Genomic DNA, 127,068 nt, shown 5'->3' on the forward strand with positions numbered 1-127,068 from the left:
TGAGAAAGTTCAAGTGCAATGATCCTTAACTATTATAATTATCTGAAAACACCGTAAAATTTTTTTTTTTTGAAGCCCTAGGGGTTTCTAGGAAATTGCCTGCTTTGCTTGTTTATTATCCGGCCGTGCTTTTAAGAAGCAAAATTGATGACAAAAATAGATGTGATGTTATTTGATTGCAAAAAGTATGCGCATGTTGTTCAAAATATTCTGATGAGAATTTAGAAACCTAAGTCCGGTATCAGAGTACATTAGAAGATGAATTATTAAAATATTTCAAGAGAAATAACATAGATATCACGAGTAAATCATTTTTAAAGTTAATGAATGCCGATTTATTTTAAAATTAACCGACATAATTCATATTTATGATCTGGAGCTTGATTTTAACTAAAATAAAGAAAACTGTGTCGCGGGAGATAAAAAAATATGATTAATTGTTTCATTTGATGAATCGTATTGAGGCTATAATTTCGTAATTTTGAGCAGTAGTGAGATGGCAAGACACCTCAATAAGCAGTCTGGTTTTCAAACTTCCCCACCAACGTAGGCTTGACTCACGATAAATTTAACATATATTAGGGCCGTATACATGGTGGATCGTCGATTGAATTGATCTCGAAATTGTGATCATTTCATCCTGTTTCTTCCGTAACCTAAATGAATAATATTTAATTCGATAGGATTATAGGGCGTCAAAAATTTATATTTTTTTCAAGTGATAAGATTTTCTGAAAAAATTATTTATAGTGGTGATAATATTTTTTTCTCTTTATATTTATTTTCAAAAGCGTTCTGAGGAATTTATAAAAAATTACTACTTTGTTTAATTGCTTTGAAAAATTTTATGTTCCTCATAATGTGACGCAAAATAAAATAAAACGTTACGTATAATTTAACAATAGATCCAAGATAATGCATATATTTTCAGTGTAACAAATTCTCTTTAATTTTTTTAATTTATTCATTGGAAACTTTCACAAATAATTCGTAATCACTTCGTAATTTTGGCTATAATTTCGTAATCACTTCGTAATTTTGAGCAGTAATGAGATGGCAAGACACCTCAATAAGCAGTCTGCTTTTCAAACTTTCCCACCAACGTAGGCTTGACTCACGATAAATTTAACATATATTAGGGCAGTATACATGGTGGATCGTCGATTGAATTGATCTCGAAATTGTGATCATTTCATCCTGTTTCTTCCGTAACCTAAATGAATAATATTTAATTCGATAGGATTATAGGGCGTCAAAAATTTATATTTTTTTGAAGTGATAAGATTTTCTGAAAAAATTATTTATAGTGATGATAATATTTTTTTCTCTTTACATTTATTTTCAAAAGCGTTCTGAGGAATTTATAAAAAATTACTACTTTGTTTAATTGCTTTGAAAAATTTTATGTTCCTCATAATGTGACGCAAAATAAAATAAAACGTTACGTATAATTTAACAATAGATCCAAGATAATGCATATATTTTCAAAGTGTAACAAATTCTCTTTAATTTTTTAAATTTATTCATTGGAAACTTTAACAAATTTTGACTGCATTTAAATGTTTATTACTCTATTCCCAGGCCAACCCCCTTCATTAATCAAAAGTAGTTTTGAAATACTAGAGTCAAGCAAGAAGTTTTTTTCCTCACACATGGAAAATCATTTTTTGAAATAGTAAATGAACTATATATAATAATTATTTTTCTGTTTAAAGTTGAATAAAATAAAAATTCTGATGAATTATATAAGAATGCTATTGTTTCCTTATTTGCAAAACCTTTGCTCACTCAAAAATGACCTTTCATCTGCGTCTCTGATTAATCCCTTATCCAACATAGTATTAAAAATCATCGTAATGTATTGTTAAAAGTATGTCTGCTAGATTAATTTGTGCTTGATTAATCAGGAATGTTAACATTTTTTTTAACATTAAATCTCGCTAATTTGGTCATATTTGTAGGTGAGAAAAGAAATCACTATATAAATTAAAGAGCCGTGTGCACGCATTTGATGGAAATGTTAGATTGATAGTTAAAATTTAACTGTTTTATTTCATTTCGTCACTTATTTTTCGTATAGTTAGAAAATCACATTCGTATAAGAAAATTACCAAAATGTATTTCAAATACTGATCACGTTAGAATAAATTTTCTCCGCGAATTTTTTGCCATTTTTTTTATTTGTTACAAACATGGATTTATTATGAAATTATTCCATTCTATATATTAATATTTTGATTTCGTGTATTCTATTCAAAGCAGGTTTATTAAGAAGGCAACAACGTCTTAGGGGTCACATACATTTGGGGGGAAGGGTGACTTTATAGTATTATCAAGACTGTTTGATTTTCTACTTTTATTTTATTCATAGGAACAATGTACTCGAATATATTCAAATTAATATTAAGTATTGTATAAATTTCAAATCAATATATTTTGGATTTTCTTCATGTTTCAAATTAATTTTCAAACCAGTACGATCGATTTTCTTTTCAGCTAGCTGACTCATTCGCATCTTGTCAGAGAAAACAAATTTTGAATCTGAGTATTTAGAAAAGAAATCTTTTTGAAATCTTTCGCACTTTTTTAAAACCATTTTATTTGAAATAACTTTTAAGCTATTCTTTTATGTGCTAGATGCTGAAACTAGCTTTTTCTTGAAGGTGACCAGCAATTAAATGTTTTATTATTTCAGTTTATTGTAATACATGCTATCAAAATTAATATGTTATTTTGCTTTTATTGATATAAAATTAAAAAGAATGAATTTTTTTTTCTTCGGAATGAAAAAGGTTATTTTGAAAGGCTTTTTCTTTGCCTAAAAGTTCCTATTGTGCTTAACACATCTTTGATTCCACTAATTTCACTCACTATAATGATTCTTAAAAACCATCTGAAAGCCCCCAATGATCTTGTAACACATACTTGTCTTTGAAGATCATTGATCCGAACCCGAAGACTGGATGACAGATAATAAACAAGTACTGTTCGTTTCAAGATCCCTTGACTAGCACTTTTCGACAGTTGTACTTCGCTAAGGGGAAGTACGCAGAGAGATGAGCAGTTATTACGCATCCTAATTAAGCGAATAATCTGAGTTTACTATATTGGTAAATGTAAATATCTCCTCCTTTCATCTTTACCTCAAAAAATTTCATCACCTAAGGGCATCTCTAAAATGAGGATGAGAAGCTTCCGGTATGGTGGTTGGTTCTCTTTACTCTGGTGGGTCTCTCGTCGATGACAGGAAGTATTTCCCACCGGAAGGGTTGTATCGTGACCGGTGATGGCCCTTAGGACTCAACCACAGTTCCTTCCATTTTTTCCGTGTGCCTTAGGGTAGGTTGGAGTAGTCAATTTGCGATCACCTAAGGGCCCTCTATATGGGTTATTCAGGCTTTGTTGTTATCAAATTCCAATGACGGTTTTTCGAATTAGCGGGATAGAGAATCAGACCACCTCACTCATGTCTAATATTGACGTCTATTTTAATTAGCTTGTAGTTTAAAACAACGTGAAGGCGGTTTTGTGACTGAAGCTGCTGTTTTGAACCGTGATCAGTTGATAGGAACAGCACCAGAGTGTACACTGTCTTCCCTAAAAGGTAAGGACCGCGGTGGCCTTGTGGTAAGGTCTGGATTTGGGAACCGGAAGGTTTCAAATTCGAGGCCCGATTCTACCGAAGAACCGTCGTGTAAGCAAATGTGGTAAACGATAAATCCGTCTGAACCAAACGCCGTACCGCTGGTGTGGTGCGGAAGCTCGGAGGAGGGGATGTCAGCTCAGGCGTCGTTCTCGTCATTTGACCGCTGTTCAAAATTACGAGGTACGTCCCAAAATAGCTCTAGAGTTGCTTTAAAACGGGACGTTAACATAAGTAAACTAAAACCCTAATAATAAGAAGCAGTGTGATTCTACCTCCTTTATTAGTAGCTAGTGACGGGGGAGGGATATATAAGAGCCCTGTATTTTAGACTTATGAATATTTGTCATTAATGTTTAAGTGCCATTTTTAATACTAAATTTAACAAGAGAACGAAAAATAATATTTTACAACGGGAGCAATTAATTCTTGCTATGTCATTGGTGACCGAGAAAAAAATCATATTATGGTTCGATCTCAAATACGATATGCCACGTTAATCACGAATTGAAATGAGTTTCTTGTCTCGAACCTACCGATCCTGAAACGGAGACTCTGCCACTAGACCACCAAGACTCTTCATAATCGCCTTAGATTGCGGCGGTTTTAAAGTTTGGGGGCTGAAATAATTATTCAAATATTGTTATAATAATCAGGTTCCAAAGCAAACATTTATTGAGATCTGTTCCTCAGAGTTATTTTGATCCTTCGAAACAAACTTTAATCTAATAAATCAATAAATATCACCATTTATATATAGAGAGATAAGTAGATTTGACGGGATTTGTTATAACAACTTCCGATTTTAACTACACAATATATTATAAGGAATAAATCTCGTAACAGTGTATAAGTAATTTCCTATTACAAAGCACCAAACTAAGACAATGCAACAAACAAATTAATTAAATATTATTTTTTTTTTTGTCAATAAAGCTTTAAAAGATCGATATATATTGCAACTGCTAACTTTAAAACCTCTTCTTTAAAAGTTTAAATGCAATATTCAATTTTCGCAATGCCTGAAAGTAAGCGCAATGTGGCTTTTATTTGTAAAAATGAAGCTTCTTTAATTGAATAATTTTTTAAAAAAAATGTAAATGCAAATTTAGCTAAATCGAGCGTTAAAAGCTGATTAAGATTAAATATTTTTTGTAGACTGTATCATTTCATTATTATTATTTAAAAGTTCAGTTAGATTTACATTCCATTCTGAAGCTACTCGAAGTTCATTTCTAGAAGGTTTCGTAATTTGATCTACGGTTAGAATACGACGCGAAGCATCTATTTCTCTTAGATTTCACACCACATCTGTAATCAGAGGGCCATGACGGTTATAGTGCTCACAAACGCAGCGGACAAGGAGCATTTCCGATGGAGTGATTAACATACATCAAACTTTCTTTGCTTTTATAGTTTTTAAAATACCTTTCTGAAATCAAGCATTTCTAGAACAAATTATTTTTCTTCTTAAAGCAAGCAAATGAAGCCTAGCTTCTTATTAAGCAAATGAAGCCATATCGAATTATGTGGACTGCATTATTTCTATTTACCCACCAATTAGATCAGACTTTTTGTTAGTTTAATCGCCTGTATCACTGAAATTAATAATTAAAGTTAATACGTACGGAAGGCATAACGCAAAATTTCAGATTAATATCTAACTCATTTTCTTCAAATTTCATATATGATAATATCCTCTATAATAATCTTTATTTAGCTCTTAGTGAATTTTTTCATGACATATAATAACATTCCAGAAATAACAAGACATTTCTCGATATAGCAACTGTAAAGATTATGTGAATAGAACTCATAAGATTTTAAAAGTATTCACAGTGAAGATTTGGTGAAATGAACGACGTTTTAGTTTCTCTCTCTCAATCTGATTAATGCAATGCATAAAAAGTGCAGAAAATTCATGATAAATCAAATTTTTATTTAGTTTTAAACCTGTTTTATTTATATTGAATATTAATTACATATTTTCGAATCAGAGTGGCATTTATTAACAAAAGAAGTATGAAAATGATTAAAAATTAGCACATCGTAGGAATTCTACAGTCAAAATAAACAAAAAAAATTTAAAACAGGGAAAAAGTTTACAAATGCGACTTTTAATTTCTTGTTAGTTCGATTGGTAATGCTTTTATAAAAAAAAAAAAAAAAAAAAAAAAAAAAAAAAGACCCTTAAAACTGTATTTCTGTACTTTGATCGTCTCTTCACAATTTATCACTTGTTATAATTTTACTTTATTTTTTAATGAATTGATTGAAAATATCAATAATAAGCATAACGGAAAAGAATAAAACAATCGTGGAAATTTCTAGGTGTTTATACGCATGCTTGTAGTGTCAACTGTCTTACTTGTTTTTTTTTGATAGTAGAGGTTCTAGATAGTAGAAGTCATAGTTCTCAATAATTGCTTTTTGTACGAACAAGATTTGAAACATTTGAGAAATTCGAGCGCTTTGTAACATAAAAGAATGATCACTTTAAAACAGGTTGCATAACCTGTTTGGTCGCGAAGTAGGAATCGTTTATTTTCCTTCTTAATTTTAAAAGACGGCCTTGATCTAATTTTAAATACCATTGTGCGCTTAGATAGCTAGTTCTCTTTTACTGGTCAGCCACTGTATTTTTTTTTTAATACGACATTGTGCGCATATTTGATGTTTCTTTACTGATTTTCCGTCCTTGTCTTTCTTCACATAATGATGAAATTATAAGCATAATCTTTTGATGCTTTATAAGAGAGATGAATTACATCTTTTTGCCATAATTGCTCCTGATAGAATTTTTGTCATAAATGAAATACTGAATTTAAATCAGCAGAATTTGGTTCATTCAAAAGTTTTAAATTTGTCGATCATTCGAATTTTTTTCTGATTCCTTTGAATCTCCCGATTAATTAAAATATATTTTATTATTTGGATTTTTTAAATTCGAAGTAAAGCCAAAAACTGCTGGACACTATCTTTATTTTTTAATCATTTTCGTCTGTTAAATAAGTCCTTACTTTTTGTCTTCAGCGATAGTAAACAAATAATTTAAAGTTCTTAATTCGCTTGAAGAATTTTCTGCTATACAATATATTCAATAATAAAAGCAATGAAAAATTTTTGAACTTTGAAGACCTTAGCTGTGAATTGATTTATTTGATTCATTTTATTATTGTTTATTTTGATGATTTATTAAAAAACTGTTGTCTTCAAAATGGTGCATATGAGTTTTCCTTAAAATTTCAACTATCTATAGAAATTATTATTTTGAAATTACAATTATTATCACTTTTTCATTAAAACTACTTCTTTATTTATTAATTATACATTATGAATTAAATTTGTTAAGTGTTAGAAATATATCTGTATACTGCATTTTTCTATTTTGGAAACTGTCGTTTTGTCTTGTTGCACTCATTTTTAGACTAGGTTTTTCTCATTTTTGATTTTTAGATATATTGAGTTTTTAAAAAAAATCTTGGTAGCTCAGAAGACGTTTTACTGTCTTAATAATTCCACTTGATCACTCCAAAGTAATATAACGTTACATGTACACAGAAACCTTTACACTTCTTATAAAAAAATTGTTGTTTACATGAAAATTTTAAATCGAGGTATGAAACTCTCATATTTATTAACATCAAGTTTAAAGTGAGACAGGGTGAAAATTATCAATGCACTGAGCCAAGAATCAATGATAAAATACTTAATGTTAAGAAACTCTTATCAGTATTTGTGTTGAATAATATGGCTTTAAATATTAGGAATGTGAAAGTTTTCTGAATCAAATTACTCAGAATTTTGTCAGAAAATCTTTCTGGCTACTCTTCAATCTCAAAAATCAAAAATTCGTAATTTATTTTATGGTACTTTACCAACTAACTTCCAAGATTTAACTTCATTTCATCTATTATTGAGTAATATTTTATTTGCTCTCTTTATTTGCCTACATTTATCTACGTTTTGAGTCACAAATGCTTTTTTTCCGTCTAAAAAGAAGTAGTAGAATTATTTTTTTGAAACTGAGAAAGAAAAACAAATCCTAAATATTTAATAAATTTTGGTCTTGAATTTTATTAATATAGCGATATTTTTTTGTTTATTATCAGTTTATTTTTTGTTTATTGTCAATTAATTTTCAAAATAAACTTCAGTTAGCTTACAGATTTTCCGTTTTCTCTCTTTCAAAAACTATATTGAAAACACTTAATGAATCTGAGAACTGAAATTTTTAAAATGTAGGTTATGGCATTAAGTAGTTTATTATTTTTTTTAAGAAATCGATTATATAAACATAAACAAAATTTAATGAATAATCATTATAAATTTAGTTTTTATTGAGCATTAACTAATAATTTCTTTTTTATTTATTTTCTAATGTTGAAGCTGTTGTACAATTTATGGGATGAAAATATAGTCTTAATTTTTTTTTTCTGCTTAGAGAAAGAACGGTTAAAATGTAAGATGTTTTAGTATGACCCAAATCTATTACTTTAAGGATATTCAAGTTCAAATAAAATTATGTTTTCTTCGAAAGATAGATAGACTATGGAATTAAGAACATGATTCTCCATTAAAATTCTGCATGACAGGTTCAACTGAACCGATTCCTGTTTTTATGACTATATGTAGCCTTTTTGTACCATTTCTGTCTGCAACTATTCATAATTTAAACAGTTAAATTGCTTTTTTTGTTAAAATTATTGCATTGGAGATGCCAGAGAAAGAGATTTTTTCACTCTAAAATGCCGAAGAGTTCTTATGTCTGCTAAAATATTTTTATGTCTTTGCTATTTTTAGAAACGAATTAAATAAAAAATTATATGTCTAATTTAGAACAGTTCTGAAAGCATTTGGCAGTAATGCTCAATATGAAATACAAAACACGTTCCAACTTTCAAGCAGCTGATTTATGCAGATCTCTTCCTCCTAATAAAAGATTGTATTTAACAATTTTTATTGTATTTTATATGAATAACAATTAAGTCATGTAGAAAGTTTATTTAACTTTTTATTGTTTAGAATATAGAACAGGTTTCTTTTTTTTTGTTTTATTGTTTTATATCGTTTTTTTTTCTTTCATAGTTATATATTTTTATTTATGTAATTTTAATTGCGCAAGTGTATCAGAATATTAAACCGAATTCTTAGCTATCTGTAAAAAACAAATGCACCCATGTTTATATCTCAAATTGCTTTAATGTAACCTAAAAAATTGAAATCATAGATTTTATTTATAATGGTATACAACTACTCAGATGAGAAGTTATATGCCATTTAAGTCTATTTTGAGGCTAAAAGAAAAACATGGATGTCGAAAACTATACTAAAGAAATAATTTCTTAGAGATTAGAAACAAAGTTATAATCTCTAAGAAAAAACTTATATTTTCATAACTTATAAAAGTTATAAGTTATGAAAATAGGAAATCATTTTATGTATTTCCTTTGTATGATTTCCTATAAAAGAAACGAAATTTCTCACAAAAAGAAGCTGAGAAATATTGCAAAAATCTAATGGTAATGATATTTAGTCATTTGTACATTCATGTAAAATAACAAGTGTAAACTGTGATACGTGCTCACGTGATATGTTTATGAAGAAGGGTATATCCCCCCTGGGTGTTTATTTTGGAATTAATGTTGCAAAATTTCGGAAATTGTTTCTTTCACAAACTTATTAGATTAGTAAAAAGTTTGCTGAGTTTTTTTTTAGTTATCTTTCTCTTATTTTATTTTTTGGAGAAGGGAGAAAATGTAAGTATGGTATGGTGTCTACATACCTTTCCAGTCTGTTCACAGTCAAAACCGAAACTTCGAAAAAAAGGTATAAATTCTAGACACTTTTGCTGTCTCCTAATGTTTATAAGAATGAAATAGATTGAGACTAATAGTCTACGAGGGAAAAAAAATTAAAAGAGATGTGAAAACTTTTAAGGAGCACATTTAAGGTAAATTCTTCAACCCTAATGAGCAAAATAATGTATAATTCTTTCACTAAAATTTACCAAATAACTCTATACTAATTGTTTAATTATTTCCCATATTTTAGAGAGCTTATTTTTTGAAATGGAAATGAGGTCAGAATTTTTTGTTTTGTTTTCTGCTCAAAAAATGTGTTGCAAAGGAAATTTCCAAAACCCTTGTTTAATAAATGGGTTGAAAAATCTTATATTAATATAACTTCTTGATATTAATGCCATATCAAAAAATAAGTTTCACTTTGGAACATTTTGTGCACTTATTTAAATACAGTAAAAAGCAACAAGAAATAAGTTGTTGTTCCACTATGTTTAAAAAGTTACTTATGCTTTTGCACAATATAAGAAAAATAAAAAAAAATCTAGAATGGTTTTATACAAATTCATTTTCGTAATCAGGGGTAAATGACCTTATTAAAGGCTACAAAATCTAGTTATTATCGATGCATTAGTGTTTATTCTCAAATTATTGTTTAAAGGTTTCTGAAATTGCTCCTTCCACAAAAGTACTGCAGGGCGCTGTGGCCTAGTGTTAAGGTCACGGTTTCGGAACCAAAGTGTTTCAGATTCGAGACCTAATTCCACTGAAAAACCGTCGTGTAAGAGGGTCTGGTTCACGTTAAATCCATAAAGGCCAAATGTCTTCCTGCTGGTCTGGTGTGGAAGTTTGGAGAGGGGGGATGCCAGCTCAGGTGTCGTCCTCGTAATTTGACTGCGGTTCAAAATTATGAGGTCCGTCCCAAAATAGTCCTGTTGATTTAAAACGGGGTGTTAATATAACGAAACTTCATAAACGTTTAACATTTTTTTTTTTAATTTTTCATCCATTTATTTTTTATTTAATTTTTTTGGAAAAGGAAGAGAATGGAAGCATGATTTTATGGGCTTTTGAGGAATTTGTGGTTTTTTTTACGATTTTGAAGACTGCGGTGGCCTTAAGGAAGTTTCCTGCTTCAAGACAGGAGGGCTTCACGTTTGAGCCCATTTTCGACAAAGAACCGCTTTGTAAGTCGGCTTAGTGTAAACTAAATCCAACGTCGTGAACCAAATATACCCTTTCCCCTACGTGTGTGGTAAGGAAGCTTGTTAAGACGGTTGGTTCAGGTGCCGTTCTTTTCATTCATTAGTTATATCACGTTATGAGGTCCATTCCGATACAGCTCTCTGTTAGCCTCAAATTGGAACTTTAAAAAAACGAGCCATTATGATTTTAACTGCAATATTGTGCTGACACTGTCAATAAACGAGATTGTTGTTTTTTAATGCTAATTTTTAGTTATTTTGGGAAGCATTCTTTTGCAAGATACGAAATGACATTCAAATCTGGTAGAACAGGTTTTCAAATTCATTTAATCCTGGAGGCTTAAAAATTTATCAATAATTAGATCTTTTATCCCAACAATTCTTTTATTATTTGTTTCTGTAGACTTTCTTTTTAATCAATGGATTTCTTAACAGTTAGATTTTTTATTTTTCACGATTTTTTTTTTTTTATTATTCTATGGAGTTAATTTTGTAACATTTTTCTTACGAAACATAACTTAACGCTCTTGATTAAATTAGCTTGTCATTCAAATTTGTGACTGATCATTGTGGAGCAGTAAAGATGAATGCTTTTGTTTCTAATCTTAGCAAGTTAAAGGTTAAAAAATGGAATAGAAACATCATTGTTTACAGTGGCGGATTTCTGACTAGACAGACTAGGCAGCTGCCAAGGACCGCAAACGAATAAAAGGAAAATGTTTTTAACCTTTAATTATGAAATAAATTGCAGATTTTAGGAATAATAAAATTTTAGGGTTACAAGTGTTTGCATTGGATGACTTAAATCATTGAAATTAAGATATATTTAATTACTTTTAAAAACATACTGCAATGTTAATTATTCATTCATTGATTATTATAATTTCTCACTTGTAGATCTTGTGAAATAATAATTTTTAATATAATATTTGTTGGAAATTTGTTAATATTCTTTCACAATGATTGAATGTTTGTATTGGTTAGTAAGGAAATCATTAGCTAATAATCATGATTAATTTCTCAAAAATTCCTCATTTTTAAATAAATAATTAAAAACATATACATTTTTATAAAGTTACTAAAATAAAAAGGGTAACTGAAATAAATCAGTAACATGTTAATTAATTTTAAAAAAATGTGTTGAAATTTGAAACGAAATTGACTATTTATTAAAAGAAGGGCTTCCTCATATGTATTGGCTAGGGCCACAAAATACATAAATCCGCCTCTGAATATTTGCTTTCTTAACGATCTCTTCATTCACTGGACAACTGAATGGCCAATGGTGAAAAAAAAAAGAATTTTATTAATTTAATTGCAGATTAAGAAAGATAGATATCTGCATTCAGGTTACTTAGAATTTTTAATTAGGAATAAGGAATTAGTTATGCAAAATATTAGGATTTTTTTATATTAATACTTATTTGTGCATTTTGAATTTTAATTTGCATTTGTCTAAGTACATATTTGAGAGAGAGGGCAGCACGAGTACCATTCATACTCTAGGAAAAATTAGCTGCAATGTTTATAGGAGTTGCAGGTTGCTCATTTTCGTTAGATGTAGGGTATTTCGAACATTAAAAAATTTTAGGTGTAATTCTTTAAAGTGAATAAAAAAGTAATAAAAAAGGATATTCTTTGTCGTTAATTCTTTTCAATAAAATCTGATCTATCTGTCGAACAATGGTGTTTAAAAAAAAGTTAAATAAAGTTGATGAAGAGTTAAAATTTTAATGAGAAAACAAAAGAAACTAAGCAATTTGAAAACTTTCTATAACCGTGTAAACGCTAGGGCGTTTGATCCAAGACATTTTTAACTTATATGAGCCCCATATACACGGAAGAATATGAATCTGTAATTCTCAATTCATACACACAGAATATTTAATTTATGAATTAGAAAAAAATCAATATAAAATACAAATTTTCTCCACTTCTTTTATAAATGAAAGTTTAATTTTCATAGTATTTCAGATTTTTTTCTGCCATTTTAAAAGAATGTTCTAAATGGAATTCCATTCTGAAGAATTTAAAACTTGCTGAAACTCTTCATTTTACTAAAACTATATTCATTCATTTCGGTTAATTTAACATTAAAAATAAATTTAACATATCTTTACATAATTTATTTCCTTTTGAGATTGTAAAATGAAAGATTCGTATCTGTTTTATTAATTCAATTTTACTATTCACCTCGAATTAAGAATATAAAAGTATCAGGAGAATTTCATGTAATAACTACAATCTTCGATAATATTAAAACATTTTTTACTGATTTATTTATGTTAAATTTGAACTGTTTAACAGTAAATATGCATAGTATTCAATCGAAATCCATTTCATTTTGAAGTGTTCATAAGCTTTTTAAAAATAATTTTACAAATAATTGTGCAAGGATATATTATTAAAGTTAGATTCGGGTATCACAATACAACTCCTGATTTCAAAAGATGGACAGGCATTTGTCAGTTCATCGTTAGATGGCTTCATACCAATGCTTAGTGAATTGGATTAGTACTTTTCTTATCAAATAGTATCTTATAAATCATCAGTTTTTCATTAATGTTTTATCTTTTCTACAAATGACAAATTTATACATTGTCAAGATCATAGAGAAGAAAATTAATTATTGTTTTGAAATTTAACATTATTGCATATTTTTAATTTGTATTGTTAATTGTAGTAAAAACAATCATTCATGAATAGATAAGCTTAGAGTCTTATTGTTTGCTGTCCAAGTATTATTTACCTATTACTACTATACCGAACATTAGTTATATTGCTAAAATACAGATCGTTCTGCGACTGGCAGGGTTTATGCTACGAGCTCATTGATCAATAATTAGAAAGATTTCAAATATTTTTACACATATTCGTTTTGAAACCGCACGAAATTTCTTTACATACGAAGTACATGCAATATATTTTGCTCGGAATCTACACTCATGTCCAAAATTAAGGTCACAAACATAAAATCTGCGAAAAATGAAAAACTATTCACTGTGTTGCCACTAAATTTGGCACAGAGGTACACTACAATGGAAGAAAGAACATAGACACATAACAACATGGAAAAGATTTTAATTGGGAATTATGAAACAGGGTATATCAAAAAGGGTTACATTATGAATCAGAGATAAAGCCTTTATCTCGGGAAAAACCTGTCTAATATGAAATGTAACCACCGTGCACTTCTATACAGGCTACACAACAAGCTTTCATACTGTTTATGAGGGTGTCAATAATGCTTGGGGCAGCAAAGCCCATTCTTCCAAAAGCTTGGCTTTTAAATCTTGGAGGGTATTAGGAGGGGGGTTACGCTGTGCAATGGCTCTTCCGAGACCATCCTAAACATGTTCAATAGGATTAAGAACCGGAGACATAGAAGGCCAGTCCATACGTCGAATATCCTCTTCCTCAAGAAAATCGTCAACGATGTGGGCTCTGTGTGAACTCGTGTTATCGTCCGTAAACACGAAATCTGGGTCAAAAGCCAACCGGAACAACCTCATATAGGCTTCAAGGATCTCATCCTTATAGCGATGTGCATTGACAATACCCGCATCGAAGACGTGCTGTGGTGTATGACTGCCCAAAATTATGCCAGCCCAGACAAGGATTCCTCTACCACCAAATCTGTCGATTTCTTTTACGTAGGAGGGATGAGAGCGAGCTCCTCACTCTCTCCAGATGCAGATTCGACGAGTGTCCCTCTATGTGGTAAATCTCGACTCCTCACTGAAAAGAACATGTCCCCATTCTTGCTGTGCCCAAGACTGATGCGTTCGGCACCACAACAATCGGGCTTTTCTGTTGGATGCAGTCAAAGGGACGCACTCAACTGGTCGCCGGGTATAAAGCGCCCTCTCTGCTAGACGCCTGTATACTGTTTGTCTGGAAATTTTTATTCCAGACGCAACAGCAAGGTCACGAGGAAGTTGAGGAGCCGTTGTCAGCCTATGCTGTCGTGCGCTTAATGCCAAATAGAGATCCTGTGCGTTGCTCAGTAACGGCCTTGGCCGGCCTTTCTGGTTACAGTACCACTTGTTTGGAATGATTCCACAACCTGGATACCACTTTCGGTGCCACTTGTAACCATCGAGCCACCTCCGCTTGAGACTGCCCAGCTTCAAGCTTGCAAATGGCTCTTCATCTCAAGGAATCGGTCTAAACGATTATGAGAACTCATTCTCACTGGAAACAGTTTAAATTTTTTGTTTTAATGCAATATTTATAAAATTGCAGGCAAAAATCCCAGATGCCTAAACGATCTAATTTCAGTAGTTCCTCAAAAACTAATGCTAAACAACATTATTTCCCACAACAAAGGTTAATATCGTGTTACCACTCCTTCACAATATATAAAATATAATTTGTTTAAATTTTACTGGTATCTATTTAGAAATACATTTTTGTGACCTTAATGTTGGACATGAGTGTATATTATGTCATCCGTTCTGTAAGCGAGATTTACGTTTCTCAGATTAATTATTCGATGTGTTGCTTTTGAAGGCTTTAAACAGATTATTTGAATCATACGGAACAATACTTTGCTTAAACTGGCATGATTGCAATTGTTTAAACGAATCATGAAATTAAATTTTTAGTACATAAAATTGCTTTAAATGTAGCAAATCTATCACAACTGGCAAAGAGAAGCGTTTCTGATACTTTCGGTAGAGGCATTCTCTTGCCTAAGACGTACCAGGAAAGCTTAGTTTCCGTATATTCCCAATGTTACAAGTAGGATAAGACTATAACAAAATGGCACTAGTCGTTCTGAAAAACTGAATGATCGGATAATCGCAAATAATAATAACAAAACTTCTGCGGTCTACAAAAAATAGCCATCTAAAACTCAAACACGAACCCGCTATTATGGAGGTACGTATCGCGATTGGCTTGCTCACTTTTTCAGACAACTTCACATCTTCATACTTATGTTATCTCCTCCAACACGATTGATTTACCAGAGACATAAAGTTGAAAACAGCTGAAATAAACATTTTGTAATATTTGTAGTGATATCATAATAATATTAACGATATTATCGATATTTTTTTAATAATAACCAATATAAATTATATACTGCTTTATGCAGATTTGTAGATTCAGTGTCGATCCTTCAAAATGTTGCCCTTGACTTTGTCTAAGAGATTCAGCACTGCTAGGATTTGCACTTTGTATTCTAAATCGTTAAATATTTTTGAAGATTTCAACATTTGAAATCACTTTAAAAATATCAGTGAATATACACTGAGGTGACAAAAGTCATGGACACCTCCTAATAACGTGCCGGACCTCTTTTTTTTTTTCTGCGTAGCAACTCAGCGTGGCATGGACTCAACACGTCATTGGAAGTCCCTTCTAGAAATATAGAGTCATACTGTCTCAATAGACGTCCAGAATTGCAAAAGTGTTGCCGATGCAAGATTTTGTGCACGAATTGATCTCTCGATTTTGTATCATAAATGTTTAGTGGGATTCATGAACCAGTCGCGAACAGCTGTGGGCCGTTGACACGGCGTATTGTCTTCCATAAAAATTCCATCGTTGTTTAGGCACACGAAATCTATTAATGGTTGCAAATGGTCTCCAGGTAGCTGAATATAAACATTCTAGTCAATGACCGGTTTAGTTGGATCAGATGGCACAGTCCATTCCATATAAAAACAGCAAATATCATCATGGAGACACCATCAGTTTGCACAGTGCATAGTTGACAACTTGGGTTCATAACTTCATAGGATCTGAGCTACACTTTAATCCTATCATCAGCTGTTAGCAACTGAAATCGTGACTCATATGACCAAGCCACGGTTTTCCAATCGTCTCAGGTCCAACTGATATAGTCATGAGTCCAGGAAAGGCGCTGCAAGCCATGTCATGCTGTTAGTAAAGGCACTCGAGTAAGTCTTCTGCTGCCATAGCCCATTAAAGCCAAATAGCGTTACATTGACATTATCCGTTATTACATTACATTATCCGTTAACATTGACAGTTCTACGCATAGCTTGATCATCAAATTCAGGCGTTGTACATGGTGGGAGGTTATGCCTGAAATTAGGTATTCTCGGCATGCTTTTGATACTGGGATCTCAGAATATTAATCCCTACGATTTCAAAAATGGAATGTCCAATGCTTCTAGTATCAATTACATTCCGCATTTAAAGTTTATCAGTTCCCATCGTGTGGCCATAATCACTTCAGAACACTTTTTCACATGAGTCACTTGAATACAAATGAAAGTCCTGCCAATGCACTATCCATTTAGACATTTCGTTCTCAATACTACTGCTATCTATATATTTGCAAATTGTTACTCTATGACTTTTGTTATCTCAATGTATAATTAATGTAACGAAAAAAAAAATAAAAATAATTACCCTCCAATATTTTCTAAATTCATTGTTACCAGTGTAAAAACAGTATTGCTCAGTAATTTTATTTTGTATCATTTATTAAAGAATTCTTAAAACATCTCAAGGTACTGATACATATTACATGTAAGTTTACAAGTAACTAGGTCTATTATGCCCGAATTCTACCCTAAATCAGACTTCCAAGTATTACTTGGTGAGAAAAAAGAGTAAAATGCCATGCAAAAATTTTAAAAACAATAAAAATCTTTCGATAGCTGAAGTGTTTTCTTAAAAGTTTCTTGCTTTTTCTTACATCTGTATTTTGGCCATTTGTTTTTTAATAAGAAATGATATTCTAGTTTAATTACTTAGTTCAAACTTCTTCAATATTAATATTTTACCATAAAGAAAGAAAATAAACAAAGTTGATATTTTTTTAATGCTAAATAATCTTTTGCTAGGCATATATATCGAATTATTGTAATTAATCGATAAGATGAAGTTTAAAAGTTATAATGACGTTTAGGACATAAACTGCGTATTTAAATAATTCCAAATATTATTCGTTTATTTTAGAAGTAATGTGTAACTGGAATTTATGAACTAACTCTGATAAAAATACAAGTTTATTAGTCTTAATAAAGGGACTACTTAATAGTTAATACTATCATAAGAGACAAAGAAAATTTTTAAAAATTAATGAACATTTGATTTTTTTTTCTACTTTATATAATTTTTAAGTTCCTAGGGAGAGGAAAGTATCAACATTTTTACTAATTTTTTTCCTCATTATATTTCCTACCAATTGGCTATTTTTCCATGGTATAGCGACCTGAAGTTTTTTTTTTTTTTGTGGCCCTTTGTATTACACATGCTTCTATACGAGCATTGTATAAAATGTGGATACAAAAATTAGCACCTGCTAAATTTTGTATCAAAAAGCACAAGTGCTTTTCTTTCGATTAGGTATATTTAAAGAAATATATATATATATATATATATATATATTTTTTTTTTTTTTTTGCGACTTTAGATACAATAAATTTGTTTGCTAATCAAAAAAATCTTTGGTCAGATGCATGACGTTCTTTTTTTCCAATTGGGGAAATTCATAAACGGTTTAAAAACAATTAGATTTGAAATCGCTTTATCGGACATGGCGCCATCTCTCTTTGACTTAGAAATATAAAATCTTTGGTATATTTAAAGAATTTTGGTATATTTACCAAAATATTTTGGAATAAAAAATTTACTTTCGGTATATTTATTATTTTTTCTATTAGGTATATTTAAAGAAATAATTTTTTTCTGAGATTTAGAGACAGTAAGTTTATTTGCCACTCAATAAATCTTTGGCTATATGCATGAAGTTCTTTTTTCCCAATTACGAAAATTCATAAACGATTTATAAACTATCTGATTTGAAGTTGTCTTATCGGACATGGCGCCATCTCTCTTTTATGCAGAAATATAAAAGTAGTGTTGCATAGCTATGTTCTTTTAATAAATTATTTAATAAAGAAAATTTCTGAATAACTTTTTTCTTTATTATACTTTGTACTAAACAGGTAAATACTAGAATTCTTTACTAATGTTATATGCTCTTGATATTACTTAAATGTTTATGCTTTTATTAAAAAATTATTCTGAAACAATACTAGTTGAATTATTTTCACAAAAGAAAATAAATTAGCAGGAAAATTTCCTTGATTTATTAAATTTTGCAATAACGAATTTTTTAAATATTTGAATTGGATTTACTATTGCCCATTTTTACAAACACTTAGTTTTACTTTCTCAGTTAATTCTGTAAGATGAATAACATTTTTGGTAAAATCCAAATTAAAAGCAATGGCATTCTATTAAACATTAATTAATCACAAGCATGGATTATGAAATAGGCAAGAGAAGTCGCATAATTTTGAGGGTCTGATTCCTTAGATTTTTTTTCTTTGCTTTATTTTTAAGGTATTTTAATGATGTGCTGTTATTTAGTTTACAAAAGCTGTTTACTCGAACATATTAAAATTAAAATTGTCTTAACTATAGAGCATAATTTTTTGGACTTTTTTGTTCATATTTCTAAATTCAGTCACAGATTAGCGCAGTAAATTCTTTTTTACTTTTGGATAACTGAAACATAACTGGAAAACATTTTATTATTATATTTGGAATGAGTTAAAAAATGTTTTGAAATTTCTTTTGCCTTTTTATTTAATAACTCTAAATTTAAAATATTTTATACAAGAGATATTAAACTCTTGGTCACGGTTAAATTATATATTCATTTATTTCAATTTGTCATAAAATTTGTTACTTAATAAACTCTTTTATAAAATTTAAGTCAATAAAAAAGCTCTGATTCTGGAAGATGGCGCCGCTGTGCCCCGAAAATTTCATTGCATGTAGATCCCCACATGACTTGATCTAGCCCTGGTTAATAATGTATTTATATTTAATATTCACATAATTCAATAAATAGTTGGAAGAACACACACACGACCTTACACATAAAAAAAAAAAAAATGTTTGAACGCGTTTAACTTTAATAAAACAATTTTTAGTTGATGCTTGAGGGAAGGAAAACAGTAAAGAGTATGAATATTTTTTTTTTTTTTAAATTCGAGTTGAATAAATGTTTTTTTCTATTTTGTAACATATGTAAAGAATGCAACTATTGTGTTGCTTTCTGGTCGAATGTTTGCTTGGAATAAATTAATTTCGAGATAATTGCAATAGTTGAGCCCTTATTTCAGATCCTTTCTTTTGTTGTGTTTTTAGTCCTTTCTGTCAAAGATAAATTTAACTGGTATCCTGAATTTGAGTTAAAAAGAAAAAAGGTTTTTATCAGCTTGAAAATTATTTGGAATTTCTGCATTTAAAGTTATGAAATATTATGTATTCATTTCAAAATTCATATTGACTCTAGCACTTTTTTCTATATGATGCGAAGCATTCTTTCCTCAATGCTTTGAACTTGTTACTTCAATTGACATCTAAATGGAATAGAAATCATATGACTATCTATTCTAGAACCGGTACTGATATATTGGTTTATTAAATGCTAGTAGTATATTCGTATATATGTCTGTCTTTAACATGTTCTGAAGAAGAGGAGATAATTAGAGAATACCAGCTGTGGATTATGCTGTGAATGTAAACATGTTCGTATTAATGAATGTGCTTTTAAAGAATTCTTTCGTTTTCCTTGATGCAACTGCATCACTCTATCGCTCACCAAACTTCCATGAATTGGTAATGAAGTTTTCTCCATCATCTAATCTAATTTGCTCCCAGTTCCTAATCATAACAAGAGTTGATGGACCTAATCTTCAATCGCTCATCTTTATCAATCATTCATAATAATTCATAAATCTGTCTCTACGCTTCTAAGTAAGCACTGTTGCTTTCTCACTTTATTCCTTTCTTCATGCAGTGTAGTACTTATAATCTTCCATTTGTGTCTGCTGTTTTGTTGAAACAAGCCGTCATAACAGTTAATCATAACAGTCTAATATTATTTAAAAAATTAAATTAAATTATTAATTTTTTTGAGAAGTAACAATAAGAAATTAATTTAAACTTTGGAATCCCTCTTTAGAAAGTTCCTCTCGTTAACCACACCATATAAAATGTACTGTAAAAATCTTCCCCGCTTTAGAAATTATTCAACGAAATCATAAATTCTATAGTTGTAAAAAAAGGGCAGTATAATACCGTATGGACTTAGATATCATCCCAATCTAAAAGTTGATAACATTAAAAATTGAGACTATGATACTACTAGTCTAACAGCTGTTTCAGAAAACTTTTATATAATTAATTCAAAAAGTTATACTATCAGCTCAAAGACTTTATCATAATTGCTTTCATTTATGAATATATGTCGTGTATGTTGAAATAAACCTTTCGAAACGTGCAGTCAAAGACCTCTGCGAGATGTGCAATTACCTGACTAGTTCAAGTAAGGATTCCGGGAGAATAATGACGAATCTGGACTGGAAAGAAGCAAAAGACGATCTAATAATAAAGAAAGGCCCATTTTAATTTAAAACATACACTGGACTCCAAAATTAATGTCACAAACACAAAATCTGAGATTACTAATATACTATATATATATATGATCCAATTCTACCTTTTTTATTTAATTAATGTTGCACGAGCTCTTGTTGAAATCGGCGAGTTCCCACACCCCGAGTGAAGGGATAAAAATCTGTCATGCTACGCAAATTATTTAAAAAAATACCTATTTATCTAACACGTGTAAAGAAATCTCTATCAGAGTATCATAGTATAAAATCACCGTGAAAAATATTTCTGTCCTTTTAACGCTCTTGTGTCGCTCTGTATATTGACGTATCTCGGCGCTTTTTGCTTGTACATAAATTATGCTCCCCGGGATGGCATAAAATCGAAGTTTACAAATTTACAAAACTGTCTTCTCTCTTCGGTTCTATATATATATATATTGCAACGAAATTTGACATAAAAAGATATTACTATGGGAGAAAATATTTAACAATTTAACTAAATGGAAAAGAGGTGGATAGTTAGTCAAAATACAAGTTATATCAAAAACTGCCAAATAATTATGCATTATATCTCGGGAAAAGCACGTCTAATGTATTGTGTGGACACAGTGCATTGCTATACAAGCCTCACAATATAGCTTCATACTGTTCCTGAGAGTATCGAAAAATACTTGCGATAATAAATGCCATTTTTTAAAAGCGCGGAAGTATAAAAACTGGAAAATCCAGAGAGAGTGGTGACACCTTACAGTTGCTCTAGGCCATTGCAAAAATTTTCTATAGGATCTGAAGATTTCGTGGGCCAGTTCATGCAATGAATATACTCTTCTTTAAGAAAATCTTTAACAGTATGAGCTTTATGTGGTCTCACTCTGTCGTTCATATAATGGAAGACAGGCCTGTTTGGAGACACTACCTGCATTAAAGACGTGCAGCGATGTACGAGTGTCCAACACGATACTGCCAAAATAAGAATTCATGGATTAGCAAAATAGAAAGTTTCATTTATGTTGGAGGATGATACCGAGCTTCATGGTTTTTTCCAGAGTTATTCTAAATGAAGACTCATCGAGAATCACTCTGTGTATTGAATCTCGACTCATAAGTAAAAAGAACACGCCCCCCCCCATTCTTGGCGTGACTAAGAATGGTATGTTCGGCTCCTCGACAAACGGGTTCTCCTGTGTAATATGCTCAGAGAAAGACACTATATTGGAAGCTGAGCCTAAAGAGTCCATTTTGTTAGGTTTCTGTATAGCATTTGCTTAGTAACATTTTTTCTAGGCATAGTAACAATGTCACGAGAAAACTCAGTAACCGTTGCCTGCTATATCAGCGTGTATTTATTGCTTAGTATTGATTTTGTGCATTGGCCTTCGTTCTTGGGTGGGCTTCACGGGCTTTTTTAACCATCGAGCCATCCCCACTTGAGAGCGACCAGCTTCAAACTAGAAATGGCTCTGCATCTCATTGAATCATCTAAATGATTATGATAACTTATTCTCTCTACAGTCAATCAAATTTCTAGATTTGAATACTTCTGCCAATTCAGGATCACGGTGCAGCGTATTTTGTTTCTATCCTACCATAGGATCTTTGGTCTGTAATACAAACATCTTATTCAGATTCAAGATGGCTTTTAATTTTAAAGTGCTTTTTGATTTTCTAGTAAAACCACTTCAAAGGATTTTGATTAATAGCTTGAGACTATGACATGCCATTTGCCTTTTAATTTTAATAAATCTACTCCAACTCTCTGTATGGTCATGGGTCATGGGTTTCTGGAAGTTCAGACTTTATTACTGGTCTTTCTGACGAACTCGGTCTTTCTGACGAACTGCATGAATCGTACGATACGAATATTACATCATTTTCAATTTCAATCTTTGAAATCGAGGAGATAGATCAACTAATACTCAGTCCATGAAAATGGGAGCTGGTGGCTTATGTTAATTTTTATTACAGGATGCGTCATAAATTCGCGCAAACTTCAAAAAATCGTAATAAAAGAATAATCCTCGAATAAATTGCGGTAACTCATTTAATTCTTTAAATATAAATCTTAAACATATATATTAAATAAAAAAAAGTTTATGAAATAAATGAAAATTGAAGAGAACAATATTTAAAGAAATACAAAACTTAGTATTTTTATATGCACTACATACACTGAAACTTCCAATATCTCTCTCCCCCCATACACTAATTAGGTACTCCCCAAGGAGGTACCTCAGATATGGGAATGAAAAGTTGCCAGATAAAGAAAGTGGCCTCTCGTTTCCTGAAGGGTTCAGGAATAATTGTTAATCGCATCTCAGGGGCGGGTCGTACTTTTTACTTGAGGACTTGATGCATGGGTTGATGATTTCTATTTTGTAACTGATCTTAGTACCCATTTTACTATTCGTAAGCCCGATCACGACCGTCCTGCCAAGTGACTGGGAGAGGTGTTTTCCGTACAAATATATGCTAAATAGGTAATATGAAAAATGTGAACATTGTTCCAAAAAGTCAAAAAAAAAAAAAAAAAAAAAAACCCCTCAGAGAAATGTTTGATTGAAGGTGTTGAGAAATCAATCCCAGATTAAAATGTGAAAACACTTTGTGCAAGATTGTGCTTTTTAATATTTGGTAAAAATATTAACAGGAATGATTCGTTTATAGAATTCTCTCTAGATTTTCATTGCAGTACTTGAATGAAACTCTGACCATTTCATAAGATTTCAATGAAATGGCTCGACTAGAGTACATTTAAAATTAGAAAGGCGCTGGATGTACTCAAGAAGGAAAGAGCGGCTGACAGATTTTCTTTCCTCATATCACAGCAGTTTATTTTCGAAATATAATGCTAGGGGTAGTTTATTTTGAAGTATCCAATAAAAAAAATCCTTAATCATATTCCCATTTAAATTCTCGATGATGTCTGATTAATAGTTTAACCCTCAGCGTAATTTTTTTAATCACTATTTAGATGTGATGTTTGCAAATAAGTTCAAATATTTTTCAAATAAAGTGAACCGATATTATATGTTATACGATAATAATATGATATAATAAAAGTCTGTAATCGTTAAAATAAACACTAAACTTCAAAAAAGGAGGGATGTAATAAAAGATGGACTGATTGCCAACCCGCAGAAGTCGCAGGATAAGTAGCTGAAGGTTATGGAGTTGCTCCTATTTGCTATCCAAGAAAAAAGTTTACGATGTATTACGAGATGTAGCTTCAAAATTCAATTTAAAATAATTAGAATTAATTTTTGAATCTGATATTTATTAAAATATTTATTTAATAAATAAAAATTTTTGATGACAGTAATCACCCCCTCCCCTTGAGAATTTGCATCCTTTTAATTTGAAAGTCCTTCTCCCCATCTATCCAGCGAAAAGCTTTCTTTCCTCTCTAGATAGAAAAAGAACCTAGCTTAAAAGTTTTTATAAAAGGAGCTTTTGATAATTTGTGGTTCTTAGTTATCATGTTTCTTTCCTGACTGCCGAAGAATTTTCATGCTACATCTATGTTTGTAAGACAAAATTTATGGAGTTAATTTTATATTTATGACTGTAAGTTTGAGTAACAAAAGATGTAGATCTGCTTCATAAAGAAAATATATATCAATAGCAATGCACTTAAATTTCGTTAAAGGTTACGAAAGATTATTAAAGAATAAGAGAGGATTGTTTTCCTCCCTCTGTTTACATAGCAGCGGCCGACTCAATGTCGGAAGTCTAAGTGACGTAATTATCAGAAGATGGTTTTGTCTCAATTTAACACTCATGGGAGCAAAAAACCAATAACAACTTATAGAGAAGAAGTTTACTATTTTAGTAGAGAGAGTGGGGAAAAAATGAATATTGAACTTTAACTGCGGAAATATGCTGCTGTTAATTATATATAGATTGTGGTCTCTAATCCTCATAAAATAATTAGTGTTAAAAAGATCTGATTTTTGTCATTAATGGGATTCAGAACTATTACTCTCTATTTACGTGTATTATTTTCTATATCAATATGCGAGTTCATGGATATGTGATATCCTTTTGATATCTTTCTTCTCATATCTGTAATTTATTATTGGGTACAGTTCAGTTTTTGTCAGTTCAAAATATTACTTATTTAAAATAGATTAGGTATTGTTTTTATATAATACTTTTAATTAAACTGACTCCTTTCATGTTTTTGTAATAACGGAATTTAACACTCTGTTTTCACTCCTATTCTGGCATGTTAGAGATTTGAAATTTTGTACATATATATTCTCTAGGACAATACAGTATTTTAACATTTTTCGAAATTAGTTATTAGCTGATCATCAATGAAATTTGTCCGAGAAGCAATTGATTTCAAGATGAAAATAGAAGACAATAAAAATAGAAAGTTTTTGCTGTTTACAACACTAATAAAAGTGTGCTTTTCGAACATATTTTTAGTTAAATTTTTTAAGAAATCATGTCATACATTTTCGTTACGTATTCTGCATATTCGCTTAGACTTTTCGTTATAAGCTATCTTAGCTTACTCAATTACTTAAAACAATGGTTGTTGCTGAAGATGTGCTAGTAACTTATCTTTTAAGCCGTTTTAAGAGCAGATATCCAAGCACCATTTTCTCATAAATTCACATTCTACTTTTTTACTATCATACTTATATCAACTGCGTCTTAAGATATCCTTTAACTGGAAGTTACAATCAAATGTACATATTAAGAACATATTAGGCGGAAAACTATCTTTTAAATGATAATAGACAGATATTTTTTTGACATTTATACATTTTTGATATTTTTGGATGTGGTTTCGGTTGGTGTGACTCATTTTGATCTGATCCTAAAAAGTAGAATCGAATTAAATGACAAAAAAAGTGTTAACATGGACATTTCAGCTTTAATTAACCATCCATTTCTTTGACGATAATTCAATAAGTTAAATAAAACATCCTAGATTTGAACCACGTAACATAAAAATGGTAGTCATATCTTTAAAAATGAGTTTAATATTATTTCTGGAAGTAACTACTTCTGAGAACAAGCCTCTTACTATCGATTGAAAAGGACGAATTAAAACTAAAAATATACGGTGAATAAAATTAATTCATTTGGTTTCTCCATCTCTGCGAATAAAATTTTGTTTTGGGTTTTTTTTAAAATAAGAAGTTATTTATTTCTAAAAAGTTTAGACGCTTAATGCAAACTGTTGGGATGAAGCGAGCGGACTATTTTTCTCGCGTAGGAATATCTGTGTGACTACGCTTCTAGCGCTTCGTTCCGGCACCATTCCTCCCGCGAACAAGATGCTGTGTGCGTAATTGTCAATACCTGTGTTCTTTTCGTTTTCTATGTCAAATAAATGTGCTGTCTTCAAAAACCATGCTGAGATTATTGAAAAGTAACAACACAAACTATTTGCAAAAAAAAAAAAAAAAAAAAAAAAGAATGATGTTTACTTTATTGATTTGTATTTTTGATTATTTTTGTGATTCACTGACAGCAAAAATTAACGTTCTGATTAGAACCCTTGATAAAAGTTATTGACATCTTTGCTTTCATCTTCAAAATGAACATTACTTGGATGTTCTGGCATAAATAACTTTTTAATATCTAATAAAATAATAAGGTATTACTGTCCATAAGAGTGACGGTGTTAATTTCTTTTTAATTATTTCAGAGTTCTAAAGATAATAAACCTCCTGATACATCGCAATTCATATTTACATCTTTCGAGTTTTCACCAACATTAATGAAACTCAACTGTGGAGTATGACTTTCTAGTGAAAGTGAATTAAGTTTCTTTAGTCAGCTAAATTAAGCCACATAGTAGCGTTTGCATAACGTTAAAATGATTAAAATGTGAGTTCCCTTTTATTTCAGATTTTCACAGATCAAACTTGTGACACTTATCAAAAATTGCGGAAACCATACAATCTGGCAAGGTGGTTGATGCACGATTTTCTTTGACCAGAGAGCTGGGATTTATCCCAGGATAAGGCGATTTTATATTTGGCTTGTTAAAAATGCGGCAAAAATCTTCGCCGCTTATATAATGTAATTAAGTGTTTATCATCCGACAATTTCAGGATAACCGTTAATTCTGAGAGAGTTCCTTAGTCAGCTGACTCGTTATAAACACATTATCAACCTTTGCTGATTGTATAATGTAATTAAATTTCATTCTTTCTGTATATTTTTTTCGATCTCTTCCTTAGTTGAATACTTGGCATAAGTATCATAAAACGCTATGAATATGAAATATCTTAAATTAGATTGACGTTTTCCAATCTTTCCGCCGGAATGAATGCGTTTTCTTTTTCAGCAAACAGTGATTTTAAAATAGATAGTATTTATAAAATAGTGAATTTTATATAGTGAGTAAGGCTTTTTTAGTCATTATAATCAAACTAATATATTTAAAAATCATTTGATTTTGAACCGTTTTTATTTTTTTTAAACTGGGATTTCTGGTTATTGGGAATTTTAACTGAGGCTAATGGCAGGCATGATCGATTAGAAAAAAATACGGTTAAAATTGTCATCTTTCCTTTTCTTAGTAAAATGAATACAACTCTGCAGTGAATTTTGTTATCAATTAAATTAAACAAACTAGATGTAATTGTCTTGCATAAAAGCATATTTACATTTCTTTAAATGTAGAATTTTTCTGGATTCTTTTTCTCTCTTATCTGGCATTATGCATAAAAAAATATCCTGATTAAAATGAACATCTCTGATTTTTCAACCGGAATGAATGTGGTTGTTCTTCTGGTGAACCCATGGGGCTTGAGTGTCTCGGACATTCATGAGGGTGGTCAAAAAAAGACTGCTTCAGCAGGGTAGCCATCATCCTCCTGACAGCTTCTTTTCTGCCACTAGAAGGTGAATGCAATTCCGATCGGATGCAGCCCCAGCTGGTGGACTTTTCTCCTTCCTTTCTTTTTCTCCTGAATCATTCATACCTGCGTCTATCCTTCTGACAATGACTCGCGCCTTGCCGCTCCAGCTGTTGCACACACAAACATTAGCATTTTTCTCCTGCAGACCATCAGCTACAACCATTAATATTGTACAACCGCGAGCCTTCTCATCTCCATCTTCTCAATGACGACTCTGTCTCTCATCAGATTCCATTTTCTGGCAAGGGGAGAGAAAAAAAAAAAAGTTTTTTTTTAGAGTCCCTCCCCGAAGAAGCTTGCCTCTTTGATTTGTCTTTAGGGACGCGGCGAGCCGACTTTTCACGTTTGATTTGTATTTAGTGGATTTGCTGTTCGGAGAGAGACTGAAATGAATTATATATTTACGTTTTCACGAGTAAGGAATAGGAGGAGGAGAGGGGGGGGGGGCTATGCCGTGAATATATTTCCTAAGGTAAGAAAAAGCATTTCAAAGAGAGGGAAGGGAAGCTGGAAAATAAAATATGTAATAGCTACGAAAATGAATAAAATGCTGGAGGATACTTTATTTTAAAATATTGATATATCTGTTTGATGGGCCGATACAAACACCCGATGTCGACTCTAAGTACTGCAAAAAAATTAATGAAAACAATGTTTCATGCAGATTTAAAAAGAAAGGTGTTTCGTTTATGTATTTATAAGAGAAGGAAATCTATTATGGGGAAGTTTTAAGAAAAGGATTTTGCGCTAATGTATTTTCTGCAGATGAGAAGGGTATGTTACATAAATGATTTTTCTGCATTAGAAAAGGATATTTTAACATTTGGTTTGATACTATAAATGAAGTACTTTATGATGTATAATGCATTTCATGAGTCACAAATGAGATGAAAATTCATAATAATAAACAATCTGTGCTGGCAGATCATGGTTATTATTATGAGGTACTATTAATTGGTTTGATTTATTGAATACATTGGACACTTGAGAAACAGTTAATAAGTTAAACAAAATTGAGGCACTTTGAAAGTTTTTCGGCTTTTTCAAGGTCATTGATGTAAAAGATCGTTACTATTAATTAGTTTGATTTAATGAATAAATTGGACACTTGAGAACTAGTCAATAGGTTAAATAAAATCAATGTATGTTGCGAGTTTTTCATCTTTTTCAATGCGGTTGCTATAAAGGTATCAGATTTTATGAATCACTCATACGAGAGTAAGTTAACATTAAAGACTCAGATAAAAATAAAAATAAAATAACTAGATGGAATAAAAAAATAAATTAGATGGGATTTCTTTAGAAATCAGTAATTGCATATTGGAGCCTATTTTGAAGGAATATTTCAGATTTTCCAAATCGATGGTTGATGATATATTTTTATAACAAATTCGATATTTTTTGCTCTTTATAAGTTAATTCAATTTAAATTGAAATAAAAAATGTTTCTGAATTATTTAAAACATTGGAAATTACTCATTGAATTACCTGGAATGTAACAAAACTACTAATTAACTATAAAGCATTTTATTTAGTAAAATTAATTAGTGTTCATTAATCAAGCATGTTTAAGTTGTTTTATTCCATATGAAAGTATTGAGGATCTTTTTCATTATTATATTCATTTCTATTAAGTCCGGGCTGTTCAATCACACTAAAATGTTTATTACTTACAAGTTATTAAAATTTTAAAGGGCACTTCTTTTCTTATTTTCAAGTTAAAAAAAATATACTTTTTGTGTTTTCATAAGTTAATGAATATTAGATAAAACTATTTTCTTTGATGATAAAATATGGTTTACATTGAACAAATGTAGAGTTTTTTTTATTGCAAAAGGAACAAGCCGAAAGAAAAAAAATAACAAAAAGTTATCAGAATAGATTGCTCTGAAGTGTTTTTTCTTTGAAATAATTAATTAACTATAACTAACTAACAATGAATATGCGATTAAATTTATTTAAAATAAATTCAGTTGAAATAATAAAATATTAAAAATAATAAAAAGAATAAAGTAAGATAAAACGCATTGAAATGCTTTTTGCTTGTTTGTTTGCAATAACTAATTGGAATATATGAATATTTAAAATAAATTTGTTAATAAACGTAAATTTAAAGTTCAAGTCAAAAATTCTTTTTCTGTCTAAATTCGTAGCTGTTCAGTAGGATAAAATTGGCTAAATTCCTGATACAGGAATCTAAACGAAAGTTTCAATCTTTTTTTAAGCGATTAGTATTCATAATCTTTCAAAGCAGTCAACAATTCTTAGAAACTCACCATTCAATAGAATTAGTTGTCCCGAATTTTTAAAATGTAAATAATTAATTAATTATATATTTTTAAAATGTAAATAATTAGAATCATAAAAGACATCGGATAGAGAAAAAAAGTCATCCAGCAGTTTGCAATAATTATCGATCAATTTCAAAAAAAAAAAAAAAAAAATGTGGTGGATTATTGAAGACCCTACTACTTCCTTTCTGTTTAACCCTACTACGACTTTTCTTTTCTGAGCCTTTGTAAAGCTGGTTTGGAAAACTATAAAGCCATCAAGTATCAAAATATCCATATGCATCTAAAAAATTAAATGAATTAATTAATTATTATTTTCAGCGAGAAAAAGACTAATAATCCTGACTACATCATTCGCGTTTATGGCCATTATTATCTATTTGCGTGAGAATTTGGCTACAACTATATTTTGGAAACTATCACATTTCTTTTCAATATTTTAGATTAAAACTTTCTTCTTACAATCCTTAAAACTTCCTTCGTAACTCGGTTGCAATCTTGGACAGAAACAAAAAAGTCAGAAACAAACGATGCTGTTAAAAATATTTAGAAAACATTTCTTCTAATTTTCACAAACCATATTTCTGATTTTCAGTTTCAAATGATAAATTTTTTGTGTTTCAAAAGAATTAAAATTTGCAGGATTTAATTTCCATTTAATATGATTCGTTTTCATTTAATGCAGGGACATTAATTTAATAATGTACTTTAAGATATGATTTTTTTTCTCTCTGAAAAATAATAAACATTGCTTGAATAAATGATGTTTACCAAAAGAAAATTGATCCATTGTAAATAAAAATTGATTACTTCGAAAAAACATTTAAAGCAAAGTGTATGAAAAATAAAGCAAAGAACTTTAGCATTGCATTAAAAAGAGAAATAAACGAAAATGAGAGTGTCGATTTTCGCTTCTTTTGGGCATAAATGCTATGACATTCTACTGTCTCTCCATATATTTATGTGTAATATACTTCTAAATGGTTTTTTTGGTTGTCTTACTTTATAAGATAGCGAGTTGAATTCTTAACTGCCATGGTAAACATTGTTTAAAATTTGATTGAGGTTAAAATGTACGAATTTTTGTTCAGAGCTGAGTTTCAAGAGTGGCATAAAACAATTGGGAGTCATTTTATTTATTTGATCATAACTTTATCTTCTGATATCAGTTCAGTTTGAATATTGGATCATTTCAACCTTCCAATATCATGTAATTGTTTACTTTCCCATTTTAATTTCGAATTATTGTTGATCTTTATTTATATACATTTACGAATAAGTCTAAATATTTTTTGACGAAAGTACTTATTTAACAAAGCACTCATTTATATACAACATAATAACATCGCCTGTCAAACTGTATGCAAGAAATGATACGCAATTTCTACGTTTTCTTACGTAAGTAAGAGTATTTTTTTATATAATTTCAAAGTGGGAAATAAATTCATTTAATAGTATAAGCTCAAATCTTTTTATTTATAGCTGTATTTATTTTTTATATAATGCATAAATATTATCTGGATCTTCATACCTTATAATTTAACTCCTCATTGCAGAAGAAACTACTAGAAATAGAAGCAAAGCAGATTTTTAAATTGCTTTGAATTTGTTATCTAGTGGAATAAATAGAGAGTAGCATTAATTCCTATTTAATTTTTCTTCAAATCTGAATAATTGCTACATATAAACAATTGGATCACTGTACTGTCTCATTTGTTGCAATAGAAGGTATGGTTTATTTCTTTCCTTAGTTGAGACAGTATGTCATGTCTTGGTGAAAAACTTTCTTTTACATCTAATTGTAAATTTCATTTTAAGAATTTATTGCACACATAATTAAAATATTCTATATAACAAAATATAGATATTTTTAATGGTTGACCTTTTTGATATTTTATCTGTGATGCAATTGGTATTCTGTAGATTAGAGTATCATTATCTCAAGAATCTTTCTTGTTTCTTATAATGAATGTATTGTGTAATATATTTGAGCGTGAATTGCACAAAACCCAGATTTAGCCATATTGCACCAACTGAGCGGCAAGTCTTGCCAGGAGATACTGCTCTAAAGTACGATATCCATCCTCTGTTTAATAGATTAAAAAATGAGCATTAATGAGGTTAATTAAATGAAATGGAATTTATTCGTTTTTACTGCTTTATGAATAGTTCTGAAGAATTAGAAGAATTAAAATAATTCTTCCCCGAAGAATTAGATTAATTTATAGACAACTTTTTTATGTAAATGAAAACAATTAAAGTAAAACATTTTTACAATTTAATGTCTTATCAGATAATAGGTTATTAAAACAAAAGCATGATTTGACCCTTAAATGCATATTGTTGTCAATTGTCTACATCCAGTTCCATTTAATTTTATTCAAAAATACTGTTGATAACCATAGACAATAAATCATGCATGAAAGAAAAAAGTTCACATTACTTTTGGTGGATAAGTTATATCGGTGTTATTTTTATATCATGTGTATGTGGCGGGTGACGAAAATCAAGATGTTATGTGAAGAGATAGTTTCTATTGTCGAGTTCCCTATAAAGTTGTGATTTATCTAATCTAATTGTTAAAAAATTATTTTTCATCTGTTATCAGGTAAGCTATATGTTGTATTTGAAAACTATATTAGATATAAGTTAGATTTTTGGGAAATACTGTATGTTGCCAAAAGTTTACATACAACTTTTTTCAAAATAAATGTACCCTATTATTACCCGAATTTTTCTTACTTTTTACGTAGCCTATCACTATTTTCCTATAATAAAGGATTTTTTTTAATTCTAAACAAATAATCATGCATTTAAGGGCTAAATAATTTTTGATAGATATATGAATAATTTCTTAGAAAATAATTTGCTAAGCCACAGTATGTCGATTGTTTCGAAAAACGAAGTCCTTGACTTTACTAATGCAATATCATACACTGGCTAACTCTCAGTTTTAATATTCTACTTGAGGAGGTTCCAGATAAAAAACAATTGGCGCATGCTATGATTCATTATAAACAAAACTAAGCAATTAATATATATATATGATTATAAGTAATATATAATACAATTTAATCTTATGATAATCATATAGCACCTTATTGTTTATCATAAATAAGTAATTTGCTTTATCAATGTAATAATAATATATTGACAAAGCAAATGCATAGTAGTGACTCGCAGAGATTCGGACAAGCAACATCAAGATATTGACATTTTAAAAATTCTAGATTTTGGAGGAAAGGCGCATTTTCGAAAGCAGCATACCAAATCATAATATATATTGAAAAATCCTTTTCTATTACTTTTAAAGTAAAAATAGACAAAGCCTTCCAAGAAAAAATAAAATGGGGAACTTTAAATGATGAATAATAAAGAAAAGATTTCTCGGACATTTGAAAGTTTCCCTTTGGTTTTCACTTAAGTGGGGAAAATATTGTGTCCGAATCCTACTTGAACGAAAATACATCGGAAACTGGAAAACCATTTCTTTCAATGTATAAGCAAAGCATCCATTTTTTTTCTTTAAGCTCTAAATGGTCAAAAAGGCTCTCCGGACCGTGGTCACTAAAAAGAAAAAGCCAAGAAGCCTTTAATGGAAAAGTTTCTTTATGTTATACTAAATCCGTTCTCAATTATTTAAAGGCGAACGATTGCGACATATGGTGGACATTCGACTAGCCGTAATGGACATTGTAGGACAATGCATCTGGAAACCGCAGCTGACCCAGCCTAATAACGTTCCCCTTCGATTCGACAAATATAATTGGAAAACAAAAGCTCCCAACAAACTGAACAGATTCATGAAGAAGAAAAATTCAATTTCTAAATTTATTTTTAGATTGCGTCCTTCTGACCCACACAGCGTTGAGTCCATTTGGTTTCGCTGTTTCATTCTCTGCCATCCATCAAGTACCCGGACGCTTTTTTCCAACCGGCCGGACCCTATCACGTCCCTTGCAGAGGTCAACGCCGAATCAAATAGCATTTTGAATCGTTTTTGAAATAAATTACCGACAGCGTAGGGCGTAATGGGTACGCTAATGTTACCGGAGAATATCCCTTCATATAAGAAGGATCGTGCACATGAAAGGAAAGAATAAAAAAGGGAAATAGGAACAATCGGATTCGCTTCCCCCCTCGGATGACTACCGAAATCAAATTTCGCTCAGTGGTTGAATTTATTTATTGGTTCTCGGGACATTACATTGAAATGTATTATTTCGGAGTCTATAGGGTTCTTAATCTCTTATTTTTTTCATTTTTATTTATTTTTTTAATATTTTTTCTTTGTCCCCAAATTTTATACTGGCTTAAAAATGTTTGGACTGCACATAGAATTGATTTAAATTTAATGCTTTGCGAGGATTAGAAAATACATGCATGTAAAAGTGATAACAGAACGAGATATTTTGAATGGGTGTTGGTGAAAAGTTATCGTTACATTATTATTTCTTCTGCTTCTGAAAGGATACACAATTTTTTTAAAATTCTTATGCTTTATTAATAAAATAATTTATTTCATGTTTGAATATATTTATCCGATTTCTCAATGACTATAGATTTTTTTTTGAATCACAAATAACTTTTGAACTTTTCTTTAAATGGCTTTTAATTGCAAGCAAAATTTCAAATGGTTGGCTTTCCATAAGTATAAAAAAAATGTATTAGTATGTATTATATAAAACATTTTATATATCATGAGACAAGAATCTATTATTAAATTGTAATTCTAATGCAAATAAAGCGTATCAATAGAAAAAGAAACCTGCGAGAGACAGATAATGAAGCATGGGAGATACCGATTCTCATTAATTGTTTTGGCTCCTGATCCTTTTCATTTTCTGACTCAACTACATGGAGAATATTGTAATAACATGAAAAAAATCAACAAATAGTTGACTAAAATTACGATTTATCTTGATTTAAAACTAGAAAATTTAGTATAATAATCTATGAATATTAGAAGTAGGGTCAGGAAGGGTAATTGGGAACAATGTATAATTAGGATTGGTGAATGAAGTAAGCAACAGTGAGGTTTTAACCAGTTGAGAAATGCGTTTTATTCAAGACATTTTAGAGAAAGACAAAAAACACTTTCGCGCTTTTTTCAGAGCTATTTTCTAATGTTTTGTTGCTTTATTTGTGACCATATTAAAAAAAGTGAAACTAGAACTTTCCTAAGTGTAATTATTCCTTCTCTATATTGGTTATCTCTTCCAAATTTTGTCGACGGGGGAAAATATTGGTGGGGAGGGGGAGAGAATGACACGCTATCCGTATTTCCTCTTCGCTACGTTCCTACAGAACATGTACTCAGTAAAGAGCTAAAAACAATACTTTTATTTTTTTGTTACAAAATGATGTGATTTTCGTGTGCTTTAAATGAACATTTTGCTTGAAAAAGCTTAATCATCTAGGTAGCCTTCAAAAGCTTCATCAGAAAGTAAAGATAAAATCTCTGGAAAACGCTTTGTAAAGATCTCTGCTAATAAAATAAAAACGAATAAAAGAAGTTTTGATGAAACAACAGTAAAAATTGAAAACGGAGGCAAAAAATTTGTAAGGGGATGATAATAAAGATTAATATAATATTTTAGAAAACGAATACGATAAAAAGAAAGAAGAAATAAAAAAAGGAATAAGGCCAATACATTGCTACATGTTTAGAAAAAGGACGATTTTATGAAAAGGACAACGATAGATATAATATTCTTCATGCCTTCTGTTTATTACGACAAAAGCAAGCAAATATGATTTAAACTTATATGATGCTAGCTCTGTCTATATTCAAATTATATAGAAGAGATCCGTCAAAAACAAATACTCGATATTTTATATATAATGGCAACTTCAATTGAATTACTGTACATTAGAAATGTCTTTATGTCAATTGAGACAATGCTATGAATAATTGGCAAATTTCGAAAAAAGAAATATGGGGTTTAGATAATTAGATTTACCTTGCCTACAATCTTTGAAAATTTTTAGTTTAACTATGCATATTTTAGTGACATTTGACTGGGAAGTTCTAAACATCGACACAATGGAATTGGATTCGATTATACTTGGAATTAGGATGGATCGTTTCGAAACCTTGGGAATATATATACAAAAAAAAAAAAAAAAAAAACTGAAAGAAATCATTTAAATGGAGCAAATAATTATATTTTACGTTGAATATGCCATTAAAAGAGCTGTTGAAAATGCTCTTCCTAAAGTTTTATATATTCTCGGTCCTATTAATCATATTCTTCGATTTCTAGCACTTAAATAAAGAAAATCGATCCGCTTTTCTGCAACAGAAGCTAGCCTATTTATGAAGATTTGAATATCATTACTACAAAACAGTCAACACCATGTCGAGTAAGCACTACAAAATAACTGAAATATAATAATCCAGGCAGATATTAAAATGCTCTAAAATCGTTTAATTAGTGATATATAAATGTTTATTTCTCAGTGGATTTTAAATTCAGAAGAGTAAAATTGTTATTTTTAAAATATTCGACACCCGAAAATATTCTATTAAATATGTTAAAAAAATTCTAGACTTTGCATAAAATTTTAAATCTTTTAATTGTTTCAGACGAACATGTATTGAATCAAATAATATGAAATAAAATTATTTACGCCATTAAAACCTTTTTTTCAATTGGAATTCTATGATTATCTCTGACGGTTTTGAAATTCAGCTATGAACCCACAATTAGAATGGACATCCCGATTGTGGTTTCTCAAATTGATCAGTTGGAAAAGAGCAAAGGATAGTATGAAATGTTGATATATAATGATGTAGGGATTAAACAACTAGTTTGACGGATCCTTTACCAAAAATTACACCTAAGGACACCATGTAATGAACATACGAAACAAATTTTCCCCTCCATTTGTGCTTCTGTACTTGTAAGCCATAATGATTAATGCCAATGACAACGTTTTGTATAGAAGAATTTTTTGCTGATTTTTCACAGGTCATGACGTCATATGTAATCTTTGATAGAGAAATGTAGATGAACATCAGGAGAATTTATAAGATTTTTAAAAAGTTTCATTTTATTTCCGGTAAAGCATTTTTTCTTTAAAAAAGTAAAGCTTATAAAATTTTATAATTTTAAAAAATTGAAAACATTCTAACTTTTAAAAATGCCGAGTGAAGTTTTTTTAAAAGAAATTTAATCAACATTTTAATATAATTTAGAATGAAACATAATTACTTTTGCATAATAAGGCTCATTGTGTTTGCAGTCGAACAAATGAATGTTTTCATTCAAGCCATTATAAAGTTTTAATGATTGAAAATGAGAATGATAAATACCAAGAGTGGCATTCCTTTCTGAAATGTGCAAAACGAGTTAAATAGTGGAGATTTCACTTCCTCACTTTAATGAAAACTGTTATTTTTGAAGAAATTTTAAACGAGAAAATTAACTGACTATACTCTCATCTGTTCATTATTCAAGTAACTCATATTTATAGGTTAAGAATTTAGTATGTAAGAAACTTAAACTTTCACTGGTTCAATCGAAATAAAAAGTGCATGAATGTAAAATATGTGGGGGGGAAAATTCAGTACTAAAGGCATTTTAAGCAAGCATTTAATTATTCATACACATGAGAGACAGAATTTATGCGAGATTTGTGGTAAAACATTCAATCAAAAAAGTAATTTGAAAACGCATTTGCTCATCCATTCAAAAGAAAAATCTTATGCTTGTGCAGTATGTGGTAAATCTTTCATCCAAAAATGTACTTTACTAAGGCTCATACTGATTAAAACCCTTAGGCTTGTGATGTCTGCGGCAAAGTGTTTTCGCAAAGAAGTGATTTAAAAAGACATCTAAGAACTCATACGAAAGAAAAACTTTACGTCTGTGGCAAGGCGTTTTCGGAGAAAGGATCTTTAAACAGACATCTAAGAATTCATATGAAAAGAAAACCTTATGTCTGTGGAAAAATGTTTTCGGACAGAACTGCTTTTAAAAGACATTTATGAACTCATTTTTAAGAAAACCCTTATACCTGCGAAGTCTGTAATAAAGCTTATTCAGATCTTAGGAATCTTAAAACCCATTTGCAAGTTTATTCCAAAGAAAAATTTTAATGTCATGAAAGGAATAATAAAAGTAAAGCCTTGCATCTAAGAACAGAAATTTATAGATATGTAATCATTCACAAATAAAGCAAAACTGAAGGTACTTATTGATACAAAAAACACTCTTATGTAAAGGATGCGCTGAAACACTGAAAAGTTTTTTTGGGAACATTTTATCTATTAATATAATGCGAATTTGTGAGGTCTGCGTCATTAGTTTCTTCATAAGAGAAATGTGAAATATCAACTTAATCGGCCAGATAATTGTCTATTTGGAAGTTAATATACAAAGTGACCACCCTAATCGTGGTCCAGCAGTTTATTCGAAACCATGAGTATATATATACAAAAAAACAGAAAGAAATCATTCAAATGGAGCCGATAATTATATTTTACGTTGAATATGCAGTTAAATGAGCTACTGAACAAATACACTTCCTAAAGTTTTATATATTCTCGGTCACTATTAATCATATTTTTCGATTTCTAACAAATAACGAAAATTCGATCTGCGTTTCTGCGGAATACAAGATGTCCACTCTAATCATCATCAAGCAGTTTGTTTCGAAACCATGTATAAATATAAAAAAAAGAAACTGAAAGAAATCATTCAAATGGAGCAAATAATTATATTTTACGTTGAATATGCCATTAACCGAGCTGCTGGAAAAATGCACTTCCTAAAGTTTTATATATTCTCGGTCCTATTAATTATATTCTTCGATTTATAGCACTTAAATAAAAAAAAGCGATCTGCTTTTCTGCAACAGAAGCTAGCCTATTTATGAAGATTTGAATTCCATTACTACAAAACAGTCAACACCACGTCGAAAACACTACAAAATAACTAAACGATAATACTCCAGGCAGATATTAAAATTCTCTAAAGTCGTTTCAATTAGTGATATATAAATGTTTATTTCTCAGTAAATTTTAAATTCAGAAGAGTAAAATTGTTATTTTTAAAATTTCGACACCCGAGAATATTCTATTTAATATGATAAAAAAAATCTAGACTTTGTACAAAACTGTAAATCTTTTTAATTGTTTCAAACGAACATGTATTTAGTCAAATAACATGAAATCAATTTATTTACCTTATTAAAACCTTTATCCAACTGGAATTCTATGTCTCTCTCTGAAGGGTTTGAAAATCAGTTATGAACCCACTATTAGAGTGGACATTCTAGCTTTGGTCTCTCAAATTTCTTAAATTGATTAGCTTTGAAAGCTCAAAGGATAGTATGAAATGATGATACATAATGATGTTAACTAATTTGACGGATTCTTTACCAAAAATTATACGCAAGGACATCACGTAATCAACGCGCAAAACAATTTTTTCCCTCCATCTGTGCTTCTATACTTGCACGTCAGAATTATTAATGCCAAAAACAACATTTTGTGTAGAAGATTTTTTTAGCTGATTTTTCCTAAGTCATGACGTCATATGTAATCTTTGGTAGAGAAGTAACAGCAGGTGAATTTATAAGATTTTGAAAAAGTTTCATTTTATTTCAAGTAAAGAATTTTTTCATTGAAAAAGTAAAGCTTATGAACTTTTATAATTTTAAAATTGAAAAAATTCTGACTTTTATGAATGCCGAGGGAATTTTTTAAAGGAATATAATCAATATTTTAATTCTAATCAAGAAAGAGACATAATTACATCTCCAAAATAAGAGTTATTGTTTTTGGAGTTAAACAAATAAATGTTTTGATTGAAGCCTTTGGTAAGTTTTAGTGACGGAAAACGAGAATGATAAATTGCAAGTATGGCATTCCTTCCTGAAACGTGCAAAAAGAGTAAAATAATGGAGAGTTGAGTTTCTCACTTTAATGAAAACCCTTATTTTTGAAGAAATTTTGAATGAGAAAATTAATTACTGAACACCCATCTGTTCATTATTCAGAGAATTCTATTTATAAGTTAAGAATTTAATATGGAAGAAAACTTAAACTAATCGAAAAGAAATGTACATGAATGTAAAATATGTGGAAAAAAAATGCAGTACTAAAGGCACTTTAAGCAGATATTTAATTATTCATACACATGCGAGACCGAATTTATGCAAGATTTGTGGTTAAGCATTTAATCAAAAATGTAATTTGAAAATGCATTTGCTCGTCCATTCAAAAGAAAAATCTTATGTTTGTGAAGGATGTGGTAAATCTTTCACCCGAAAACATGCTTTACTAATACACATGCGAACTCATACTGATGAAAAACCTTACGCTTGTGATGTCTGTGGCAAAGCAGTTTCGGGCAGAAGCGCTTTAAAAAACATTTACGTATTCATACGAAAGAAAATCCTTATTCCTGTGAAGTATGTGGTAAATCTTTCGCCCTAAAATGTACTTTACTAATACATTTGCTTGTTCATACTGATGAAAAAACTTACGTCTGTAATGTCTGTGGCAAGGCGTTTTCGTAGAATGGCTGTTTAAAAAGGCATCTAAGAATTCATACGAAAGAAAAACTTTATGTCTGTGATGTCTGTGGCAAAGCATTTTCGGACAGAAGCGCTTTAAAAAGACATTTACGGACTCATTCGAAAGAAAAACCTTATACCTGTGAAGTCTGTAATAAAGCTTATTCAGATCGTAGAAATCTTAAAAACCATTTGCAAGTTCATTCAAAAGGAAAATTTTAATGTTCTTGAAAGGAGTAATAAAAGAAAAGCCTTTCATCTAAGAATAGAAATTTATAGATATGTAATCATTCACAAATAAAAAAATCTATAATGTACTCATTGATACAAAAAAAAATCTCTTCTGTAAAGGATGCGCAGAAACACTGAAAAGTGTTTTTTGGAGACATTCCATCTATCATTATAATTCGAATTTGTGAGGTTTGCATCATTGGGGTTTTCATAAGAAAAATGTGAAAAATCAACTTAATCTCATCAAATTCAATAAATGTGGTATTTGTGAAAATATAATAAACTCATGTTAACAAAAGTTGTTTTATTACTTCGATAAGTAAATCATCCCTTGGAGTCTGTAAGTTGATTATAGTTTTAATTTGAGACAGAAATGAATTATAAATGTCGAAATGATTGTTAATAATATCATGCATTTTAGACATTATTTATGTAATTTTACTTGATAGTTTTTATTTTTCAGTACTATTTATAGTTTTTGTGGTAGCAATTATTAGAAAACTAGTTACTTTTTTTCTTATTCAAGTAAGATAATATATTAAAATAGCTATTCATTTTTATTTCTTTTGAAAATAGTTGTCTTATTGGATTTATGATAGAAAAACTGCTTTCAACACATTATCATATGACAGAAAATCATAAAAATTTAGGGAAAAGATATTACTTATTATCTTTATTTCGTTATAAACCAAATGGGATGTTTAATTATTCGTTTTGAATGTCCATCTATGTTCTAATCATAATATAATTAGTTTATACTAGAGAAATAGCATACGGCCGCTTTAGTAAGTCACGACAGAGCGGAATAGAGACACAAAAATTGTAAAATGATGAATGAATGTGATTCTTATTCAGAATGTAATCCTGATCATTCAGAATATGGGCATTCAGAAGGAAAGAGTGTGTAGAGTTTCTAATTCGACGCAAGGAATTCCCGATGTGAGTCGATTGCTTAAAAAAGACAGGTAATTTCTTTTGATTTTATCTATACTCATGATATATAAAGATATCTAAATATCAGTAATCATGATATTTAGATATCTTTGAAATATTCTTGTTGTTAAATGTTAATTTGAATTAATTTTGTATTGAATAGGTTACGCAGTATTATACTGGTGACATGTTTGTTAGAGAGTAACTTATTTACCTAGGTTGATTCGAAAAGGGGTTACTGTATTTTCCCGTCTAATTGATGTTCCATAGCGTTTGTTCTAAATACTGCTAATTTCTTTTGATATTATGGTCTGTAATAGATATGATGCATATGATGTATAACATATTCAAGAATTGCTTCTGATTTCCATGAGTTCAAGAAATATTACATCAATTAACCCTATTTTAATTCTTTAGGCTGAATTTATGAAATCCTTTTTAAATTAAATAATTTGAATTTCATATAACTGTAACTTAAATTTGAAATTTAGCTCATACTATTTATGAAAAAAAAAAGTGTATTCGTCACAAAATCATGATCTTATTTTTAAACCCTCATTCTTTTGATTCGGATTTTTTTGGCAATTTTCTCGTATAAAATAATTTGTTTCGGATCGGAGCTCATTTTTATCTACTAGCCTATTTTATATTCGTATAAGAGTCAACAATTCGATGTTTTTTCATAACTTCACGGACTTGAGCGCATTCTGACAGATGACTCTTAGAGATATCTGTGGAGGCATGTTCCTTTCCAAACCAAACGTAAATTTTAGGCTGTGAAAATAAATATAATTTGTGCCTCAATAAGGTGATTGCTCGATGAAGTAGAATTACTTTGTAGACCAATTTTATTTATTTCAGGTGATGGAATGAAAAATAAAATGATATACACATAAGATGATAAACATTATAAGTTTTAGGTATTCATAAAAAATCCGTATTATAAATTATGAAGACAAACCAACTCGTAAATAATTTTAGCAAAAAAAAAAAAAAAAAATTGTTTTAACTACCGTATTTCAGATATTCCAAGAGAGGATAAATCCTAATGTTTCAGAATTGTATTGTAATTGTATTTTGCAAAATTGTAAGTGTATTTTTCAACTTAAATGTCCGTTTTGCTTTGTCAAATTTGATGTATCTATAATTCGAACAAATTCCTTAAGTTGATATTCTTCCTCTCAACAGTTGATCATTCTGCACATTTTTCCTGACATGAAGTCTTTCTTATGGACAATAACATTGAATTAAACCTGGTTCAATCTGTGGAGTATTCTGGATCACAATGAGTTTTCCAATCGACTCGAGAGTCCGCAAGTTCTTTCTACATAATCCCGAGAAATAGGCACTAATCCATCAGATCCACTCGATCTTCAGCAAAATGACGTCAATGAAAGATCACTATTACTGTTGTCTTTATATCTAGACCATTGATTCTTATTTTAATCAAATTCTACTGTTAAATAAAGTGCGTTTTTTAAAATTCTATACTTTACATGTTTTATTTGAGTGTTCTCAAACTTAGATTGTACTTGTTAAGAACAAAATCAAATCCATGCTTAACTTTTGAGTACTAGGGCTGATATTCTTATTATTTTAAAATTATTCTAGAATAATTTGTATTCTAATATTTTACGAACTTTATATTTTCGTAAATATTTCAAGCACATTGTCTCGGAAAACATTTGTATTTATTGGATTTATTTAAATGTACTATGTAATTTTTTCCATAATTTTCGAAGAAATGATAGTTGAGAAAAAGTATTGTATGTGTTTTTGATCTCTTCTCGTCAACCAATTATTTCCTAATTTGATGCAGGTTTAAAATTTCGGTGTCAAAATTACATCCTATGATTCCTTTATCTCTCTTGTTGGAACTATGCAAGTCTTCTTCCTTACTTGAATTTACTCTATTTGAGTTTGCGTGTTTCTCTACCACAGAGTGATCGAAACACTCTGAAAAACTAAAATTAATGACAAAGGTATACAGTATTGGTGCAATGGCCATTTAACACTTTCAACGCTACCGACGAGATATCTTGTCTTTGTCTCTAAAAATGACGTCAGATATTTTTGAGTATTGATTTAATTATTTTTAATTAATTACTTTTTAATTAATTTCTTTAATTAATTAATTTAAATTTTTATTTAATTAATTTCTTTAATTAATTTAAATTTTTATTTAATTAATTTCTTTAATTAATTAATTTAAATTTTTATTTAATTAATTTTAATTAATTAATTCTTCTCTTGAGTCAGATTTAATTATTTTTGAGTATCTCATTATTGAGAAATGAGATTTACTTATTTTTAAGTAATCTGCATTTAGGGTGTCAACGAAAATGGTGGCGCATTAAACAATTTCTAAATAGTTTAAGACTGATATGTATCTACAACTGAAATTTTTTTAAGATACAGTTTTTTTATATTATTTAAGTTATTTGAATCTATAGATAGTACTGTTGAAAAGCTTGCGAAGTCTAAATTTTTATGTAGTCTTTTGGTCCTATTAATCATATTTAGTGAAATATTGTTGACCTACTAATAATTTAAACAAAAATTTTCCACGCCAATCCATCTATAATTGGTGGAGTTATGAAGATTTGAATATCACTTCAGACCGTTTAAACTTCAAACCATTTTAATGACAGCCTTCAAATTCGCCAAATAAATCTTAATAGGTTAAAGTAATGGAGTTCAAGGTTTCATATTTTGATTAGTTTTAATCACAGAAGAGTGCAACTTTTTTCGTTTCAAATATTAGTGGGTCAAATTTATTTCATTAAATATACCTAATAAGACATACTAGCTTAAAATTCAGATTTCGTATTTTTTCAAGCAGTAGATTTATTGATTAAAATAGCTTGTTTTTTATGTTATTTAGAGCAATCAACATTTTTTTTTGGTATTTAAATTATTCTTGTATTCATTTAGCAATTATTTAGTAATTTTCCAATTTGAAGTATATATCTATCTTTAACTGTTTTAAAATAAGCTGTTGAGCCACGATTAGAGCAGACTCCTTGTATATTCGCAGTAATTTGCACTAAATTATTACAATTTATTCTAAGAAATGCTTGAACATTTGATATTTTTCATATAATACTAATAAAAATAACCATCTGTAAGAAAAGTGATATATCTTCCCTTTATTTATAAAACTTCCCCTTATTTTTAAGAATTGCCTTTAAATACTAAATCCTCGTTTTAATGTATTTTTAATTCTCTTCAATGTTTGTAACAACTGATAATTATAGCTTTTTATGCGAACTAATGTATCATTCAAAAGAAATATTGGATGTAATGTAACATGCCGTCCAGATAGCGACAGGATGCCAGAATCGCATTCAGCTTTATTTACTTTTTTTTAAAATATTGATCATAGACATGATTGTTAAATTAAAAAGTTGCGTAAAAAGTTACAAAAAGTGGTTTAAAACCATAAAGTATTATATTTTTCAAAAACACAAAATATAAGCTTTTATATAATCCCAGGACAAAAAAAAAAAAAAAAAAAAAAAAAATCCAATGGGTAAAATGTTCTACAAATATTAATTAATAAAGCAATATGAAAATTTTCATCATTGTCTAGTATCTATAATTTAAGAATTTTATGCCTTGGTGAATGTATTTGAGATGTCCTATATAACAGTAGCAACGTTCTAAAGAATGTTTATTATAAGTATTTCTAATGCTAACAATAATCAACTTTTATTTGCGTTCATATGTTCAGGTGTTTCATATTACATTAATTTTACAAACATGATTTGTTTTACAGCTGACTTATTTAAAAATTTACAGGAGATTCCAAAAGATCTTTTACAAAATAAGTAGCCAACTTCAAATAAAAACTATTTATCAAAACTGGCGAATTAAACCAGAGTCTTTCATCTTTTAGTTTTCATATTATTTTGAAGACTATACAATACACAGTTCTAGCCTTGCATTTGCACGGATCCCTTGATCGTCATTTTGAGAAAACTAATAACAATATCCGACTGAGGGAAAATATATAATTTATATATAGTTCTTTTCTTTCCTCTGAAAAAACAGTTTAGTATTCAAGATGCCGCCTAGCAGCATTTCAAAAATGAATTCCTTCGATTATTAACATTGCTTAAATGAAAGATCTTGTTGATGAACATGTACAAGATCCTGCTTAATGTCAAAATAATAAACATAATTTCGAATCATTCTAAGCCATTCTCACATGAAAATTCTGATCATTCGTTGTAAGACCTTTTAATGTTCCAAGTCTTAGTCGAATGAGTAGTATCTTTGATCTAAACTACTTTGAGTTCTAATCCATCTGATGAAGTATCATCATCCATTTCTGGACAGTCACAAGATAAGTCAGATATTTTATCCCGAGGTCTCTCATCTCCGGTAGGAACTTTAACACGTAGGACAATATCACTTAAATCTGGTTTTGGGTTATGTTTCGTTGGTAAGGTCTGTTCTCGGGTACCTCCAGAAGAAAGCAATTCCCGTTCTTTGGAATTCCGCCATTTCATTCGACGATTCTGAAACCAAATCTTGACCTAAAAAACAAAATTTCTATTAGAAATTTAGTTATAATTTTGAATTACAATTGAGTAAAAATTGAGAAAATAATGTACTCTATTTCTACCAAAAATGTGAAAGGTCATTTTCATTTTCTCGCATCAGAAATATAAAAAATATTGCAATTATTTAAAAAAATTAAATTCGGGATTTCCATATGTCTACATATTTTAGACTCCCCCTATATCGAATCTGAAAAACCATTCTGCCTGTCGGCCGGCCTTTCTGTCTGTAAACGTGAAAGCTCAGAATCGCGACTAGCTAGAGAAACGAAATTTCGTATATGGTTCTGACACCAAAAATGTAGATTTATCTGAAATTTTGGACTAAATTCTTCAGCGAGAAATTTGTATGTTCGCCTGTGTGCAAGTGAACACGATAAATGAAAACTCAACTTGCAAGGCAGATGAAATATGGTATATGAATTTATCACCAGAATTGTATCAAGACATCAAAACTTTGGACCAAATCCGTCAATGAGTGGACTACTTTAAGGTCTGACGTTCGTGGATATAGGCGATAATTCAAAAATGCTACAAACTAATTAAGTCAGATTTGGAATGTAGCCTTGAATTTAGGAAAAGATGAATGAAAATTTTGGATCTGATCGGCCAAAAAGAATGGTCGGGATTTGGATTTGGGCGTAGTAGATACTCTTTAGAGCAAAATATGCAGAAATAGAGATGAGTGCTCTCTCCCACTAATTTAACAATTATTTGGCCTCATTTGAGATTTTGGTTTTTCCTGTAACTCTTGTATCTTTTGTTTAGTTTCATATCCTTTCATCTATATTCACCTCGATATAAAATAGTAGATATATAGAATATCAATTTTTAGCATGGAACTTTTTCCATGATATTCTAAAAGTTTCCAGCGAAATTTAATCATAAATAACTTGCAAATAAATACACTCATGTCCAAAATTAAGGTCACAAAAGTGTTTTTCAAAGTAATTATAAATAGCTACCAGTAAAATTTAAACAAATTATATTTTATATATTGTGAAGGACCGGCAACATGATATTAACCTTTGTTGTGGGAAAAAATGTTGTTTAGCATTAGTTTTTGAGGAATTACTGAAATTAGACCGTTTAGGCATCTGGCATTTTTGTCTGTAATTTTGTGAATATTGAATTAAAATAAAAAATTTAACATGTTTCCAATGAGAATGAGCTCTCATAATCGTTTAGACGATTCATTGAGATGGAGAGCCGTTGGCAGGCTTGAAGCTGGGCAGTCTCAAGCGGTGGTAGCTCGATGATTACAAGTGCCACCGAAAGTGGTATCCAGGTTGTGGAATCAATTCCAAACAAGTGGTACAGTAACCAGAAAGGCCGACCAAGGCCATCACAGAACAAAGACGCCTGCACAGGATCCCTATTTGGCATTAAGCGCACGACGACATAGGCTGACAACGGCTCCTCAACTTGCTCTTGGCCTTGCTGCTGCGTCTGGAATAAGAATTTCCAGACAAACAGTATACAGACGTCTAGCAGAGAGGGCCCTTTATGCCCGGCGACCAGTTGAGTGCGTCCCTTTGACTGCATCCAAGAGAAAAGCCCGGTTCTTGTGGTGCCTAACACAGCAGTCTTGGGTACAGCAAGAATGGGGGCGTGTTCTTTTCAATGATGAGTCGAGATTTACCACACAGAGTGACACTCGTCGAATCTTCATCTGGAGAGAACGAGGAGCTCGCTATCATCCCTCCTACGTAAAAGAAATCGACAGATTTGATGGTAGAGGAATCCTGGTCTGGGGTGGCATAATGTTGGGCAGTCGTACACCACTGCACGTCTTCGATGCGGGTACTGCCAATGCACATCGTTATAGGGATGATATCCTTGAAGCCTATGTAAGGTTGTTCCGGGGTGCTTTTGGTCCAGACTTCATATTTATGGACGATAACGCGCGTCTACACAAAGCCCAGATCATTGATGATTTTCCTGAGGAAGAGGATATTCGGCGTATGGACTGCCTCTCGAGGTCTCCGAATCACAATCCTATTGAAAATGTTTGGGATGGTCTCGGAAGAGCCATTGCATTGCGCAACCCCCCTCCTAATACAATCCAAGAGTTAAAAGCCGCGCTTTTGGAAGAATGAGCTTTGTTGCCCCAAGCATTTATTCACACCCTCATAAACAGTATGAAAGCTCGTTCTGAAGCCTGTATAGCAGTGCACGGTGATCACACTCCATATTAGACAGGCTTTTCCCGAGATAAATGCTTTATCTCTGATTCATAATGTAACCATTTTTAATATACCTTGTTTCTTAAATCCCAATTAAAATATTTTCCACGTTGTTATGTGTCTATATTCTTCCTTCCATTGTAGCCAAATTCATGCCTGTGCCATTGTAGCCAAATTCTCTGTGCCAAATTTCATGGCAACACAGTGAACAGTTTTTCATTTTTCTCAGATTTTATGTTTATGACCTTAATTTTGGACATGAGTGTACCTGCAATATAAAACTTCATTTTTTTTCGATACTTATTGAAATTCGAAAAGGAGAATGGATTATTTTCCCAAGTATAAAAAAAATGATTCCTAAAGTAACCGAAAGAGGATGCTCATACACCATGCTAAGACGTTTTATGCAATTCAGGAAACACACAAACGGATGAAGAAACAGATCACAATAACATGACACTGTGCATTTATTAAAAAAAATATTCAACATGATCAACAATAGAATGTATTAGACAAGCGAGACCCGTCTCTACGCCTAATACAGATAAGAGTATTATGACGGCATCGATGTCACAGATAGTCCATCGAATGATATCTTTCAGTTAAACCAAAGTTGCTGAGAGCCCTGATATACACAAGACTTCAAGTATTCCTCCAACTTGGTCGGTATGCTTGGGCAGTATGGTGATCGTGACGGACATTTATCACTCAATCTTAAGTGCTACTCATGAGGAACTGTCCTACAGGAGTGTCTTGACTTCATTGCAGAGTGGGATGGAGCACCATACTACATGAAGATAACGAACGTATATCTTTCCAGGAATGCAAGAATTTTGTGATCACGTAAAAGTGTAATATACCGCCCTACAGTGACTATATAAGTTTTCCTGCCAGATACAGGACAATACTCCTTGAAAAAGAAAGGGCATAGAATGAAAAACGCGATGAAACTACACTAAATAGTCACATGAGAGTAATGCAGTGGTTTGTGCAGGTACTCACGAGTGTTTGACATCAGATGTGATTGTCTAACTTAATTGGACAGTGGTCTTCGTGCATCCACATGTCGAAAAGTTTAGTTTTTCCTTTGTAACTGCCGGTAATAACTGGTGAAGTATCTTGTACGGATATAGATCCAAGATTTTATGCAAATTACGCCGAATCGACAGTTCCGGAATCTCCCAGATTCATGAACATTGATACTCCCCGTTGATGTCCCGGCTGCCAATTATTTCATGATATTTTTGACAACTTGATACGGTCCACGGGGAGATCCTCTAAACTCCCTTCATCACGTTGTACTGAATTTAGCATCCCATTTAATGAGAGAGAACTTTTTTGTGCCTTCAGTTCTTTCTCCGTGTGAACCTTTAGCAATGCAATAGTTGTGGCCTCATCCCCGTTGTAGAAAAGTTTAAGCACTAACACTCGATCTGGTGTCAGGATGGAGTAATGGATCCGTTTCCAGCCAGGTGTTTTATTGCTAGCTTTATTTGCACAAATCATCTCAGTATGACGTGCTAATTACGTTTTATGGTTACTTTTGGGATCATTTTTTTTTATAAATGAAAGAAAAAAATCCAATGTCACTCCAGTCATATTCGGGCAAACTGAAATTTTTTCCGAGTATTACTTTTTTTATTATAAATTTTCGAAGTTTGAACAAATTTATGACCCACACTGTATTTCATTTCTGAATTAGATTCTGAAAGTAGTGAAATTATTTGCAATATGTAAACATGAACTAATAAAGAACGCACCCCAGATTTCAGGAACTAGTATAGAATTTCTTTACTATTTATGAGATTTATTTATTTTAGTGAACGATGATCATATCCTTTTTACAAAGTTGAGTATATATATATATATATATATATATATATATATATATATATATATATATATATATATATATATATATATATATATATATATATATAAACGCCTTTTTGTAAAAAGTTGTTTTGTTCGATTTTGATAAAGAGCTCCTCATAATGACTATTGTTAGTGAAAAACTTTGAAAATAATTATGTAACTTCAAGATCTTTCATGATAATAAGGAGAATGAAACACATTATAAATCAAACATATCTCCTTTAATAATATTTCTTCTTAGAAAAATAAATGAATCTGTGGATGCATTTACAATAGAAACTGTGGCATTTAAACAAGAAAATATATTTTATTTACAAAGTTATGTTTTGGATGAATGATTACTGATTAATAAAACTTATTTTTTATTTATGTTTTGTCAATTTTTTATAGTTATTTACATCCGAGAAACGAAGACTCTTTCTGTTCGAAATACGAATACAATAGAACTCCAATCATCCGGATTTATTGGGACTAGACCCTATTTGAATAATCGGATATTTGGGTAAATGAACATTTCACAAAGGAAAATAAATTTTTAGGGAAGGAAACGAAATTTACTTATAATGTATTAATTTGATAGCCACAAAAAGAATGTTGTTTACATTTTAAATACTTATATATTGAATTAACTTTGATTGAATTTATCAGTCGTATTCAGTTGTTTTGTCATCTGTACTCGTTTTACTCGGGAGAGAATGTGTTCGCAATTCCACTTCTCCTGAAAGTGATGCGGATACTGGAGTAGTAACTGGTATTCGGATATTTGGTATTCTACTGAACGTCAAGTTCTGCTTGATATAAGGTTTTAAGGTTTTCTTCACTGAAAAATTCAAAATAATTTTTTTATTAGCCATCCTTGGAACAAAACGATTTCCATTTGTTTTAAATGATGCGATGATAAATTCCGTTGACTAACAGCTAATGCCTTAGTCACTACCTATCAAAAGTACCAGCTATCAGATAACCAGAATGCTATCATTCATAGAATGGATGACTTAGTAGATTAAGAAAGATGATAATGGGAAACAAAGTCGCAAATAAATGCAGAAGAAGAGAATTTAAACATTAGAATAGGTACTTTATTGCATTTGTATTTCTAAAGTATGAAATATGGCAGAGTGAGGAATTCTAATTTAAAAACTTTTTTCTAATTTAACATTTCTCTCAACTATCAAATTCAAAAACTATTACGATTCCTCCGTTTTCAAATGACGCTATAATCAGTTCCGTTGACTAATAGCTAATGCTTTGATTGCTGCCTATCAAACGACCCAGAAGAATGCTCTAGTTAATAGAATGGATGAGTTGGTACATTAAAGACAAGCAGCTGACAAGGCAAGTGGAGATAATAATACGACTGCTTGCAACTCAGCTGTTCTCATGGGCCGTCGTTGAAGTTTTCGAGATTCATGTCTTGCGCCTTAACGTTTTTGTCAGTTCTAACATTAACGAATGTAAGCAAGCGACAGGCCTTGGCGCGCAAGCCACTGAATTGCTTGAATATAAATGACGTCACAGCTGCAACCAATCATCGACCACAATGTGAGGCGCGTATTGATTGGCAGTTTTTAGCAGGAGTGATAACGCTGTCCCTTACACATATCCCTTACCCGACCCGTCCGTACGGGACATTAGCATACACTTACTCCACCAAGGATCAATAGACATAGATTAGTAGCATATATCTATACAGAACGGAAAAACACGCTTTCTCCCGTTTTCTTTGTTTCGAAGGCTGCAAAAAACAAACAAGAAAAAAAACTCTACTGGAAGAAGTATCCTGTTAAAAGTAAGCGATATAAGAGATAAGAGAACATGCTTTAACACAAAGTATACTTTATAGATAATCGCCCCATCTGGAAGTCTCGTAAAAATAAGACGCAGTTTATTATTGTTGGCATGACGATTGACTTCAAATGAAAAAATATTTAAGGTACAAGAGAAAAAAAAATTAGTTAATTAAAATATTTATTAATTATTTTCAAGAAATAATAATAAAATTGTAAGTGGAGATAAAACTTATTGTTCTCAGTTGGAGCTTATTGTTAAAGTAAAGAAATTAAAAATAATTTAATTAAAATATAAAGCCATATAGAAGATTAATAAGTAAAATTAAATAAATTGAAGAAATATCAAGATTTAAGGAATTTATAGTTACAATTGAAACCTAAAAACTTTTAATTGTCCTTTTTGGCAATTTGTTCTATATCTAAAAATATTTAAGATAATTATGATTGGGTTGATCAGATAGATTGATGCCATATGTTAAATCTTCCCTTGGGCAGTTTTTTATTGTGAATTCGAACGGTGGTTAGATAATTAGCCTACATCCCACGCTTTAAGCTTCCATGCCATACGAACGAGAGGTCTGTAGATACGTGACTGGATTCATCGTCCCTCAGGTCTGAATAAAAACGGAATTTCTGTGGCATCGTGTCTCGGGTTTGCCATTGTCTGATCCCAAAATAGAAACATTTTTTCTATTTTGTGTTATATTCTAACACAAAATAAAACACAAAAAACAAACATCACTGCAGATTTAAGCTGCAAAACTTAAAATGAATAAAAAGCTGCAAAACTGAAAAATTTTAATAGAAAGTTTCTTCACCATGAATGCAAACTTAAGTGAAGAGACAAAAGAAAGTTATGAACTTCCATTATAACTGAAATTAATTTGATTATTTTAGATATTCAGTATCTTTTCTTTAAACACCAAAACATATATTATTATTATTTTACCATGTAGTGTGCAGTTTTGAAGAAATTTTTCAAACATTTTATCTGTACATAAAAAATTGCCATGCCAATCTTCTGCAAGTATTTGAACACTATAACGTTGAAACGCTGTTAGCTGGATTTATAAAATTTGTTATTGGTTCTAGCAAGTCCCTTGAGCAGTATAAAATTTTAGAATCTATTGGCTGAAGAAAGAGGACCATAGTGCTCGATTTTTCTCACTACACGACGGAACTAAATAGAAGACATATCATATTATGTAAATCTCTTTATAGAAAATTCTAGGGTACATGGTACAGAAATGATAGTAATGTAATGTAATGTAAACACATTGTATGAACGTTTGGCAGCTTCATTTATAGTTGCACTTAATCCAACGCTTTTCTAATTAATAGCTCTGCAAAATATTAATAGAAATAATCTGGATACGGCCAGCCATTTAACAAAGAACTCAATTCTCCATTCCAGAAGAGAGATTATGCAATGGAAATGAAGAAATAGGCGCCAAACAGTAATCGTTATGGCTGACTTATGGAAACAGATGCCTTATTTTCCAAAACTATTTATCTAACTGTTTTTTGCATTATCTTGAATCTCAAATAATTATCTTTTTAATTGTATAAGTTTTATTTTTTTATATTTTTTCTTTGCATGCAGTAAATGTTTTAAATGTAATATAATACACAATCTATTATAATTTTTTTACGTTATTATGAAATTCAAACTTATCCATCAAAGCATTCAGCTGCATGCTGTTGCCATTGTTAAAATTAGGATTAAAAATATACTTTATTTGGATATAATTTCATTTTAATAGGATTTTCACTTCCATTTTTATTTCATAATATATACAACTTTTAATTTACGCCCATAGTAATTTGTTGCAGATTGATATGTTAAATTCATGTTTTTTCAGTTATATTAAATAACAAGTCAGAAAAAAATGCATTCCATATTAAGCGTCAATCTAAAAGGTCAACCTTGGAGAATCAGCTGGTCTCTAAACGCGGCTGGTATATGAAAAAATCGAAAGGAGAATAATCCTGATTATTTACCTGAGAATCTTTGAGTCCGAGCTTTTCCGCTAATTTCTTCCTGTCTGGTTTGCTGATGTATTTCTGTAACTGGAATCTCTTCTCGAGCCCTTGCCTCTGGGCGTCTGAAAAAACTGCTCTCCGCATCATTCCTCTTCTGGGCTTTCCACGGCTCGCTGTGGCCCACGGGAAAGCAACAGACGAGGAGGAGGGAAGGACTGTGGTTGATGTCGTAATGGTAAGTGGTACATTTTGGCCAATCATAGCTCCATTAAGACTCTGGTAGCCATGATTTACTTGAGATCCTATTGATTAAAGAAAAATAGATTAAAAAAAATAAATAACACAAATTTTTATTTAAGTTTGCCTAAAATATGTGAAAGAAACTTGTTAATTACAATTTGTCCCGAATAAAATCATTAAAATTTTCCACAGCATAATTTAAGTATATATATGTAATGGAGAAATTATTATTCAAAAATGAAATTTTAAAACATCTTAAATTCGTACAAATTTGTCTTTAAAAATTGCAAATTTTCATTATCAGGTTGTTGACTTTCCCGAGTTTGCGACCCGATTAAAAGTTTAATCTGAGCAATTTTTTTATTACCAAATAGAAATCAAAATTAATAAACACTAAAAATAATGTTATTGTGAATTACACTTTTAATGAATTTTTTAAGTCATTTCATCTTACAGCTGCACATATTATTTATTTAAATTTTCATCTTAAAATGAACATACATGAAAATATGAAAGCGATTCTATTACCCTATTCTACAGTGAAATTGACCTTCTTTTGAAATAAATGTTACGAAAATATCCTTAGAAAATGCAATCTGAATCCTTGAAAAGCCCATCAAATGGACAAATTAACAAGTTTTCATTTTCTAAAAATAAAACGATTTAGCCACTTACGTTCAAAAGTGCTTAGTATTTGAACTTTTATTAGTTTAGAGCTGATTACAAAACAAACTCTATTATTTGAGGAAGTATTCCAACAGTTTCCTCTATGAGCTTAAGGATTTCCCCTTATATGGAACAAAAGAATTCAAAACTGAAGAAACTGGATTCTCTTGGCTTAGAAAACAACGAGATTCTTTACAAAGAATAGTGTAACAAGATATGTTGGGGAATGTTGAAACGGATTAGAATTAATTACTTGTCGTGGGATGTCACTTATGATGGCTGAATGCAGCTATTGATGAAAGAATTAGTAAAGAAGCTTCTACTTTGCTTTGCAGCTGAAAGGAAGAAAAAAATAGGATCAAATTTCATTACACTCTTCTCTCATATCTTACATCTCTTGTTCAGCTGAGTTGGCCCAATAAACAATAGCTTTAATTTTTTATAGTGCGAAAAAACAGTAATACGAATAATCATTGTTGTTATCAATGAGGAAAGAAAAGAAAAGAAAATGGAACTTCTCTACGAATAAAACAGTAAAACTTAATTCACCAGATGAAAACTTGATGAATCTTGGAAAGTAAATAGGCACACACCATGCAAAAATAAACAAAACAGAATAACTGATTAAAAGGATAATTGATGGAAAAAGAAATACTTATTTTTGTATCATTAATTGATTGCAACGCCTCGAGCCTTTCGACAAATGTCTTCCTATATCTGTAATTTGGTCATAACTTGATGTTCTCTGTTATATTTAGCGAGAATAGCTATAATTTTCACTTATATAGGATGTTATTACTCTCTGTTTTGAAATATTATAACTTAAAGTTCCTGTCTGTAAAAGAATTTCTATACCATGATATTTTCACTGTTATATCAAAATGTCCCATGTCAAATGTACCAATCATTTTAAAGAAGCAGATCACTTGTATAGATTAGATATATCGACTTTCAAATTGTTTATGTGATATATGATTATCGTATGTCGCTTGTGTAGCATTTGCATCAAAATTTCGTAAATTTGTTGTTGCATCAAAATTTCGTATATTTTGTTATGTGTGAGCTTTCTTATACGACATTTTGATATAATAGTATATGCTCTGCATCAGAAATGCAAACTGATATTTCTGCATCGGAGAGATTATGTTACCATGCGCAATGAGTGCAATAATTTTTATAGAGGTTCAAAAATTATCAAAATAAGTCAAAATTAAGAAAATATTGATTAATGCCTTATATCTCAGTGGTTGAATCTGAATTACACTTTCACATTGTATTGAAATGTTTAACTTTTGGAAATTGGGCTCAGCACTCTAGAATAATGAAAATCAGTAATAATAATATTTTTCAGTAACTTAAAAAATGGATTAATATAATTCTGAATTCCAAATTTTAGTTGCATGGAAATTTAAATTTCTAAAAAGTGAATTAAAATAATTCATATTAATATTCAATATTAATAATTTTTAAAAAAATTTTCATTATTGCTTCTATGTGTAAATTCTTCGACCTCCCATAATGATTCTTTTTTTATAGTTTTTTAATTGTATTTTGCATTCTAAAGGAGAGATTCTAAAGGAAAAAAAAAGTCGCTCAGATTTTTGAGGCACTTAAGTTGTTCGTATCAGCAAAAGGGTGAAAAATAAAAATATTAAACAATCATAAATTTTACCCAGTTGCCTATTATAGTATGGGATTTATAATACGATTCGAAGCGTTTCAAAACTCTTCCAAAAGAAATAAAATTAGATACTGAATTGCCAAATTTGTTGAATTTGGAGTGCAAATTTAATCATATTTAATAACTTTATTGAAAGTCAACCATTCAAAGCAATTTATTTTGTAACTGAAAAGGTACGAAGTACGCCTTCAAATTTAAATATCAAATCCCATTAAATATATAAAAATTCGAGCTTTCCCTTTTCGCCAAAAAACATTAATTCTTTATTAAAAAAATTGTATTTATCATAATGTGTAAAACCGCTTATAAAACAGCAGGCTAATTAAACTGTTCAAAGTTTATTATAACATAAATGCACTGATAATATTGATAGAGGGGTGCAATGGAATCAATTTACATCATGATATAACAATCACATGACTAACGCAATTGTTTCAATCATGTAACATTTAGCTGTGCATTGTTTTATGCTGTGCTGTGTCATCCTACTATTTTCCCTGCAAACTCACAGTGGATTCCAAAATTAAATTGGCTGCTTGCACTTGATGTGTTTCAAGTGAGCATGAATTGATTATATTATTGACGATAAGGATAAGAAAAAGCAGAGAGCAGATATCCATCTATTGAAAATTCTCAAAGAGAGTATTGATATAGTGTATACAGTTTTGTTTTTGTGCATTAAACTCCTTTAATCAACCAAAAAGAGTATTTCCAGTAGGTTTTGTTGTCTATAAATACAATATTTAAGATCATGAATGAATGAATTAAACTCCAATATTTAACCAAAAATAGTATCCTCAGTAAACTTTGTAATCTATAAAAATAATATTTAAAAACTAATTAATTAATGCTGGATTTGATAGGAATCGACCCAGAAGATTTACGTGCATAGATAATGTTACGTGCACAGATATGTCACATTCACTATTCAGAAGTGCAAACCCTTTGAATACATCTCGTCCAAACAAGAATATTGAAGCAAATAATCAATGGTAGATTAATCTTTTTTTTATTGAATTTAGCATTTATAAGGAACGATTTTATATCGAAACTAGTATCAATTTGCTAGTTTTTAGAGAGAGTACTAGTTTTAAGAAATTTTATAAGAAACTAGTATCAATTTGCTAGTTTTTAGAGAGAGTACTAGTTTTAAGAGATTTTATAAGAAACTAGTATCAATTTGCTTATTGTTTCATGTTAATGAAAAAATTCATACTTCTTTTTACATTAAATTACTAGTTTTAACCATTTGAATATGAAAAGTAATGTTCTTTTTTAAAACTTTAAGAAGCTTCTTATGAATTCATTGAAAAATTAATGCAGAATTGATGTATGGAGAGCTAAAATGCTAATTATTAAAGTGTAGAGGAAAGTGACTCATTATGATATATTTTAGGTTTGTTCTGGGAAATCTAAATGTTTTTCAATTTGATTAAAACTATTTCTGGTAAATATGTGATCATAGTGATTTTCAATATGTGATCAAAATTTTCTAGGTTTAAAAATCTAGGAAAAGAATTTCTTCACAAAATTAAATTTTACTAAATTTAGTTTAGTTACTTCAGTTTAGAACTCTGCTCATTGTTTGTTTTTTTTCAAACTTTTCATAAATCTTCAAAAGAATAAAATTTTAAGTAAAAATTCATTCATATTTTGAAGCGGAAAGGAATAATTCTATTATAAAATTTTATTACCCTTTTTTGGAAGCATATAAGTTAAAATATTTATCAATAAATTTGTTGCTAACATTTCAATTTCCATGAAAGGCATTTTTTAGATATGAAATTTCTCTTAGATCACTTCGTTGTTTTCCATCTATTACGCAAGTATTTACGCTTCAGGGCTTTTATAATACTCAACTACGTCATTTAATAAGCACTAAAAAGATTTACAAGGTTAAATATCCACTTGTATATTGCTAAAACATTTTAGACAAAAAATAATTTATGTTCATAATAAACAAGAAAAGTATCGCTTTTCTGCTTTGCTTGGAAATCTAAAGGCTTAAAAGAAGCTCCTAAAGATAAACATAAAACACAAATGATTCATTATACTTGCCTCAATAAATAAACCACTCTTTCGAATTTCATAAGGTTTCAAACGCGAATTACTTATGATGAAGAAAAAATAAGCTATTTTTTTCGAGTTTTATTTGGACATCAGGAGAAAAGTATACGAAGAATAAAACGTTCGTCCGAAGTAATTTGATATTATCAGCGGAGATTTCTAACGAAGCACTTGGGTATATCTGACAGCAGACTAATAATCTTAACCTGACTGTGTAGAACTTCACAATGAATTTATTTAAGATTGCTCCTTTTTATTGACGTAAATAGAGAAGCGTGAGTGTTTAGCACTTGAGGCACCTCTGAAGTCTCATATTTTAACACTTTTTTGTCGATCTAAAGCAACTGCGACAGAAAGTGAATGCAACAAGACTCTGGAGTGCGCCTCTTATCTATGAAAAAAAGGGCGCTCTTTGTGCGTTTAAGTACTTACGCGGGCGCCTATATTATTAACGACCACCAGGTGTATTAATAGGATTTTGTTTATAAGGCCACTTGTTAAAAGGTTAACATTGAAGTGGTCTCTTTTCTGATATCCGATCTTGACAATATTATGCTCTTCGTGTGTCGCCGCTGCATCTTAACTCGGCGCACTGCGGAACAATGATGGTAATTTACAGACAGTTATAGACTGCGTCCTTTGTTCGTTCTAAGCGAGAGGGCAAGGAAGTGCAAACATATTGGGGATGCATTTGAAATCAATATAAAATAATTTAGTTAACACAAATATTTTACTGATTCATCTATGTTTTCGTCAAATCGTTTAGAATAACAGAGATTATGGAGTTTTTAGACTTAGAATTTTCACTTGATGCTCTATAGAAAAATCATGGTAATTTATAGACAGCTACAAATTATGCTTTTTTTTTTTTTCACTTTAAGCTAGAGGATAAGAAAATGCAAACACATTGGGGATGCATTTGAAATTAATAGAAAATGATTTAGTTTACACAACTGTTTTATTGATTCTTCTGCATTTTCGTCAGATTATTTCGAATAGCAAAGATAATAGGGTATTTTTAGACGCAGCATTTTAACTTGGTACTCTATAGAGCAATTATAGCAATTTACAGACAGCTACAGATTTTCAGTTGTGGTCTACATTGCTCTACGTTCGTTGGTAAACAAGTGATAACATATTAGAGGTAGATTTTAAATCAACGAAAAATGATTAATATGAATGGTTTACAGATTCTTCCCCGATTTCATCAGAGCTCTTAAGAAAAAAGATTATAGTGTTTTCTTTGTTTTTGTTACTAGGAACTTATATATTTAGGGTGCATGTGCTTATTTTCCTGTTGAATTGATACAAAAAATTATTCTTGGATGAAAGTGTAAGAATGGCAGATCTCGCTTCGCTGAAAAATTCACATTCTTCATTATAAACAAAATTGAATTATTTGATTATTCAGAAGTCTTTGATAGTTGTCAAAATCACAAAGCAGATCAGAGAAAACAATTCAGCATTCATAGTATTGAGATATCATACACTAACTCTAAAGATTTCGAAATTTGAAAACTAGAATAAATTTATAATTTCGAACTAAAAAGATAATTTTAAACTTCTGATCAATTTGTTTAATAATAAATGTGAACATTTTACTTCGATTATCAAAGATTTTCAGTCTGACATCTAATACAGATTTGTTGTTTTGAAATTTTGCGATTTATTGAAAACGATGCTATAATATTTTATTTACAAATCTGATCACTAAATACTTTTCATCTGGAATTCCTTTTCTAATATGCTATAGAACTAAATAAGACAAATTTTAAAAATGGAGTAAAGAGTTCCATGAAGTTAGCATTTCTTTTCTTTTTCTACTTATAAACAACGTAATAGAATATTCTTTTCAGTGATTAAGATTTCACGAGCTGCATTCCATCTAAAAAACCATATTCCTTTGAGATATTAAATCGCACAGTTTTAAGAATACAAGCTGTTTAATTTATAAAATGCTGAAAAGATTTTTAAAATAGAGATTTATTTTAAATGGTAGCTTTTGAATGTACATACATTTGTAACTTTTATCTTAAACAATGTTAATTATAGAAATGTGTTTGAAAAATGAATTCTGAAAATGGAATAAATTTATTATACAACAAAATAATTACTAAGAATGAATTAAATTTATTATACAACACAATTGATTCTTACCTGATATAAAAGGCGTTCTGAAGTTGACGTACTGTAAGGGTGGAGGCTGCCGATATTGCCGGGAGAGACTTTTGTTGAATTGGTATGTAAAGGAACTGAAGGTAGAATTAAAATAATCACCTAGAAAAGCAAAATACATAATTAATTCTCTTCTAACAAAGAGTGAAAAGTGACAATAATAACTATATATTGCAAGCAATTATTCGGTCATTGATTATATCAAGTTCACTCCTTTGATTAATTCAATGTTTCCATACATTTTTGTGTGTATTATGTGAATGTGATTATGTATGACATATTAGGTGTATTATGTATTATTCTTCAGAATTAATAATAGATATTTGGCATCAACGGTATTGTAAATGGCATTTCCCTCCTTCCACCCTTCTTGACTTTAAAGAATGAAAACAGACTAAACTGATAAAAAACATCAAAAATATATCAGGGTTTTTTTTACTAAGGGTGTTTTAGAAGTATTTCAAAAATAATTAAGCATTTTCCAGAAACTATCAAAATTATTTCATTAAATCAAATTTCATGTAAATTTAAGTTTCCATTCTTTTTTTCACATAGAAATATTGGTAGTTTGAATCTCGATGAATCATCCAAAGGTGATGAAGTGAATCTGGTGTAAATGTGAATTTCTTTGTCGGTTGTTTTATGTTTTAGTTGCGGGAATTTGTGTCGGCAAGACCTCTTTACATTAACATCGTGCTGAAATTTAGAAAGTGACAGATGTCATCACAACTCTTTTTCTGCTGATTCAATATTCATCCCTTTTATCTCCTTGAGTAACTTCAAAAGATTTAGCCGTCAATTAAATTAAACTGAATTAATCTTTCATTTCGTAGAAGAGGCTTTCATGAATTTCGAATATATTCAAAGAAAGTTAAAAATGGGCAGATTCCGTTGATATTGATTAAGTCTGAAAGGGCACTTTTTTGTTTTTGTGATAATGAAGGAACATTTAAACATAAAGGGTATTAATGTTCATATTTGTAAAAGTATCTTTGCATCGCATCGTAAGAATATTTTCGATTCCATAGTTTTTAAAGCACATGAACACAAAAAAGTATCTCGGTAATGACAAATGTTGCATAGCACTGAGATCTATGAATTAATCAAAGTAAGGTGCAGTCAGTCAAAAAAGTATCCGGACACTCTTTGTATCGAACTAAAGTATCAAACAAACTAAAGTAACAAAAGTATCGAAACTAATTATCACACCATTAAACTGTAAATGCTTGTTATTGTAGAAATATGTTCTCTATAAGTTTAAGAAATATTCCTTAATTTAAGGGGTTGTCTCCATATTTAATAATTTACTTAAAATCCCTTTTTTTTTCTTTCAAATAACTCTCACTTTCGAATGCATATCTGAATTTTTCGGATTAAAATAGTTCAAATACATGTGTAATTTTGAGTAAACGGTCGATGAGTTATAAGCAACTGAAAATTTGAATTCCTGTTGTTAAATATTATTTCCCGTTTTTTTTTCTTTTCAATAAATTTCAAGATAAATAAGACATTCTTCCAAATCCATTGATATTTTTATCTTGAATTTCGCTGTTATTAATCATGAGCAAAACAAGTGCCAGGATACTTTTTTTGATGGACTGCACATATATATCAATATAAGCGAGAAATAATGTTCATAAAAGTTCAAACATTGGAACTCACTAAGTCTCCTTTCGGATCCCCTTTTTGACAATTTGAAAAAATTAAAATGATTTAAAAAAAGTTCCTTGAATTTTTTTTGTTTGTTTGTTTAAGGTCTTTCTTAAGTCTAAGTTTGGTTTAGTTTAGTTATATTAATGTCCCGTTTTAAAGCAACACTAGAGCTATTTTGGGACGGACCTCGTCATTTTGAACCTCGGTCAGATGACGAGGACGACACCTGAGTTGATACCCCCCTCCCTCTCCACACCACACCAGCTTGAGTACCTTACCACCAGGCCACCGCGGCTACTTCTTAAGTCTAAATAATAATTCAGTGATGAAAGTTCATATATTCTGACAAATTTTTAAAGCAAAAATTCTAATTTTTCTGTAGTAAAGAAGTAACATATCTGAAAGTAATACGGCCTGTGCTGCAAATATGGCTACTCAAACGAGTGAAGTGTTGATTAAAACTTCTACCAAAAAGGGATCTGCAATCCTAAAACTATATTTAAGAAAATACAACAGTAGCGAATTGAGATGAATTAATTCAATAATCTTTTATGGATGTGGAAATCTATGTTTGCACGTCTTCCGAAGCCATCATGTTATTTTGATTTCATAAGTTTACCGTTTTATATGTAGCTATTGAATTAAAGAAATGTCTTGCTTTATTGTATGTGACGGGTTTTATAATCTCTTAAATTATACGTGATAAATTTGTTCAGACCATTGTGAATCTCAAGAGATTTTATAAACTTATCTGTAGAGAAATGAACCTAAGCCACCAGTGGCTGTAATGCTGGTATTCCTTCAAAATTCAAGATTTTCTTTTTGTTCAAATTCTTATTCTATCTTTTTTTCATTGCGCATTTGGAATGGTTTCAAAATTTTTGATAGTTTTTAATTTTGTAATTGCAATTAGAATTCTTTATTTATTTGGAATTCTTTTCAGTTACGTTTGAATTATTTCAAATAGAAATAAATGATTTTTTTTGTAAAAATAATGGTGTCTTTATCGCTTTTCTTTTGCTTAGTTGAAGCGAAACTCAATAGAAATATAATTATTGAGAAAAATAAGAAAATGGCTTAATCGCCTTTTTTGAAATTCGAATGAAGGTTTGTGAAGTTTTAAATTTGAAAGGGAAAAATCCAAAGAAAAAACAAAAAAATTGAAAAATTTGACTGCAATAATAACCGAGTGTTTTCCATATTTTCAACATTACCTTATTAATCACACGAATTTTAAAGTAGTACCATTTCAATATTAAATGTAGACATGAAATAATTTTGAGTAGATAATACTAGAAAAGCGAAGAAAATTGTCCTCATTTATAAAGCATAACACTTTCAACTCGTATTATAGATTTGGGTAATGACATATATGCTTGAACATATCATTACCACTAACCAATGAGTTGCTTTTTCTTGCAGTTTTGATTATATTTTATTTGCTAGCGAAACAGAAGTCGAAAATTTTTACTACCCTGTCTAATATTAATGAATTTGTAGTGTGAATTTTCGATTTATTACCAGATTTTAGTGCAGTCATATATTTCATTCATTTTTTTTTAAATTTGGGATGTTTTTGTAATATTTCTGTTTAAATCTCAGGTATACGAATTTTTATTTTATCATTTTTCTTGGGAGTTGACTTTAATTTATTTTTTCATATAATATGTTCTTGATAAAAACAATAAAGTTTAAAAAATGCTGTTTATTTCTTTAATATGTATGTATTTCCTATTAAATAAATCTGATAAGTGGATTTGGGGGTGACTTTTTATATGTTGGGTGGGGAAGGAATTCAGATAGCCAGTTTTGTTTAGTGTTTTCTGTGAAACGACCATGAAACTTTGAAAGCAACTGTACAACATTCTCATAATTGTTCTTTTCTAACTATTTTTTATCCTTAGCTGCTTTGTGAAATCATTAACAGTTTTTCTGACATTGAAGCACTCTTAAGATTATTGACATCGAAATTTGGATTCATATAAAAAAGAGATCCGTGAGTCTTTTCCTGATCCAGCCATTGCTTCCATTGTTAACTTTAAGCAACCTGATATTAGCACTGCATCCGAAAATTTTCAATCTTTGTAATGCTGTTAATCAATATTTTGCTAATTCATTATGCAGTCTTTAAGATATTATGATAGCAGAACATTTAATTAAACGTGTTTTCCAAACTGTAACAGTAAATTCTGGATGGATGTAAAACATGTGAAACGCATTAACTTGTTCCCACCAAACAACAAAAGTCACATATGAATTTAAGAACTTGTTGACAACCAAACACATCGAAAGAAGAATATATCCGCTCTATACTCTTCCTCAGCTATTCTTGGCTTCTTTTGGAGAAGGGAGCAGAACATTAAAACACAGCAAAAAAGAAATTAGTCCTCCGATTCACTCTCTAAAGCGTTCTGTCTGCCACAACCGCTCGAAGGCACTTTTGGAAACAATAGACGATCTTTTTCATTTGATAAGCGATTCTTTTTAATAGAAGCACGTGTTTGCCATAGAGATCCCAGCTGCTTCACAAGATGGAGGGGGGGGGGAGATTGGAAACCGATAAATCTCTTTCCCCCATTCCTCCCATCCTGCGTAATTAAATGATAATAATGAACCCTGGGTCGCACCTGACATGCAATTATTGTTCGACGTCTGGGCCACGTGACAGCTATGTTTGAGCAGGGTGAGGGAAGATTCTTTTTATTTGTGCTGTTAATGCCACCGAGACGGTGAGGTGTTTCTCCCTATTTTTTCCCCCTCTTGAGGAGGATTCCACTGGTCGTTATCATAGCATTGCAATTCGAGAACTATTATCGTTCGGAATATGATATCTTCTCTTTATTTATGAAGAAATATTTTTTATTACTGGGAGATTCAAGTAATGCTTTTTCTTTTGGATGTACGATGATTTGAAGAGAACATTTATTAAAAGTTTATTATTACCTTATTGTTACCATTGACGAATAACGAAAGAAGGTTTTAGTCATTTTTATCATGCATGGCTTTTAATTTTTAGCACATCTTAACGAAAGACAGGGTAATCGCTTACTCTATATTATTTCCCCGGGGGGGGGGCACCTCGTAATGAGGATGAGATGCTTCCGGCATGGTGGTTGTATCTCGCTACCCTGGAGGGTACACAAATAGGTGGGGGATCTGACTCCTCCCATCGATGACGGAACTTACTTCATTCGGTGAGGGTTGTACCATGGCCGGTTATGGCCCTTAGAACTCAAGCCTTATGGTTTAAATCCGTGTGCCTTCGTGGCGAGTCGGAGAGTCAGATGGTTGACTTACTCTATATTATTGTTAATGAATATTTTTGATCCAATGAATTAAAAAATCTAGACTGAAAGCAATAATTTAAGTGAAAATAATGCTAATTTAAAGCAAAATTTTCAAATTTATATATTAGAAACAATCGTAAGTAAATAAATTCTTTCTGAAAAAATTTAAGAAAATTTCATAACTAATCAGATTTGGTGGCAAGCGTTCAATTACTTATTTATTTACTTTTACATTACTTACGTTATATTTTTATATTTCTATAGAGATGATATTAGAACTCTCAGCCAGTCGAACTTCTGTTCTTCCCTGTTTTTATAAATATAATGGGATTTTCAAGAAACTCCGCGGACAGAGGCTGTGACACTAGGGGGGGGGGCAATTACCCACCATCAGTGATGGCTTGCCTCCCCCCCATTGTCAAGAAATGAAAAGTTTCATCGGTAAAAATCTTCATCATTTTGGTAGGAGTAAAGAGTCGGATATCAAAGAATCTGATAATTAAAATCCAATTTGTAAGTTACTATATAGTAAACAAGGAAACTGCTTTTTCCTGAATTTGATGATCTGATTAACAACGGTTAAATAGGAAGAATGTCTAGCATTTGATTCAGTTATCGTCCATTCAGCCTGTTTGGCAGAATAATTGGCATGACAACAAGTGAATTCGGTGTTCCTCATTGACGACTATTTTTTGATCGGTCTGCTAAAAAATTCAATGCAATAGATGTCGGCAATGTTAAATAGAATGTAAGACTTTTGACTCAAATGATGTTCATTTAATCTGTAATTTGTATTGCATTTGGTAACAAATTACAGATGATTAGTAATAAAAACACTAAAAAATAGGATACCTGATTCACTTGTCAGACATAGCGACAAGTGAATCAAGTGTTCAATTTTTCAATTGTTTTAAGTATATAAGTGTATTATTATCAAACACAGCAAAAAAAGTTTTTGATAAATTGTTTTATTACAATTGAAAGGAAAGCAGGAACAGTTTTCCTTTATTATCGGTTTCAATTTTTTTTCGTGAAAAGGTTATTTCATGTTTTAAATGTAAGACTGAATCAAAGACTTCCAATAAGACGTTATTTAGGCCCCAAATACAAAGACGTACCCAAACAAAATGGCGTCCAGGGCATATATCAAAAGAGCGCCCCCTTTTCCCCACTTCTTATAAAATTTCACCTGCATATTTCCCAGGGAAACCTCATGACAGAAAGACCAAATACTAAAAGTACAGTTAAGCATAAATAATAATACATGAAACATTTTTGAACTGATATTACATATTGTGGCAAACAAAACACCTTCGACAATCATCTGGTCCTCCCGTCAAATTACTTATATTAACTTCAGAATATCAACAAACTTTAATTTAGTTTTTGTCACCGAAAGCCATAATTGCTGCAAACAACCATCCATAAAATGAATTAAATTTGATTTACATAAAAAATGAAAAGGTATGCAGTTTTGCATTGCAACTAACTGTTATAAAATTATTAGACAGAATGATTTTCTAAAAAAATGAGATTCAATATAGATTATTCTTTGTTGAACAAGCATGAATTTAATTTAAATAATTTCACGTTATTTAGCTAATTATAAAGCATATAAAAGAAGCAAAGCAAGAAGAAAATTATAACACACAATGGAATAGCAGATTAATTGCAGTAGATGTTTTTAACCTGAAATTGAGTAAAATTTCTATCTCATGTGCATTTAGTTATATCTAGAAAATAAAAAAGTCAGAGAAACCATCCAAATCACTTATTTTAATGTTAAATATATCGCATACCAAATATAATTGTAAAATATGAATTATCATATGGTCATAACACCATAGAAAAAAAAAGCAAATACTTAGAAACACTTTCATTTTTATAGGCCATATACTCGAATATATTCAAATTAAATCAACCATAGGAATAATACGTTGTTCCTATAAGAATAATACTTTATTCCAAATAATAAGAATAGTACTTTATTCCTAATTATTTGCTACGAACTTCAACAGGAGCCTAAATCCAATCAATATGAATATGGCGGTAAAGACATATGATCTCCGTGTATAACAAGAGACATTCGGTGCAGTTTATTGATATATTCCCTTTTTTTAAAAAGTTCTGAGGATAAATAAGTATGTTTCCCTTCCCCATTAAGGGCCAGTTTTTGAAAGAATTTTAGCTTTCCAGAAATTGAATTTAAGTCATCAGGTTTTAGGTAAAGATTTCTGTCTGTTATTCCATTTTGAGCACGTTTCGTTCAAGAACAATTTTTCCTTAACTTGAAAATTGTAATAGTAGATAGGCCTTTTTCTTTGAATGTAACATTTAAAACACAATGGAAAATGCAAGTAAATTTGAACTTAAAGGAAAATGAATTAACCTTTTTTTCCGTTTTTAATCATTTAATTTTTTAATAATCTGATTTTTCAATTCATTTCTCTAAAATATAATATCTTAAATTTTTTTTAAATAGAATTTCTAGAATTACAACTTGTGAGGAGTTTTTATAATCTTGTTTATCTTTTAATACTCTATATCTCTATCCTCTACAAATATTTATACTCTTTTCATATATTTGTGAAATTTAGGAATGTTTGTTGAAAGTTTGTAAATAGTAACGATTTACTGACGGTTACAGTTAAATGATTTTCTTAATTACTCATTACTGTTACGAAAATAATAAATTTAAATTCGTTCTAAATAGTTCCTGTTTTTTGAGCTTTTTGGCTGGATTTACAAGATAATACTTCAGTTTCTTTATTCTCAAAATTAATTTTAAGAAATATTGAAATATCATTATATATTTCCCATATGAGTTTAATTTCCCCCACTTTTTAACGTTCGAAAATTATAAAATTTAATTATACTATCAAATGTCCTTGTACGTTAGCATTATCTAGTTTCAAGTAAATGTAATTAAAAAAAGGGGAGAAACTAAGAATCGATCTTTGATAATCGAACTTCTTAAATTTCAGTTTCCCCAAGTTTTCTCGATTTAGATAAATTCTTAAGATGTTCAAATCAATTCAATTCATATTTTTTGAAATCTCTTTAAATTTGTTAACACTACTTTAAAAGTATCTGGACCTGAAAATTAAATTTAAGGTATACCTGTGAAAGACGTGATTAAATGCTTCCCGTTTGAATTCTTCTACAGTAATCGTGTTTTAACTACAAAATTTAATTGTACCATCCAAATGTTCTTGTCATATAGCACTAACTATTTTGAATTTATTGTAAAATTAAAAAAAAATTGTAATAAATAAGAATAAATTTCTTGCAATTTTCTGGGAGTAATTTGATTGATACTGAGCTACAATTATCCAGCACTAGTTGTTCTATCGTATGCCAATTTAAGTTTGAAATTCATTGCCCACTTTGTAAGAGATAAAGAGGTCTTGATATATTGCTGTGTAAGACAGCATTCATTATATGTCAGATGACATGCTTAATTACATCTATCACGTAATGCTGACGTCACATCATTTGACTTCATTTTTTTCCCTTCTACTTCGATGCAATCTGCATTCGAGGAGAATACAAAGGTGCTGATTTATCATATCTCATACGCTATGCTTTATGAGTTACAAGAGTTAAAATCTGATTACCAACCTAATAAAGGAGGAAATAAATGTTTTATTATTATTATTATTTACATTCAATAGCAAAATTTACTTCTAATTGGGTAATCATGGCTCATAATGTAATTTCTTTTCTAAAATAGCTTGCAAAAATAAAAAAATAAAATAAAATAAAAAAATAAAGAAGAAGAAAACAACAATTTAAGCCCTTGTTTTCGGTACTTAATATTCTTCAATGGTAACCTCAAATTTTAAATACAAAGGACTGCTTACAGAAAGAATTAAATGTTGTTTTGTTGATTTACATTAGATAGCAAAATTAACTTTTGATTGGGTAATCATGGCTCATACTGTAATTTCATTTATAAAATAGTTTACAAAAAAAAAAAAAAAAAGAAGAAGAAGAAGAAGAAAACAACAGCATTTTAAGTTCCTTGTTTTCGGTATTAATATTCTCAAACTGGTAAACTTCGTTTTTAAGTATAAAGGACAAAAAATTAAATCATTAAATTCACTCATTCACACCAATGATGAAAGAATAAAGGATAGATTAGTTTCCCTTGTTGTTTTTTTTTTCTTTTAAATAAAATTTAAGGTAATTTTTTACATCCCTTCTAACTAATTGAGTATCTATTCTAGAAAAGTTTATTTGTAACGAAAGCCTAGTTCATAACCGACATCTAATATGCTGTTGAGGTATTATTAGGCTCGTTCACTGTTTCTCGAAATATACTACCTGTCAACAAAGATATCCCAAGTGGGTCATCAACGCACACTTCAAGAACCAATTACTAAGAAGAGGTGTCAAAAGCAGTATTTTCTCTTCTTTCTACAACAAGGTGAAAGAAAATGTTTCTTTCAGAAAGATGCTATATCAAATATTATATGTATTGGAAGTTTTAAGGTATTATCTGTATTTCTATGATTTAAAAGGTACAGTAGGGGAATTAAGAAGTGAGGACAGATATCCGAAGCGAACTTATCCTTTTGGATTAAATTCAAAATAGAAGATTTTTTATTTGGGTAATGAATTTTGTAATGGGGTAAAATTCTGAGAATTTAATTCCAATATTTTCTTCCTATTTCCCTAATATTTCTATTTATAATATTTCAACTTCTTGTTGTGTTAATCTTGTTCATCTTCTTTTTAGATAACTTTTAGGGTTGTTCGATTTTTAGATGAAATTTAAATTATTTGTTTTGCGCAATATACTTTAGGATGCTTGAAGTGTTTCAATGTGGCCACTCTGTTGTTCTCAAATATTCTAATTTCATAAATACTATATATCTCATATAAGTTGTGTCCACTCTTTAAGCTCTTGTAATATTTTTTTAATTAATTGCTTCAATTGACTGAATTATATCTTTCAGTATCAAATATTCTATATCTCTTTATCTTAAACACATGGGATAAACCAGTAGAAGGACTATTTATTAATCACCGTGGTTTATTTTTCGCGAACGTCTCTTCATAAATTTTAATTATATTTTGAATTTACATATTCGATGAACTCATAGAAATGATATAGATATAGCAATATTATATAAAACTTATTTCAAATATTTTACCGAAAGGTACCTTATTAAAAATAAAGTGGTGGAATGTCAAGAATATCAGGAAATAGCATAGGATAAGATACGACAAACTTCTCGTATGAGAATAAAGAAGTCGAAATTAAATAAGATTTTGGTAAGCATTTAGAGTCATTGGTTACTTACGACTTAAATTTGAAATGCTTTTAAGAAGTATTGAATTTTTCATATCAAAATGCGAATTTCTTTCTGCTTGAGCTTTGAATATTACGTGACCTATGAATTTTTATCTCCGCTGTAGTCCGCTTGCTCGATTGACAAAGAGGTCGGTAGTTGTACTCAAAAAGTTTTTACTAGATTTGATAGTATTTAAGTATCTAATTTTAATTACAGAAACATATTTCTAACTTACATTTCACGAACGATTACAAGTGTTTGATTCATACATGTTTGAAATGATGTTGGTGTTGATGTTCTTTTCACAGAGAAGTGCAATTATTCCTATTATTACTAAATATATTTTATAGTAATATTCGAATGATGTTTAAGGGTTAAAATGTTATGCGATCAAATAAATTAAATGAACGTTTAGTTATTTCTAGTCCATGAATATTTTGGGAACATTGGCTGTGAAGTTGCCAGTATTTCCCATAAATACTAAATAGGTAAAAAATAATTATGGTGAATAAGAAGGAGAATTTCCAGCTACCTCTTTTATTATTCTTTTAAGCAGTTAGATAATTATTTTCATCACACTGGCGAAGGTATACTTTAAGGTATATTATTGATACATGATCATTAAGGTACGTGCGCTCTTTCGTAAGGCTTAATTCATAAATAAACATTTATACAGACTCGGCTAGGTTTTATGAATTCGAAACGGAAATTTCTCCAGAAAAGACCTGGCTAGGTATTTCTTTGAGGCCCATGAAGCTTGTGGAATACGGCAGTTTTTCAAACAGTTAAATATATGGCAATGAAATTTTGAGAGTCATTAGGAGAGCCAAAAGCTCCCTATAACTAGAAGTTAAAGTGTTTTTATCTTTGAATTTAAGAGAAAGATAATATATTGTAAATGATAAAAATATTAACTTTAAATTTTGTAAAAATAGAATTTATTGCATATATAAATTATTACATAGCTAATTTTCAGTGTAAGATAAATTTTTGGAATGAAAAATAAGGCAAAGTAAATTAACATCTGAGGACAGATTATACAAAAATTGTAAATGTAGGAAAACGCCAGATTTTCTTTTACAAATTAACAGTATAAATAAACGACTTATTTTCAAGAAGAGAAATATGTATGAGTAATTCAAATTACACGCATTTGAATCGATTCAGAGCTCAAAAGCTTTTGTAAAAATTTCGCCTTCAAAACAACAGATCTGACGGTTTAATAGACGGCCCACTGTTGTAAAACAAGCCGCAAATGAACTTGTTTATCACAGCGTGAATTTCGGTATCATAATCAATAAATTATCGAAATATTATTAAAATACATGCAAGCTTTTGAGTTGTGAATTTTATTAATATTGTAAGCGCTATTATTCAACCAAATTGACTATCTTAAAGTCACATATTTGATGGATCACCTTTCAGATAAATAAAATATGTTCGTATTATCTCTCTTTCACGTCAGAGGTTGGACCCTGAAGTGACCTAGGATCTGAAATGAGTAATGAATTCAATATGAATTGCAAAATAGCATTTTTTCAGGCTATGATTCGTATAGTTTACAGGTGCAGTCTTAGGATGGATGCAAGAAAATTAACACACGGATTGAGATATGAAAGTTTTCTTTTGAAAGAGAAATTTTATTAAAAAAATAAAAGAAGAAGTATTAAAATGGGTGTAATCTATCTCGCATATTTTCTGCAGTTACGCTATTTTACCTATTAAATAATGGTAAGGCGATTTAACTTCTTTAATTATTAATTTGATTTTTATAATAATTTATTTCAGGCTTTTATTTAATTTCTCGTATTTCTTATCTGTATGGGTGGAACTTTGAAATAGATTTTTCCCTCAATGTTTGATTTATTATAATTCTGAATATTTGTACTGCGTTGCATCTTCGACAGATATATAATTTTTCATATTTTTAAAACTCAATTATCAGTTAATCAATAAATGTTATTTTAGTTTTAAATTTTGCAACCTGTTTACGGTTTTAAAAGAACCTTTCTTTTCATTTCTGATTTTCATTTTCAAATTTCAATTCAATTTCCTTTTTTTTTTTTTTTCATTTTGAATTCTGAATTTAAAATTTTGTAAACACTATTTTTTATAGGTAATAATGAGCATTGAAAAAAAATGATTACTTCCTTATTTTTCTCAATAAATTCTTTATACTGAGTTTTATTTCAACAAATTATGCAATGATAAAAATAAGCATCATTATTATTTTTGTAAAGAAACTATTTATTTATATTTAAAATAATTCAAATGTAAATAAAAATTAAAACTTCTAAAAGTCTGTCAAATTTTTTGAAACTATCCTTTAAACACACAATCAGATAGGGGAAAATAGGAGTTTCAACAAAAAGTTCTTAAATTTTGAAGGAATAAGAATATACAGGTATTACAGCCATCACAGATTTAATTTCTTTATAGCTAGTTTATAAAAATCATTGTGACTCATATAAGAATCATAAATGCTTTGAGAAAATTCATCACATAACATAAAACAGCATTAAAAATCGTATTAGGTATATTACATTTCTTCAGTCCGATAACTACATAAACAAAGGAAAACCTCCGAGATTAAAATAAGAAAGGCATCTCTGAAAGGGAAGTAAACGCAGATTTTCCCATTCACAGCAAAGTTTTCAGTCCAGTTCAGCTCGACGAATCCCTTGAATCTTCTTAGTTTCATTTTCGAGATAATAGAGCACATTTTGATAAAAGCAACGCTAAAACCACAGATGGCTACATTTACAGCACTGATTTTATTACTCTCAAATACCATAGTTGGGTCGTTACAATTTCAACAAAAAAGAATGACATAATAGTATTGAACCTCCATGTTTATTTTTAATATATGTCATTACAAATATGTCAAATCATAATTTTACCTTTTAAAACATTGTGAACTAACAAAAATAAACAAAAACTAAATTTATAACAAACTGATACTAACAAATTTAATTAAAAACAGTTTTTAAACACACTCTTTTATTAGTGAACCAAAAAGTATAATTTTTTTTTATTTTCTTTTATTTCTATTTATATATTTATTTAGTCTTTAATTTATAATTTGCCATATATATTATGAATCTTGAAATCAAATTTAAAATTTATGGAATTATTTGCGTGTGAAATCAAAATTAAATTAAATTATTCGGTTAACTGTTAATTAAATTCTGAAGATACGAAACCATTAAACACCTGTATAAAAACATTGATAATCGTGTGTTGTATAAGGTATTAAAAGTGTATTCAAAAGAGTATGTGTTGTATAAGGTATTAAAAGTGTATTCAAAAGAGTATGTGTTGTATAAGGTATTAAAAGTGTATTCAAAAGAGTATGTGTTGTATAAGGTATTAAAAGTGTATTAAAAAGAGTATTAAGAGTGTATTAATGTATTAAAAGTGTTGTATAAGGGGAGGTTATTCAAAGAAATGAATATCACGACTGCATCTAAGTTATTTTCTTCTGAAGATAAGTTACTTGAAAAGGTTGCTGGAGAGGGGTTTTTTTTTTTTTCTTTCTATCTCTCTTTTTGCCTGCATCCAAGTTGCCTCGAATATATAGCAAACTATTTTATTTTAATAAAATTTTCTCAAACTTAGTATAAAAAAATATAAGACATACTTTAAGTTTCAGTGGTGCCGGGGTGATCGGCTGTACGCGAGAAGACATACTTTAAGTGGGAATAAAATTTGCGAGCTATAATAATGCGAGAATAAAATATGTTCACAACATATTTTATTCTCGCATTGTTTAATGACAATTTTAACATTTATCGGGTTTATTACGATTTTGTCTTCATTTTTTTCATTAAAAAAATTGCGCAAGTAAGAAACTTAATAAGTTCAAATGAATTTTTTATAAGTCACCAAATCTATCCACCATAATTAAATGAAAACTTTTTAAAAATAAAAACTGTCTTAGATTATCTCATTCGACAAGAAATCATTATATCTACTTTATTGTAAAACAGCATTCCTTCAGAATTCCGGAAATGACAATTTGGAAATGGAAAAAAAATTAAAGATAATAAAATAAAGATTTATTTGAATTGTAGTTCGATTGCTTCAAATACCAAAGGCAATGTTTGCAATAGATATAAAAATTCATTTTAATACCATTAAAAATTAATCAGACATTTTTTTACAGTGTTTGCTGAACGCTCTTTCGATTTCCCGTGTGAGAAGTTATTCAAGAGGTATTTCCACATGTACTTGAAACACCCACATGCGTCAAAACTAGTTAACCTATTTTTAATTTTTCAAACTGAAATCTGTTTTTGTTTAAATATTTCTCGTCGTGAAACGTCTAGAACTTGCTTTCCTTTTATAAAATATTAAAAAAATGTTCCGCAGTAATTAATTTCTAAGCGTAAAAGTTACTAGAGTTTATTGGGTGAATAGTTGGGAAATCAATTGGTCTTTGAAAGCATTGAACTATTTCCTGCAAAAGTCTAATTAAAATTTTGGAAAAAAACTGGATTACTAATGCCAAAATATGGATGAAGTATTCTATTTGAATTCAATACTATGAGGTTCATTTTTTTTTTTTTTTTTTTTTTTTTTTTTTTTTTTTTACATTTTAAAGATTGATTAAAATTGTGAAGGTTACATGCTTTTGCTTATATTGACCTAGTAGGAGAATAAAACACGTAAATTTTTGAAATGAAAAAATTCTATTAGTGCTATATTGAAGTTGTCTGAATACAGTAATGTCTTAATGAAGAAACTATTGTGTAAAAATCTCAATTTATCCTTATTGAAAAATTCTCGATTCTTCCAAAATTCCTTTCTTCCTCTACATTAAAGCAGAAAGAGAAAGAAAATTAGGCCAAAGGAAATGAACTCATTGCTACCTTTCAATAAATTAAGAATTCTGAAATATTGGTTTCTTATACAAAGAAAGCTATTATTAAAATATCAGACTATCAGTACTTAATAATTGTTCAAGTGATGCTGCTCTTGACTTGTTTTTGAATGCTTGTTTCCTTTTTAACTTTTCAGTTCTTCAATTTCGCCATTTGTATTTTTTGAAATAAATATCTTGATATGTGAAATGATTGGTAAAACAAAATAACCAGTCCCTCAACCTCAACTCTTTGTCCGATTTCGCCATTTTTTTTAAATCAAAAATTAAAATCTTTTTCTTCATTTTCTTAATGAGATTTAATTCCAGTTTGTAATGTTGATATAGATCAGAAATGTATAGTATAATATTTAAAGTATTTTTCTATTTAAATTAGCTAAAATCAGGAGCAAAATCAAAACATGACTTAGAAAAAGAATAAATCCTATCAAATGATTCAATTACAAAAACAATTAATCGAACACTTTTCCAACAATTTTTCGTACATACCGTGGAATAATCTTTGCCTGCCAAATTATTCAATGATAATGTTGAAGATGTAATAAGTTAGGGAAAAATAATTGCTCCCCCCTGCAAAACAAAGCCTAAATTTTTTGAAACAATGAATAAACTTACGTCAATGATATATTTCCCATTTTTTCGGTAACAGTTTGTCATGTTTTCGGTCTCTTTATAATTTTTCATCCTTAAAGCTTCTGTTACTTATCTCTCTCACTCACACACACACTCATTGAAATTAATGATAAATGAACAATAACTTGACAGGGTAAAGACTAGCTTTAATAATGAATACATCATTTCTCAACTAAATTCTAATAATATTTTAGGAGTCGCAAAGATGTACATGGTCTTCCTTGGTCATGGAGAGACATGATTTCTAAACGATTTTCCAATTCAGGACATTAACTATTTAATATAATTTCATCAGATTTTAATTGTACTCTTTGGAAGAGATTGAAAATATACAATACTTTTGAAATTCCACCAAACTAATATTATAATTTTCCTTCAGTATCTAACTTTTGATCTGGGTAGTGCTGAACTATCACATTTGTTCCAGGATCTTTTCAATTAGTTTTATGGAAAACAATACACTTTTCATGGTTATTTATCTTTAGTTTAAAAAAAAAAGATAAATTTCATTGCTATTGAGATGTAAATCGCAGATCTGATACACTCTGCTCTTTTAAATCTTCCAATTAAATTGGATCTTAAATATGGAGATATTTAAAAATTCCAGCGTTAACAAATGCTATTGACGGTTGAAAAATGAACTTGAAGTCTTCCTCTTATCTCAAGTTCTGACACGTGAAGATTAGGATCGATTATGACAATACATCATTAGTTTAAGTTCGACAATCGAAATGTTGGTTAACATTAATTTAAAATTCAACAGAAAGAAACTTGGTAAAATAGTTCTAATAAGGAATATAAACTAGTTAACTACACAATAGACTCCATGTATTTCTTTGTGGTCATCAAAAGCTTCCTTCCAATTGTAAAAACAAAAAAGTGAAATATGATAAAAATTCTCTTGTTTTTCCTCACTTCATGTTAAAATTTTTAAATAAAATTTTGCGTAACTTGAATCAAAAGCAAGGTTAAAGTGTCAGATAACCAATATCAAATAAAATAAGATGGAATGTAAGATTGATAGAAATTATTCAAGAAGATAACTAAAATATCTATTTGTGAAAACCGCAGTTATATTAATATCGACCTAATACTTAATTGCATTCTGCAAATGGAACTTCTAAAAACTTTCTATAAAAAAATTACTTACAATATTAACCAAAATTTTTCCATTTTTGGAAACGGAATACGCATGGAAATAATTAACGCGTAATCGTAGGAATGAAAATCGAAAGTTAAAGTTTCAAACTTCATATTCACAAGCAGCTTTAATAAAATTCAGAAAATCGTTTTAGATTATATGGTAATTTTTTACTTATTTACGCTTCGAAATTGAGTACCATATAATTTTAATATATCGCTTGCTTGTAGTCTGTCCAATATGTAAGTTAAAAATATATTTAAAAAGATATTAGCATGTTAAAAAATTTCCAAGTTTAGCCCAAGAGACAGAGATTTAAACTGACATGAATAAGAGCAAACTGCGAGAATGTCGTATTATTGTAATAATGGCTTTAAATGTCTTAAGAAATATTTGATGCCTTTTGTTTCTACGGGAACTTTTGTTTAATAAAACCAATTTAATTGTATTATGACTTGCCTTCATTTGGCAAGTTTATGGGTTTGTAATTATTTTAAAGTTATATAGGGAATCAACGTTTTTCATCCATCTGCATGAAGAGAAGGGGGAGGGGGGGAAGCTCCAACACACACACACACACACACACACACACACACATATATATATATACTGTAAAGCTATATATTATTTAGAAGCCTTTTATGATGGGTAGGAACCTTTCCAAAAGATGCACTCCTAAATAAAATGCTTATAGTGAAACAATGCTGACTCTTCACGTAGAAGAAAACATAGGAAGCAATTCATGCTTACATAATACACGTCATATGCGTCATTTTGATTCTAGAATCTGTTGCGTATCTTGCAGACATGTGGATGGGACGTCATTGCGTAGTATAAAACAACTTTCAATTAGATGATATATGTAATTGCGTTTATCACATGATTGTGTCATCATGCGAGTTGATTAATAAAATTGAATTCGATAAAATACAAAAACGAGGACTCTGCCCCTGACTATTTCACATAATGAAACGAAGCAGCGCATTTTTTTTTTTTTTCGTAATATACTGAATAAAAGCATGTATACATTTTGAATATCTTCCCTTTGATTTTTTGGATCAGAATTTGATATAGTTCTATAGTTTAGGTGACAAGATATATTTAAGACGTATCCAATTTCATATATCTTACTCGTTATGTTTGTGAGTCATTAGATTCACAAACACGCAAGCAGACTGGAAGTCTTTAGACCTATTTGATTCAGTAATACATGATAATGGATACAGATTTATCGTTCTGGTAAAACCATAAACAACATTTCATTTATCTAGCTTGTGATGTTTTTGAGTTATTGTATCTACATACCCACTGACGCACAGGAAAAACATGTCTTAGTGGATTCCGTCAATAATTTGACAGAAATCTGCATTTATCGTGTAAAGACGATATATTAAATATTTATTCATTTAGCTCGTCGTGTGTGTTTATTATTATTTTCGTGTTAATGGATGAATCATTATCATGGATGAATCAATTCATTATCATTATTATTATTTTGGCGATAACAATAATTTCTCTTTGCATACTTCGCATACAAGAAAGGAAATGGTGTTCCCTAAATCCAAATAATGTATAATTTTGTTTGTATATCCAGATTTATCTCCCTAATTTTCTCGAAGAAGTTGGCTGAAACAAGTATTGTATAAATGAATTCGATAAAGAATTACTGCACTCTAACTAGGCATTCAAAATGAATAGCATGACACGGGCCTGAATTTTGTGGCATCGTATAATAGGCCCCATTACGAATGCCACCTGTGCAGATCCCTCAGACAGATTTACTACCCGACAGCGGCGATGCTCACGTTAGCTAAACACCATCATCATTTCAGTTTATTCCAGACAAGCGAGAGCCTGCTTATATTTTTCATCCAAGTATTTGTTATTTCACCCAATGGATTAGTATAAATAAATTTAATGAAGTAAAATATAAACTTGCTTCTTGAAAACAGAATGAGTTTTAAAAAATTTCCTATCACCATTAAATGTGTCGCAATTGAGAGCGAAATTTGATTAAATTCAATCAGTCTAATACATTCGACTCAAAGACGCACGCGTTTTGGAATTCGATTCATAATGTAGAAGCGCAGACAAACCTTCTTTTTTATCGGTATTTTCCCCTTGACTAAGCCGATTATAATTGTCGGTAGATCGAAAAAACTACCGCCCTTTGATAAACTTTTATAGTTTGCTGCTTTAGACTGTTATCTTCGACGGCATCATATAGATCGTCTAGTGTTTAGTTTCTATGAAAACTTGAAGAACTAGAGACTCTAAGAAATCATTGAGGGAAAAAAAGCTTAGAGAATAGATGTCTTCAAAATTTCAATGCCAAAATTAAATGAATGGATGATATAAAACAAAAACGAAGGAAGTTTTTATGTCGATAAATTGCATTAAGCTTCCATCCGATTTTTCATAATTCTAATTCCTGTTTATATGCAATGCTTCCAGTAATCTAATAAATCGAAATATTTTTGCTGCGAAACAGATGAATATTTATTTGCAACGATATAAAGGAATCGTCCTTCGGATTGCGAGTGATTTTTGAGATGAATTGGGGATAAGATTGCATATTAAATCGTTGTAAGAAATATGCAGATAAAGAAAACCGCCTCCAGTTTTAGTGTATTATATTTTATATTAAGATTGTTTCAAGATTACAAATATAAATTTCGTATCTAGAGCTCTTTTTTTTTTTTTTTTTTTTTTTTTTGTCAGCTTGTTTTAAAAACTCCTATTACCTACTTAACTTTCAGATTGGTATGAAATTTTATGCTTGGATAAACTGAATGAAAAAAGTTGAAATAATATTGCAATCTGTTAGATATAAATTATTTTTAATGGGATCCCAGACTGTTTCTGTTTCTTAATATAAACTCTTAACTTAAACAAGAAATAAAATCAATTGGGGATATCGTTAATTTCGAAAGAAGATATAGTTTTAGTTTTTTATAGTTTACTTTTAATCTTCCAGTTTATACGGAGAACTCAAAATTCTACATTTTTACCCTTCTCAGAATTAAAAAGCTGTATGTTTTTTATTAAAAAATTCCAAATTACTAATATATCACGAAAAATGTTTTGGCTCATCGTTAGATATACATAACTAATTAATAATTAATATATACATACTTAATTACATTAATTATTTCTTCTAGTTCTCAAAACTTCATTTCCTTAGTAGAAGAATTTATAAATAGTAAATTATGAATAATATTAGTTTAACTTGTCTCCATAATTGGATTTAATTATGAAATCAGGAATAAAATCCCATTTTATGGATTTTATAATTGTCGTTGAAAACTGTTCCATTTGAGCTAAAAATGATTATAATTTTTTAGCTCAAATGGAACCAACTGCATTCTGTTACATATAATGCTATGAAGGTTACATATAATGAAACTATAAATTTTTGGAAAATGAAACATTGGAGTTTTTTTAATAATATATTGAGAAAATAAGTATATTTCGGAACTGGTTCTTTATTACATAACTGCTTCCAATTAACAATTAGTTATCGATAGAGTTAATATTGCCTATATATGTACAAGTTTTCATGGATTATTCATATTTTTCAAAACTTTCATCTAAGCACGTGCTGTGAATGTTATTGAACGATCTGTAAGAATAAATTTCCTTGAATAGGTCATTATGGAAGACAAAATTTCTTTTCGGAAACTGGGTTTAAAGCAACGTTACCCAAACTTGAGGTTTAGAAAATGCTTTAAAAACCTTAGATAACGCAAGACTTGGCGAAAACTCTGTCAAGCAGATTAAAGGCATTTCAAAGGGGTTCGCGACGGATTAATTTAATGCCGATTCAGCAACATGTTGCACGCTTTTGATATTAGAGTGCTATTTAGGCTATTAGAGTATGGTCCATTACATCTCAGCGTTTGCATCCATTTGCGTCTCTTAAACTTCGAATTTCGGGGAAATCCTTCCTCATCATTATCCACAGAGACAAGAAATCATTTTGAGAAGGGTTGCGCTTCGTGTAATTAAGATCCAAAGCATCAAAACAAATTTTTTTCGGTAGTTCCTCGAATCAATAGAATGAAATTAAGCTGCTATTGAATACAAAAAATCATTTTGAGAAGGGTTGCGCTTCGTGTAATTAAGATCCAAAGCATCAAAACAAATTTTTTTCGGTAGTTCCTCGAATCAATAGAACGAAATTAAGCTGCTATTGAATACTGGGACTCAGGGATATCTAATTTAGCGTGTATCTGGCGTGCACTTTATAAATCAAGAAGAATTAATGAGGATAGGTTAGGAGTTTCTGATTTATTTATTATTTTATATCAGAAATTTACGGATGTTGAAAACGTGGAATCGTTTTCTTATAAAATAACAATGTCATTTAGAAATTGCATAAATGTAAAACTTTTAGATTGTATTAAATTCAAGCTAGTGATTCAAATTTTTTGTCTAAGAGGGCAAAAAATCCATTTTATGGCCTTGTATGAAAAGATTTTATAGTTAATTTGTTTAACTTCTAATCAACTTTTTGAAATTCTTTCCATTCCATGTCTGAACATTTGTCTACGTGTTGGCATTAATAAATACATTTTAAATTTTAATTTAATACTTTAAGGGTTAAATGAAAAGCATTATTTTTATCCAAAGGTCTTTCAATCATTCTAGCTTTCAGTTGTTCGCAAAAGGAAATGAACTCACTTTTCAGAATTTAACGTCTCTCGCATCCCTCCCCCCCCCCCAAAAAAAAGGAGGTAAAAATTAAAGATTATTAATATTTTTTTAGTATTGAGATACGAAACGCTTAGCAACTTTGTGAAATGACGTATTAATAAATAAATGTTTAATATTTTTCTATCAAAAATCAGGCCTCCTCCTTTGCTAATGAAATAAAATGAAAATGTGTATAAGCATCTATGTGTGCATATTATATAAATATTTTGAATTATTTGAAATTATTTCTATACTTCTACTTTATGGTACTATTCAGGAATTTTAGAGTAGAATCGCAATCATTTCTATTAGTTTCACCATGTGCTATATTTTCAATAGTTCTAATATTTTGATTGGCTGATAAAAATCTGCAGTTAGATCCTTAGAAAAGAAATACTTCTAAGCAAATAAATGATTTAAAATTATATGAGATTATTTGGTTTACTTAATCAAACTACATTTTATCTAACGGCCATTTCAAGTCTTTTTTTTCACTTGATAAATAACTTTTAAATTGCATTTAGCATTGTGTAACAGAAAGTTTTTTTCTAAAATAGAATAGAACAATTTTCCAAATGAAACAAGGAAATGCCATTTGAATATGCCAAAATTCGGATGATAACAGCATTGGTTTATTATTTTTAGTTAAAATATTAGGAATCAGGTTTACATTTATGTATATCTGGTATTGTACTTAACGTCTTATAATTTTTTTTAAAGTTTTACTAAATATTTGCAATTTAATAACAATAAAATAAAATTTTCGAGAATAAAATCGATGTCAAGACTAATGTCAGCATTATCATGTGAAGTTAAAGAACTTATGATAGAAGTAAAACCCAACCACCGGCGCCATGAGTATGATCCAATGCTTGTATCATGTTGTTGCTTAGAACTTGTTAACTTATGGTCATGGATAATATAAATAGTCATCCACCTGAGCTCAAGGAGACAAAGTAACCATTTGGGCATTTTTCATAAAGATGGAACTTTATAACCATAAAAAATCTATTTATATTTTCCATATTATATTTTCATTAAAAGTAAAAAATAAATAAAATTTAATAATAATTTAATTTTTTAATTGTTTAAGAGTTAGAATGACAGAGTAATAAAGTAATTTATGAAAGAAATATATCACTAGTATTAGTTTTCAGTTTATAAATTCCCAAATTACGCAAATCAAATTACAAAATTAAAATGAGATGGAGAAAATTCAATTAAACACAAAATAATAAAGTATGCTACAAAATTGTGAATAAATCATTCTCTTTTGAGAAAGGAAGGGGAAAGGACCATGGCTTTCTGAGAAGGTCTCAGATTCGTGGAGCCGGAGGGTTACGAGTTCAATACCCGATTTCCCAAAAAGATCAACAATGTATGTGCGGAAGAAGCATGCTAAAGTCAATATTGGGTTGAAGGATCTTTCTTGGGATTGTGTAAAAACATGGAGAAGAGGTGCTTAAATATTGTCTTCGTCATAATATCTATGTTCAAAATTACGAGCTCTGTCCCAAAGTATCCTTGTGTTGCTTCAAAACGGAATAAACTATTAATATAACTAAATTAAACAGAATTTAAGAAGATTATGATTATGAAGATTTCAGTGCTACATTATTTACCAACAAGTTTGTATTTAATAAACAAAATGGTTCTTCCTTTTATTGAAAGACCGAATTTTGACAAATGTCGATATTAATTGGTGAATGTCGATACACATCAAATACATTGGTAGAAGATCGAACATTTTCTAAATATCTTTCTTTGTCACTTACCTTGGCAAATGTCGATATTCAGTATGCAGTGGTGGTAAATGTGGAATAAACGTATTTTGTTATGTTAAGATAAAAATACAAGCGTTTAAATAATACTTTATTACTAAAACATATCTTGATATTTATAAAAATAAGAGAAATCGTAAGTAACAGCACATGCAGGTAAAATAAATTGTTAAACATAAAACTAACAGTGCAGCCGAATTATAAAAAAAGAAAATAATAAGCAATTATAAACTTACATAGAAATAATGTGACAATTTTATTTACACAGCCTTTATGTTATACAACCTTATCTTTAAAAAAAACACTTAAAATGTTATAACACTTTGAATTGTCACGAGTCGCTTGCTTTTACAATTGCATTTAGTCGTGAAGCACTCCTTTTTGCAATAATAGTGAGTATAACCTTGCCTTCCACTTTTAAAATTAGTTGCAGCTGTTATAAGTTGTTACAATAAATAAGATTGCATAATGTAATCACATAATTTCTATGTAAATGTAGTATTGGTATTATTTTTGTTTCTTATAAATGCACTGAATCGTTTTGGATTTAACAGTTTATTTACATGGGCTGTTACTTCAGATTTCTTCTATGATGACACAAATCATGATATGCTTTAATATCACATGTGCCATTATATTTATGATTTAGAAGTTGCCTTTTTGTCTTAACAAAAATAATTTTATTCAGCATTTCCAACAGTCATGCTCAATTTTAGCATAACACTGGCAATGTTCTGAATGCATAAAAATATTTTTAAAAATTCAGTTTTTCATTGATGTATTTATGTGTATATGTGTAACGTATTATTTATTAATATTTATTACATATTTAGTGTGTGGAAGACAGGGAATATCATCATTTTCGGTCTTTCATGGTGACATATTGGTATTTCCATAATCTTCAATTGCCGAATTTGGAGACGCATGCAGTATATATACGATTTTTGATAGCTTGAAACTCGTTTCATTTTCTCTTTCTTTACATGTGAACGAGCAAAATCGTTCAAGTTCTCTTCGAGATCTATGGGCATACCAATAATTCTCATAATTTTTTTTTCTCTTCCCTATGCAACGATTTTTATTTGTTTTACAAAATGTGGCACAAATGGAGCCCGATACACCTTTTATGACACAGCATTCATTATCCAAGATTTAAAATCAATTGACTGATGTTTAATCAAATACAGTCAGATAAAAGATATTTGATTCTTGCTTCAAATGGGACTGCCAAAGAAGGCAAAAGAAAATTCAAATGCAACAGCTGCGTCTAAGAGATTTTGTTGTGTCTAATGGAAAGCTAAACTCCCTTATCGTATAAGAACTGTCACGTATATAATTCTAACTTATAATTTCGAGCTATATATTATCGTACTCTTGAAAATAGTATTTTTGTGTCCTAACTCATCAATACAAAATTTGGGTACTTTGGAGATAGTGATACTCTTTTTTATGTTTCAGAAGCCCTGATAATGTGTTCAGAATTCTTAATTCCGTAGATTAACTGTATTTTTACTAAAATTACATTACATACATTTTTGAAATAAAGTTTTAAGGCAGACTGGAAAAAAAATTCATTAGAACTGCTGGGAAGCGATTCAGTGTTTTAGATGCTTACAGATATAAGAAGATCTTTATAATCAAACACGGATTTATAAATCAGGGTTTAAACAGGTTCCTTTCATGCTCAGTTTCGACCAAAAGTTTTTTCCGAGATTCCAAATGAATATGTACAAGGAAAATTATAAATGATAGGCAAGGAGATTGTTTTTAAACGGATATTTGAAAACTTAATTGATACCATTTTAATCATAAGGAATTTTTTTACATTCTAATTTTTAAAAATCTGATAGATATATAGATTGGAAATATTTCACGATTCCCTTTTGGAATAGCAATGTCAAATCGAATCAATTCATGCTCATGAGATGAGTGTCAACTGCGCCACGCAAATTAAGACACACGAACAATTATGTATATTATGTGACGGTAGTGTCATAATTTTATTCCAGTTAAAAAAGTTTAGATTTGAGAGAAGAGGTAAAACTATCCTTCATTATATAATTCATTTCCTAAATCAAACAATTTGCTGTTCATTTTCATTGTAATTTATAATCTAGAAATCGTAAACTGAAAGCTTATGTTACATTAGAAACACTGAATTGGTGTACTTTTAATTAAGGCGACAGACAATTGGCCCTTATTGGTCGGAAGAATACTAAATTTCACTATTCGTCTCAGTACCTTAAATTTGTGCCGAATTTTAATTAAAAATCCCAGATCATCCTAAATATTATTCTCATATATTATAGCTATTAATAGCTATTATAGAATTAAAAATATTCATTAAATTTAATTTCCTTTAAAATTGGATGGAAAAGTTAATTTTCAGATCCCAATATCTGCTCTTCAAGTGACTACATGTCCAGGACTAGTCAGGACAATTTTGACTTTCGACTCTTTGTCTTGCATTTCAAAAGTATCTTGGATTTGAATGAAATACTCCAGATTTCCCTGTATTTCTTTTCTCAACTAATAGTTTATATTTAAAAAAATAATTAAAATAAATTTTTCAAAAGATAATTTGAGAATAAATTTCCTTCCTCACTTTACAATATAAATAATATGGTCACTCCCTAAAATGGCCACTGTGGATAAAAGTAAAAGTAATTACAAAACATATTAATTATCAAAACTGTTAAGTTACAATGTCATATGTAAAAGATCCACACGCAGCAACTATTAGCTAGTATCACTTATGTCATGTGACATTTTGTGGGCACATACAATAATACATATCAAATGCAACAATTTGATAGCAGATGCACCTTACCTGTAGGAATATTTTCATCAATCAAAATATTTAGAAAAAAATTTACATATGACGTTTTTATTTAACAATAAAATTATACATTTTAAAATTTTTCAAACAGTTTATTATTTTATTGCTTTGAATTAAAAAAAAAAACTTCATTTATTTACTTGAACATTTTTTGGATATTACGGACTTCCTATGCACTATTTCCTTAGCCAATGCCCCGGATTGTTAGATAACTTAATTTAAGGTTCAAATTCAAATAAATAAATAAAACTCACTCGACGAACCAAAAGAAGAAAAACCTACATCCATCCGTTTTAGAATCTACTGCATTTCTATTTAAGTGACATAAGCTGTAAGCTAAGTTAAGCTTCTGTTTAAGAAAACTAAGCCTATTTGATTCTGAATTCATTTATCTGCATTGTTTTATATAATTTATAAACACCCGCTACAACTTTCTCCTAGCCAGCTGATCAGATGGCACACCAAAGCGTCACGGACTAAAATTCAGAAAATCTGGTTACTTAACTCAAGAAACAAATTAAAAATTTATGCAATGTTTGGAAAAAGAAACAGAAATATATCACAAATCAGGCATTTCATGTAAAACGCTTGAGCTGTACGCCCATTCGAAGCGGAACCTTTCCCCAAAACCTGAAGCCAAGCCGATCTTGTAGTAGAACGTCTCAATCAGGTGGAGGAGTTTTAGCCCCCAGGGCGTAGCAGCCACCGGAGGCATAATCAGCTTGCTTCAATGAAGATGAATGACTGCTTGAGGGTCGAGCGGCATATTAAATTATCGGAGGAGGCACTTCAACCTGACAGTAATTACAGCATTGGTTATGGACAAAACGTGGCTCACTTGCAAATCATCCAAATGAATCCTTTCTTTGAATTTCATAAGCTGTGTTTTCACGCTTAGGACGGATCGGCCCCTTCTGCGAACATTGCCAATTACCGGATATGATTAAGATTCACAAGCTTCGGTGCAAAAAAAGTATGAAACTATGCACATCATAACGTTTTCGGGACGTACTCGAGGGAAACACTCATTTTTGCAGGCTCTATTGGTTTTTCGTCACTCATTTTTGCAGGCTGTATTGGTTCTTCGTCACTCATTTTTGTAAAAAAATTGTTGCTTAGTATTAATTTTCAAAATATTAAGATAGAAATATTAATTATTCTTTTTGTTTATAAGTAATGTCGAATAAAATCATTTTTACCATAATTTGTAATTTCTTTAAGGTTTATTCCTCCTTTAAAGTATACACTTGTTGGTATTGAAAATTAGATTTTTCTAATTCGGAAAATAATACTGAGGGACAAAATATCATATTAAAGTAATAAAAAAAATGAAAGTTGTTTAAAACATGTAATAAACTGAAAACTTCGCTGAAAAATAACGAAGAGAGAGAGAGAGAAAAGGCAAAAGTACGGCTGGTTTGGCGAGTAAGCAAAAACAATAAGAATAGCTATAAAAAATTATCCAATGAGGGATTCTGGAAAGTTCTGGTACTATGCTGAATTATTTCTTGAATAATTTATTTTTGAAACTACAATGTTAGGCCATAAAAATGCACAGAAATACTAAAAAGTTTCTTTTTCATTTTTTAATAATGGGTAATACTTTCAAATTTATAATAAAGGAAGTGCGTTATGATGTAATAGAAATTTTTAGTTCTTAAAATCCAGATGAAAAAATTAAGTATGTTGACTGTACTAGAAAAATAATTTCTAATATTTTAGGTTTATTATATGCATTGTGAAAAATGTTTTCTCTGCCCTTTTTTATAACGAAAAAAAAAAATCCTAAATCCGTAAATAGAATTTGCATATAATAAACGATATTCGGCAAATTTATAATTTAACAATATGTTATTATTTAAGCTAAAGGAGAAATAGACTTGATACATAATAAATTGCATAATGAATCTGCAGTGACAGATGGGAAGGTAAAATATTCATATTAAAATATTTAAATACATTTTGTGTTTTAAATCTGAAAACCCATGATATTTTCTATATTATAACTTTGGCCTGATGAGGTGATGCTTATGATGTAAGAATTGCGTGATATAGTATGAGTCTATTTTGATAAATTAGGAAACGGTCTTGAATAAAAGTTTTTTTATATCTGGTTGCGTTTCGCCCGCTCATAAAGCCAAACTTCACTACAATCATGTTTATTACAACCCGATTGTTTCTTCGTGACCCGCTCTCCGTTTTCTCCTCCTCGGCAAATGCTCTATGCTCAAAGTAGATACTCAACTATCAGTTTGTCTAGCCACGCTATACTTATACTTGTCGGGATTTTTACATTACTTACTTAATTTCCGAATGATTTAAAACCAATATGAATTTTTAAAAATCTTTATATTTTCATTTTAATTATATTTTAAACTACAGTACGTATTATGTTTATGTTTAATTAAAAATAAAATATAAAGTTACAATTGCAAACTATGCATTGCTGCAATATTGACATTTTATTCTTTCATGATTTTAATATCTAAATATTTTATTTTTTGTATTTAAAATGTATATTTATTTATGTACATTTTAAATGTAATTATTATTTTTTATTATGTAATGGCCCTTTGTTTACTGCCCTTATCACTCGCTCCAATCTGTCTCCCGCCTCCTCCTCCCCAGAATATTATCACAAAGGTCTGAGTGTTCCGGCACTGTTTCAGTTACGACTACGCCACTAATGGTGACTCGGATTTATAGAGCTCTTGCTCTAAACACAATTCTTGTATCATAATCATTTACTTTTTTTTTTTGTCTGTGTGTGTGTGTGACTAACTAGGTTTAAATTACTTGACATATGAAAGTCGAGAGAAGAAATGTTTCGCCTATTATTAAAATTTTTGAAATAGTTAATAGCTATTTGTGTAAAAAGCTAGGGAAGTGATGCAATTATTATATTACATAAAAAATGTATATACTGCTTTCAGAGACAAATATCAAACTTGAATATCAAAATATGATAGCTATGTATTTCAGAAAAATGAAATTGAGGCTTATAAAATTGATTTGTGCACCAATATTTTTTTTTCTTTTAATACGTATGGTCACTGTAAAATATAATAAGAAGTGTCCATATTTTTGATGTTTTTGTTTTTCATTGAAAAAAATATCAACTTCCTTTGCCAAAATGTTTTGAGTCTTAGAATCTAAAAGCATAAAACTATGTAATAAGTCGTATTATATTACAATCGTGTTGTATCTGAGTGAAATTTTAGTTTTGCTAAAATTTGATATATAATAGAACATTGAAAGTTAAATGAAGAAAAGTAACTAGTTTTTTAAAAAGTTTTATAACAAGTGTTAATATGTATGTATTTAGAAATATTTTTATCTATAATCATTGAATGCGCTTTAGAGTATCATCCAGCTTTCATTATCTAACTCAGTTTTCATTTTCTTCACAAAAGTGAAAGTATATTTTTATTTAAAATAACGAAATTCCAGAAATTAAGTAATTAACATGCAATCGAATTTATTATTTAGTATTAGAATTCGAGGATTACTAAATTTGATCAAATTTTAAAAGTAATCTCATTGGTTTGGTAAGAAATTTTAAGCAATGTAATTCCAATTTACGTTGTCGATATAGTATTTAACAGAATTTAAATTGGGATGTTCATCTTTAGTACCGTTGAACTTCAAACTTGAATGTTGAACAAGTAAATGAAAGTAATAAAAAAAAAAGATACCATTTTCTAAAGGAAAAAATATAAATTTCCCAAAATTAAATTTCCGTGCAATATAGGGATGCATTTAACAATTGAATTTCTTATTGATTAAAATTATATATTTCATGACTCATAATCCTCATTAATTCCTTCAAAAATAATGCAGCGATGCATCTTTGAAGTTATTTTCGGAATCCGAAACCACTGTCAGTAATTTGAAAACTTGATATTTAGTAAGAAAAAAATTACCCTCTACCAATAAACGACACTAATATTTTCAAGCATAAATAAATGATCTAGTGTCCTTTTATTGTTTTCCAAAGATAGATATCTACATATTTTAAAATAAAGTGGAAATCAAACTTCTTCTTTGCTTGTTGTAAAGATACATTCCGTTAGATCAATTTAGAGGAAACAAACATTTAGGAGGCAGTGTCGTAGCGTAGGTGGAAAGAGCAAAAGGATAGAGATGGACAGGATGTCAGTCTCAAACGGTGCCACGAATTCGAAATACTAATGAATACAAAAATCATTATTCCTTATTACAAATATTATAGACGCTTAATTAATTTTTATTCTTAAATTTACTTCCAGGTAGTGCCACGAGTGCGAAATTTCAGAGTTCTTGCTCATCAAAAAAGGAGTGAAAAATGGATTGCAAGATCCCATTTATGCAAAAATAAAACAAGTTAAATTTAATAGAAGCGTTCAAAAATACTATCCGCTAAAGTACGAGTAATTCTTGCCACGCTTCTGCTACGAATAATATCATTCTCAAATTCCATTAAGGAAAGTTTCACTCAACACAAATGCATTCTAAAGATATTATGATCTCAATTTATACACCAACACAGGCCTTCTTAAATACTGTTAATTGCAATCCATATTTGTTCTACTTATCTTGTCACAACATCAAGTTATTGATCAAAAACTAAAGAATTGCCTCAGGTATTGGTATATTATTCAGAAAATTTAATGGATTGTTTTAAGTCAAGATTATTCTTTTAATAATCTTTGCTCATTAATTAATGAAAAATCTGAAAAAATTTTGTGTGGTGTTTTTGTGACCTACAAATTAAGAAGATTTGTAAATATTTTAATCCATATCTTTCTACTCACTAGTCCCATCTATGGGCACTTTTTTTTTTTTTTTTGCTGTCCCTAATTGGGAAATTGAAGTATTAATTCACGATAAAGAAAAATATCATAAAATAAATTAATTAAATTTGTTTTCAACACAGATAACTTCCTCAATAATTTCCGATATTTATTATTGAACGATTTGATAGAAGAAAGTTATGTCAGCGTTTTCACGAGCCTTTTGAGGTCTTGTTCCATAATTTAAGAAAAACGGTTTCAAACAATGAAATTCATAGATTTGCGTCGTTTGTTTGTTACTGAAAATGAATATTAATCAAGTAAAGATGGCGAAAGATTATTACAGAAATCAATTTAAATACTTCAAATCGATATTAAAAAGTTTTCTCCTAAAATTGAATCAATGTATTAATGAAACTTATGCTAGCCGCTGAATTTTTATTAATACATCTGATAAATTCCTACGTCTCTTTTCCCATCAGGTGTCTTAAGTACTAAATCACTTACGATTGTTCCCCAAGAAACAAACTTTTCGAAAATAAACAAGAATTATTTAAATGTGCTTATCGTTTTTGGATCATTTGCTAGAACGATCGTACTCCAATCGGAATGAAAATCACTTTGAAAAATCGTCTTTGGGAAGCCACAGTTGTTTCTGATTTATGATAATGGCTTTATGAATATGACTTTAATGATCATGCAAATGGAAATGACTGTGAAGAAAAGGATCACTAATGTTTACCCACGACGGGAATCAAGAATTAAGTATCTGAACGAGGGGATATTCTCGAAATATTAGTCTCTATTCGGATTAATGTAAAACAATTTCATTCCTTCTTTATACAATTGGGATTAATGTTCCTTCAATCATTACGCGATTTCAATGACTGCACAGTCAAATGAAATTCATGAATTTCAAACATTTTTAATCTCACTACATTTTGTATTTTTAATGAGGGATTTTCATTTAAATTACCCTACGTAAATAATGCAAAAATTAATCATTCAGGTTGCAAGCTGCAATTAAAGACTGCTTTTATGCTTTTGAATTTATCAAGCAGGAAAAGTGAATATATTAAATATATTAAATTGTGAATTATCACTTTCAGTCGTCTGAATTGGAATAACTTAAACTCGAGTAATGCGAAGCTTCTAAGCAGTGAATGCCTTCAATTTTGATTATTTTTATATATATTTCATGCAAGATTAGATATCTGTATCTATTTATTCAATTTCATAGAAATCTGTATTTCGTGTGTAAGTAAACTGGTTTTAGATATAAAAAGAAATGAATATTTTTTTCATAATAAAAAATATTCAAAATACAATGTATACATAGCAAATAAATAAATGTTCCTTTCTCTTCGAGTTTGAGTTAAAAGCATATGAGGAATTAGTTCCTTTAAAACATTTGGTATTTGAGTTTTCGGGGACTCAGACGGACAGACGGACCCACAGACATAATCCAAACAAATTTAGTAAAAACAGTTTTTAAATACCCACTTTTATTAAAGAGCTTAAATATAGAATTTTCTATGTTAATTATTTTCTAATTTTATTAATTATACATTAATAACACATAATACATACATAATAATTATACATTAAATTCATTAATTATACATTAAATTTCTGTTAATTATTTTTAATTATATTGATAATATACTAGGTATTATAAATATTATGGAATTTTGAAATTAATTTTCATAAATTTCCTACCAGATAGATCTTTTCCATCAGTACGGATTCAGAATTTGATGTTATCAATCAATTAATGGATAGTTATGTTTTAAAAAATATTAAAATAAAGCGTTGTCATTGATAATATATAGATGTTTAGAATTAAAAAATTCAAGCACATCGGAAACTGAGTGTCAAATCGATTGCAAAATTATTATCTTACAAAGGTGAAACAAGTCAAGTTAAATACACACACACACACACACACATATATATACATATATCATGACTTTTTTTACGGACTCAGAGAAGCCTAGATCTAGGAGATTTAACAAAATATCGAGTCGAAAATTTAGACCACCAATTCTTATTTCTATTCTTCGCAAATGAAACAGTAAAATTAACATAACGCTTAAATTTTCTTTAAAATATTAATTCTGGGCAAAAATATATTAATATTATTCTTATCGAAAATAAATTCAAAATATTTTACACAATTCGCAATACAGACTTTCAGTTATTTTTTAAATGCTGTAAAAATTACCGAATCTGATGCTAAATTAGATAGTTCTCTGTACTGAATAGCAATATAATAAAATTGTTTCATTAATCATTGTTTGAGAAGAATATATATATATATACAAAATAAGATGTAGAGAATGGCTATATTCTTTTAAATGAATAGTTACTTTCTGTCTCGGAAATTACACTTACTAATTGTGCTATCAAAGCAAGGAATCGATGTGATGTTAGTAATGAATTCTTTTCATTCAAATGAATCGCAATATTTTCTTATTGTTTAATATACGGTTACATATAAGTTGACAAATGAATAGAGCCCTTATAAAAAACAAGCATTACGCTCTAGTTATAAGAAGTATGCATTTATCATAGTTATTTTTCTAGCTGTTATTTAGAAATAACCCAAAACTTGTAATTTCAAAATTATGATTTTTATGATTTTATTCAGAGTAATTCTGGGTGTATCAATGAGTTGATAGATATTTAAAACATCAAAATCAGTTGCTTGCTCATAAACAGAGAAATAACATATTTTGAATCGGTTAATGAAAAGTAGATTTTGAATGTGAGTGTTCTCTTCTCCATAAAGCGGAATCAAATACCATAGTACCGAACAACGGCGTTTCAACTATATGTCGATAAATATTTATTAAAAATATCGACTTGAAAAATTTCAAGCTCTTTTCTTTTTCCACATTGCGATTAAAAAGAAAAACACATTCTTATCGATGTACCTTTTTGTTTTGATTTATAAAAATGACGTCGATGTTCGAAATAAAATATTTCGTTCAGTAATTGTTTCAAAATTTATCGACTGGTTTGACTGAAATGCCAACTTAGGAAACTATGAAGAAGAGGGTTTGAACTCCACGATCCCACCCCCTTCACCACGTCTCTGATAATTGATATAAAAATGCATTTGCTGTTTCTTATAAGTCATTAGCTGCTTTTAAAAGAAATATTATGTATCTTATAACCAGAGCATACCATTTCTGAGTTTGGATTAAATGATTAGCTTTTTTCCTGGATTTGTTTTCCATATATACATGGCATCATCGCTTCCAGGGAGCTTCATGCCCCATATGGATAAAACTTCTGTAATACAGATTAGGCCAGTAGCGTTTTTCGTTAGTGAGTTATCAACTTTTTTATTATTGAGTATGTAGCCTATTTTTATGATTTTATCTTTACGCATTCTAAACGTATGAAGAGAGGTTAAGTTCCAACGAAGCGAATAGTAAACCCTTTCCAGTTCATGGGAAGTATGCTTCCCACCAAATTTATCAATCTTTGTATGAATTTATGAAGGTTGGCATAAGTTCTGACAAATTTTTTTAGTAAGTCAGAAACTTAGATGCTTCAGTTCTTTATCTCAGACAAAATGATATGTCTTGATTTGTTACTTAATTATTAATTAACCAAATTAATTAATTAATCAAATTAAATTTATCTAATAAGCTAAATGAATCCCTTTTCTTATTCTAATTTCAAGCCTAAAAATATTTTGTCATAATATGACTAGAAAAAAATGGCCTTTTAAAGGGTTAAGGAGCTGATTCTGAAATCGGAAAAAATTTTACAGCCTGAAAGAAACCTGATGAAATAAAAGTAAATAAATGTAACTCTAGAAAAATTCTGGTTACATAACTATTGTAAGATCTTTCAAGAATCAAAATGTTAAAATCATAAACGGGAAGGCAAGAGCAACATATCTCACTTTCTAATACATAAACCAACAATCTTTTCTAATAAAAACTACTCACTAATAATGAATTTTCTTTTAAAAAATATTCTTTTATTATTATAATAAGATGTAGAAAATAGTTTTTATCAAAACTCCGGAGAGTAAAATAAAAATCGTATTACAGAGCGTTTTTTCTGGATTATAAGTCTGCATCGGGATTTTTATGATAGAAGAAATTTTCGTAAAATTCCCAAGAGTATTGATATCCATTCCCCTTTTACTATTTTCTTGAGTCCATCAATCATGGTGAACTTGCGCTTAGAAAGGGCTCTTTTTTAACACAACAAAGGCAGAATTGTCCATATATGAAACATCAGGAAATTCTGCAAGAGTATGTTGAAAAGTATATATATACAATGCTAGTATCAGTATTCATATTTTCATTGAATGCAATAATGCTTTCCGAAATAGTAGCTTTGTCTTGATGAAGTGATATAATTTGAAAGTTATTGGAATAAAGAAAATGAAATTTCTTCTGTAAATATATTACATAAAATTTTCTCTTGATAGTACATTAAGTCGATTTTAACGTTATTTCCCACTCTTCTTATTTTTAATTTCCATTTATGGGCAAAGACTTTGATAATCATAAATCCTTTACAGAAGCTTTTTTTGCGTTGTCAAAACCAGGTTTGTACATTTTTTTTCTCTCTTCATTTTCTTTAGTGCTCAAGGGAAACTCATGGTCACAATGTATTTCCATTTATCACCTGTGGAATAATTTTCTGGTTTTCATATAGGTCTCTACAATCTGTTCTACGTTGAGCTACGCGAATATAGTATGGAGCACAAATAGAAATATTCCAAATAAATTGTCCTTTTAATTATATTTATTGACAAATATTTTAATTTTCATTTGGCTTGAATAATTTTTTCTATTCATATTTTTTTGTAGTATTTATACACGCTTCGCGATTTTACAATTATTGTTTCAACAACAAGAATGGATTTTTTTAAAAAAATTATAGAAGAGTGTTTTTAAAACAAACTTATATATTTATCTACAATTATTAGCTCCTTTAGTATTTAATAAATTTCCTTTTTTTTATATAATTTTCGTGCAATGTCATAATCTACTCCCCCCCCCTTCAAATTCCCAACCAGTTGATATCTGTTATTTGGAATTGGAAATTAGTAAAGTTAATCAAATACCTTATTACTGAACTTGGAAATATTAAAATATCACACTTTCCTCGGTAACACACAACTACAAAAAATTTCAGAAGTGTGTTGCATCAAAAAGTCATCGAAAAATCAGTTTCAAAATTCCAACATGATAAATATAATGGAAATTAAACTAAATAAAACCGTGTAAAATTAGTTTTATGTGTTATCCCCAGCCCCCCCCCCAAAAAAGGGGAAATTTGTAGAAGAATCTACATTAAAAAGGAGGCAATATCAATTATCTTTATGAATTTATCAAAAAATCATTATTCAATCAACGTTTTGTTAAAAGAAACTGGATAAAAATAATTTCGATCAATCAAATCAATAATCTAATGAATAGAGAATAAAGAATGAATTGTAAACAATTCATGGCTACATAGATTTTTCGATTGGCCTAATGAAACTAATCTGAGGCACTAGGAAAAAAATTAGGTAAAATCAAATTTTCAATGTGTAGTAAATAACTAAATTTTATTGCAGCTTTCTTGACCCAATAGAGCTATGAAAAAATAAATAATTTGCATATATATATACAACGATATGGTCTGCATAAAAGAAATGTGAATTCGTCCAGAAAATTTACTTGAATAGGCCCACTCTTGAATACAAATTTTCCAGATTTAGAGTTTTTAAACTGTAGATGAATTACGTGGGTGTGAGCATTTTGAGCTCTTTTTTTAACATGATCAAGTTTTCAGCTGAACATTATCTGTAAATTAATCAACTATTAGTTATTTCTTGAGTAACAAATTTAGGGGGGGGGGGAGATTGTTTAAGATATGAAGAAAGGGCTTTTTATGATTATAATTAATTGCTAATCAAAATTGTAACGCTTTTCCTCAGTACTTTGGAGCATAATATCCCACAAAATCCATTTTTACATTGCTTTAAAATTCATGAAAATTAGTTTTCAGTTATATGAATATTTATTTCCGCGTAATATTTCCTTTAGTTTTAATAATTTTTCAAAATTTACTACACAACCCTGATGAAATAGTTTTTTTTTACTATTCATCCACTATGAAATGCTCTGTAGTACGTTTCATTTTGGAGTCGGGTTTCAAAATATTAAATCAAAAAATTAATAAATATACAATTCAAAGATATTTGACTTTCAATACTTGATTGCTCATTTTTTATTTCAAATTTAATGAGAGTACCCACATTTTGTGTAATTTTATGAAGTTGTAAAAATGACGGTGAAAGCTGTCCTAGAAAAATCACTGATGATAAAATAAATGATAATTTCAAACGATATCAAGCCATAAAGTTTTGGGCTAGAGGTTCAAATTTTCTTTGTTTCTTCTCCTCGCATTCTTTAGTATTTGAATAAAAAATAATTACTTAAGTAATTTTTAACTAAAGAAATGTATTAAAATTTGTTTGTATTATTTTATATTTTCGTATATTTATCGTTAGTCATTTCGATTTCACCTTTATTCTCAAAAACTGGAGTCAAAAAATTATTTTTCATGGTTTGAAAATATTCTGAAGAGAAAAACATTAGAAAAGCTTAATAAAGAAGATAAGCATTTAGGGTTGTAGCCAATCTTTTATCTTGTTCAAAGCCAAGTCAAAGTCAATCAGTCAAACTGGCTGTTTCGTCACCACATACACAAATCCTTTTAAGTCAGAAGTTTTCAAGTTTTTCAAAAGTTCATTGGCAATTGATTTGTAGCCTTTCTTTCTTTCTTTCTTTCTTTTTTTTTCCGATTTTTGATCCATTGCTTATGAAGTACATAGTTGTCTTAATTTGAATTGTGATTTTAAATTTATCTTCCATTACATTCATGAAATTGTCATACTATATATTAATTAAAATAGTTGTGAAATAAGACACAACGCATAATCCTTAGTTTCTCACCTTGTGCATGTCAAATCTATCGGGTTTCAGACGAGGGCGCTTCTCAGATGTCATCGTCGTTAACTGACCACGGTTCAGAATCACGATAGCCGTTTCTTATATTTATAACGAGTTTCAAAATGACACCTTAATTTAATGTTGTGACGAATACATACTACAAATCAACAACAGACACAATAGCAAATTGGCAAGGGTAGTTCCACTTAATAGTAGGAGCTATAATGAATCAGTCTATACTGAAATATGACACAGTGAAAATGAATTCCAGATTCTCGAAATTAAAGCTGTGCTAATGATTTACTGATGTTGTAAATATTTGAATTTTTAAATGCTATATACTATACGTATGTCTAATTTTTAGTTTAACAAATTTTGTCATTTTAAAAGAGTTAGCTGGTAAGTATCAAACGAATATTTCGAATTTCTCTAAATGAATTTACACCAAACTATATTTGATTATAGATGAGATTCGCCTCGATATAGTGTATAAATTTCTAAATGTTACAAACTTCCGCTTTTTGAATTTTTAAGCTTGCGATGAATTTGTCTTGAAGCGCATAAAGCTGATTCTATTCTATTATGAATGATTCTAGAAAAAGAAAATTTTTAGAATACATTTTTCATGAGATGACATTTAAATTTTCCTTTTGAAGAAGGAGAATTCAGTGCAAGTATCGTAGAAAAGTCCTCTATTTTCCATCTGGATAATTTTTGCATTTATCAACTGCTCGAATGCTATGTTCTAAGCTTCAAATTTCAAAATGCTCACTTTATTATCGATCCATTACTTTTATTTCTTATATCCTATCGAAGCAAAGGAGTTACCAATATTCAAGGAGCTTTCTATAACGAATATATACCATCGTTTTCGTATTGATCTCCGTAAATCACTCAGTAGAATACACTGCCAGTTTTTTCCCCACTATTTATTCTTTTTTTTTTTCAAACTGGAGAATATTAGTAAAATTATATAACATAATTTCCATTATATAAATTTCTAAAATCACAGATCATTAGTAGATGGCAAAATTTTCAACTTATTTGTCTGAAAGCGCAATAATTAGTTGATTAAAATATAGGCCTAAATTTTAATAAATGATTTTAGGCCTAAATTCATTTATTGGATACATACATCGGAAAGGTTTTGTCTCAAAGTATTCAAATGAATCACCGAGATTGAAGAACCAAAATGATGCATAATGTATTCTAGTTTTCTCAATAAAATCAAAATTTCATAGATTATAATGCATTTTTTTTCAAGAAACTAAATGATGTCGCTATTAAACAATTTTATTTATATTTGTGGCTTCTCTGTCGCCAGAATGGAATATTAGCATTAAATAGTGAAATTACCCAAAATCTAGGTATAGCCAATCTAAACCAAATAATTGAGCAAGAACCAAATAAATAAATGCAAGCATGCATTAAGATAGAAATCCTCTTTAAACCACTGATATAATATAAAAGAGGGGGGGATAGGGAGAAGGAAGTACAAACTATACATATTTAAAACCAGTTTAAATCAATACGTAGTGCATTAGGAAACAGAAATGAAGATAGTGTCCAAATAAGTAATTTTTTTTTCCGGCTTTGCTCCTCCAAAACCTTCTGTTAACGTTCCTTCTCCTAAATGTTGGCCACTAAACCAGTATGAACTGTTTAACGTTCCCGATAACATTTGGATGAATACTCACATTGATAAGTCCAAGAATTTACAGATCAGTAATTGAAGTAATCAGTAAATAAGTAATTTTTTTTTTGTCACCTTAGCCCCTCCAGAATCCTATGTTAACGTTCCTTCACTTAACTGTTGGTCATTAAACCACTATTAATTGTTTAACGTTCCAATAACGCTTGGATAAATACTTCCATTGGAAAGTCCAAGAATTTGTTGATCAGTAATTGAAGTGTTTCTTAGGCGAGTCATGTTGTTCAAATGCCTAAACATTTTATGCTTTAGGATCTAAACAATGTTCTTATTTTCGATTTTCTCTTAAGTGAAAGAAAGGAAAGGCATACTCTAACGCCACCCTTCCCCCACCAAACTGGCGGTCAATAAACCACTCTCCTTTTGAACATGAGATTGTTTTATGCCCCACTAAGCCTACGAGATCCCAAGTTGTTTCGCTTAGATTTCGGAATCCGTACAGTTATTCCTAAAAAATGGTATATGACAATTGAATCGATTCTCAATTGTGGAAAATTATGGCAGAATAAGGATTTTAAGAGAAAAAAGATGCTGGAAAAACCGGATTAGATCGAGGAATTTTTAAATCTTTCCACTTGTCCTGTCTAAATGGGGGAAAGATTGCAACCTGATTTCTGTCAGAATTTTTCTGCCATCCCAAACCAGGTAATTAAATTAGAAAATGATGTATTAAGTTATACTAACAAAAATAATAATTAAGAGAGTGGTTTAATAAACCTACGTGAAAGATTTTTTTTTCATAACTATTAGGATAAATATTAAAGAATCCGTCACAAGAATATCTTTTGAGAATTTTTGAGACCCGCCCTCCAATATTTTCCTTTGCTAACACATGAGACATTGCCTAAAGTTTAAGAAACGCTTAGCTAAATCAGATATACATTTGGCTAATTTTGTGATCTTTATCAATAAGTAATACAAAAATACTTCTCTTTTTGGTTAGAGTACTTTCAATGAAAACTCACTGATAATGTGTTATGTGGAGTAGGAATTAAAATTGACTGATTGCTTACGAATTTACGAGATTTACGAATATTTTATCATTTATTTATTTAAGAATATTTTATATGAAGATACGGAACCAAATATTATTTGAATAAGCAATTATTCGGATTGGGTTTTATTTTCTTTCTCTAAAAGTTGTCAAACTGAAAATTAATTACACTTACAAAAATTACCAGACGTACAGGTATTTTAATTGAGGTGCTTATCTAAAGCGCGTAAAATGATGAATTCAAGCTCGTATATCAATTAAAAGTTAAACAGATTGTAACAGTTGACAAATGAAGATTTTTTAAATGCAGCAACAACTGCATCAAATCCTAATAAATTCTTGACAGCCTAGACTTAATTTTTATTAAAAATATTTCAGTTTAAAGTATATTTTTAATAAGAACAAAATTCATGAATTATGTGTGTATTTAATTGCTATTGTTCGCTTCTTCAGTTAATTTAGTTCTATTTTATTATGTAAAAGTATAAAATAAAATAAATAATAAAGTGACTAAATAATTTTTAATATTATTTAGATCTTGCTATATGTTGAAACAATTACAATATTACTGCACTAAAGTTTTTTTTTTTTTTTTTAAGTTTTTCAATATAAGTATGTAAACTTGCATAAATAAATGTTAAATTAAAACAATTTTTAAAAATTAAAATTTGAACTTAGCTAATTCGTTCAAATCTCTGAGCTAAAAAAAAATCCTTCTTCAAAGCAAAAATGTAAAAAATAAATAGCTTTACTAATCGCAGTGAAATTATTAAAACTTAACTTGAAAACATAAGTTTTCAAGTTAAAGTTTAAAACATACATTTTCAAACATAAGTTTAAAATGTATCATTATATTGAAATTAAAAAATGTATAGTTACAAATAATTTTTTATTCGTTTAAGAAAGTTTGTAAATTTTGAAACAGTCTAAAAGGAAAAAGTATATAACATCTAAAAGGAATATTACAACAGTCTATAAGAGAAAATATATATATAACAGTCTAAAAGGAATAATATAATAGTCTATAAGGAAAAAATATATAACAGAATAAAAGGAAAACTATAAACAGTCTAAAATTAAAAACAGAATTCAAAAATCAATATTTTGAAATTTTTGTCTTAAGCCGTAAATTGGTAAATCCTTTAAATGGAGTTTCTGTCGGAAGGTCTGAAGATAGAGATGCTAATAGTATCTGTAAAATTCTTCATGTAATTTTAATAGGTTATGCAAAATAGAAAAAATTCTAAATTTAGGTACATTTGAAAGAAAAGAAAAACCGAAATTTTTTGAAGAAAGGATTGCAAATTCGATTCTTCATCGCATAAAAGAGCCAGTTCCACAAATATTTTAAGTTAAGCAATAATTTATTATAGAAATTTCCATATATATATATATATATATAAAGGCCTGAAAGAAATTTCAGCTTCATCTTTTCCTGGATTGACATTTAAGTAATTAGTAATTGAGGATATTAGCCGTTCTTGATATATATTAATATAGTGAATATTAGTATTTTTAAGCACTTAAAACTTTTCAAAATGTAGAAATATTGAGACTGAAGTCATATGAGCCATAATGACACAAATCATTCTTCTAATTATTTTGCGGGAATAAACAAAATAATTTTATTATTTCTGTAAATTTTGATGAAATTGTTTTAGCATTGATTTTTACTTCAAAAGAAATTAAATTAAGCTTCATTATTTTACTATGAGCAAAAACAAAATCTGCTATTTTCGGATTAAAGAAAAGCTTAAACTTTTTTTAATTCTGATGACTATGTATTTACCCATTTCATTTTCGCCGATTGTAGATGGAATATTTCCTGTATCAGCATTGTCTTAAAAATTGGACTTCTGAGGTCCAAGTGTTAGCAATTGAAGAAGATAATGAGTTGTTTCATTTTCATTACAAAAATACCGCAGATCATTTGAACAGATTATAATTTTAATAACAATAAACAATTATCATTCGATACTTATCAGTAATTTTACAGTATTATTAATTACTTGTTAAATGATAATCTTAAACCGTCACATAAGAAAATGTCGTCGGCTTATTTTTAATTAATTGTAAAAACTCTTTACTATTAAATTAAAAGTTTTCAAACTACTGCTTGGGATCTTTGATGGAGTTCCCATAAAAGCTTTAAGCTCATGCAAATTTTGAAAATTCATGCTCCTGTCATATTTTTCAGAAACAGTAAGTAAAAATAATTAACAAAGTTAACCTTTGAATTATCTCAATGATTTATTTTAACAAACGCATTAATTCAATTTTCTTTCTGTATAATACAGGGAGTTCTAAAATTATGGGACAAACTATAAGATGGAGAAGGTATACAGACACAAGTCATTTTTACATTAGAACGTGCGGATACCAAACAAAAAGGGAGACCAGCACAGGGGATTCTTCGACAAACAGATACGTCATATGAAGTTTATAACCTAGGTGGGTCTAAAAGTATGTGAGAAACTGTGACGGGTACAGCTCAAAATTTTTCTTGTATAGGAATGTTTTTTTGGTAGAGTGGCGCATTTAGGCACAATAACAACAAAAATAAATAAGAATTATCCAGTATTATTTTAATTATCGCTTATTTTTCTGGCGTGAATATACATCCGAAAGAGAAAAAGTCTTTTCGAATAAAATGATAACATAAAACTCATTTTTGATCGAATGAGGAATCTTATTTTAAAACTAACAAAAATTTACTTCAAATTAAAAATTACTTATTTTCATAAACATTTTTGAAACGAAATTAGATGACGCAAAGAATCCGAGAGCAATTGTAATGAAGCTGCATATATCAGATAAGTTCTCAGTTGAAGTTTGGAAAATATTCCAAGGGTGATAACACATTCAGAAACATATTATTTAGCAATTTATTTGAAGGTAAGTCTGTGTGAGTTTCAGTGCTATCCAGAGCGATTTAATAGATTATGCGTTGCATTATAAATCTACGAAATGTAGAAATAATACGAAGTAGATAGGGTGACAAAATATCAATAAGCACCAGAAAAAGTCATGTAAGCTGGTGCATTTGCAGGAAGTGCTCGAAATATGGATTATTCTTTGAGTATTATTAAAAGGATATTCATGTGTTAAAACATCAGTGATCCTTTCCTGAATTTGAATGACGAGGCCATGGGAAATAAGCGATAATATAATAGGATAATTGAAAGAACCAAGCATTCTTAAATAAATAAAATCCTATGATCACTCAAAATGAAGAAGCAGAGATAAATTGTGAACTTACTCGGGTTGTGTAGATCCCTCGGAGGACTGATTTTCTCCCTACTGTCTAAAGCGAGAATGGCATTGACACCAAATTTCAAGTCGGACCTTTTTGTGACATCATCTGTGCCCGACGTTTTAAGGAAGGTAGGTGACAGAGGCACTGGTCTGGCCAATGTCCGATTCCTCAGGAGGTTGTCGACGTAGAAATCCTTGCTACCCCTGCCCGTTGGGCTGGCCGGAAGGAAAGGTGAGGTCTGCATCGTTCCTGCCACCATCGGCCAATGGATCAAGTCGGACACTTGTCCGCGGAAGGAACTCTCGGTATTTAAAGCGGCCGGTTCCGCGGTTACTTGCACAAGGCATAGATTGGGTGTTTCGTAAGTATGCGCGCCCGGTAATAGGAGCCGAAACCCAATGGAACGCATGCTTTCCTCCATCGGCTCTTTGAGTTAGACTCGCCTCTGATTGGTTGAGGGCGGACGAATCCGCTTGCTCTCCATCTTCCGAACGGGAAAAAGGGTGGAGGAGGATGCGCGGTCGAATGAATGAATAAATCATACGTGGGGCACTCGCAAATCCGGCTACTGAAAAAAAAAAAAAAGGAAAAAATTCTTGGAATTTATTCGGCAGAATATTTCCACGGGAATCGGTGAGAGAAAATAAATCTCCGCGCGGCGTCAAATCGAGAGGTTTCTTTTCCACACAATAAAGAGAATTTTGGTTTCGGATCGTTCATAGATAACTGAGGAGACGAAAGAATGAATGAAAAAGTAAGGAATTAAATTCACCGATATATTTTGTAAAATGATGTGACTAGAAAAGAATATCTCTAAATTTCATTAATGAGTGGGATGAATGTTGCGGGGCGTTTTCGTAAATAAACATCTCTCTTCAATTAGAATCCATCTTTATAAAAATATCTTGAAAATACAGATTAATTTTTCACGATTAATGTCTATGTATGCTTCTTTTTGAAAATCCTTCAGTTAGGTCGAAGCAGTTAAAAATCACTCAGTTTTATTAAGGAATTTTTTGACAAGAAATTATTATTAATTAGGATTAGAGAAATTATTATTAGTTTGGATTAAAGGAATTATTATTAATTAGGATTTTTCTGAAAAGACAGATCTCTTCATTTTGTAAAAAATTTTCGAATTTAAAAGAGTTGGCAAATTTTATTTGCTAGCACTTTTATTATTTGCCATTTTTGCCCCTTGTACAGCAAAATCAATTATTTTAATTACTTTTGTTTCCTTACTTTAAAAAAAAGGAATCAAACTGATTTTTGTATTGCATATGATTGCATATTTTAAAGAATGCCCATTCCCTGTAAAGCAACGAGCTTAAATAACTGCATTTAAATTATATGAATGCTACCCAAATTATTTGCTATATGATATTTTAACTAAACCATTGCATTTTATGTATATAATAAATCATTTTTAGCCATGCCATTTATAGTGAAAATTCTTTTGCTTAAATCAGTTTCTTGATTTTAGTAAGCTAAGAGAGCTACTTCATTATGCTGAATTAGAGATTTGCTCTCAACTATAAGAGTATTTCCCCTTTCGAAGTTATAAAAGTACCATGGCTAATTTGATGCTCTCTTTCTACCATTTGGTATTCATTGGTGGTGGGTACATTTTTGGGGATCAATGAATGAATCACTTTATTCTCTTTTACCAGCTCATTAACAGTAAGTATTGCTTGTCCTGGCAAATGCATGCACAAAGTACTCGAAATAAACAAAAGGGGGGGGGATCATAAAAAATTCCCCAAAATTAATCTATGCTTATGCCAAGATTTGTTTATTTTCAATTAATTATTCAAGCATATCTGTTGGTTTGCCTGTTTTATATTGTAATGTTCATTTTTATTAAACATAGATTTATAATTTTTTTCATTTTTTAAATCCTTATTACTAAATTATCATTAAAACTTTTAATTCGTATTTGAACTAGCATTAAAGGAAAAAATTTTTAAAATAGTTGTTTTTTCCTTTTCCTTGTGTATTCGATTGTAAGAAATATGCGTTCAAAACTTTGATAGACAAATGCCTTAAGAAACTTTTTGGTTCTCGATATGGTATTATTTAGCGAATACGCATTGAGCTTATAATCTCAAACATCTCCCAAAGTTGTCTAAATGTACTTTATTCGCTGAATTTTACTTCATTTTGAGCTTCATAGTGAGTGAATACTAATCTGAATTTTCCAGATGAGTTGTCTCTCTCTCTCTCTCTCTCTCTTTTTTATTTATTTATTTTTTTCATTTTTTTTTTTTTTTTTTTTTTGAATATGTGGTAGAGCATAATATTATAAAATAAGAGCTATATGAAAAAACAATAAAATTTCAAAATAATACTACATGAAAAGAAATAAAATGAAAAAGGTGATCATCAAAATAAAAAACTGATTTATCCGAAAATGTTTTTAGTATCTATGTTTTGGAACCGAAATATCTAAGCTATAAATGGCATTAAATATAAGCTGTATGTTGGAATTTCCGGAATTGAGAATCTTTTTTCTTTACAGTGGAATCAGTTCAAGCTCACTGGAGTAAGTCAAACGCGCAACTAAAATTCAGTTTTGGAATTAATTGCACATCTTGTAAATGAAAAGATTGTAGCAGCGTAGTCCAGTTTCACTTATCATATCAATCACATGCAATAATTGGACATTATAAGGGGTTATAATTGAAAATCCATTACTAAAGAAATTAACAGTCATATTTAAAGGAAAACTAAATCACATATTTATTTTACAAAAATTAAATATGTGATTCAGTTTACTTAAATAAATATTTGAACACGAGACAAAAAATTTCATGATGCATCTGATCATTACTTTGATTCAGACTAGTTATATTAATGTCCCATTTAGAAACAGCACAGAAGCTATTTTTGGGACAGGCTTAATAATTTTCAACCAGGTTCAGACGATGAGGACGGCCACTAGCCTACCACTTCTCCTCGCCAAATTGAGTTTCAGTATAACTGATCAGAAAATTTATAATCAAACGTCTAAAATTCTGAATGACTCTAAAGTTATCGGACAAAAGAAACTGGAAAGAACCCAATGCTTTTACCAGGTAGATTTCAAGACTTGAAAAGTTTAAATAAGAGGATTATCCAGGATCTTTCGCTAAGAAACCTGGAGAATGTTTGACTTTTATATTCAGCATGCAAGGCAGGTCTTTGATAGAATCAGGTGTCAAATCTGCAATACTGAAGTGCCGAAAGCGGGAATTTAATACTAAATCACCGCGATCCCTTGATAAAATACAGAAAGAATAATATTTCTTGAAGCTGTTGTAAATAACTTTGAAAATAATATTTAAATAAGAAATTACCATTTTCACTTAAATTATTTGTTTAAAGCGCATCAAAAATATAGAGTACACATTCAACTCTTTAATAACTTTTTTTATTTTAAGTAAAATTATAATCAATAATTTAACAGTAATATCATACTTCTGCCAGAGGTACTATATTTTGTTTAAGACCAATTTCTCCACACATGATTTCTCTAAACAATTGTCTTCGTATGTATTTTGTTCGATTTCCGTTATTTTAACTATATCTGTTTAGAATAATAGTAGTTGTATCAATAATAAACATGGACTGATTACTTTCCTTTTCATTGCTCTTTTTAGGATGATGGTGCACCCATCTATTTTTAATCGGACAAGTTATTAGCACCTCAAATATCAAAGAAGCCATAGATGTTGCGAGGAAAATTACCACCCGGGGCATGTTAGACTTTTCGCTCCTTATTGTCATCAATGACCTTGAAAACTTAAACGGCATCAGGGACATGTATTAATTTTTCGCCCCTTCATCACATTTTTCTTCAAAAGCTGACATTAGCGCACTAACATTTTTGTTTCCATGAAAGCCTGCTGATACTAGCATCCTTGCTTCTCGTTATAACGCTAATGGGAGAAATAATTAAGGGCTTGAGGTACTTTGATAGCATAGCATGATATCAATTGCATGATGTTAACATACATTTATTAATATGTAGAGCACACTAACTCTATGTTGACAGATTACTCTTTGAGAAAAACGGTTGCTAATTATTTTTCTAGCACAACAGGGTGTATATGTTAACTACTATCAATGTGCTTCACACAGCTAATCACTTATCCAGTATTCATTCTCTAGTCATTTGTTCAGTCAAGATTGTATGCGTGTATTGGGCCGAAACTAGAAAAGAACCGAACCCGCAATCCATCTCTATGCCGTTTGTGTGCAAGAGATTGCCAATTTTTTCACGGTTTCTTCAGATATATTGGATATTTGCTTAATTCTGTGGATGATGAATATAAAGATATATTTTATTGTTAAGAAATTCAAGAATTTCTGAAAAACATGTTTTATAAAGAAACTGTGCTGCAATTTTGAATTGGGACCATAGATGTAGAAGAGTTTAATAATATTTATTCCCATTTTGAAGCAACACATGTGCTATTTTAGGTCGAGTCACGTAATTTGATCAATTGAAGTCACGGTTTAGACCATGAATCTAAATGGTTTCTTTCTTTCTTTCTTTCTTTTTTTTTTTTTTTTTTTTCGTTTCTTTTTTTAAATGACAAATGAAACTAAGGTGATAGAAAATAGTGGAAATTCTTGTAAAATTCTGTTACTTACTTCATAAAAAAGGAATTAAACTAACTAAAAAAATAAACACGAATTTTTAAAGTTATATTAAACGAGGATAAGTGCAAATCAAAATCAAAATTCTGTAACTGTATTTGCCTATTTCTTTTTTATTAATATATAAAGAGAATATTATTTATAATGAGGATGAATTAATTTAGAAAATATTCCTATAATTTCGTTAATTTTTGAATTTATTCATGTAAATGCAAAATAATTCAGTTCTATTTTACAAAAAATCAATTGCTTATAAAATAAATATTTATTGAATCGGAAATGGATAAATTATATTCAGAAGTGAATTAATAACTAAAATTTCACCTCTGGAAAATTTTGGAATGTCATATTTAATAAGTTATCGTTCAGTTGATTATTATCACTGATTCTTAGAATATATGCTTTTCTGCCCCTTTTTTCCAATTTAAAACTTAAGGGAGAAGCAATAATATTTTGGGAAAATATTACTTTTTTGAGGAAAAATTACCTTTTTTTGACCTGTTAGATTAATATTCTATGATTTAAAATCTACTCAGAGTATGTTTGGTGTATTCTGGTTCAAACTATTTCTGAATTGAGAACAAATGTTGAGGTATCATAACCGGTACTTAACAAACATACATGCCACACCAGCGTCAGGATTTTGTGTGTGTGTGTGTGTGTTATACCCCCCTCTCCCACACACACAACTTTTTAATCTTTCCAGCAATATCGATTTCATATATTCGTAAAAAGATGTTTAGTTGGCTTTTATAGCGTTAATTAGAATTATACAGGCAGAGAAAACAACTTTGCAGTTCATTTTACTAATCTAAACATTGTAATCCTTTTATTTATCTATTTTGCCTCATACAGCATAAACCTATCCCCCAGAAATGATAATTGATTATTTTCGCTCGACTGTTACCTCACTGGAGCCAAAGGCATTCATTAAAAACATTTAAGTTCATCCAAGTGAGTCTATAAAAAATTAAAATTTAAATCCCAAACATAGTTGAAGATGAATAAATTAAATTATAGGAATTATTATAAATAAAATGATTGAAAACGAATTAGAATGATTAAATGGCACCGACAGTTAGAAACACGATTCTATGATGCATACGATTCAAATAACAACACACTAATACGACATGGTGTATCTATTATCCCACTTTCAATAAGGCATTTTCTGGTGTCATATGTTATCGAATTATACGTCCACCGTCAACCGATAAATGACGATTCCCGCTGCGACAGCTATCTCACCTGAGCCAAGAGGCGTCCATTAGGAACATTTAAGTGAGTCCATCAGCAATCGTCCATTCCAACTGACTCAGTGTTAACTGGCAGGGATTCTTTTGTAGGATGGGGCTGTATTTGTATTCTCGCCCCTCGCTGCACGGGTAGGGGCGGCGCCAGCTGGTGCTGACAGGGTCTCCCCTGATGAATAGGGGGAGTGCGGTCCCTGCCACGACCAAGCCGGCTGCTACCGCTTGTAATAACGGTGAATAATAACGCTTCGAGCTCGGCAGTAATCTATGCCGTCTTTAATGACGCTCACTGTTTCTGCCACAGAAGGGGTTACATTCGGTTGTAGTCAAGAAGACTGCAACCGCAGCCCTGGAGAACAACCCTCTTATTTCGGAATTAAAATCCAGATTGGTTTTTATTATTCCTACTCCGGTAACGGCTCGCGTTTTAGGGACATTTCTTTTCAGACACTTTGTGAGCACCGGCTTATTAGATCCAACGTTTTATAGCTTACTAACGGAATGAGTAAAATATTTATTTTTATTAGCATTTTCTTAAAGTTATAGCGTGGAAAAATGAGATGTGGCGTAAGTGCTGAGAAAAGAGATTTCGTGTGGATTAAAATAAGGAAGAATGTATCACCTAGCTTTTCTATTGTTTCTGCATAGAAAGAAATTTAAATTCATTATTTCTCAATTAATTTGTTTTAATTGTTTCCCACGCTATTTGAACATGGAAGTATATCTACAAAAGAATAAATGAAAACACATTAAAAAAAATGGTTTACTCTTTAACAAGAATATCCTTGATTGTTAAGGAGATATTATAATAATTTCGAGGAGTAATTTATTTCTCGACCACAATATTCAGCTTGAATTTGTCTGCTAACATCGTGTTTTGAAGTTATACTCAATAGACATTTGAAGTTTTAAACTAATTATACACGTTGAAATCACCAGTAAATTAAAAATAAATTCACGAATACTTGAATTTCAGCGAAAGAATACAGAAACAGGAAACAAGGATTTTTGGATCGAAAACCATTAATTTTTGTTATTAATCTACTAAGATCTCAATATAATTTTATATAATTTTTGGAATATAGTTTCTTTGATGTTAGAACAAGAAACAAGAATTTTTGGATAGAAAGCAGAAATTTTTGTTATTAATCTACTAAGATCTCAATATTATTTTTGGAATATTGTTTCTTTGTCGTTGGAACAGGAAACAAGGAGTTTTGGATCGAAAACCAGAAGCTTTTGGTATTAATCTACTAAAATATCAATATATTTTTTGGAGCATTGATTCTTTATTAAAATGAGGAACCAATATTCTATATATTATATCAAGGCGTAAGTAAGGAAGATGTTACCAAATAAAAGATATAATTATTATAACACGGAAAATCAAAAACTGAAAAATAATCTAGAAATAATTGGAAATTAAACCAGTAAGACAGTTTTCCTCTGGATTTATGCACACGCAGTATAGCATCTTTTATGTTAAGATCCAAAATATTATAAAAAGAATAAAGTGGCCATTTCGGTTTGATGATTAGGCCCAAAATTTGATAGGGATGTACAGTTCCGGTGATAACAAATTTTATTCAACAATTTTGTTGTACTTCTGAACCGTCGTGTCAGCATAAAAACGATCAGACAAAAAAGCAAATAGTCTGTCCTTTGACGAATTTTACTCAAAATCGGACACAGATCTAAAACTTTTGTTTAAATATGATACCTATCACCCATTTAGCTTGCTTAAATGTTAAATATCTTACACATATGTGTACGAATAAATATATCGACAGACTGATCACCCTTTGACGAATTTGTTTCAAATTTAATACAGAGTTACTATTCTAGAGATAAAACCATAAAAAAAATCGTCCGTCTATCTTATTGTGCTTTAATTTATCGTGTGCACATTTACATGGACAGACTTTCCTTTGACGAATTTCGTCCGAAATTTAACATGGAGCTATAGTTTTGAATTTAAAAAAAAATCATTCCATTTTTGAGTTAACTCGTTCAAAAATAGACAGGCAGAATTCTTAAAAGCTTTGCTTCAGATTCGTGTATTTAATTTAGTTATATTTATGTTCTGTTTCTGAAGCACATAAGGTCTATTTTGGGACCTCATAACTTTAAATCATGGTCTGATAATGTGGATGATGCATGCGCTTGTATCTCCTCTCCAACTTCTGTGCTGCATCAATGGGAGAGCATTTGAACCTGATGTCGTGTAATTGCAACAGACACGCTTACACTGAAGTTCTTCGGCAGAATCAGGTTTCGAACTTGGGCACCTCCGACCCCAAAATCTAGACCTTACCATGAGGATGAAGCTACCACGGTCATTTACATTTCTGGAAGTCTAAAACTTGGAGAATGTTCAAGATATTGAGGTTAATTCTTTTAAAGATTACAATAATTTTTCTTTGTATATGAGTTGGTAAGATTCATCGAATCGATGTAACGGCAAAAATATCCACCAAGTGAAATATAAATCCTTTGCATTTTGCTTTTGCAATGTCCTCTAAGAACGGCACCTTAAGCAGCTACATCATTCTTGTTCCCCCTCCTCATTACTTCATGCTACTAGGGCATCCACATGTCTGACAATTAAGGATAAGTTATCTCAGTAATTGGTAAAAAAGAATAATTTTTTAAATTTTAAAATTATACTGAAATAAAATGAATGTAAAGGAAAAAAAATCTTGTACTTCATTGCTACTTTAAAATCAAGGAATATTTACAAAAAATGAACTCGACAGAAATGTTGAATTTGTAAAGAATCATGGCAAAGGGAATAAATATACTAATAGTTTTAGAGACATATTTGCGTGCAAAATATTCGATTACAAATTTCTTAATGCTTTGGAAAACATACTCATTCTTCCTTTGTTGTTGTCCTAGCTATCTCTAGAATGTTAATATGCATGAGTTGTACATATTTCGGGGCAATCTTAAAATTTAAATGCACGAAGTGCTGTAGCTATAAGCATTTTCTGGGCTGAAAGCTATTCAATATAATAATTGAATAAAACTCTTATTAGGACAAGCCAAAACAGATTTGACATATTCCCTTGTTCAATTTTCATTTTATTAGAAACCCTATTAAGATGAAAATTAAGAAAAAGGATCTTGTAAAATGTATAGAAATTTTTCATTCTTTTTTAAATAATTATTTTCAATATAAAAGAAAACAGTGAAAATTAAAAGAAAATGAAAATTTGAATTCAAGTTAGATTTAAATAAAAAAAATGTAAAAAAGAAATTACACGGATTTAAATAATAATATTAATTCTAGACCAAACTTAAATAAACGTATTTTCGAAATGAATCTTACAGGTTTGGAATATTGATGTCAGAATTATTTTAGTTCTGCAAAATCCTCTTTTTGAATGAGCTTATCAACGCTAATTAAACAAATAATTCAACTCAAAATAAACTGAGAACTACTTTTTGATCTTAGAAAAAACCCTGAGAAGCGATTAATAATCTAAAACCTAACATATCCACCGCTGAATAAAAAATAGAAATTCAGTAAATACAAAAGAAAAACTGTAGCTATGAGAGAGGAGAAAAAAAGGAAATAAAATAGGCTCTTCTAAAGTACTCACCTTTCTTACGTCAAAAAACATTAAGTCTACCCGTAATAAGCCTCCTGAGATTAAAAATGTGATTTTAATGTAACAAACCAAACCAATTAATCAATCAATCCTTCCTTCTCCTTGTGTACTAATAGGCGCGTTGATTCAACCTATTTGCTCTTACCCGATTCTCCTGGCAGTCACAGTGGTTTGGTGATAATCTCGAATCCTGGATTGAAAGATCTCAAATTTGAATCTTAGAAATTGCGTCATGCAAGAGGGCCAGGTGAAAGTTAAATCGGCTGTTATAACTCTAACACCTTCATGTAGAAATGGCATGGAAGTTTGGGGAATGGGTTGCCAGTTCTTATGTCGTCCCTGACATCCGAACATGGTTTTTACAATTATTTTATTGTTTTGCCAAATTATAGTTGAATGTTTTCCTAATTTATTCCATAGAATTGGAGGACTATGGTGACCTGGTACTAATATTTCCGCTTTGGAATTGGAAGATGGTAGGTTTGATAGCAATTCCGCCAATAGTCCATTTGGTGCATGGTATATGGACCCTGGTGATCGTTAAACTGTACTCACGTTAGTGTGGAGTGGAATTTTGATGGGAAGCAGCCAGATCAAACTTTGTTCTTATTATTTGACTCTGGCTTAAAAACTTACTAAGCCTTCTCAAAATGGAATTTAGTGATACTTCAAACCCGAATGTCACTCAATACCACCTGTAGAAGTGCGTCATTTTGGAAATTCTGAAAAATCGGTAGATATATGCAGAAAAGAGAAAACAGTCGTCAAATTTACCCACTATGTCTAACATACAAAAAATTATTCACAAATTATAGAGTTTAATTCAATGATTTATAATCAAACATCATATTTACATTTAGATTGCGAAGTGTTAATTATTACCTCTTATAAAATCTGTGGAAGATTAAAAACGATTCATTCATACTTTAATTAGTTCAGCATCTTTCAGATTTCACGGCCAGAAAAGCAAGTACATGCTTGCTTACAAACAGCTGATATTCTTTCTAACTATCAAATAATTAAAAATAAGTCAAAAGATAGATTTATTACTGATGTTTTTTGTTTTTTAAAGTAATTTGACTATAATCTTATTGTCTCAGTGTTCACTAAAGGCGTTTGGTAACATTTACAAATTCTATTTACATTGTAAATTCTGTTAGACATGCGTATTCTCGAAAGTGATTTCGATGCACTTCTTTCAATACTCAACATAATTTTGCACTTTTATTTAAATTTAAAGTTTCAAAAGACTTTTACGTAAAAATAACTATTCATTTGTTTAAATAGATTGAAAAGGAATTCTGTCATATTACTTCAGCTATAAATTAAATTTACTCTGAGTTCTTGAATCCAATTTGAATAGAATATTCTAATTAGGAGATAATTAGATATTGCTTTTAATTTAGCATGTATGCATTGTAAAAATAATACAGACTTGAGAAAACGTAAAATGATTTGCAAACGATAAAACATAAATTGAAACTATCCCTCCCCCCCCCCCAAAAAAAAATCTTTCCAATGAATAAAAAAAAATTAATATTAAGGCAAAAATCCATAGAAGATGTAGATCAGGACTTCTTAAATTCGGATTACGAAATTTTTGAAGTTATGAAAAGTTTTGCAGTATTTGTCACTTTTAGATTTTTTGATATCTGAAAGCGAAAATTCTTCAAAAAATCATCATAATATTAGACATTTTAGAAAAATCTCCAAAATCTTGATCTTTTTCCTTTATTAATAATCAATGTGCCAATTCATACCAAATTTTCTGCATGAAATTGAGGATGTGAAATGTATTTCCTCTTTAAAACGAGTCACGAGTGGAAAAAGTTTAAGGTTTTAATTTAAGCGATACTTCTTTCATGTTTGTAAAAACGGCATTTTGTAATCGGTTTTTCACTCTTTTTCTAATGTGCATGTGCTGTCGTTATGAAATTCTACGCAAAATAGTATGTTTCAAATAATAGTAAAACATTCTATATTTCAAAACGTAATCATCAATTTATCCCTTTATTTTAAATAAATGATTCCATATGATAGACGCCATCTGGCGATAAATTGTTTACAAAACTTGTTTACAAAATCTCAAAAAATTACCAACCCTTTAACGACGAGTGAAACTATCCACGTCTATAATACTAAATGCAAAAAAAAAAAAATGATTTAAAAGTATGTAAAAGTATTAAAATGTTTAAAATTATCATTAGATATATGCCTTTGCCATACATAATAAATTAAAAAATCATCCATTGACAATCACTGGAAAGCGAGGCTGACTTAATTTCTTGCTGACGACAATCGGAATTAAAGAATTAAAAATGAATTATGAAATACTGTCGGTAAAATTGTTAAAAGTGGGCAAGTGAAAAAAATATGAAACACCGACTATTAATGTGCTGACGTTGTAGGATAATACAATCAATTTAGCAGTAAAAAATCACTCATATCAAAATCTGTACAGTAAGAACATTTTACCAAAACTGATTAAGGAAAAAAAAAAGAAAGTAATAGGAAGGAAACAAACAAAACTTCATCTTTGTAATCACCGGAAACTTTTAATTTTATTTTCCTACAAATTCTTTTTTGTGACTTTCTCCCTTTTAGCAGAATATTGGAGGTACATTAAAAAGATGAGAAAGCAAAAGCAATAACAAAAAAAAAAAAGTTGTTATAAACACATTGCTGTTAATATTCTTAAAAAATTATAAAAACATCTTTTTTTTTATCAAGCATTTGAAATTAAGAGCAAGTCATAAAGTCGAGAGGCGCTATAAACAATACGACAAGGATAAGGTCATAGTCAATAGCATCAGAAATAAAATTCTTAAACATTCATTAAAAATTAAAATATATTATGAAAAGGATAGACTTATTTAGAATAATTCCCTCAGCTCCTTAGATGTTTACAAATTTTCTTTGTTTAGGTTCGCCAGATTCTTCATAATTTTGTCTCCATGTTTTAGTGCTTTTATAAAATCGTGAATTTCTTTTAATCATTTCTTATTTTTATCATTTTTATTCTAAAGTAATAGGCTATTTTTACTCTAGATACGCCGATATAAATAGCCCGAACTATTCATATCGATGTGAGCTGATCCGCCGTTCCACGACTGTCATTCTAATGAGGAGTACGCGATGTCCAGAACAGCTGTTGGGCACGAGAAAGAGGCTAGAAATCAATGAATAGCAGAGAAGGGCAATCTCTCCGACAAAGAAACACTCAAAAGTCCCCTCACAGTAACCATTCAATCATTTCGACGGGGATTAGGGAGCGCTCAGTTTTTTTCTCTTTCCATACACAAGAATAATCATTTAAAGAAATCATTTACTCACATAAATGATATCGTTACGCATTTGTATATTTAGGTATCTCTTCGAAAAATTGCTTGGTTTATGTTTATTTAGTTATTATCAAGACTAATCATTTATTTATTTATTTGAAAAAAGCACACTACAGGGATTGATTCCATTTACAGAGTGCACTAATCAAAAACACACGAGGAACACAAGACGCAAAGCAAATTAAAACGCATATAAAAAAAGAGACAGCAAAGAATAAAGAAATACAAAATTCTAAATCATATATAAATAAAAATGTTACAGCTAACAAGGGTTAACAAGTAAAACACACAGAAACGCAATACTAACTCAGAATGTATAGTTAAAAATGATGTGTAGTCAAGTATATAAATATAATAATAAAGTCAATAAAAATGAAGGTCAAATAGATAAAAGTTAAGAACAAGTCGCTTTGAAAACACTAGGAGTCATGTGATGAATGCCCATTTTCCGACAGATTCGGTTAAAAGTCAAGTCTTGTAACTGTTATCATGTTTATCTTAATAGTTATTTGCAACGAAAAATTCTTTGAATTTGACTGCATTTTAGATTTTTTACTTATTTAGGTGTAATACACAATAATTCACGGATGGAATGCAAGATGACATTTTTTATATTGTCACAGCTATATTAAAATATCACGGATCAAAAACCCTACACAACAACAACAAAAAATATATTTGATGTAACAGATGAAACTATTAGTGATAAACGGCACTTTGCGACAGTATACAACATTAATATTTTTACAACAATTTGAAAGCAGATGTAGTTTATCTTTTGAAGCGATTTCTATATATATCAAAATATTCTAGCTAACTTGACATACGACATTTTGATATAACACTGACGGCATACCTCAATAAATTTCAGTTTTCTTTACCTTATAGGGTTATTTCTTTATTTTTCATTTTATGGTGAAATAGTCAATGACTATTCAACATGACTTCATGTAGAAAGATAAGAGTGGTTGAATCACATTTGTATGCTTTAGACTCTATCTACGGACTTTAAGGTAATTTAAGTAAGGTCGAAACTGGTCTATGAAATTAAAGAACTACCAAGCAAAATGTAATTCTACTTCAAAGAACAAATTTTATTTTGCGTTAAAAACTTAACTCACTCATTAACTTAACTCATAACTTAATTTAAATATATCAGTTTCTTTTAAATAATAAGTAGTCTTCAAACTCACTCCATTTTATTCAGGACTATTTTAACCCGATTTAATAGTAACAGGCTTAATAATAATAATATCATAATCATATTCAAGACTATTTAAACGGTTGTAACGGCACATTAAGTAGGTTTTCCTATAATATTATTTGATCTATAGCTGGTTATAGTTTTAAAACATTTTCATCGCGCAAAAATTCATAATTGTCGAATATATGTCGTTAAAGACACAATTTTCAAGATATTTCATTTTAAAATAGCCACTATCTTTCTAGAAAATTTATAGTTTTTGATTGGCTTGATGCTGGTTTTATGATGTTATAGCCGAATTAGATTATACGACCTCGTAATTAATTAACAGCAGAACAAGCATTCAGAATGGAAGAATTGTGGTTTAAGTTTAATTTTGAAAAGTTCAAATTGCAATAATTACGAACTTGGACAAAAACTATGTCGGATTTAAGATACAGTGATAAAAATCATATCTAAAATTAAATCTCATCCAATACTTTCAGAATTTGAGATATATAAAGTAATTTTTTTTTATTTTTATTTCAATCATCAGAAAACTGGTACTTAAAAAAAAAAAAAGACAATGAGAATTCATTAATATTCCATTTTGCTGACTGAGTGAAGCTTGAAATGAATATTTCACAAATAAATTTCGAAATGCTCGAAAACTAGTGGAAAAAATTATTGTTGTGTTTATTCTTATGAGAATTTATAATTTATTTTAAAAGATATGCTTCCTGGAACATTTAACTAATATTCAATGAGGTAGGGTTGCTTTCAACTGTGAGAATTTGTCAGAAATAATAAAAGCAATGACAATAGAAATGAGATGTAAAGTATGAAGAAGAAATTCGATTTAACATTGCATTTTTTAAAATTATATTTTCAAAAAAAAAAAAAAAAGCCCATGTTTCTTTAAAACTGAATCGGCCTTAAAACACTATTTTTGTCCGTAAAAAATATCTTTATCACCTAGATACGATTGTTTTGCGTATTGACGTCACTATGCAATGAAAAGTGTACTTAATCTGCCCACATGATGTTCAACAGCCATTGTGGGTCACGTATCATTTGTAAAGTCGCCCATGTTGCGAAGGCTTATCTTTCATTGAACCGCAAGAATTGACGAGTGCCTGTATTTTGTACGGATGCAGTTTCAAGATTCCGTGCAGAATGCATCGGATCGACGTTTCCGGAATACTCTTTACTTTCTCAACTTCACGTGCTCTGCTACTCCTCGTTGATGTCTCGGGTGCCAAATTCCCCATGACACTTTGTACAACATGACCCTCTAAACTCCCCGTTCCCTCAAAACGGTGTACTAAATTTATTTAACATCCCATTCAATGAAATAAGGCTCTTATTTGCCTTAATTCCTTTCACCGTAAAGAACTTTTGGAAATGGTTTAGTCGTGGATTCACCGCTCTTATAGAAAAGTTTAACCACTAATGCTTGATTCGGTAACGATAGCATGCTGCTATATCGAATAACGAATTCCCAGCTTTGTTTTTATAGCTATCGTGATTTGCATAAACCGCCACGTTTTGACATGCGAGCGTCATCTATCGGTCATTTTTTAAATCATTTTTCATTGGGAAAAAAAAAAAAAAAATCCAAAAACTTTTTGAACATATTCCCACAAACCGCACATTTTTTATAGCGATTTTTTGAATTTAATTTATGACTCACCCTGTATTTATTTCGCTTAAATAAATTATTTAAAATTTGATTAAATACTAAATACCATTCTTTTTATTTTAATTTGTTCACTGGATTTTCAATTATATGCATTCAAATTTATACATATAAATGCAAAAATTACCGTAAGCCTAAGAAAACATGCCATTTAAAAAGAATAAAAGGACGAATAAAATATGGTTTGCCCCTGTTAATTTCTTTATTGCGAGAAGGGAATCCGAGGAGCGCTATAAAGTCTCGTTCCCGCGGTCCATGTTACTACATGCCCACTTTCGTCTTTAGGCACCCGTAGTCAGTTGGAATCCAACCAGCCTCGATTGTACTTCTTTTCAACAAGCAGATAGTGACGTGTGCGATAGTAAAGATACTAATTTAAAAAGCAAATACCGTCATGGTATCTAATTTACAAACATGTTCCTTCCGTGAAGAATTTCATTTTTAATTGCAGGTATATCTCATATGATCAAAAATCTTAGAAAGTAATAAGATTGCAGAAGAACGCAGAGTCTTAAAAAATACTTTAATAATAATAATAATGTAAAAATTAAATAAAAACTCCGGATTGTTATTTAATGAAAAAATTCTATCAAGATACAACTTATTTTTTTATGATTAATAATAGATTTTATGGAGTTTCTTCTCAAAATAAATTTTGTTTTATAGCTTTACGTTATGAGATTTTATTGGAGGCCATCTATTTACAACATTGCAAATATCTTATCTATCATTGTGACTTTTAAAGAGAAAAAAAACGACGTTATTAAATTCAAGTGTCCATCACTCATATTCGCATATAATGGAAAAATGAAAGACAAAATAGGATTGTAGAATGGCAACAGAAAGATGTTCATGTACTTATTCAAAATTTCATATTTAAAGACTCAGCTAAAAGCATTATAACTAAGTTATTGTCTATGAAACTGATTTAAACAGTTTTTGTTTATTTTTTGATTTTTTGTAAACGTAAGGAAATATTTTTTTTTTTTAAATTGTTGACTGTGTTGATGGAGATTTTAATATAGGAAAAGGTCTGGATGGTTCTTGGTGTGGTGGCTAGTCTGTTGCTCGTGACAGCTGGACGCGTGTACGCTCTCTTAGGGTCTCTCACACGCCCCTAAGAGGTGTGATTGTGTTGCGCAACCTCATTAGGTTTTCTCATACGGTCTTTGGCTAGGATTCAGCTTGAAATGCTATTACTACAACTTATGTTCGTTTGCATGTAGTTGAAAATTGCTTTAAATGAATTAAATTTGTTTTCATGATCTCGTGAAAGATAAAGAAATTTTAGAATGACCAGAACAATTTTGAAAGTCGGAGGTGGAACATTTTGCAATTTAATTGTGATTTTTGAAATATTTTCAAAACGTAAGCATTTCTTTTACAGAATTTAGATATATTAGTGATTCAACATGTAAACATTTTTATTCTTCTGAAAAGATTTCTAAATGAGATTCTATCATCGATTTTATTGAATCAGTCGAAAAATTGTTTCTTCTTCCTGGAAATGGTAAACTGTTTGAAAAAGTTCAATCACTGAAGACCTAGAATAAATTTATTCGAATTATTCTATCACTTTTTTCGCGATACATTTGTATATGTATTTTATTTCAATGCATCAGAATATAGAGGAAATAAACGTTTTTCGAAAGTATCACTATATACAATATTTCCATACAGCATGAAAACTTTTTCATCTCGTTCTTTAATACAGTAAGTACATTTAAAAATAATTGCGGAATTACCTGCAATTTTCTGCGACTGGCATTGTATTTATTAGATATTTAAAAAAATAAGCAGTACTTGATAAAGTATAATCAATGACTTTCTAATGACAAGAAATATTACAGTCCTCTTTAGAAAAGAAAACTCATGACATTCAATAAATTAAATTGAAAACGCCTAGTGCTATTATTATGTTTTCAAATAACAGCCTTTGTTGTTTGTACTGTAATTACAAAATCGACTACTACTTTGTGAAATAAACGTCTCATAATTTTAAATATTCAGCATAATGTGATAATGTTGTTGTTGTTCCTTACGGCACTTGTCATGGACAAGCCCGCCGTGTCGTTACGAAGACAGCGATTTTAAGCCGGTGGGGGAGCGTCTCTTGTTTTTATAGTAGCGCCATCTAGGGCCAAGAGAACGACTTAACTACACACACGTCACAACCCTTTTTACAGGGCGGACTTCATTCATGCATTTCATTCGCTCATCCACAGATCGTAATTTAGACCTGAATCAGAGAACGATCACCCCTGATCCAGTGGTATTACTCTCGACATGGAGCCACCAAGCACACGGGGGGTATTCGGCCCGGCGGGGTTCGAACTCGCAACCTAGGGGACACGAGTCCAACGCTCTACCAACCAGGCTATCCCGGCCCCATGTAATAATGTGAAAGCCCGAATCAAACGTGGAAGTTTCTTTTGCACAATTCCTTTCTTTCTTTTTTTCCCCTCCTTTTTGATACCGGATACACAAAAAATATCTCCGGATTTTTTAATTGAAAGCCATATCTGCAAATTTTAGTTAAATTTGAATAATACATTTAATGTAAATACACTCATGTCCATAAATTAAGGATAATGCAAGTTCAAGAAAAGAAACAGTCAGAAGCAAAACAAATGTGACTTATTTGTAAAACCTATTTATTAAACAAAAGGTAAAGAGCAAAAAAGATGCTATATGTTTGATATCATTAATAAAAATTGCGATTTTTTGCCCCGGCGCAAATTACAAAAAAAAAAAAAAAAAAAAAAACTATTTACAAAAACCAATATTACATGGTTGGTATGATGGATAATACATAGTATGTCTCCCAGACGATGCAATGGAGTCCGTACAACGCCTAGGCATGCTGAGTATCAAAATATCTGATCTGATCTTGGGGAATATTACACCACTCATCAAGCAATGTTCTCCGAAGTTCCGGTAGACATGTAGGAGGTGTTTGAAGGGCTGCAACTCATAAGCCAAGCATGTTCCACACATGCTCTACTGGATTCAAGTCCAGTGACAATGCTAGCCAGTCCATACGGGTGATATCCTCCGATCGAAGGCATTCGTTTACGATGTTTGCTCAGTCAGGAAGGGCGTGGTCATCCATAAACGCGAATTCTGCGCCCATGGCGCTCCGAAACAAACGTACATGTTGTTCCAGAATGACGTCCCGACAGATTTGACCTGTCATGGTTCTAATTTGAACATGCAGGTCAGTTCTGGAACCCATAATAATTCCTCCCCAAACGAGCAATCCTGTACCACCGTAAAGGTGTCGTTCAATGATGTTCTCTTGGTGGTAACGGGTACCTGGCGCTCTCCATATGAAAGCCCGACGAGATTCAGACTGCAAGCTAAACCTGGACTCGTCGGAAAACATCACACAATGCGGTGTCCACAATTCATGCTCTCTACTCCAGGCTAACCACAGGCGACAGTGAGTTGCAGTAAATGGAACACATCATACAGGCCTACGAGCATACAGACCAATCTGCTCTAAGCGTCTGTACACGGTCTGCCTTGAAACTGTCGTGCCAGTGGCTGAAGAGAGCTAACGAGACAGATCTGATGCTGTGCTCCGTCTATTTCTTTTGGCAGTAACTGCCACATATCGGTCCTCATTTGATGTTGTAACTCGGGAGCGACCTGTGCTGTAACGTCTACTCACATTACCATAATCTTGGAGTCGTTTCCAAAGCCTGGAGATGACACTCTGGGCGATTCCAAGTTCCTCGGATACTTCTAGCTGGGTACTCCCCCATTCCAAATGACCGATAATTCTACCATGTAAAAAAATCATCCAAATGTGTCCTTTGTACCATATCTATGCGGTTATTGCACTGAAAGGCTTATAAAGCGCTTGCGAACAATTTTACTTCTTTGCCTGTATTTCTTATACATTACTCTCTTACACTCTCGTCATTGTGACGTACTATCGGTGTCATCTGATGGCTTCCTGCAATTTGCATATGATTTTTGAAGATGTGTGTAATCATTTTACGGGTGATATATGTATTTTAGAGTTCGATTTCCGCGTGACTCTGAATTATCTTTAATTTATGAACATGATTGTAATTTAAAATTCAGTTTTGGAATATATCTAAAAGAAGTTTACCATATTAATACATAATATGGGTGGGTGTAGGCGCTCTACCAGGCCAGTTAGACAGTTTGATATACAGATATCAAATTTGTCACATGTATACCTTGAAAGGTGGAAATGTGCATATTGGTGCAATTTTTTAAAAATTTTAATTAATTAAATATTAAGCTGAATTTTGGAGTTTTCCCGTGATAACTTCCGAAAATATTACTGCACAAAGATATATTTTACACTGTTTTAAAATTTAAAAAATTTTCATTTTATTGATACCAATTTAATAGCCATACAAATTTTTGCTAAATTTTAATTTCAACAATAGATTACATTGTTGTCCTGAAATTCAAACCATTTTCATTGTTTCACCAAATACTTAATAGCATGATTTCCTTTCGTTGTTGAAAATTAAAACAAAGGTAGATTCTGTCTAGTATCTATTTAGTTTACAAGGCAAATAGAAAAGTAAAGTTACTATATTGCGAAATTTAGAAGATAGATGAACCCCACATTTACATTTTTAACAACGCCACGTTGTTATAGAACTAGCCTCCATTAGAAAATTTCATCTATACAATGAGCGGAGCGTTTGTAAGACAAAGTAATTAATATTTAATGTCTCACAATTTCTCGGCAATATGGACATGAAGTTATATCTAAATGATTTAACTCAAATTAAAGATAACCCAATATCCCCAGCGAACCAGTTGATAGCCAAAGGCGATAAGTTCAAAGTAAAATCAAATATCAGTTTAGTTTTAGATAAATAATTTTAGAATTCTTTCATGTTTTTAAATTTACTTACTAACTTATGTAGCCCAATTTTTTTCTTTTATTACAGCCTCCCATTTTACGTTAGTGAAATGCAACTGCAAAAAGAAAAAGATAGTTCACCTTTTGTAAAGATCGATGCCTCCTATATGAAGGGATATTTTCCCATATAGCAGCCATAAAATTCTGTGTGGTCCTTGCACAGAAGTTGCGTGTTTTTAACCATTTATTGCTATTTTGCTTATGTAGTTGAATAAAGGCATGGGAAATTCTAGCCAGCAAGGTAGATAATAAACACAATCAAGTTTCTTTGAAATATATAACCAATTCCATTGTAGCTTTAGCCACAAAACTATAATAGATGTTTGCGAAAAGTCGGTCATGTTGTTTATCCTCTCTCGGAAAAGAGCTGGCTGGTTTAGACTGGCCACAATAATATTGAGTTGGTGCATAATTATCACGCGTTTCTTTAAAGTGCTAAGTTTTACTAAAAATTTATAATGTTTTATAAATGTATAAATGAAATTATTCTTTTAGGTTATAAAAATGCGTGTCGATAACCCTACTCATATTATGCTGTACCATTTTGAGAAAGGATGGAAAAAAGTGCAGTCATTTCGCCATCTCAACGAGCTAACGGTGAGGGCACAATCAGCGAAAGTCGATGCAGAGAATGGTTTGCCCGTTTCAAATCTGACGACAGTAGCTTGAAAGATAAGCCAGGGAGAGGTCGACCATCGGATTTCGACAACCAGGCACTTTAAGCAGTCGTGGAAGGAGACAAAAGCTTGACAATTTGAATGCTGGCCGACAACTTCAGTGTGGACCATTCAATCATCGTTCGGTTATTGAAGCAGTTATTGAATTAGATGATGTCTACTCTCTGGATTTAATCATTTGAAAATTTTACTGCTGAATTTTTATGTTTCATTTTTCATAACAAATAGTGTTAAAAAACGCCTGATAATTATGCACCAACCCAATGGTACGTTTCTTGTCACGGTTTTCGATAATGTTAAGAAGACATTATACTAGATAACTTTCTACTTCTCTTTGTACACTCCTCATATACTCTCTTCATCTGAAGAGTTTAGTTTAATTCCCCCCCCCCCCCCATTATTATATTATAACAACGTTTTTTCCATCTAAAATTTTTTTCAAACTCGTCTGTCTCGACCGAGTGCTATCTTCAACTCCTAAATAAGAAAATATTTCTTAGGAAATATGACAAGGAGCATGTATATTACAGCAAAAAACTTCAATCACTTTAAGTTAAGCAAACAAACACAACAAATAAGAGTATAATATTTAAATTATCATATAATAGATTCGAAAATCATTTCTGATATTCATTCTGAATAGAATTAATTGAAAATCATTCTGAATAGATTTTCTATATAACT

General features: G+C 30.1%; 1 protein-coding gene across 1 annotated transcript; it reads right to left on the reverse strand.

The window, feature by feature from the left end:
• Positions 1-45,587: 45,587 nt before the first annotated feature.
• Positions 45,588-105,447, reverse strand: LOC129958623 (homeobox protein DBX1-like). Its single transcript, XM_056071221.1, has 4 exons — positions 105,065-105,447; positions 61,126-61,245; positions 54,333-54,616; positions 45,588-46,456 (listed from the first exon to the last, which is right to left on the reverse strand). The coding sequence occupies exons 1-4, from the start codon at positions 105,318-105,320 to the stop codon at positions 46,199-46,201; spliced, it is 918 nt and encodes a 305-aa protein (XP_055927196.1). The 5' UTR covers positions 105,321-105,447; the 3' UTR covers positions 45,588-46,198.
• Between the last annotated feature and the right edge of the window lie 21,621 nt (positions 105,448-127,068).

The sequence above is a fragment of the Argiope bruennichi genome, chromosome X1 (genome assembly GCF_947563725.1).
Source record: "Argiope bruennichi chromosome X1, qqArgBrue1.1, whole genome shotgun sequence".
Classification (NCBI taxonomy): domain Eukaryota; kingdom Metazoa; phylum Arthropoda; class Arachnida; order Araneae; family Araneidae; genus Argiope; species Argiope bruennichi.

What these genes read in the sequence shown, in the direction of transcription:
- LOC129958623 (XM_056071221.1), bottom strand. Translation starts at nt 105,320, where the DNA reads ATGGTGGCAGGAACGATGCAGACCTCACCTTTCCTTCCGGCCAGCCCA. An exon ending in GAGGGATCTACACAACCCGA is followed by an intron (nt 61,246 to 105,064) that starts GTAAGTTCACAA and finishes TTGCTTTTCTAG; the next exon opens with GTGATTATTTTAATTCTACC. An exon ending in TCGGACTCAAAGATTCTCAG is followed by an intron (nt 46,457 to 54,332) that starts GTAAATAATCAG and finishes TTTGTTTTTTAG; the next exon opens with GTCAAGATTTGGTTTCAGAA.